The sequence below is a fragment of the Anopheles arabiensis genome, chromosome 2 (genome assembly GCF_016920715.1).
Source record: "Anopheles arabiensis isolate DONGOLA chromosome 2, AaraD3, whole genome shotgun sequence".
NCBI lineage: Eukaryota > Metazoa > Arthropoda > Insecta > Diptera > Culicidae > Anopheles > Anopheles arabiensis.
The window spans coordinates 21,518,072-21,655,000 of NC_053517.1; the positions used below are offsets into that span (position 1 = coordinate 21,518,072).

At 46.8% G+C, this 136,929-nt stretch overlaps 13 protein-coding genes and 1 long non-coding RNA gene across 17 annotated transcripts; 5 read left to right on the forward strand and 9 right to left on the reverse strand.

Annotated features, from left to right (window-relative positions):
• Window positions 1–73,784: 73,784 nt before the first annotated feature.
• On the reverse strand, window positions 73,785–75,374 carry LOC120896495 (protein FAM177A1). Of its 2 annotated transcripts, XR_005738434.1 has the most exons (3): window positions 75,018–75,374; window positions 74,326–74,730; window positions 73,785–74,213 (listed from the first exon to the last, which is right to left on the reverse strand). XR_005738434.1 is itself a non-coding variant. In XM_040300659.1 (2 exons), the coding sequence occupies exons 1-2, from the start codon at window positions 75,207–75,209 to the stop codon at window positions 74,413–74,415; spliced, it is 510 nt and encodes a 169-aa protein (XP_040156593.1). In that variant the 5' UTR covers window positions 75,210–75,374; the 3' UTR covers window positions 73,785–74,412. The 2 variants fall into 2 exon arrangements, 1 of the variants encoding a protein (XP_040156593.1); XM_040300659.1 differs by having other exon boundaries at window positions 73,785–74,730.
• Window positions 75,375–76,314: 940 nt separating this feature from the next.
• LOC120897082 lies at window positions 76,315–76,880 on the reverse strand. Its single transcript, XM_040301696.1, has one exon. The coding sequence runs from the start codon at window positions 76,710–76,712 to the stop codon at window positions 76,407–76,409; it is 306 nt and encodes a 101-aa protein (XP_040157630.1). The 5' UTR covers window positions 76,713–76,880; the 3' UTR covers window positions 76,315–76,406.
• A 1,398-nt stretch (window positions 76,881–78,278) lies between these two features.
• Window positions 78,279–80,330, forward strand: LOC120897078 (ribokinase). 2 transcript variants are annotated; one of them, XM_040301691.1, is made up of 5 exons: window positions 78,279–78,740; window positions 78,832–78,999; window positions 79,108–79,656; window positions 79,741–79,906; window positions 80,001–80,330. In XM_040301691.1, the coding sequence occupies exons 2-5, from the start codon at window positions 78,935–78,937 to the stop codon at window positions 80,205–80,207; spliced, it is 987 nt and encodes a 328-aa protein (XP_040157625.1). In that variant the 5' UTR covers window positions 78,279–78,740; window positions 78,832–78,934; the 3' UTR covers window positions 80,208–80,330. The 2 variants fall into 2 exon arrangements, with proteins under 2 accessions (XP_040157625.1, XP_040157624.1); XM_040301690.1 differs by having other exon boundaries at window positions 78,279–78,999.
• LOC120897083 lies at window positions 80,241–81,461 on the reverse strand. Its single transcript, XR_005738490.1, has 2 exons — window positions 81,410–81,461; window positions 80,241–80,785 (listed from the first exon to the last, which is right to left on the reverse strand). It is a non-coding gene; the product is annotated as an uncharacterized LOC120897083 (long non-coding RNA).
• On the reverse strand, window positions 81,457–84,506 carry LOC120897073. The gene is made up of 3 exons (XM_040301684.1): window positions 84,396–84,506; window positions 83,708–84,245; window positions 81,457–83,618 (listed from the first exon to the last, which is right to left on the reverse strand). Exons 2-3 carry the CDS (start codon window positions 84,183–84,185, stop codon window positions 81,487–81,489), a joined length of 2,610 nt encoding a protein of 869 aa, XP_040157618.1. The 5' UTR covers window positions 84,186–84,245; window positions 84,396–84,506; the 3' UTR covers window positions 81,457–81,486.
• Window positions 84,507–85,128: 622 nt separating this feature from the next.
• Window positions 85,129–86,417, forward strand: LOC120897077 (26S proteasome non-ATPase regulatory subunit 8). Its single transcript, XM_040301689.1, has 3 exons — window positions 85,129–85,478; window positions 85,582–85,757; window positions 85,830–86,417. Exons 1-3 carry the CDS (start codon window positions 85,152–85,154, stop codon window positions 86,341–86,343), a joined length of 1,017 nt encoding a protein of 338 aa, XP_040157623.1. The 5' UTR covers window positions 85,129–85,151; the 3' UTR covers window positions 86,344–86,417.
• A 49-nt stretch (window positions 86,418–86,466) lies between these two features.
• On the reverse strand, window positions 86,467–90,007 carry LOC120897074 (DNA repair protein XRCC1). Its single transcript, XM_040301685.1, has 5 exons — window positions 89,855–90,007; window positions 88,407–89,783; window positions 87,307–87,395; window positions 86,763–87,242; window positions 86,467–86,678 (listed from the first exon to the last, which is right to left on the reverse strand). The coding sequence occupies exons 1-5, from the start codon at window positions 89,903–89,905 to the stop codon at window positions 86,519–86,521; spliced, it is 2,157 nt and encodes a 718-aa protein (XP_040157619.1). The 5' UTR covers window positions 89,906–90,007; the 3' UTR covers window positions 86,467–86,518.
• LOC120897079 lies at window positions 87,430–88,391 on the forward strand. The gene is made up of 2 exons (XM_040301692.1): window positions 87,430–87,569; window positions 87,647–88,391. The coding sequence occupies exons 1-2, from the start codon at window positions 87,455–87,457 to the stop codon at window positions 88,303–88,305; spliced, it is 774 nt and encodes a 257-aa protein (XP_040157626.1). The 5' UTR covers window positions 87,430–87,454; the 3' UTR covers window positions 88,306–88,391.
• A 149-nt stretch (window positions 90,008–90,156) lies between the features above and the next one.
• On the forward strand, window positions 90,157–90,938 carry LOC120897080 (ADP-ribose glycohydrolase OARD1-like). The gene has a single exon (XM_040301693.1). It carries the CDS (start codon window positions 90,289–90,291, stop codon window positions 90,844–90,846), a length of 558 nt encoding a protein of 185 aa, XP_040157627.1. The 5' UTR covers window positions 90,157–90,288; the 3' UTR covers window positions 90,847–90,938.
• Window positions 90,939–90,976: 38 nt separating this feature from the next.
• LOC120897075 (HBS1-like protein) lies at window positions 90,977–95,476 on the reverse strand. Its single transcript, XM_040301686.1, has 6 exons — window positions 95,275–95,476; window positions 94,982–95,196; window positions 94,673–94,913; window positions 92,275–92,852; window positions 91,795–92,200; window positions 90,977–91,729 (listed from the first exon to the last, which is right to left on the reverse strand). The coding sequence occupies exons 1-6, from the start codon at window positions 95,312–95,314 to the stop codon at window positions 91,098–91,100; spliced, it is 2,112 nt and encodes a 703-aa protein (XP_040157620.1). The 5' UTR covers window positions 95,315–95,476; the 3' UTR covers window positions 90,977–91,097.
• Window positions 95,477–95,544: 68 nt separating this feature from the next.
• Window positions 95,545–96,329, forward strand: LOC120897081 (peptidyl-prolyl cis-trans isomerase NIMA-interacting 4). Its single transcript, XM_040301694.1, has 2 exons — window positions 95,545–95,908; window positions 95,976–96,329. The coding sequence occupies exons 1-2, from the start codon at window positions 95,824–95,826 to the stop codon at window positions 96,290–96,292; spliced, it is 402 nt and encodes a 133-aa protein (XP_040157628.1). The 5' UTR covers window positions 95,545–95,823; the 3' UTR covers window positions 96,293–96,329.
• LOC120897076 (protein-cysteine N-palmitoyltransferase Rasp) lies at window positions 96,290–98,194 on the reverse strand. Its single transcript, XM_040301688.1, has 2 exons — window positions 97,775–98,194; window positions 96,290–97,700 (listed from the first exon to the last, which is right to left on the reverse strand). Exons 1-2 carry the CDS (start codon window positions 97,869–97,871, stop codon window positions 96,322–96,324), a joined length of 1,476 nt encoding a protein of 491 aa, XP_040157622.1. The 5' UTR covers window positions 97,872–98,194; the 3' UTR covers window positions 96,290–96,321.
• A 521-nt stretch (window positions 98,195–98,715) lies between these two features.
• Window positions 98,716–103,223, reverse strand: LOC120897164 (insulinoma-associated protein 1b). Its single transcript, XM_040301828.1, has 2 exons — window positions 101,373–103,223; window positions 98,716–98,960 (listed from the first exon to the last, which is right to left on the reverse strand). The coding sequence occupies exon 1, from the start codon at window positions 102,947–102,949 to the stop codon at window positions 101,378–101,380; it is 1,572 nt and encodes a 523-aa protein (XP_040157762.1). The 5' UTR covers window positions 102,950–103,223; the 3' UTR covers window positions 98,716–98,960; window positions 101,373–101,377.
• A 31,675-nt stretch (window positions 103,224–134,898) lies between these two features.
• Window positions 134,899–136,773, reverse strand: LOC120908285 (CCA tRNA nucleotidyltransferase 1, mitochondrial). Of its 2 annotated transcripts, none has more exons than XM_040319201.1 (5): window positions 136,667–136,773; window positions 136,394–136,602; window positions 136,029–136,312; window positions 135,421–135,964; window positions 134,899–135,344 (listed from the first exon to the last, which is right to left on the reverse strand). In XM_040319201.1, exons 1-5 carry the CDS (start codon window positions 136,727–136,729, stop codon window positions 135,038–135,040), a joined length of 1,407 nt encoding a protein of 468 aa, XP_040175135.1. In that variant the 5' UTR covers window positions 136,730–136,773; the 3' UTR covers window positions 134,899–135,037. The 2 variants fall into 2 exon arrangements, with proteins under 2 accessions (XP_040175135.1, XP_040175141.1); XM_040319207.1 differs by having other exon boundaries at window positions 136,394–136,591; window positions 136,667–136,746.
• Between the last annotated feature and the right edge of the window lie 156 nt (window positions 136,774–136,929).

The following is a 136,929-nucleotide window of genomic DNA, read 5'->3' on the forward strand; positions in this document are numbered from 1 at the left end:
TGGGACGGCTCGCACAAAATGGGAGAATTTGTGTCCTGCCCGCCTTCTCCTACCGGGCTAGGAAGGGAAAACGCGCAAAAAGGGGACGCACATTTTCCCATTCACCACATTTTCACCACTTCCCACATCAGTCGTAAGGGGTGGATCGGCCCGCAACGGCAGCAAGGATAGCAACGGTGAAGTGGACGAAATAACAAAATTCAGCGCGCGGGAATCGCAGGAGGAGGAGTGGTATGGTGCAGACACACACATTCTCACACCCATACGTGTACCATTATCCGGCAACAAAGCCCGCCAGCGGACGTTGAATTCGCCGGTAACACCAACACACAGACACACACGCCCCTGGTCCGCTTTTTGGGATGAAATATTTGCCATGCTCTCGACAGAACCACACACCAGCCTGGGAGGGAGGGATGTTTTTCCCAACCCGCACCATGGCCGTTCGCTGTGGCCTGCGGGCAGTTGTGCCGTGTGCGATGATAGGGGTGGGAAGAAAAGCAAAGCGTAAGTGTGTGTGTGTGTGTGTGTGTGTGTGTGTGTGCGAATGCTGCTATGCTCGGCATCCGCCATCTTTCCACTCTGTGGCGCTTAGGTGGGCCGCACCCGCACCGGCAGGAGGAACGCAGAATTCGCAACTCACGACCAGTCCGTCGCTGGCAAAGATGGACAAAGCGATGGAAATGCCGATTGCGATAGGGTGAGACCGATTTTATGTCCGTATTGGTGTGTTGGTGCTGTCCGAGCGGTGTTCGTTTGCGGGGTTGCTCACGGGCTACGGCTGTTGTGGTTTTGCAGTTTTGTGTTGATCCTAGCGCAATTTTCCATTCGATGGCTGGTCGCATTTTTTATGTCGTCACACTGTTTGATAATATTGAAGATATAGAAATAATAGGAAAGGAAAAAAATAATACTTTTGCATACCTTCAGGCGCTTAGGACGTCACAGCAATGAGCGCCTTTTTAGCTAGGTCATTGTCCAGTGTTGCAAAAAAAAAATTCAAATTTCAAATATTACTGTAAAATTCTAGCAAAAGTTCATTTTAATCAACTTTTTGTAATATTATGCAATAATTCGGAAATATTAATAAATCCCACCAATCGATGAATTTACCACTCTGTCATCTTTGAGGCAATGGTAACCGTTTGTGATACATGTTATTTATTTCTGATAATCATTTTCACTTGCTAAAAACAAAAACTACCCCAAAGAAACCTTTACTACAAGGACATCGATTTTTAAACATAAATAAATTTGCCGGTTAATCGATGCCATCGATACATCATTTCTGGTCATTCAGCCACTTTCGGGGTATTCTAGGCTAATAGGATTCTGATTGTAATGTGAGTTATTGTATACTCATGTTCATCTTAATTGGCAGTTTTTGATCAGTTTGATGTAGGTATTAGGTATGTAGAGGCGAGAACAGAGCGTTAATCTTCTAGGATAGTTTAAATTACAGTTATTTGGGATCGCTGTAAAAAAGCAAAAAAAAAAGGTTCTACTCAGTTCACTAGAGAAACATCCGAATAAATTCGAACTAGAATATGAAGAGTACTGTTTCATCGATCTTAGTCACTTGTTTGACATCGTTCTCAACGCGTTATCATTACCAATACATCCAAAGCTGAGAATATTATGTGCACTCTTTGCTATTGCATTTGCTGATGATTCAATCCATTTTTACAAAACACAAACCTTCTAACGATATATAACGGAGCAACGCAGTGTGCACTATCAGTGAACCGTTACAATATTTTGACATTGTTCCCACCTATAATTCCCACCAATCTCCGTACAATCACCTTCAAATAGGCTACAGTTTTCCACACAGAAACACACACATACACACTCACGATCGATGCGGTGGGCTGACTGTGAACCGATCGATGAGACCCCGGAACCCTTTCCTGTGCCATTCATCTGCACCGGCACGGCACTATCTACCGTAAGCCAAGCCCATCCATAACACGCCATACCCAGCGTGACAGATAGTGATCAGTGTTTTTCTCACCTTTGTGCGCATTTACAAAAGCCTTCGACGTTGAAATATGCTTCCGTGTGCTTCTGGGGTTGCGCAAAACAAAAAAAAAAGGACACGAAGCTATTTAGCAGCCCAAAAACCCCTTCGCCATTCGTTCCTGCTGTTGCTGCTTTCCGATCCTTCGCGTATCGCACGATCCTTCCGATCCATGAGGTATGAGGTTACAGGCTTTTCGTTTTGTTTTGTTATCTCAATGCACATTCGCAAAAGAAAAGGGACAATTTATATTGAACACCGTTCGAGCGGTGGGTTCGCTTTCACTCTCGATCTTTCACTCTCTCTCTCTCTCTCTCTCTGGTGCCCGACGTGATGCTCATCAGCACTCATCGAACGCACTTTATGATGTTGTTTTCGGGCCTTTTGGTGGCAAAATAGGATTAGTCACCTGCTGGGACGGGACCCTTCTGGTGCGTTTGGCCCCGAAGTGGCTACTTGTTGTGGGTTTTTTGTTTGCTGGTTGCCTCTTTTGTCTTGTTTCGTGCACTGTTTGTGTTTGTTTTTGGTGGATTAGCTTTCATTCGAAGCCTTTTGTACTTCAGACTAATAAAGCGAAGGGATAATTGACTGTAAAGACCGCAAAGCAGCAGTAGAAGAAATTTGGAATAAAAAAAAAAAAACAAAAAAAAAATTTTGTGACTTTCCCCAATTGTGGGAAGGAAATGGGCTACAATTGCTACAAAACGATTTGCTATCAATTTTATTTCCTCCCTACCTTTGAGTACATAAATAGGATGCCCACAATTCCCGATTCCGTACAACACACCGACACACACACACACACACACACACAGCTCAAGCGGCGGAAGACGAATTTTGTGCAATATCCTCGGCTCAGCCGTGCTTTTACTGTTTCTGAGATGAGTTGCTCACTTGCTCGAACCGCCATTGGCATCCGGAACGCCACACACCTAAATCCAATCACAGTTCACCGAAATGTAAGCATTCCGATTTCCCTTCACAAGCTCGGTTTCTCCGTCTCCGTTGGAAAAGGCAGACGACGGACAATCAGAATGGAATGAACCGAAAAAAGATCATTCACGTTTTGTTCCCTTTTTTTGCCAACCCCAAAAAAGCCATAACCCATTCGGCTGGCGGATATCGGGTTAAGGCTAAGCAGGAACAAGCGGCAAGAAAATGAACGCCACTGTTACGAGAACGCATCATGCAACGGTAAGCAAAAATAATGCAAATAATCCATTTTCCGTTGAAAGAGAGAGAGAGCGACAGGATGTTAGAAAAAAACAAAAAATACATCCCAAACACACATAGAGCTAAAGCTAGAGGAATGCCGGAAACGGCAAAACCCGTCCGTAAAGCACTGAGCACTTTACTTTGCCTTTGGGTGGGAAAATAAATTGAACTTTCGCCGCCGCTTTGCCCCGTGAATCCTTTAACGAACCATTTCCCACCGATTTCGATCCGAGCTGATGGATCGCAGAGCACGGGAAACAGGAGCTGAGCAGCAAACGAATCGACAGCGCTTAAGATGGATGGGAGAAAAAATCCTTTACCGGGAAGCACAATAGCAAAAAGGTAGAAAAGAAAGTCCGTTAAAGGTACATCGCGGAATAGAAAGTGAAAAATCGAAATTTGCATTATGTAGATTAAAAGGGATGCAAATCGCATCCCTTTTCTCTTCCTGCGAATGCAGTTGAAAAGGGACTGGGACGAAAAAGAGTTATGCATATACCGCATTTTCAGTCGCTAGAAAGGTAAGAAAGGTGAACGGTGAATGCAACACTAAAACCTAAATCTTCTAAGCCCTCCCTTTTCGTCTGCCCGCAGCGTGAGTGAGTGTCAATTTCGCACAGAAACCTTCCGATCACCAAAAGAAAGCCTCAACGTAAGCAAAGGGGTGAAAGTAGTTTTCTCCCCAATGGCACCCGTAGTTTTGCAAAATCGAACGGTTACACAGCCTGTGCCTGAGCATGAGAAAAGGAACAATCCACACATCACATCCACCCTGGGCATTGAATAATGCCCGGCTATTGTGCAAAACGCAATCGCATCGCTCGAAGGAAGATGCATCGATTGGGAGAAGCCACCGCCCGTCTTAGAAGGACTTTCCAATATTGCCCTCGGGAGGTGCTGCTTCACTCCTTTTTTGTACACCCTTTCACCCCTTTCTTCCCTGGCGGGTTTCGGTTTAAATTAGATCTTTCTCCCATCCGGTGGAAACCTTGACAGAAGCAATAATTTGATTTTCTCTTGTCGCATTTGCAAGCAGCAACCGGCGGAACCACCGGTCCGTTCGATTCCGCAGGTACGCGTGATCAGTACGCGGAGTGTGGACGTTGGGAATTGAATTACAATCCCAGCAGCGGTAGGATGCAAAACGCCGAGGGCAATTGGTTTGGAAGATTGGAATTCGTGTGAAAACCATTTCCTGTGTGCTCGATCGAGCCATTTCTCCGCATGGCTGGTTGAAGATTGAGAGTGGCTACTAGAGAAAGTGGTCATCTACATTCGATATGTTTGTGTCGTTAGATTGTTAAAACGTATCTATAATGTAGCCACACACAAAAAAAAGAAGAATTGGCTTAATAGTTTTATTTGAAAAGTTTTAAAAACAAATTGAAAATGGCGCTGAAATAGTCTGTAACGCAATCAATGCGCCAAGGGACGGCTCGCACACAGGGGGCCACTCAAACAGTGTGACTCAAGTGGACACGGTCTCCCGCGGTGGTCACGATTTCTATCGACCGGAACCCTCCAATCAACACGCATCAAATACGCACTCGAACCATTTCGTATCGCGATCGTCCCATCTCGCCGTACCAGTCCCGTTCCAATCGTGATTTATGCTCCGCGCATTCTTCTGCCCAGCGCGAACCACTCGACTCGACTACATACTGACTGGGCCTAAGCAGGACACCGACCGTGACATATGCAAAGAACTGGAAGCACTGTAAGCATAGTTAGTCGGCGAGATAAAATATTGCGCGCGATTAATCTGCTCCCTAGAAACATCAGTTTCCATTTCCGCGCACACAAACACACACACTCACACACACACACACACACACACTGTCAGTAGAGAATTTTTGGAAGTGAAGCGGGACGAGGTCGTCGAACCTTCGGGAAAGGGGGAAACAAACGAGAGCAGTTCGCAGTTGCAACATTGGTTACGTTAAAGATTTCCCGATTGCGTCACTGATTGGTGTGAAGAAGCGGCGAGTCAATTGTTGATGAGGAGAGTTTGAGGATGCTAGACAGGATGGAAAGGATGCGTTACCGAGTGGAGGACATTTAATTTGAGTTAAAGATCAACGCATTGTTGAAACTGTTCCTGAATGAGTTTCCTATGATAGTTACGATCAAAATCGGAAAGAATAATTGCTAAAGAGTTTATTTAGATTGTGTATTGAAGTGGAGGTTGTAATAGAGGCTTGTGCCATATCTGATAAATTAGCTTTGGACGGTAGAAAATGGATACGACACACATCTCCTGCACTGTTAGTTTGCACCCTTGCAAATGAGAATATCTCAAACAATAGCTTGTGAAATAATAAACAGGATTATTTACTACCGATTTAGAATAGAATTGAGTAGTCAACATGTGCTTCAAAGTCATCACTTCCATGTAGCTCTAATACAACTATAAAATATGCCTGAAAGATTGTCTGGAAGAGCGGCAAAATGCTGAGAGGTATCGAAAATATCATGGCTTTATGCCTTAAATAGCAAGATGACCTACGAAGATGACTTTTATTAGGAAGAAGCACTATTAAATGTAACACTTTTCCTACGCGTCCAACGTGGAGATTTGAAGATATAAGTAATATACTAGTCAACCACAACTCAGCAGCACATTTGTAAAATTTTCTAACGGTAGTGTTGCTTTGTACCACAGAACGAGTGTCTTGAAAACGTACTATAAGAAGTATAGAAGGTTAAGAATGACTGCATCGAGGTCATCACACATTTAGAGAATATTTCATTCTAACTAACTTGCATAGTTTCTTATGGACATATGGACATTACAATATTTAAAGGTCCTCTTCATGGGTCCTACACGAGTTCATGTGTTCCTAAAATACATTACTCTAAGTGTTATCAACCCTTTCTTATATTCCCAAAAATGTTTTACATTTCATCTTATATCCCCTATTCGAAACAGTTCCTTCAATGTATGTTTCAACAACTAAAACACCTTCCTATACATCCCAACCGTATCACATCAGCAAACATCAAACATCACTTCGTTAAACCTCTTTTTCGCCCGACGGTTCGCTTCGACCCCAGCATCCTGTCCCTCCACCGTATGCACTTTGCAAATGATATGCAAACATGCTCGCCGCCATTTTGCCGGACCTGCCCCCTGTCCGGGGACGGGATACGGAAAAGCCATTAGCAAAACATACAGCAATGGTGAGCGCCCGGTTCTCTGTCCGCAGCCGGGAAAAAGGGGCGCCAGCAAGCGCCATAGAAAATCAATACCCATCGCCGATAATCACACCGAGCGTGGGCGAGGGTGCTTCGACATAAAACGTTCAGTTTTTCGGGCACATTCTGTCTGTGTGTGTGTGTCTATCGTTTCCATTTTCCACCGCCTTCAACCTCAGAAACCGTCCAAACCCAACGGAACGAAGGGATGTGCTTTCAGTGCTAGCGTCAACATTTTCACGGCTTCGTTAAGCCCCCCGGGAGTCGCTGCTATTGTGCGGTGAGCTGGAAAAGGAAGCTGGAGCAGGAGGGGAGGGGGGGTGAGGGAGAGCGACAGATACAGACGGGAGACCGCACACCGAAACCCCTCCACGCCGTCAAACGATGCCGGCTGATGATGGCCAGCGAACCGAGCGAAAATCGCAAACAGCGTGTTTATTCAAACCGACACCGGCACCGGAGACTCCCAGACGGCCACCGGTGATGCACCGTGAGTTTGTTCCATCTTTTGCGCGACACGAGATCCTCGGCACACACATACACATACACACACACCGTCGCCACTGGATGAACTTTATTCGGTGTAAACCACCGTTGATTTCGATGAAAATCATCCATTTTACATGCATATTCTTCCAAGAAACGGTTTCACAACGGTTGCCCTCACCCCTCGCTCTTGCTTCGTGGTTTTGCTCGGTAGAGCTGTGCAGGAATATTTTGACCTTCCTGCTCGACTGGTCCTCTCTTCTCTCTATCCTTCTCTCCTCCCACCAACCACCGCCCACATCGTCAACTGTTTGATAAAACATGCTAATAGAATTGATGAAACCATCGTCCACTTTGCGAAAAACGAAAAACCCAGTCCAACAAAGCATCCGTTTCGCGTTTGCCGAAGAAAGGGAAGCAGGAAAGCGGATGCTCTCCCTCCCGCTCCCACCCAACCCGGCCCTCCGGCAACGGTCACGTCCGGTATGAAGGTGTTATGTATACATGGTGAAAATGGCATCGTCACAACCGACAGCAGCCCGGTGAAGCTCGCTTATTGAGGAAAATCGATCGAGTCCAACCCTCAAACTCGCCAGTCCAGGCATCAACTGACCGTACGCTGAAAATCGTTCGCCCAACAGCGCAAAGGGTGGTTGAAGTGGGCGGGTGGACAATCCCATCGTGCCCATCCTTGCCCATCCTTACGAAGCCATTATATACCAGAACGATGTGCCTGGGAGCTGGTGTTGGGGTGGACCCAATGTCTTGCGTTGACCGACTACGGGCGCCAAGATTTGATGTTGGCGTTCGTTGGCGAAGGCGAGTGAGTGAGGGAGAGAGAAGGGGTCAGGAGAATTAAACATAAAGAACCGGACCAGAACGTCCCATTCCAGCTCCGGCCAGCTCCGGGAAAGATGGACAAAATGGCCGAACCGAAATGGCTTCCATGTACCAGCCGGGGATGCTTTTGTGTCGGGTGGGATGAGATTGATTAAGAATTCATTTACTAATCGGGCGCGTTGGGAGGTGTTGTGAATTTTATAAAACAAGAAACTGATTTAACATAACTTTTCTTATACCTTTAATTTGATAAAAAAGACGTAAAGTATGAGTAAATATAAGTTTATGAACAAAATGACGTTATTTGCTGCTATGATTTATCACTTTTTCTCAAGCTGGAACTCAACAATAAAGTTCCATTAACTATCAATTAGAACTGCATAAAAAATATATCAAACTCAATGTTCAAATGTTATTGAAAGTTGCGTGTATTTTGTACAGTATTAGGCTACTAGAGCCAAATATTATTGCAAAAGTTAAGGCCAGAAAATGTTCAATCTTTTCCACCGTGTGGCCGGCTCGTACACCGGCACAAACCCGCTGCATAGTTTTCACTCCACGTCGATCCCGGACGCACGACACGTCGTTCCCTCCTCTCTCCAATCGCCAACCAACGATGAATAAATTGAATTTCAAAAACCCAACCCCAACAACAACAAAAAACGCCGATCCAACGCCCTTCAGCGGACTGTGTTGATTGGAGTGGTCCCGAAAATGGACCGCGTCCAAACACCCAAACCGACCCTTCGGCAATGGAATTAGTTTTCTCCGACCACTAGGCGGTACTCGTTCCACTACTGCCACAATCTTACCCCGATTCGAACGGGGTCAGCATCCTTTGCAAGAAGGGAAAGACTGTGTCTGTCTGTGTGTGTGTGTTTGTGTGAGTTTGTAAGCGTCTGGAGTTAGGTGAGCTATTTGTTATTTCATCTGCCGTCCATGCCGGAGAAGACATACACACACACACCGAAACCCATCACGACTATCCGTAGCGTCCGTTTTGCTTGTCCAACCGTACCCCTCCCCCCCCCCCCCTGTCCCTCAGCAGTCACCACCTTCTCCTAACCTCAATAGATAGACAGGAGGAAGAAGGAAGAAGAAGCCATCGGACCTAAACCCCCTTGGGAGTAGCAAGAAGAAGCACTGGCTGGGCGCAGCATTTGCATAAACACAATGGTCCGCAGGCCGGAGCGTATTAATACTGTTGTTAGGAAAGATTTGCTTCACCCTCCCACACTACACCCGCACATCCCCCTCCAGGCAGATGGATGACAGGGCAGTCCAAACCCGGAACAACCGCGCGATTCGTTCGGCTCGAGGGCAATGCTAAAACCTGGACGAAAACGTGTGGCCAATCATCTTACCGGAGGCGTACCGTTACCCTGGGGCCGGCACTTTCGATAGTAATTCAATCTCGCTCGGACCGTTCCCGGGGATGGCTCTGGATGGAAACTAGGCCGCCCACCCTCAGCTCCCAGCTTTTGGTGGTGAATTTCCATAGTCATCAATTTTCACGATTTTCCTCCCTCGCCGACGAGATGAGATTAGGCGAAAAACTTTGCGCCCATCATCCCCCCACCCCTCCTCCGGAATGTTTGCCATCGATTGTCCGTCCGTCCGTTCGTTTCGTTTTCTTTGTCCGTTCAGGGGCTCACCCTTATCGGTGCACATTGTGTCTTTCATCGTCACCTTTTATCTTCGGCCGCACGTTAGAAGCTGCTGGACGGGTTTTTTTTGTTCTTGTTATTTTTGGCCCTCCGCGCTGTTTGCTCTTGATGAAATTTTCAATTTAAAAATGAATGGCCCCTCGCCAAAACCTTCGCATGGCCGCCCTAGCTCATCGCATCTCCTAGCCGCCGGTGCCGGGTAAGGCAAACATTCGGGGGCAAAGACCGCTGTGTGGAGAAGCCCACTGTGTTTGCTGACCAGAGGATGTGTTTTTTTGGCCAAAACCACGGGCGCACACACACACACACACACACACACACAACAAAAAAGAGACATTTTGATCATTCGATACGGCTGAAACACACCAATATTCGGCGCTCGGAGTGTGTCCCTGCTGCCGCCGCGCTAACTTATCGCCATCGGTCGGCCGAGCAGATTGATCGAATATTGCCTCCGGCGTGACAAGAAAAATCGTCCCCGTCATAGTTGAGGTTTGCTTCATTTGCTTCAGTTCGGTGTTTCGCTCACTCGCTTCATTGGACCTTTGCTTGGGGGTAGGAGTTTTCACGGTTTTGGAGTGCGGAGAGTAAGAATGCTACTTTAAGCGGGAGGGTTGAAGGATCTAAATTGTGCGCCCGAGGACAGTTTCATAGGCGGTGGCGGTTGAACACTGTGCTTGGGGTGATAAATGGAAAATGCCAAAGCCCTGACAAATGCACCCATTGGAATTAAGGCAGATTTGTATGGCATTCCTTGCATATTTAAAGCCACCGGGTAACTTACAGAGTATACGTTTCGAAGAAAGCGAGGACGTTCTATTTCAGTGTACTATATCAGTGTGAAGAGTATAGAAATTATATCAAAACATTTCGTATATTATACCAAATTATGTAACTAAGTAGAATAATACTAAATATATCCAACGTTTTAATTTGAAATGTTATGGATCAATTTTGAATTGAATTGGTTTAAATTACACAACATTTGAGCATATTTGTTGCTGTCATTTAACTTCTGTTTACACAAACACGACTCAGAGTGGAACAATGCACATAATTGACATTAAGGTGTAAACCTTGATGTTGGAACGAGATTCGGAACTGTCCCAGGACACCTAGACTTACTCCTAGAACCTAGAAACAAAGGTGTTAACTTTCACTGCCTTCAAGCGCAAAAGTAGAGCAAGCCATACGATGCAAAGTTTCAGGACAGAAGCCAATACAGTGGCATCCGTGGGGTCTTTTGCGAGCTTCGTTGAAGTTTAGTCTGAAAGTGACGTCTCAGTTAAGCTATGTAGCTCTTTGTGCTGGTTTTACTTTGGGCAATACGATTTATACAGTTACAGTGACCTTGTAAAGACCTACGAAATAGTCTTGAAGAGGTTTTAGCAATCACTCCCAACGCATTTGTTCATTATTATCGAATTAGCTATTTAAACAAAAGCTTTAACTCAACAAACAATTACATTTGGTGCCATATGTTTAATATTCTCATAGCAAAGAGAAACTACCCGTTTTTCATTGCCAGCGCTAAAGTTCAAGGACGCCTACCGGGAGTAAACATAGGTCAGAACAGAAAGAAACGGGTTAAAACAGCTTTATTAAATGAACAGCACCGTTTGTAAGATCCACGGTCATAAAAAAAGAAGAGAGCGGAACTGGTGGTGAACCATAATAGCAAAACAGCTATAAAAACACCACACCTTCCCCGACCCTGATGTCGGCACACCCGCGACACAAGACAAACAAAGTGTAAGGAGAGGAAGAAAAAAAACCAAGTCAAGAGAAATGTTCTTTTCATTATCAGCAGACGGTGGCTGCCCCGTCCTCTGAGCAACCGCCACCACCACCACCACCAGTAACTGGTACAAAATAAGAAAGAAATGCCAGCAGCAACACACACACAAAGAAGGAAAAACATTATCCTCATCCGCCGTGGCCCGTCGCATCAGCTGATAGTAAACGTAACAACCACTAAACGGGATGGAGCGTAAAAAAATGAACTTGCCCGGTGAGAGAAGAAAAAAAGGAACCCCCGTGAAAGTGAAAGTAGAAAAATTATCCCATGCCCCTGCGCCGTCCTCCCCGCCCCCGGAGCCTCACCATCGGGCAAAGCAAAAGAAAACTGTTCGCGAACAGCCGCGAGCCGCGTGCCGCAATTAAGTTTCATCGTTTTGCATCGCCTGGGAGAAGTAGTAGCACGCCCGAGACAAGGAGCAGGAGCAGGAACAGCAAAAAAAACCAGCATTAAAGGATCGTTTTCGTTGCTCCTCGGGCCGCTTTTGCGAACCGGGTTCCCGCCAGCCCGACGAGAAGTGCAACCGAGGAAGTGTGCGCCTTATGAATGAATGAATGAAGCAAATTTAAATAATGAAAACACGCTACGACGCGCATTTTTTCGCAGCTTCTGTTGTGCTATTCGTAGTGGGGCGGGGGTTGGAGGAAGATATGGAGGGTTTCAGTGTGGGTTTTTTCCCAACCGGACCGCGCGCCAAGCAGCTGTGCTACTTATTCGGTGCATTTTCTTTCACAGTCCCGAGCGTTTTTTCATTCTTGGCCATCTTTTGTTTAACAACAATTTTCCAACACTGTGCGTGGAGTGGAAGTTTTTTTTTTGTCCTTCATTTTTTCGCGCTGCCGGGCGCTCAATTTTTCAGCCATCATCAAACGCAACTCAACACACCCGCGACTGTCGGTGTGTGAGTGGCTGTGAGTGGCAGACACAAAGCAGCGCGCCATCGCAGCAACCCGCGCACACATACACCGCACAAAGGGGCGAGAGAGCGAAACCAACAACAACAACGAAAAAGGGGAAATTTTCCAACCACCCCCTCTGTGTTGGGACTGCAAACGAACAGGAAGGAGCACCAGGCGTGCGAGCGAGATAGAACCAACACTTCCCCTTTCTTTTGTTATTGGAGAGGGATTTTTCCGTGGCCCACGCGCACTAGTGCAAAAGGGAAAGTAATTTTTTTCCCGCCATTTTATTACTAGCCCGCAGGCGGTGGCACTGTCGTCCTGTGTTTGGGGTGGTGGACGCGCATCATCCGCCATCAAAGAGAAATATTTCGTTTTTTTTTTTTTTGTCGAGTCTTTGGCAGTTCGTTTGCATAAAGAATTTAAAAAATACAGACACCGACGACGGCACGTTTGCGATTGTTTTGCTTTTTTTTCTACTTTAAGATCCTTGTTTTCCTTCCACTTTTTCATTAGCCTCGGCGAAAGTGGAACTAAACACGATAGGCGAATAATAATGGGAAAAGGGGCGAAGTGAGCGAAAAAAAAACTGTGTTAATAGATTGCATAATTAACGCGGCGCGTCGGTTTTTTTTTCGTATCTAATTTCTAGCTACAAAAAAACGATATTTAAACATCCCGTTTTTTGGACCGTAACCGCCGTCTGCCGGCAAAACACAGCGGGAGCAATTAACGGGAAACGGGACTAAGCGTGGGCAGACAGGCCAGACTGGCCGAGACCTTGACATCGTTTTTAATGAGAAAAGGAAGTTCTTTTTTTATATTTAAGGTTTGGTGGCCGCTTACTTCACAAAAGCTACAACACTTGATTTCTTTTTTCTTTCACTTTCTTTAATTTATTTTAAGACCGATGCCGCCAACATTTCCTCCCGGCCGGCCGGCGCCCGATTCCCGTCAATGAAATTTCGTTTTTCCCGCAAAAGTGGGCCAATTTTCCTGGAAACTCCTGGTGGTGGTGGTGATGGTGGAAAATTATACTTGCAAACGCTGCTGTGCCACGCTGTTAAACAGGCCGATCATCAAACGCGGCGCTCGATAACGGTGGGCTGGTGGCTCCACTTGTCTCTCCACCGCTCTCTCTCTCTCTTCGCCTCCGTTCCTGTTCGACAGCTCATTGCGGCTCTGCCGGGTTCATTCATGCTTTAAAAATGATTTTGCTTCGCGTCATAACAGCCGGCGAAGGTTTCTTGCACTCGCACAAACTCACAGACACAGAGACAAACACACACATCAACATTGCAGCTTCTTTCTGTTCCGTGTCACTTTCTGAGCGCTGTCCCAGTCCATCCCCACCACGCGCCATCATCATCATCATCTGGTTCGTCCTCAGGATGCACTTAAAGTGTGTGCCATTTTTATAGATTTATGCTTTCTTTACGGCCCGCTGCCGCTCCCATCAACAATGTGTCTGCCAGTCACAATTTATGTGCCCCAGGACCACCGCCTCCCCGCAAATGGAATGGTGAAGGTTTGCTTACCCACCCTTTTTCATCGAGCTTTCTGGCTAGGCTGGCTTGTTCGTGGTGGAGGTAAAAGAGGAGCTTTTTTTATGGGAGACGGATGAGGTTGGAGGTGCAAGTGCCAGGGGAATGAAATTTGTTTGTTTGCGTGCGGATTCTTGACTCTTTTTTTGCCGACGCCGCGCCGTGGCTGTAATAAAAATTCGTACCGAGACGTTGCACTTACACTTTCGTTTTCACTGGGGACGATGGAGAGTGGGCGCTAAAGGGGGAGGGTTCTCGCTTTCCTCTATCGGCGTGGCTGTGTAGTAAATGTTGGGCTGCACAAATACGCACCTTCAAAACAGCTGATCCGGGGTGCAGAAAGAAACACAGTGTTTGTGTTTGGTTTCAAGCGCAATACTGCAATGAAAATGCAAATTAAAGTAGAAACTCAACACTTGATACTCTATTTAAGGACTTAAAGTATTGCAAAGGATATGAAATTATTTTAATGGAATTGATTCGATCTGAGATTAATGGATTTTTTTCTTGTTGCATTTGGATACATTTTAACTAACGTTTGCATTGAAAGAAATGGACAAACATTGACAATTTTCATGGGTTTATCTTACCTCGCGCTAACGGAACGGGAATTGTATTTTAAAAACTATTATCCCATGAGTCAACAGACACAATTTTACACCTCCAACAGTCGATCTTTAACCGGGATGGTCGAAAAAAGGGCAGCAACTTCCTTCAGGAGCGTGCGCGATCAAAGAACGGCCCCCCGTAGCGTCTAAAATGGACACCGTGTGGCAGATTGTGAGCGTCATATAAACCTGTTCCTGCATCTACAACATCTTGGCACTATTAGACAACAATCAGAGCATCGAAAAAAAACCCGGTTCCCAATGGCTGACGACCCAGTGCGACAAGAAGCTCCAAAGGATGCTGAAAATGAGGTCCTTGGCCGGTCCAACATCTCACATCTCTGCGTTCCATCGTAATTTTCTGTACCAACGTGATGCTCCAACAATGTTGTCGCGAAAACTGAGGAGGAATTGATACAAATCAAATGTAGATCTTGAAAACATGCCTGCACACATGTCTTTGTTCGGTTTTTGCAAGCGCAAACTTTAATAATTACCTTTCCAAGGATGTTCGTGACAAGAAATTATCTTAGTTAGCATTTTTTCTGCAACCAGCTGAACAAAACCCATTTTTTATGCAAACGATACTTTTTTTTATTTAAGTATATTTCCCAAACGAAATCGGTTATTCCAGCTAAACAAATCATATGAAATACGCACAAAAAAAACAATAAAATTCTTACGAGAAATACATATTCATTGAATAATAATTACGGAAAAAAGAATACAGCAATTCGTTAAAGATACCACGTTCAAGCACTTCAGATGACATAAATATATTCAAAAATTATAACAAACTAGTATTTACACAATTATTCCTCCTACTTGGTGACTGTTTCCAACGATACCTCATTGCCCACGTCCGGCTGATGTTATTCTATTATATCAAGATCTCCTACCATCAAACAACAACCTTTCCATATCCTCTTTCTAATTATACAGCATCTTTTCCAAACACGGCGAACCTTCCATCATTTGCTTTGATGTGCTCGCGTTTTGCGCCTTTGCTCACACCCCATCGGCAGCTGCCCATCGCATCTAATCCCGACATCCCGAATCCGATCAAATATCCTACAACACACACACACACACCGACCAACACTATCAAACAACAGTAATAGAATGGAAAATAGAGAGCATTTTTTAATCAAAGCCCATCCGCACCACAAACACAGCCAGCGTACGTACGAGCCAGTTGTTGCAACAGTTTCGTCCCATTTCCTTGTTGCCATTGAAATGCTAATGAGCTTACGCACTGTGCGTCCTCCGAAACGCAGAAAGGGGTTTACCTTTTCCGCTCGTAATCGAACGTTCGAACCGTGTAACGGTGCAAACGAATATTCGATATTCGTCGTACCGGCGGTATCGATCGGGTTGAAAAAGCACATTTGCATATTTATTCACACACGCACGCACACACCCCTTTTCCTTTCCCATTCATCGGGCATAAAGTTTGCAATGATTTTTGCAATTGCACAACGCGTAAATAGCAGTTGCAGTTGACAGCGGCCTACAGTGTCGGATGTAGGTTTCTGCTGAAATGAAAGCTGATGCAGCTGCATTTTTTCATTTCCTTCTTTTTTTTGTCTCTCTCCCTCGTCAGCTCGCTTAGAAACGGAGCAGTTCGAGATACGGGACGGATCATTTGCATAAAAATGTCCTCCGATTGGTGTAAGGCTTTACGCGCTATTCCACACCGGGCCACACCGGGCCAGCCTGACAAAAAGGCTGCAAGAAAGAGAGCGACGAAAAGGAACGCATGCAGGAAGAAAGCCAGGTAAACGATTTTCCACATGCCATTCCACGGGGAGTCCTTCGCGCTGATGCATATTATTTTTATTAACAACAGATTCCCTTGCTTTTTTGTTGTTGTTTAGCTTGGCCCTTATATTTCACTCCCTTTCCCGGGATTGGCGCGACGTTACGCGCACGGTAACCCGGCGTCACTGTGCTGCGCGCTACCTGCGTTGCGCAACCCTGCATTAATTTTCTTTCCCGAAATAAAAGCCCCCAGGTGCCTTCTCGGTGACCTCCTCGTGCGCACTCGCGTTTTGTGTGAGGTCTAACGTCTAATGCCAGCTGAGCTGTTCGGCGGTGCCGCTTCTCTTCACACCTCAAAACACGCTTTCGGATGCTTTTGAGCAAGCATTGCCACCACGCCAGTGATCGCGCAACAGTTCGAACTGGTTGGTTGTAATTTAGCAGCGGAGTCTTCGGAGAAAAGTGTATTGGCTATTGATTTTGTGATTGAACATAAGTTTCTTACCTTCAACAGTGCTCGTCCCACCGAGCACGTGCGTACTCAGTTTAAGTGACCGTCCGTCCGGCAGTTCAATAACAATGTTCCGCGTCGTTACGTCCGCACAGCGGGCGGGGTCCACTGTCCCTTTCCCGACTGACCGCAAAAAAATCCTCGCAAAACAATCAAACGAATATTCAAAAAGCCTGTCCCAATCCTGTCCCGGCGGTCCCTGTGATTGGGCTGACCACGTGCACGTCCAAACGTTGTCCACCCCTTGGATTGTGCGCGTGGACACCACGGCAAATGATGATCATAATTTATGGACCGAAGCACACAGCAGCACAGCGCGGCCGGATTTGTTCGTATGCAAATTGTGCCACCGCGGCGGCATAAGGGGTCAGCATAAATTTGGGGTCAATTGACCAATGTTGTCACGGCACACGCTGACCCCTAGGTAGGCCGGCCGTACCGGGTGAAATCCCTCTGAGAAAGAGCTGGCCGGCAAAGCTGACCAATGGCTGGACAAAGGGGCGCTACCCCTTGCGCCTGCCATCCAAAACGGGGAGTGAGCCCGCCGTAACGAGGATCGTAAACGAAAGTGATGGCAGTGATGGGCCTCCTGTGTTGACCCTAAGCGTGGCGAAAACAAGTCGTTTATCATCGGTGCCAAGTTTGCAGTACTGGACAGTACGGCTGTCGGAGTTGGAGAGAGCTATAGTTATCATTAACCATCCCCAGGAGGTTGGGAGTGTCTCAAGAGGCCGTTAAAAGATTAGCCGGGCCCGGCCGTTGTGCGTGTTTGTCAAAGATATTAAAACAATCCTTCGCTGGAGTGAGTGACCCCGAGTGTGTTAACGTGGTAAAATGAATGGGATTATAATCGGACGGACTTGAGGCCACCGATCGGGGAAAGTTTAAGTGTGGAAAATGGTGGCACAATCGATAGCGCAGGCTTACTACTCTATTTCTGTGATATTGAACCTCCTATTAAAGTGCATTATTTACGATAAAATAGGGTCAAAATTTTACTGTGCGAGAATATTATATGCGTTTTAAACAACCGCGCCACAACCGGATTGTCACTGTCTTTTTGCTAAAATAACCAAATTTTCGTCAGGACACTTTTGCCCGAAAAAAAACGAACTGCTTTGTAACCGACAACACTCACCTACGCATCGCGCATTATCGTTTACTCTTATCATCCCCTTTAGCCCTCCATGGCAACGGCCAATCCAACTTTAGCTCACCCTTAGCTCAATCTGCTGCAGCATGGGCTCGGCTGTTCATTAGCGTTGTCATGGTAGGCACCAGAAAAATAAAACGTAAAAAGACTTCTCCACCAGCAACCCGAACTTTCTAACCAGCATACGCGGAGCTTATTTGTCTTTCATATCGTTCGTCCTGTACCATCACAGCAGCTGGAGCCCCAATACAGAGCAGGCTACTTTAGGTAAAGCGAGGCGCCGGTAGAGCAAATAATACCGCAGAATGTGCTGCACAATATCTTCCCACAAAACCGCGCAAAGAGTAAGGATCGAGCCGGAACACCGACGTTTCGACGTTGATTTATGTCACACTGACACTGACGGACGGACGAAAGGTTGCTGCTGCTGGTGGTAATGCTGGTGCAACGGCGACGTACGGCGGTGGCGTCCTGTGAGAGCTCCTGATGATCGTTCTTCCTTTTTGCGGTGCGATACATCGTCATTGCCGTCGCCATGGGAACAAACATGGCAGCTGGGATAGGTTGGCCAACTTTGGCTCCCCACATGCTACAGTGTGGTGCATGATGTTTGTGGACGATTTGTATAGACTAGTTTGATTTGTAATTTTGTACAGTGATAAACTCTAACAAAATGTTCCAAATTAGTGAAACACACAGTTTATTTTGTGTTTCAGAAATTTCTCAATTTTTTCTCCAAATGTTTTAACATTTCATCCCAAATCGTTAAATTTTTTAAAATTGCTCAAAATCCTTTCATGCTCACAACTCTGTCCACCAGCATTGGATGGCCCAACGAAGAATACCACTCCTTGCCATCCGCACTCCCATCATCCAACGGCTGTGGTTTTAGTCGCCCTGCCAAGACGTCCCGATTCGTTTGCCTACGAATCCCCATGCACCATCCCAGTTTGCATGTTCTTTTAATTAAATTAAAATTATATCCACACACACTGACTCACACACACACATACACGGTGCTATCTTGCCGTCGACCCATAGCAACTCCAGCACGTCACATGTGAAATTCGCCCACCCCGCAAGCGCCCAAGGAGGTCGGCAAAGGGCACCGGCACCACGCGGTCGCGGTTTGGGAAAACTTTTATCTCTCCCCTGGCGCCACACACAAGGCACGCTGCTACCATGCAAACGATCACGATCCGAAAGGACGGTCACACGTACAACCAAGCACACACACACACAACCGCCATTTCGTTTCGATGCGGGGACGTTCATGCGTACGTTCGTCCGTTTCGACCGAGCAAGCCTCCGAGAAGCGCCCACGTACACGTGCTGCGAGGGGTTGGGTCATGTGTGCAGAAACTTTCTACCTCCTTTCTTTCCTCCAAGCATGTGTGTGTGTGTGTGTGTGTGCCTTTCCTTAATTGTCATTCCATTGCCCACCTCTCTAGGTCCTTCCGTTCCGTTGGCCGTTGTCAAATCCTTCGACTCCCGCCGTGTCGTCCCCGTCCACGAGTGTGAGGCGTTTTCCTTCATTTTCATTTCCCCCCATCCCACTACATTGTAGCTCATTTATTTGCATTTATATGAAAGCCGGTATCCTTTCGCTATGGTATCTTGCTCTACAAATACACCCATACACACATGCACACACTCAATAACGTACGCAAAAGCCCAGGAATTTCGTTCGTTTCGTTGTCGCCGTTCTCTTGAGCTGCTTCCAAAAATTATCCTCCCGGGACGTCATACACTCACACACACGCGCGATGTGGCAAGAAAGGGAAGAGAAAGTTTTCCCCATTGCCCATCACACCATATGGCCTCGCCCTGGAAGATGCCGGTTGGACGCAGGATATTGTGGACGCCCGGACCGACGTTCGAAAACGTCGCACATAAAAGTTAGACATTGTTCGCCCCCCTTCACCCAATCGCGTACGGTGGTGCGGCCATATTTGTATGGCCTCCGCCATCAACTCGCTTATCAGCCAGCACAGGGTAGAACCTTTTTAGTTTCGCAATGTACATATGAGTTTGTATGTGTGGGAGAGCTACGCAGGCGTTATCCCATTTGGACGGCTCTTCCCGTCTCGAGCAACGGGACCATTTCAAGAAGCTCGCCATTCCGCTCGATTCGATTCGACCCAGCCTTCCAAATAAGGACCTCAAACGGACATGTATGCTACCTCCGAGCGTATGTGTGTGTGTGTGTCTATGGTGTTCCACATAATCCTTTCGCTACGCCCACAACCTCCACTAGCACATAAATTGACTTACCCCGGGTTAAGCCCGGTACAAAATGCTGCTCCAACTGCTCGAGAACGAACGCCAAAAACTACAACCGCCACGCTCGGCACAAGAAACCCCCAGCCAAAGGGTCTTGATTAACTTGGCCTCGACGAAAATTAATTTAATTTTTGGCGTTTTATTAAAATTAGAAATTCTGCACTTCTGGCCCGTCCCCGTGTGGGTGTATGTATGTGTGTGTGGCCCGCTGGTGCCGGCCAAATCCCGAGGACACCGATTTGGAGCGCCGATGTGTGGATCTGAGGTATGTGTATATGTATTTTGCTACCATGCCTGCACGTGATCCTTGGCCCGCTCGCGATGGCAGCATGAATCTTGCATTGGAAATTTTGGGAGAAATTAGTTTAGTTGCAAATTGAAATTTTCCTTCTATAAGGGAAGCGACCAAATTATGTGCACGTGTACGGTGGGACTTCTGGTTGGGAAGGGCAGCCACTACTGTATGCATGGAGCGGTGAAGTACATGCCTGATTTCCGATTCTTCATTGGCACAACAACCGTTGTCGGTCAATGCCTGCCGGTACCCACTAGTGAAGTGTGCTTGGCTTTCAGTGACTTATTGTTACCATAGCAGGATAGTCAGTCCTACGTGTTGGGGCACGGTCTATTCGGGTCTTGAACCCATGACGGGAATATTGTTAAGTCGTACGAGTTGACGACTGTACCACCAGACCGGCGCAAGGTTTTAGGTCTACCTTAGATTTTAATCGATTCCTCCTCAGTTTTCACGACAAAATTGGTTGAGTAGAGCTTATACATCACGATGATTCCAAAAAATTCTTTGGGACGCAGTTAGGAGTTGGTTGACTGGTTCGTGGCCTAGGGTTTCATATAGAAATACCTCCGAAATTCCCCTGAAATGGTCGCATTCAGTTCTGACACCATTGCTCGTAGCTGCAATGCCAGTGGTCGCTATTTCTGCTTCCTCTTTACTAAGGCGATCTATTCTAAGATCACATCAACAATTTCAATTGATTTGTCAAGAACTTTCAGTCGAATCATTCCAATCAAGTTCACGCGGCAAGTCTCATAGCTTTATCCAAGATACAACAATGCACAATTTAACATAATTAAGCATATCAGCAAATTCTAGAACCGAGTTACACCAACCATTCGCCAGAAACCGACAACGGTAATGAGATTCTCCCGGCTCGAAAAAAATAAACTCCCGCTACTTGTTGCAAGGTAAGACATCAACGCCGTAACGCAGCCTGCAACTAACAAAGTGCGAAGACCTGCAACTACTCAACCAGCGCAGGCAGTACCCGCAGCGCCGGATCCGGGTTCGGTTTGGCTTTTAATGGATTTTCCGGCCCGTGCATTGCTGTTCCCGTATGCATCCTTCATCTGCGCGGCACCATCCGTTCGATAGTGATCGCTGCTAGCCTTCTAAGCCTTCGTAAAACATTGCCAACATACACGGGCTAAAGCCCCTCTCCTTAGGATGCGACCTAATTAATATACTTGCACGGAATAATGTATGGTATGAAATTAAAATGCTCCCTCCGCCCGCTCAATCTCCGGACCGAGAGAAGCCTTTTTGCTTCCATCATTGAGCCGCGATCGTGGTACAAAAACCTCCTAACATGACAATGCTCCCCGCCCGACGCTCGCCCGCTACATACATGCGGGAAAAGAGGCAGGTTTGGACCGAGAAAACTTTTAACCTCCTCCACCCTCCGCCCAAACCCCCCGTGAAAGCCCGTCCCCGCAACCCCTTCCCACACCTTCAGCATGGATGGAAAACGATCACGAACAGAGATGAGTTTGGTTTCGGTGGCTTCGGCTGGCGCTGATTTTCACTCGCGTAAAGCGAAACGCTTCTCGCACAAAACTTAAGTACAACTCATTGCCGTCGAACGCAGGCCGCAGCCCCATCACCTACCGTCCTATGTTTTCCGACAGTTGCGGAAGGGCTGCCGGATGATATTGCTCCCATCGTAGCGGGAGCCCTTCAATGATGAGCCCGCGCAACGATGTGCGATGTAAAGTTCGCCTTCGTTCCTGGGGGTTTTTCGTCCCTGTGCGGCCATCATGCCGGCTCCCGAACGGTTCTGCTTCGGTATTCATTACCCCGCCCGTTCGTTAGGCGCACCGGCAACCACCCAGCCCCGCTTAACCAATTCCCCAAACGAGCGCCCCAAGCGTGGCAAAGCGACACTGGTGAGGGGGGAATGAGAACTCATTTTCATTTTTCGCCAAATTCGACACTTTTCCATAAAACTTTCGCCCCACATGTTGTCGTGATCGAAAGACAGAGAGAGAGAGAGAGCGAGAGTGGAAGAAACCATACACGATAGGCGTACGCATACATAAGCGCACTCATGTGACCGATGGTGGTTGGTCCAACGAAGCGTGCAAGTACGCGCGTACGGACGAACGGAAGGCAAATGAGAAACCATACTACTTAGCTACTAGCTGCATCGTTTGCAGTGTGCTTGGGAAGGTAAGCGGTTTGCCTACTGTGGTACAAGGTGAAGCGAACGGCTTGCGGTACGGGAGAGCGCAGCACGCACATCTTTTTGCGCTCTACTCTTCTAAGAAAGCAAGCAACTCTGCTAGAAAGTCATAGTTGTACGTACACGGCTTGGTAGAAAGTTTTTTCGAAGGGAGATGGTATTTCTGTCAAAAATGAGATTTCCTTTTCGCAAAAGGCTAAACACGGGCAACGGCAGAAACACCTTTGCCGTGCGTATTGGGGAAAAAAATGCAGATAAGACAGTACGCCAAATTTCCAGCGCACCGGATATGTGTGAGTGTGTGTGTACGGGAAAAGCCTAACGGCTTCCGGCATCGTATCAGCAAAAAGCCCGCACGCGGATTGATATTTTATTTCCCCATTTCGCACCAAAGCTTCCTGTTTCCTGTTTGTGTACCGAAATTGAATTTCATCTCAAAAGCCCGCCCAAATCCTTCTACTCCACTCGCTCGCACAATCACACTCGGACGTGAATGACGTTTTGTTTGTAAAGGATTTGATGGGTGATGAATATTGATCATCTAAAGGAGGTAAAGTCTTACAAATGCCAACACAAATATTTCAACCCTACCACAACCAAGCAAGCAAGCATCGTTTCCACCCGCGAAGACATTGGTTTCAATTTTAAATAATGTCCTCCAACGCGAGACCACCCTCTCTGTCCAACGGTTTGTTCATCCCCGTCGTACACCGAAGCCGTCAGTTTGGTGCGCCATTTGTAAAATGTGTTCCCTGTGGCCTGGTGGCAGTGTCGGTGACGTTCGCTCGTACACCCTCATCGCTCGCCCCAAACCTTCCATCACGAGCAGAATGTGGCCGCAGCATTCCGATAGTTGATGCTACGGGACATCCACCACCATGGAAGCGCCATTGGACGGCATGTTGCCGCACGCGACACACCGTGCCCGATGTCTCCGCTAGCATTCCACGCCGCACAAGCTCCGGACGGTAATGGAGATCGCTATCGGCGAGGGTGAGGATGGGTGTGTGTGTGTGTGCCTGTGGTTTGACGAGAATGAGATGGAGGTGGGCTGAAGTACAAGAAGGTCGTTATCCTGGTGGCCGGGATTGGTTAGTTTTGGAGCAAGGCGTTCGGGCTGCGTCCGTAGATTGTTTAACGCGATGCATGGAAGGTATGAAAATTTCGCCGCGCTACACGGGCAACACCAACGCAAGGAAAAAGCCATTCGGCAAGGTGGGTTCGAGCGTAGTTGAGGGGCAGTGTGGTGCAGAATTAACAGCACCACGCTCTAGCTAAAAACCAGAAGCACCAGAGCCCCCCCGCAAAAGCAGCTCCATCCCGCGGTGGGGGTTGGCCGTCTCTGTCTGCGCAACCTGGTACGTCAGTCAAACGCTAGCAAAAATGGCAAATGTCAGACATCTTGCTGCCATAGGAAGGATTAGCGGGAGCGCAGTACATTACAAGCAAGGTAGAGGATGCATCCACAGGACTGCAGGATATTTTAATGTATCGTTTCACCAAAAAGTTTCAACCATGTAGGAGAAACCATCAAACTCCTCTTTTTTGTGTCTTCTTTCATGCGTTAAAGAAATACGCCCATTTCAATCCCATCCAGACACACGTCCATTCTTCTTCTGCGGGCATTGTTAGGGCGGCCGGATTGATGTTCCGGGTTGAAAAAGTTTCAAAGGTACACATCAAACACACAGCCATAGATACGTTCCGCCATCCAGCAATATATTTCCCTTCGATGTACTCTTCTCCCAACTTCGTCCTTTCTCTGGTAGTGGGAATTCCCCCTTTGTGGAAAAACCCTTTCACATGACTAAACAACTATCGCTTTGTGTGATTAGAAACGTTTCACGTTTTCATTTAAATGCTGCAGTCACTAATCATCTCCATTTACAGTGTCGATTCTAACCCCAGCCACCGAGCTAGCGTACCCTAACCGCATCAAAGAGGTCATACTACGCGGAGAAATAACTCCAATCCGCTCCGAGTGCTTCGACGAATCGATAGGTTTGACTATTTCTAACGATCTGCAAATATTTGCTCTCGTCGGATATGGTCCCAGCATGTGCGAACGTGTGCCTTATCGCACACGATGGAGGCAAAATGGATCATTTATGCAAACAAGTTGCTCAAGGTGCGCCTGTAAGGACGGCACGGCCGGTACAGATGGCAAAGAAGAGGTTCGTTAGCGACCCACCAACATAAAGGTAATCAGAAACGGATGAGCGAGGTCTAGAGGTCGTCAGAATGAGCTAATCATTTGCTTCTATAACGAAACACAATAAACAAAGCAAATAGTCATACACACACACACACATCCCGGCGTACGATTTAATAATGAATCCAAGAATATACTTCAACCTAAACCGTCCATCTGCAAGGTGCAACTCTTCCCATGCTGCTGCTACTTCAAGATGTCCCTGTCATGCTCCTTGGCGATTCTACTGGAAACATAGTGCAAAATGTATGCAAATGAAAAGCTCATTGCTGAGACGCATCTTTCTCTCTCTCTCTCTTTCTCTCTGTTTCCATCCCACACGCGACAGTACATCAGACCATCAACGTGACTGGCTATGGCACTGGTGTTCTATTTATTGTGCTACCAGCATTGAGCTTCAGCTGCGCTTCTGTGCATGTACACGCGTCGGAAAATTAGCCCCAAACTTGGGAAGGAACCAACCAACCCACGGTACCTTGCAACCTTGCAGCCTTCCCGTTGCAACCACGCAATACAGCACGCAGCTCATCATTCTTCGCGCTTCCGACCAAACGCACCGTCAGCGTCAAACTCGTCATGACATGTGATGTGAATGCGACTCCATGGCAACGAACAACGCTCCCGCCCGGTCCCCTTCTTTATGGGCACGTGCTGAGCCCAGCAACGACGCTTCGCTCGGCACAAGTGTGTAAATATAGTTAATAGTTGAAGCGCAAAATGTGAAAATAGTTTGGCTCGGCGCTGCTCTCCTGCAGGAATCGCACAAGTTCTTCGGTAGGCAGGTTCCGGACCCGATGTGTACCCAACGCGAACACAAACACACACACATAGATTACACAGTTTCGAGTGCAGTTGCGTTGCTGGGGCGCAGCTTTTGCACTAATGCATGAATAATGCAAATGCGTTCGCCGAGCATACTTTATTAAATTTGCAGTTTTTCCCGCCTTTCCGCGTTCGGCAGGGTGGAAAATTGGCAGCCAGAAACCAAGAGTTTCTGCACCGAAAATTCCACATCCAACAGGAGGGATGGGGGGACTTTTTTGTCACCCCCAGTTGCCATGGTTCCGCCACAGCGCCCACCCGGGGACAGAGAGCTAATTATAATTAGCTCTGGTTTTGTGACATTACTACCACGTGCTAGCGTAACAGTGGCAAACGCCCGAGTGACAGCCAAAGTTGAGACAAATACAAATGTGCAATCATGACACGGCTGCTGCCACATATGCGCTTTTGCAAAAAGTTTTACTTTAAAAAGAGTTTTTTTCTTTTGTCTTGTCTTGCAGCGTTGAAAAGCTTCTCAATATGAGTGATACATTTCGCAAACAGCTCGTTGAGATAGAGAGTTGAAACCTTCAAGAGATTATTTTCTTGCAAACCGCAACCGTGCCGGATGTCTGAAGACCTGTAGAAGCAACCGTCTTCGAATCGTGCGCTGGCAACACAATTTCCATTTCCAAGATCTGCACGAACCTCCCGACGAGCGTGTAATTTGGCAAAATAAACATTACACAGACGCGCGGGTTGATTTTGTGTACAGTAGCGATACCTTGGAACGCTACAAAAGACACGCATTCATGGCAGGTAGACGTGGTGCTAAGGACCTGCTTGATCCCGCTAACCGGTACACCGGTTTGATAGAATTCCCGTCCAGCAAACGGGTCCGGGAGATCAGCACAGTGCGCGAGCAGCGGCAGCTTTTCCTTCGGGCGCTTCATTTACTATTGCTGTGCGCACAGGGAGTTAGATTTCCACGCTACAACCCCACGTGGACACGTGGGGCTGACGTTGGCCAGAGAAGCGTATAAAAGGGCACAAAACCCCCGAGCCCGGGCCTTGCCAGGCACACCCGTGTTTCCGTACCGTGCAGCAACACAAGTAACATGACATGACGTAAATAGCGATGTACAGTGGCTTAGCGATGGTTGAAATGTTTGGCTCAGGTTTTTAGACATTTCCCAACCCCGGCAAAAAGGATAGTTGCTGAATGTAACAATGCTGAATGTAAACGTTCCACCACGTCCACCAACGAATGCCAGTGATGCCTGTTCCGCTCGGGACAGTTTGCGAAAAGGCCAAACACATGCAAAAAAAGGTTGTTTGCATAGTTTCAAATAGCAGTTTTGTTCTAAACCTATCTAAAGTACGCTCCTAAATGATAGATGGTACGCTTTTCTTATTTAAAACTGAACATAGTACATTGAGCTGACTCTCGCTGTGCGCTTCTACCACCTTCCAAGAATCTTCAACGAACCACACACACACACACACACACACACACTCCTAGAGCAAGCAATCAGCCCCCTGAAGCCGGTGGCAAGAGGCATCGGAAATGTTTGTACATGAGCTCGCGGTGCCACAAAAACATGAACCCTGCCCGGATCCTTGGATCTTGGTCCTGTTTCCGGCTCAAAGCCAGCACAAGCTGCCCATTTGCAACTGTCGACCGGCAGGACAGGCGCCAGGAAATTCTTCGAATAGCGAGTTATTCGAGCGCGCTGAACCGAAACGGATCTGCTGGATGCTTTCCGCGAAGGCAAGAACCACCGTGTATACTAGAAGAAGCTGAATGAAACGCTTGGAATGTTGCGCTCAGCCGGTGGATTGGGCGCGCTACCGCCACCAGTGCTACTACACGCTTGTTAATTGGTATTAATGTTTATGCTCTGGCTAGCGTGGACTATCGTGTGCACGAGAACATATGCGATGAAGCTAATGTTAACCCTTTTTACTACTGCCGCAAAGGTCGCGCAGAACGTAGTTAGCAAATGGTTTATCGCTCGTGTGCAGCAAAGCTCTCACAAAGCTTCGTATTATTTGTTCCTTTCTAATCTTGTTCAGACAAATCAGCCAGACTTTCATACGCGTCCTACACTCCGCATTCCACCAAAAACAAAAAAACTCACCCAAAAAGGTCATCGCCACCAAAACCGCAACCACAATGGTACGGTACCCGGTCCGATTTCGATCCGATTTTGGCTGTCAGATTAAAGTTTTTAATTACACCCCGGGCAATAATGATAAAATATAGAGCCGAACTTTGGCCTCTCCCCCTCGAAAGGGTGGTCCTGCTCTTTACAAGCAGCGCGCGAGAGAGAGAGAGTAAGGGGAAAGGAGGAAACAACATGGATGCTCCACGAAACGCCACCAAACTGCAAAATGGGATTGCAATAAAAGGAAACTTTACGATTTCTTTGTCGCTTCGCGGAACGCTGCTTGCGATGGGTGAGATGGTAGCCCCATGGATGGAGGGGCAAAGTTTGTCACCTCACTTTCCTGTTCAGCTCGAATGGACACCAGAGGGCCAGCGAGACGGACAGGGGGGGGGGGTATTGGGAAGAAACATTCGATAATTTACCACACTCTGATAATTGTTTCTTCGGTACGGGTTTAACGGCGTTTTCTGCCTCGATCGCTTTATCCCTGATTTTATCCCATTGATCGAAACTGCATCTTGCGTGTGTTAGGATAATTACTTAGCGTAAGTTTCTTTTTGCGTTGTTTATGGCAACCGTCAAGCGCTCACAGACACGCGTAGACGTCCATTTGCACGTGAAACTCATGTAATAAGAAACGTGATCAGTTTCGTAGGGAGTTTCGATTCCAGTAACATTTACATAAACATGCGTTTTCTTGCGCAAAAAGCGAAACGAATGAGCAAACGAATACATATACTTAAACACGCGCAACCACATCAGCATCAAACGCCATATCGACAAAGTCCTTTAGCAAACGCGCTGATCAATTTTCGCTTGCGTCAAGCGTTTTTTTTTGTTTTCTCCCCATCAAACCGCCCCTTCCCAGTTGGGCTTGCGGTTCGCCCCCAGTTGGGGCCAGTTGCAAATGAACCGGGCGTCCTACCGTGCTCGTACTTCATACGCTCATCTCATCACATTCAACACCCCGGAGGGTTGCGAAAGGGGACGGAAAGCCCATCGCCATTGGCAACCAGGCGGAAATGAAAGAAATGAAAAACTCCTACCACACCAACCATCTCGGTTCGCTCGGTCGCTTCCTGCTTTTGATACACATACACACGTACATATATTTTTCCACATTTGTTTCCCGTCGTCTGCCCGTGTCCACCCGCCTGTGTCCTGCGCGTTTCGAAAAAACCCGCTCGGGGCTAGAAAAGGCTAAAGAAACAATTCCCTCCCTTCCTCACACTCGCAAGCCCCAAAACTCTCTCCCCTCCCCCCCTTCTTATTTTACTTCGCCACACGGGTGTGCACAAGAACGCTCCGAATCTCATCAGTCTTTGGCGACCCCCGGAAAAAGTGATCTCCAACCTTTCTCCTTTCACCCACCCGCAGCTCTTTCACTTTCTCTTCCCCGATAGCTTTCGAACGCAAAATACGATCCTGCCGCTGTGTCTTGCCAATTCCAATCCCATTCGATAAACGGGTGTGCGCACACACACACACACGTAGCAAGCCACATCCTTCGTCTTTCGCTCGCCGCGTGGACGTTGCCGAATGGAAATGGATATAAATTTAGATGAAAAGTCAAGAGAGCACTTACTGGTAGAAGGGCGCTGGCAAGGTTTGGGGGCTTAGAATGGCAGAATGGTGGTGGGTTGGTGGCAAAGGGTGGCCTGAAACTTTGGTCCTGAAATGCGGACGCGGCAACAAGATGGAAGCTCGCCCGCGGTTGTGCACACGTGGACGGAAACAGGAACCTACACCGTGTCAGGGAACAGGATATGCGAAGCCTCCGTGTGGATGTGTGTGTGTTAAGAAAGGGAAGGGGTTTGGGGTTTTTGCGGCTGGGCTCGCTTTCTAACTTTGATAAAATGATTTGGGTTTTCACAAATGAAGAAAGTTGCCGTTTTTCGGGGTGCACAGTTGGAGTTGGCCCATGCTGTGGACAGATTTCAGTGAGCAGAGACTATGGATACATGGCAAAGTATTCCAGCGGTGGATATAAGACCACAAGAAGATGTACGTGTTATTTTTAATAAACGAATTGATGGTAAAGAATTGGTTCATAATAAAAATTGAGATCTTTATGCAATTATAGACAGGATAGGACATGATAAGACAATTGTATAGCAATCAATGCAGTACTTGAGATAAATCAACAAGCGTGACAAAAGAATAACAATCAACAGTTACACAAAAAGAGGAATAACAGTAACAGCCAATGAGCCAAACATAATAGCATAGCAAAAGCTTTTGTTCAGAGCATAGGCAGGCATAACTCAACTAACGCAATACCTTTATGCTTAAAACTCAAAGACTAGCTCGATTAACGCTTGCATGAAAAATGGGCTCAGTTTTCGCGACAACATTGTTGGAGCAGAGTTTTTGCATCACATTGGTCCAGAAAATTTGGAATGAACGCAGCTAAAGGATGTTTTGAAGGTTTTGCGTTTTGAAGCCAGTGGATGCGATTTCTACTTCCTGATATTCTTGTACATGTTTCCCAGGTACTATTTCAGCTATTTAGCCGGTCGCATCGACCTCCAGGTCAATGGCTTCCTTTTCAGTATCATTCGGAGCTTCTTGTCGCACTGGGTCGTCGGCCATTCCGAACCGGGCTTTCTTTCGATGCTCTGATTGCTGTCTAATAGTGCCAAGATGTTGTAGATGCAGGAACAGGCTTATATGACGCTCACAAACTGCCACACGGTGTCCGTTTAAGACACTATGGGGTGCCGTTCTTTGATCGCGCAGTTGCTTCCCTTTTTGCGGCCATCATGGTTAGAGTTCGACTGATAGTGGAGTCAGTTTTTATCTCCTGACTTATGGGACACTATTATTGAAAGTGCAATCAACGTTTCGTATGTGCGGTTGTAAGATAAACCCATGAAAAATCGACAATGTTTGTCCATTTATTTGAATGAAAACGTTAAAGGCTACGAAGAATTAGGGTATTTTAGTATTTTTGTTTAATATAACTAAAATATTTCTTATTGACAAAACCTAAAACTCCTAAGAATCAAACTTATATGAACCATAACCACCCCGAAGAACTACACGCACCCACTGTGCCGGGCTAAACGTGTTCACCTTTTTTCACCCATCCGGTTCCATCCGCACATCACAACGGGCGCGCACATCACAACCCCCCCCCTGTACGGGTGCCGGGGGTAGCCGAGTTCGTCTTTCAAAGTAAAGGCGCCGCGGACAAAGGCTCACCTATCGCTCAAATTGATGGATATACTGGCACAGGAGAGCGCCGAAACCCATCATGGACGACCGCCCAAGCGGAAGCCTAAATCCGACCGCCCCGGTGCGCCCCATAGGTGAGGGGGCCACGAGTGGCGAAACAGGCCCACACGCTGATGAAAGGCGAACACACCATCGATGCCTTGCGGCCGTATCCCGACATCCAATCCGTCCAACAATCCATCTTCACGCGCGACGTTCGCCACGCGCAAAAGTATTGAGAGCAATTTTCCGCTACCCACGCCGCTAGCTTCTATGCATCGAGGGATGTGTATTTATATATATATAGATTGTACCTTTCGTCGTTCTTTCCTGACGCTTTTGAGGTTGTCAGTCAGGCTGGTCGAAGATGGTTTATTTTTCTTCCTTTTTCGAGTTTGCCGTTTGTTCTCTTTCGTTCTTATCGTGGCATGCAAATTTAATGTATGTTGCCTTGTGCGGCTGGTGCTTCGATTTTTCGGGTCCGTTCTCTCGTTGGCCCGCGTTCGAATTGGATGCTCGCGTGGTGGACTCGATACCACGATGGTGCACGTGTGGTACCATCGGTTTCCCCTTGGTGTCCCTTGGCTTATCGTCCGTCCCGGCAAATGCAATGCCTAGCCGCGGGGCACAACCGGAATCCTCCATCAGGGTGACACATTAGAACGCGCGAGAGAAGAGCAGAACCGAGAGCATGGTGCGACCGCTACCGGTCTGGTCGGTTTGATAAATGGAAAACCGTATCGATTTTGCCTTACCGGAGCCCTATCCATGCGCGAAGCACAAGCATTGTGCGGTGGGGGGAGAGGGAAGCGTGGAAAGAAAATTTCGCCATTGTTACTGTGAAACATGGCCTGGCACCTGGAACGGTAAGAACTCGCTGCTTCGCACCATCTAACAACCGCCCGCAACCCCTCCCCCATAGCTTGAAGAATCCCCCATAGGGAAAGAATAAAGGAAATGTTGGATAGAAACGGCGAAGCGAGATCGAACTGGTACGGCTAGCGCGAATCCTCTACGGTCCCCCTACCTACACATGGGACATCCAAGTTGGCGTGTGCTAGACCATCCGACGACCACTGCCAACTTCTCCACACACATACACTTAGAAAGAATGATTGAAGGATCGTTCCAACGGATGGCTGATTTCAAACAGAAAGAAATGGGTTTTGCGCTTCTTTTGCTTTCGTTTTTCCCCTTGTTCCATCCTGTACCGCTTCACAGGTAGCTCCATGCAACATTGATAGCGGGCACCAAGATGAAGACGAATGGTGTGTGATTGTGTGTGTGTGTGAACTTGTTCTACACACAGGCACACAAAGCGCACCACGTGGAAGGTGTGACGGAAGGGAAAGAGAAATGGGTTTTCGGTTCCAATAAATAATGTATGTACATCAGGTGTGTGTGTGTGTACCTTTAACCCGCCAGTCCATGGGAAAGAGAACAGTGCTGGTATTTGGGGTGAGTGGGTTTGGTGTTGTTTTTTTTTTTTGTATTCTGCCTCCCATTTCCTCCCGCTTTCCATTAACACAAAGCGAAACCACGTGAGGTACCGGGCTGCTCCATTTAATAGATTTTTCAACAACCCGGCTCGAGCAGCTCGAGCATCCCCGCGGCGTTGCTGGTGTATGCATGTACGTAGCTTTTGTGTGTGTGTATGTGTGTTTCTATGGTGAGGTACGCGAGTGGAGCTTTCGCTTGCAAGAGGCATCAAAAGCCTCATCATTCATTTCAAATAAACCGGTAAAGAGCACGATAATAAACATCGAATTACAACCTACGAAGGGCGAGGCGAGTCATTCTCGTACTGCATTCCCATGTTTTACACAGCTAAAACACTTGAACGTGTCAGTGGGACGGCGCAAAGGGATGGGTTGTGTAGAAATAGTGGGAAAAGCATAAAAGTTTATTGCTGTTCTGCACAATTTTTAGTAAATTCGGAAATTAGTATGGAATTATACGCAATATTTTATATTAGTTAAATGGAAAAGCAGGTTAAATACTTATTTAGCAAAAATAACATTTTCTTCTTAAACATATCAGTGAAATAGAAAAGCAAAAACCCCTTGAAAGATATTTTTTTAAACATAGATACATTAACATGAAGCTTAAAATAAAGTGTTTGAGATAAGATTCGAGGTTTGAGGTAGTTATTTATCAATACAGGGTGCTATTTACTTTCTGCCTGTAGCCCGAACTTTCTTGCTAATAATGAATTACCGTACAAAAAGTCATAAAACTTAAGTTGTAATGAAAAAATTGAGGGAATTTACCGATGAAGATTCAATTATATTTCCCGATACATTCGTTGGATATAATCCAATCACATGTCCTTCATATATCGCCCCCGAAAAGAAAAGCTCCCCCGAAAAATCACCCCAAAAAGACTCCAATCGATTGCTAATAAAGGCGTGTGGCGAATATAGGATTTTTAACCCATAAGGTTACCATAATTTCTGTTCATTTTAATTTTGCACGTACGCATCAGTAAACGACAACTTCGAACCACACCAATCAAGGGCAGATTTGAGATGATAAAACAAACCAGCACACACATTTGTACCCACAGCAAAGCATACATCACCGAACCGAAGGAAGTCAAATGTGGTTAAATTGTTCGTGCAAATGGGAGTAAGCGAGAATGGAGGGTTGGAGGTTTTAATGTTGAATTCTAAACCCTTTTTTATATAATGTGTGCGATTTTTGTGTATTTTAATGCTCCAAAACGCGATGTCATAGCAATTTAATGGCTCTTTAACGGAGCGAGACGATAGGAAACGGTACGAAGCGTGACAAAGATTAGCCAGTAATGAACCGTTTTTGGTATTCTTTGATTATAAATTCATCGTCATCCAAGGAGTTTCTGTGGACTTGTGTGATTATACTTTATTTTGTTCGTTTAATTTCATCCAACATTTTTGCTTTTAAATTTGTTCCTTTTGGCAATGTTTAATATTTCACAACGAAAGCTCCTTCAAGAAAGCATAACTATTTCTATAAACCATATCCTATCTCGTCGCAACACATACAGCTCTTGTGATTGCAATTCTCCTTCGCCGAAACACTCCTGGTCCAGGTCAGAAGCGCGACCTGGTCCCGGCCTGGTCCTCACGGTAAAATGTGCTGTTAATGTTATCGTCCATAAACTATGCGCTCGTTTTTATTATTATTGTTATCGTTACTGCCTCGCAGGCACACACGTGTCCACAAGGGAGACGGCAAGGGGCAAGGGGAGAAAGGATGCCTTGTTATCCTTCCGAGGACCCATCCTGCTCCACTTCCGACCCATCGCCGTTAGGTCGCCATGGATACTTACATCCGACGTAGGCCTACCCATTTCCCGGCTGCAGGACGTACTCAAAGTCAAATACATGAACATACACACATACACACACACACACACACATGAGCGCACAGAATGTGGTCGTAAAGTCCCTATCACACCAACAACACTCCATATACGTTATTTTACCTCGCTTCGGGTTGTTGTTGTAAGATTTTCCCTAGCCGCGACACAAACGTTGGGCCGTGGAGGAGCTACAACTCCTTTCGGATTGTTATGTGCTACCGTCTCCCGTGAGGGGGGAAGCCACCGCCATTCCATAAAGGCCATAAAACGACGACTAAAGGTTGTGTGAGTGTAGCCACGGGTCAAAGAGGGGAGAAGACATCGGACAAAGCCTAGTTGAAGTAGCAAAAAAGCCATTTTGTTACAAGCGGCGTTTGTTACAACAGAAACAGAATTACTTCAAATATGTCTTGAATTTCAGTGTAAATGTTTAAACTTTAAATTTTAATGTTTTTAACTTCAATGTTAATTAACCTTCCAACACTCCGCGCAGCAAGCAAAACAAAATCGATATCTTTCAAAGAACGCATTTATTCCAAGCGTTTCCCGCGAGTTCAAGTGCCTTATCTTCATTCCGGCAGCCATGTGTGGCCACGCTGTGTCCCTTTTACACACACACACGCACACAGCAGGACATCGCCACAGTCGCGAACACGAACCGACCAATCGAACGAAACGGCTTCGGAACCGGACGGAAACGGTGGGCCGGTGGACAGGTGGAAAGAATCCCACCCACTACTCCCCTCCCCCCCCCTCCCTCTCCAATACCATGAAGGACGCGCATAAGCAGAAACGCCTTTGGTCCTTCACGCTCGAACGAAAAGCGGAGCTAATGTAACGGGATGATAAAGGCAGCGCGCATGTTGTTTTGTCACGCATCCCCTCGGCACCACACCATGCGCAAGTGCTTCCCACCCACATGTGTGTGTGTGTGCGCGTGTGCTCTTTGCACCTTTTAACCTGCCAGCAGGCGCACAAACAAAGATGGCCATTCCACCCTTCCGGGCGGCGTACACGAGGGTTCGGCGAAGGTTTCTTGGTTCGCCGTTTCGCTCCCTCGCGCAATCATCTCATCACAAACACTGGCCCACACACACACACACTCACACATGACCATAAGGACCATCCAGTGATTCCTTACGTCCTGCCAGAGTCCGCGACGCAAGGGCAGGACGGGCTGGAACCCCATAACATGCCAGTGTTTATGTACGGTTTTATTTTACGGTTTTCGCCATTCGCCCTTCGCTGTTCCGGCCACGCAACCACGCCACGGACACATCGAATGAGGGAGGGGGCTCTCGAAATGGCCGGATGCGTGTGTATGTATGTGTGTATGGGTGTGTGTGTGTCCCATACCGATCGTAAAATTTATGTTCATTTCAACAAACTTTAACCACTGCTGCTGCTGCTACCGTTTGCTACCATCCCCTTCGGTCCTTCCTTTCTTTATTCGAGTTGTTCGAACGGAACACACGTGAGTGCTCGCATAATATGAAACTGCCCGGCTTTATACGTCCATTCGACCCCTTCGCGCTGCTGCTGCTGCTGCGTGGAAAATGTTTACCCTCGAGGGGACACCATGCGTGGGCTTTTGTGCGAGGGCAAGCGAAAAAGGGTGCACGGGTGCTTTCCCGCTTTCCCGCGCTCTGTTTCCGCATTCCCTTTTTGATACATACACACACCCTCGCTACGGTCACGGGGTTTTCGGGGTTGGAAAATGGTTTCGGTGGTGTTTTCGTACCGAGCATCACAGTCGATAGCCTCCTCCCTCTGCTTAGCACAACACACATGACGCATATGTGTGTATGTGTGTGAATGTGTGGCCCGAAAATGGAAAAACTGTCCAGCGGAAAAATGGAAGGAAAAATGAAACGAGCCGTGTTTATGGCGTTGGGAAACTTGGGTGGGTGGGTGTCCCGAATGTGTCTCCGAGCCCATTAGGATTATTCAGATACTTTACCGTCCGCTTCGTCCATCCAGCCGGGAAATGGAGGAAAACTTTCCCATTTTTTTTTTTTGGCCATCATTTTCCACCACTCTTCTGCCGCTTTTCTCTTTCACCCGCTTCATCCTCAGTAATGAGACTGATTGGACTGTAGGATGCTGGAGCGGTGGAATGGAGAGTTTCGGGTTCCGTTAATATCACCTCATTTCGCTTCGCAAATGTGCCGGCTTTTTACGAGAGCGCCGTTTGCATTTATGCGTTCGCTCATAAATTATGTTTTATTTCCGTACGCTCACGCACGCCCGCACCCACGTGTGTGTGTATGTCCCCGTGGTTATTGCATTAATATGGGACCCGGGGAGCCGGTTTTATGTCAGTGCGACGGCCGGGCCTCGGGTGCGCCTCATGTGCCGAAACTTTCATTACGACCATCGCCATTTGGCCATCTTTTACGATCTGGGTGCCGTTATTTCCTTAAGGGTTGGGTGAGACCGGAGAGTGTGGAATGTTTTCCCTTCAATGTCCAGATCCAGGTTGGCCAGAGTGATGTGTGACAGTGGCGGGAAAGGAAGGTGGGACATACATACGCAGGAAGATAACAGTTGCCGGGTTTAAGGACCAATTTCGGCTCGCCAATCAGGTCCACGTGCTGGAAATAAAGTCTATTAATTACGCCTATATGGCTCCGGAATGGCTCTGCAGCAACATTTTCTTTTTACTCGCCGCTGACTGCACTGGTTTGATGGGTTGATTGATCAATATAAGCAAACGTGATGGGTGCAGAGATTTACTGTCGGTTTAGAGTTGGTGGTAAATGTTATTCAAAACATGAATACGTGTCCGCAGAGCAGGTGGCTGTTTGGTTTAGCGTTGGCAGAAAAGTAAACGGTTCTTTGTTTATCGCATAGATCATAACCTGAGCAAGCTAACACAATACATTTTTGTAAGAATTATTATAAACTATTTCCCAACAATTTCTCTTTCAATTTTGTCGATCCATTCAATTGACATTTTTAACGTTTAAGACGTCCTTTCTGCTACTTCTTCGTCATCCTTTACGAGTCCTGGCCGTACCTTAATCTAGTCCATTAATCCCGTTCCAAAGAGCTGTAAATGTGCAATGTTCGAATCTCTCCGTTAGTCAAATTAGTTTAATTTAGGTTAGTTTAATGTTAAGTGTTAGTAAATTTACACCCAGATATCTTTTTACAAACAACCAAAATTGAAAATTTTATCCAACAGGATTCAGAAGTTGTGTTAAGTCATATAGGAATGATTTTTTTCAGCCCAACGTTTATTAGGGTGTTGTGTATATCAAGAGATGTTGCCAAAAATGTAAGTCGACTAAAAATACATGTTACTGCAGGTTAAATTAACGATGTGATTTCTAAAGCCTGGTTTATAACAACTCACAAGAGGATACTGCGATATTGTTTATAAAGCTACTTAAATGAGTTTCAGCAAAATGGTTTCATTCAGTTCGCTAATGACACAAATTAAATGTTTTCGATTTCTTTCAATGATGAGATGAATGTAAATATCGTAATAATATGTATTATTATTATTGTATTTGATCTTAAAATAAACCCGTTGAAATGCTTTCTTATTGTATTATATTTCTTTACTTAATCTAATAAAAACCTTCCTACCCCAAAACAAACAACTCTGTATTTCGACCATTGTATAAAAGGTGGGGTGTAAATATGCACGACACAAACAACAACGTTCCAGCACGGTCAAAGGCAGCAAAAGAACCTTCCCATTCGCACATACGCATAAAGGCACATATGAGTGGTAGCAGTCATTCCGTTCGATAAAGTTTCGAACCCATATACGCAACGAAAAGGAAAAAAACACACTCACAGCACACACAGCAAACGACCAAACCTCCGAAACTTGTTAAAAACGAACGAAGAAGCATACAAAAAGTGCAAACACCTAAACCATCGATTACCATTGCTTGGTCTCGTCGATGTGGTGCGTAGTTTTTTTTTTTTGTCCTCTCTTCCTCCCCCTGCCCTCAGCGCCCTTTTCAAGAAGGTACCGAGTGTTCGAGTGCGCCATACGCAAACGCCATCGCGCACCGTTTTGCTGTTCTCGGCGGCACATAAGTAGGTGATAACGACCACTTTTCGCGCGTTTACGACGCAACCCGGAACGACTGCACGCATCGAACTCCTTCACGGCCCGGCGTTATCGACGCGAACCCACACGGCTAGCCAGGGCACACATACACACACACACACACATGTACACAGCAACAACAGCATCCAACGGCAGCCAAAAATATCAAACTTACCTCCCTTCTTTTTAAGGATGGCTTCTGCACTGCAAAACAACAACGAAAATAACACCCACTGGAGGGAAAAAATGGAAAACACCAAGAATCGTTATCTTCACACTCGCCATTCGCATTACGATTTCATCTATTATTTATGCAGCCTTCCTTGCGCTGGAGTGTCACACTGGGAGTGGTTGTGCGTGTGTCACCGTATCGAAGAAGTAGTTTCTTCTTCGTGTGTTTTTTTTTTACTTTTTGGTTACGCTACCCAGCCTTCCCACTCCCAAACACGCATTTCCAATTCCAATCTTACCCCTCGCGTACCGGGAGAGTCCTTCCCGTTCGTTGGGGAGGTGGAAGCCAATCTGCAAGAAAATGGCACCGTAAAGCGGAAAATGATGTTTGCGAATTTCACTTCGCGTCCCAGCGGGACTTCCACTCCACATGGGCGGGGAAAAGGGAGGTTGGTTGCGAAGCAAAAATGTTATAGCAACCGGGTTGGGCGCGCGAACCCGCCGTCCAACTCGTACACTTGGCGAAGAAAAACAACCCCTAAGAGAGCGCGTTACGGCATGCGTGTGTTTGCGTTTCTGGTGCTATAGCGGAAAGAAGCAAACAAAAACAAGGGGGGAGCGGGGGGGGGGATAAAACCTTTAACCCACATGCACCAAGGTGTCGACTGATAAAACCTTTTCCACGCCACGCCAAAGATCAAATGAACATTACGTGAGCGTATCTCGGCCGCGCAAACGGACGCGACGGGGCTTCGCGCGAATGGTTACGCAAAAGACCCGTTCGAGGACAACCTGACCACGGGAGGTAAGCAGCAATAGGCTTTCCGGGCCACCCCGTGCCCGCCCGATAATCAGAAGTAAGTGGAAGTGGTGGTGCTGTAAATTTTAATGCACGACTTTTTTTCGATCCCGGCACACGGGCTAATGATGAAATACAGGCACCGGTGGTACCTGCGGGACGGTGGTACAATCGAATTTTCATGCTTTTCGAAGACTGAGTGGGCCAAGGGGAAGGCACAAGATGGTGGAAAAAAGCACAACCCCAGCGCAAAACACACCTACGCAACTTCCGGTCGCTTGGGTGACATCGTTGACCTGCTTGAGCACGGGGCGCCATTTTGAACATTGGTATTCGCCACTCCTACCTCCGTGGCAACTTGAGCACGGTTATCTCAATACAGGCCAACAGGGGGGGGGGGGTTTAGATGACGATCGAAGAGTCCCATTGACAGACAGCTCGCACTGGTGACATTTGCTCTTCGTGTGTGCCATTACTGTCGATGGCTAGCAGCTTCCTATTCCACCAGTTCTTCCCACTGGGGCGTTTCGTGGCAGATGAGGGGGTCCCGAAAGTGGTGGTGATGGTAAAAAAACGGCAATGGAGCGCGAAAATTGAGCCCCGAAAAAGACACTGACAAACAAACCCATTAGAGGGAAGGTTGAAATTTGTGGCACACATCAGAGTTGTTTGCCAGTGGTTTACTGTTTTTATTTCTTTCGTGCGTAAGTAGCTCGAAGACGGCCCCTGCTTAAACATTACTTTAGTGAATGCTTCACACTGTGCGATGTGGCATAAGGTTTGTTGTGCAAAGAGCTATAGTTGGTGAGGACGCTACTCAAACTATGTTCTTCTACTCAACAAGAATCAATCTTGCGTCGATGGAGCATATTCTAGGACAAACTTTCTCTTGGGTGTCGCACCACAAATCACTATCGTGAGTGCTTTATCGTGTATTTGGATGTCCAATTTGAAGCAAAAGTTCTTACGCACTATGCGTTCGAGGCTGCTTCCTTCCAAATACGCACAAATCATCCGAATGTGCAACTTCGTTTAAGAACTATAACAGCATCACACACAACAAAAGCTTCAAATATAGCAGGTTTTGCTACATATTTCATGGCTTCATCACCTGCGTTGTACAAACGAATCAAGATTGTTCTTTATTGTATTGCCATAATAATACTAACTTTATAAAATCTCCCCAAACAACCCAACAGAAGCCCTTTATTTATGCTCTACATGGACCGTATCTCTAATAGCACCAGTGTGCCAGCTGCACCAGCAGCAGAGGGCTTCCCGTAGCTCGTCACCCCCCACAACAGTAGTGAGCCCACAAACGAACTGATAATATCAAACACTTCAATGACTTTTCTAATGCGACAGCACCATCCATCTAGCATACATCCACGCATCCCGCATCCACCATCAACAGTTTGCCCCAGACGTACCATTATGGAGCAAACGGTACGGGCTAGCAACAGCAGCAGCAGCAGCAGTGTACTTTCTTCCAATCGAAGAAGCATGAGTGAAAGCGTACCTCCTGCTCCACGAGCATGTCATTTGATCTTGTTTTTTACTTTTCACTCGATTTTTCGATTACAAATTCCCTGCCAGGAGAGTATAAGGGGAACAAAAAATATCCACCCCCACACCCACCCTTCTCCTTCCCCGCCTGTGTCCGTGTGTATGAAAAATTTGCAAACGTGACATTAACCTATCGACCGAAATGACGAAGGGATCCAGCAACCGAAGGGTCGACCATTCGCGCACACTCTTCTTATCCCTCGCATTACCGGCGTCCCTTCGGTGCGCGAGCAAAGATTACTTTCATCCACTGGCAGTGGCCGCGCTACCATTCCATCCTGGCCCACCCCACCAATTCGCAATTCGTACGGTTTGCGAAAAATATTTTCTTATTTCATTTGTTTATTCCCCGCCACCGTCACTGGGTGAGCGTGTGGCGGGGTTTATTTTTTGCACTTTTGGCCTATTCCCCTAGCGACGAGAAGGGTCGGTGGCGGTGGCGGAAAGGGTACGGCGAGAAGAGGGGAAAAGAAAAAATAATTGGATCGCACCGGCACCACACACCGTGTGCTGCGAAATGTGCGTTTAATATCGAAAAGGGCGATGCGTTCGATGATGAGCACATGAGGAAACGGGTGCCCTGGTGCCTTAGAATGCTGAATAGCTAACGAACCACGTTCCCCGGGCTGCTGCTGCTACGATACGCGAAACACTTGCCAGTGACAGGCATCGACAGCACCAGCCATCGGGAAAACCCCATTAGGATTGGAAAAGTATTTATTAACGCGTTCTGCCACTTTTGGCGAGTGTTTTCCGGGCCCAGGGGGCAATGCATCAATTTATGGGTAGGTGGTATTGCGTGAGGGCAGATTGTCGACGCATCTCTTTTATTGGATTGAAGCTGTATGATGTAGGCTGAACATTTGGTTAACTTTGAGCCGTAAAATAGTTTATTCTTAATAGCTGCTTTAACTCGATAGTTGCAACAATACGAAGAATTACTGACCATTGATCCGCTGTTCATTGTCATGCAGCACAGTTAATGAAAAAGTTGATCATACAGTGGCAAACGTAAATTACGATTCAGTAGTTTGTTTAGAAGTATATGATCATTAAGCAGTAGCATATGATCACAACCAACCCTAGTAGCGCCACATATTCTAAGAAAGCTCTTGATCCCAAGTTATTAGTGATGAATACTGTACAGTGACACATGCAATTGATCGTAGATGACTCCATGTTATCTTCTTCTTATCTAGCGAAACAATCATATTAATTCTGGAGCAGCCTTAGTGTCCATTAATGTGATTGATAATCTATGACTAATAGGTATATCTACTGCAGGCTATTTAATTCTGCACGTGGTTCATATTGTAGACACAGAGTTTTTATGGATTTCAAGCATTTGGTTTTCCATTTTGTATATTTTGTATATTTTTTTTATTTACTGTTGTCAAAATTAATGTTAAACTAAGACAGCAGATGATTACTGATTTAATCAGCAAAAGTAATTTTAACACAAAATCTCTTTAAAATAAAAAGGTTTATGGAATAAATTTAGTTGCGTGATCCATACAAACGTGATCCATCTCAAAGTGCTAATCCGCTGCAACTGGTTCATCAATTCGGCGAACCGTTGTATATTTTCATACTGAACCGCAAGTCAGATCGACATCTTCCCAACTCATAAGGCGTTACACTCTTCAGGTGGACTTCATGATGAAATCCCTTTAAGTTGGCCATTTGAGTACCTTTCTCAAGAACCCTGAATATAAAACATGTATTTTATAACACCGAAAAACAACACAGCCAATATACTTATTGCAATTGAAACCTGATCTCATCATATCAACTTCAGGTCGTCCGCTATCATTGTCGTGACATGATCAACCCATCGCCTCTTGATTACTTCCCAAGAAATGTTAGCTGTTAGCTAGTTCATTTTTTGTTAGCTTTCTCTAAAAGCACTTTGGAAAAAAACCCCGGCCTAACTTTTACAATTCATCATGACAGAAATTTGCTATTGTCGCTCGCAGTACCTTTCACTAACAGTTTTCGCAGCTCGTGCCCAGGCCACACGCCGACTGGCAAGAAACCCATAAAGCTTTGCTGATTAAACTTGCAACGGTGTTGTTGTTATACTCGATCCGATCCAACTTTTTCCCAAGAACAGTGTGCGTAGTTAGCACGGGTGTTTTTTTGTTTAATGAGTCGCGTCCTCACTGAAGCGTGTCACCTTGTTGCCTAGCAGTAGCGGGGAGCTTTTTACCAGCTTCAAATGCATCATACAATGACCGAATATACGTGCAGAGCTTGGCTACATTCCTTCTGGAACCAGTTTTATTACAATCATGAACGTATCATTCTTATACGTACAATATCTCCCTTCCTTTGTGGCCAGCTTCCCAGCTCATTAGCCCCAATTCCACCATCGAAAACGCTGGAACGACTGTCTCGCGCAATAGTAAATTCCGGTCGGTGTCATTCGTCGTGAAGCCACCACACACGGCCACTCCCACAGTCGACCGTTTTTTGCTGGAATTGGTTGGTACGACCATCTAGCCCTGCAACCCTCCCCCTCAACACACTCGGGCGTCTAATTTAATCCGTTCTGTCGCTCTCTTTTTCGAATCTCGCCGCGAATGTGTATTAGTCGTACGTATGTACGTCGCTTGTACACGTTCCTTATCTCCGCACAATACCGTTCGAAACGGTCCGAACAGCCATTCAACGGGAGCTTCATTAAACTTTCTCCCTCTTTCCAAAACCCCATCCCCCCGAATTTACCGCATGAGGTTCCCGGGCAAACGGTTCTCCTCGCCATCGGCAACAGACCGCTCGCGAATACTCTCGAGTCGCTTCAACTCGACAAACTCGGGAACTGATTGTATCTGTGACAACACAACACAAATCTTGCTCGTACAGCTTTCCGCCGACTTCCCGAATCGTACGTAACATTCGTACGATTCCACCCGCCCCCCCCCTTGGTTGTCAGGATGAAGTGAATAAATATAAATGAAAAGACTTTTCTATTTCTTCAACTTTCGCTCCCACCCACGGGTCTGTCTCTCCCATGGCTCCAACTGGAGTCCAATTTCGGGAGCAAAAACCGGGCATCCGTCGTCATCGTCGAGAGCAACGATTGCTATGTGTGCGAACCCGGTGCTCCCCCCGCACATGCCCGCCGTTCCGCGTCGCCAGGACAACCCGTTTGGCGAGAACGCTCTATTCAAATTCCAGCAGGTCCTCCCGCCACCCATCTCATCCCACCGCCGCCTTACTTCGTGGACACCTTTTTGGAGTAAGCTTTTTGGAAAGACATTCTTCTCGCATCCTACCCTCAGCCTGCACTCCGCCGAAGCGAAGGGATAGCAGATTCTGATGGGTGGTCGTCCTCGTCGTCATCTTCTGCTGCTGCTGCTGCCTCCGCGCGACGGCGACGGTTCTAAATTTTCGCCGACTGGTACAGTAACCGCACACATTTCCCATTATTTAACGCTTGGAAGCATCGCAATATGGCTTATGAGATTTGTTCGAGTGTGCATACTTTATATTCTGCGATTCTTCAGCTCCGGCGCACACATACACACACACATACCATTGGTGCACTTGGTGGCATTGGAGATGGTGGGGGGGTAGCGAAAGACGTCGATGTACTGCCGTCCCACAGAAGCACCCGGAAGCACAGAAACCACAGGATGTATCACATAAACGCGTGTGTGTGTACGTGTGTATGTGCTGAGCGAGGTTTTAAAGGCCTCCTGTCCGTGTCCTGCTGGCTTTTTCCGGCTGCAGCGCACGGTTAGTAACGCAGCGATGCTGCACTCACCATAGGATCTCATTAGAATTATTCATGAACTGATCCCCATCGTGTGCAGCAGGCGAATGACTTCCTCTTTTTCTGTTTGTTGTCTACCGCCCACGCTGGGTGGTTTGTAAATTGGCTTAATTTTTACACTCACTCTAACCGTGAAGTTCGTCCCACAACCAATGGTTCGCTTCCGTACAAATCCTTTATTTTCCCTTCTGTGGTTTCGGGTGTGTAAGCGTCTCTCGGTGTCTGTGTGTGAGTTAGAAACACTATCCCTTTTACCACAATGGCATAAAGCACACACTTCAAGCACTCGATTCGATGAAAAACCAATCAATCGATCAAACTATCATTAATCACACCGCTGTAGGTCCCGCTCATGTAGGACCTGTGTGGCCACGGAAGGGAGTTTATGGCAAGGAGCAGACCGAAAGAGAGAGTGTGCGCGCGGAAAAAAAAACTATCATTAATCATGCCCAGTTTGAGACCATTGATCAAACAGTTGATAAGTGACGGTTCTCTAACTAGTTTTAAATGGTTTTCGGGTTAACCCCTTGCATTTTAGTGGAAGGAATCCTTCCACTTTGACAATGCTAAACTGACCAAAGTTCAGCGAGCATTAAAGTGCTTGCGAGAGAGGTAAATCGTTTGGTAGAAATGTTTGTTTTTCATCTTACTTCTTCCCGGAACACATCGATCCAAAAACGCTACATTACTCACACTTTCAGTCCGTGAAGTTAATTACATCGCAACAGTGCACCAAATCTCAGCCACCAAAACCGGTTGCCACTGTACGATTTCAAAACACTCATTACGAGCTCTCATTCAGCCATAAATAACACCCCAATTCTCAAACGCCTCCCCTTCTCTTGTCGTCTCATCACATGTGCGGAAGCTGCGAAAAACATAAAATTCAAATTATCGAACCAGAATGAAACAAATAAAACACACTAGCAAGAGAAGGCGAGAGAGAGAGAGAGAGGAACAGTGAGATGGTGAATGGGATTGAAAGAAAAGAGCACCCAAATGCCACCCACTTGCAAGCGTATGCTTTTCCAATTTCTCCGTATGTGCCCTGTTGCACCACCATCCCTTCCGACCCCCGTGCGTGTGTGCGAGGAGTTTTTCCCTTTTTTTCTCATTTCGCGAGGGGAGAAACTTTTCCACTCCAAGCACATTTCGTTGGCAGGTCCGGGCTGTCAGTCAGAACTTCGTTTCTGAACGTCCCTCACATACACACACACATACTCTCACCGTACGTGGTTTCGGCGTGGTCGCTTGGCGTTTTGCTCCTTAAACGGACACACACACAGCCCAGCCACACTTCCTGCCGTAGCCACCCACTGGTCGGGGTTCGTCGCTTGCGCATCCCGCAAATCCTCTCTCTCTCACTCTCGCCGAGCCAAAACGGCACGCGGAAAGCGCCAAACGGAGGAAGCAAACGTTTCTATGTGCGGATTTTAATTTAAGCTTGTTTTATTATAAAATTTATACTCCAAAACCACCACCGTCGACGAATCCGTTTGAGCTGCCGCGTGTCTCAACCCCACCGCGTACGGCTTCAAATCCCCATCATCCCGTTTTGCCGTGCCGTTCCGTTCGCTAGTCGTATGGAGAACCAACATCGCTGTAGGATAGCTTCGTTCTGTCTTGCGTTTCGACCGATGTGTAGGAATCTTACCGAACCGATCCACCCACCCCGTTTTCCCCCATCAGGATGTGCGCTGTCGTATCAAACATGCAAATATCTCATATCCTTTTGCCCAACTTTTCCATCCTAACCCCTGTTCCCGTTCCTTGAGCCGCGGGCGGCCTTGCTTCTACCGACCGCCCAGTCATGCCATGGTAACGGATGGATGGAACGGAGGGTAGGAGGAGTCGTTCGAAAGCCTTTCCCCATGTGCTAAAACCAACCTCTCTCCCCTGACAGTTTCACCGCATTCGAAGAATTCCTGCTTGATGGCTGCTTGGTGATGGTGGTGGTGGTGCTGGTGGAAGTCGTGGTCCTCCCTCGTTCGCATGCCGCTTTTCATAGTGGCTGTATGTGTGTGTGTGTGTGTGTGTGTGTGCTGTTGCTTATTTTTAGGACTCGAGGGCTAACTTTATTTTCTTCACAAGTACTTTCGAGGCAGCATAAGCACACGCTATTATATATTTTACCTCTGTACGGTCGGGCATGGACATCTTGAGAGCCCTTTACTACACACGCTCTCTCGTACAGGACACAACACGTTGCTGCTGCTGCTGCTGCTGATGTTCTCTTTCTTCCAGTCCGGTCCCATTCCTGCTCACGGCCATTTCAAATACATACGCGCACATCACACATACACGTCCATTATTTCCATACATTCGATTCCGATGCCGTCCCTGCCGATGTTCCGATCCCACATCAGCTCGCCCACATCCTGCAGAATTCATCTTGTGCGACAGTGTGCTTTCAATTTAGTTCTATCCCGTATCTCAAACCACCCACCGGCCACACGTTCACGTTCGAATGTTTGAGGCACGGTTGCCGAAATGGGCATCCGGTGTCCTTTTTGCGAGGAAATTGAATGTTTCACTGCTCTGGAAGATTTTTCGAGCAGTGGGGAAAAGCAGTGGGTTCCAATACGAGCTGCAAAATCGATTTTGGAGACACGGGAATTGTCTGAATCGCAGCCTGTTTTAGAATAATAGTAAATCATTTTAAAATTCGTTAATACTTAAGAAATGAAGTTTAAATTTTTTTAATCAAAATTTTCAAAGCATTTTGAAGCTCTATGAATGGGATATTTAATAATAATAATAAACCTGATGTAATTTATGCTTATCTGATAGACAAATGCTAGGCGTTAAGTATAAATACACCTAAAAGTATGCAATTAGTATGTAAAAATCAGTTTTTTATCCGATCCTTACTATTTAGTACAAGAAAGAACCATTATGTACCAAAAACAATAATAAACTCTTCAAACAATATTCTTAATTTATCGGACAGGCATTATTAAACTTTCTCCTCTAAAGCCGTATAAAGTAAAGTCTGCGTTCGATCTAAACACATCACACATCCTAAAGGTTCCCAACTTTTCACGATATTTATAATGCATGTATTTCGTTCGACTTTCCCTCTGCTTTGCCTTTCCCATCCCTTATCCATCACACGTTCATACCCCCATCATCACAACTGCATGGACATCTTCTCGAATCACTCCACCATTGGGCCAGGATTTTGAGCGATTTTTTTTCTTCTCCGCTAAATGGATTTTTTGTTTACCTCACATGTGGGCTGTGGCTGTATGTGTTGCCTGTATGTTTTTGCCAACTCAACCGATCCGTTGCTGATGGATATTGGAGTAAAAAAAAACAACAACCATCCACTGCTTACCGTTTCAACCGCCATGGGCTGTTTGTACTTCGCGCGACGTTCTACTATCGATCGATACTCCAAAACGTCGGTACGGATAACGGGTATCTCCGGGCAGGCGAGAACATAATAATTGAATGGTGGAAGGTAGCTGGAGCGAAGGCTGTAAGAACCGGCAGACCGGTGGCGGTAATGGATGGTAACCTATGGCTATGGCTTTTCGGGAAAAGCTATTTCTCTTCGCTCGTTTATAGAAGCGACATACGCGACAAACACCAGCGCACACAGCGCCGCTGGTGCTTTTGTGGAGCCTTTTGCGATCGATGCTGATAACTTTTACATCACACTTTTTGAATTTTGGAAAAGCGGACAACAACAAAAAAGGCTTTCTGTCGATGTGTTTGGGATGTGTGTTGTGGTTTCTTTTTGGTTAAAGAAGCTAACCGCGAGCTTGTTGTTGTTATGGCTTCGCAATCTTTGCTTACTTTTAGGTTGGCAAATTCATCTAAATTTGAGCTAGAAGAAAGTATCCGGTGCACAGCAGTTTTTGTTTGATGAAACTCTCTTATTGCAATTTTTTAGTGATAACCTACTTTTTCCGAAGCAAAACACATTGTGTATTACACAATTGCAGTTGAATAAGGATAGTCGTACTAATTCAGCAAAATCGCCTTAAGGTATGCAATTTGCAGTACAAAAGTTATATTTCTGAACTAATTTTAACGACACTATCGCAACAAAACGTTGGTTCAGCTCATCTAGCCCAATTTGATGTTTTTACAACCCTCTTTTCCATATCATTCTTGTCCGCGTCCATGCGTTTGTTCGTATTGATTGGCAAAAAAAATCACACTCATATAAAAATACTCATCCAAAAACTGAAACCCAATCACCGTACAACACTGACACGCAAACGTACATTCGCTAAAAAGGGGTTACTGTTGTGCGAAACACTAATCAAACGACCCATTTTGCATGCACGCGCTTCACATTTTAATAGCGACTGATACACATGCACCAAAAAACAAGCCTCACCAGAATCATCAGCAGCAACACCATCGAGCAGCAATAGACTCGCATTGACATTTATCATCCAAAAAAAAAAAAAAGACATTTGCGGCCTAGGAAGCGCATGTAATCTTTTAACCCCTGCCGTATGCAAAAAAAACTCAACATCCTTTATGACCTGTATGCGTTTGCACAACACCGCGAAAGCAAAACCATGAAATCAAATACGTCAAACGGGTTGCTGCTCTTCATCGAATGTGAATGTGATAAAGTTACGCACGCAAACGCGCTCTTTCCCTCCTCGCGCTCGTTCACGGTCGCAACCGTTGTCAAGAGTGTCATCCACGGGCGCATGATTTGTGCAAGCGCATTATTGTAAACATATTTAAGTTAGTTTACGCTACTTTTGAAATCAAACTTTCCCTTTCACGGTGGCCGCTGACCCCCGGTGGTAGAGTGGCGTTCTTTTTTGTTTCCTGGCATAGCACCCCAGCCATTACCTATGCAATCAGCCTGCCAATGCATCCGGCAACTGTATCCTGCTGGTATCGTGCTGCATCACAACGGTGGCATGGCGCACAAGTGATAAATTTAAATTGGGAAGAGCCATATCGGTACCGAACAATAGGTTCCGGGGTGTCATGTTTTCGCTCGGGGTTTTTATTTTTGCTCTCTTCTTGCTTTGCCCCCTTTCGTTCCCTTCCGGCACCTTTCGGTTCGACCTTATATCGATCTTAAATTGGCATATGCAACCCGGGGACCTCATAGGCGCATGAGTAATAGAATACGGCCAACCAAAAAAAAAAAGGGTTCGCGAATGTGTGTATGCTGATTTTTGGGTCGTCGGCAAGCCTGGATAAAGGTTTTCCGAATCCCTGGCTTCGACTGCTGATTAATAGATTTGCGTATCGAAGGAAAAAAAAACCTCTATCACAGAGGATGGCACATAAAAAAACGAGGATTCCCATTAAAGGTGATAGCGGGGCAGCAGAATAGTTTGTACGGTTTGCGCATGTTTTCGGTTACCGGAACTTCATCATAAGTCACGTTCGCATGCGAAACATCCACAGGGGTGCCACTGTGTTGCCTTCGGTACGGAGCAGCTTTTTGTGTGCATTAATAGAAAGGGTTGGATTTATTTGCGTACACTTTTACACAATTTCGCCGGCACATTGCTGATGCGTTGATTTGCACCGTGCTGTGCAGCATTCCTTTTGCCCTTTGCTCAGGTATTCCGAAGCCGGCACGAAACAATCCCTCGTACCGTGCCTCTCGCGAGCAGGAGCAAAGGGACGAACCATGTGTCAAGACATTTTTTGCTGTGTTTTGTTTTTCACCCCATGCCGGCCTGCTCCGGTCCAAGCCACAAAATCGACCCGCGAAGGATTCGAATTCCTTCCGTACGCCCGAAACCCTTTTCTTGTGCAACCAAAAATCATCCCCTAAAATTGCGCACTAACACACACAGGGATGTAGAGAAGTGTTTGCTAGCGCAGCAGTAAGAAGCATGCAATTGTTCCACCTCGCACCGGTGGTTTGAAAGAAAGTTTTGCGGTGTTTGGTGTATCTCGTGTGAAATTGTTTTCCCACACCGGTTAAGTCAACACGCGCGCGCACGATGGGGAGGACCTGTCCAAAGTCTACCCATTCAGTATCAATCAAACGAGCTCCTGCTGCTGGAGCGACTCCCCAGGGGAGGGAAGAGCATAACGGGAATGCATTTTGAGATTAAAACATTCGTTCACAGTCTGATGAGAGCGGCGCATTGTTTTACTTGCACGGCGGGGGTCGACATTTTCTGCAGCCTGATCAATTAATGTTGTCGTGCTGGGCTATTTAAAAGTGGGTATGCAGGACGGATTTACGCTCAACTGTGCTGGTTTGATTTGTACTTCATCGGCTTTTTGTTTTAATATTTGACGCAATTAAAACGTGCACTGTTGGTCATGCCGTTTAGTCATTATTTCCAAATCTTTCTGTAGCTTTAATCTGAGTCTAACTGGAACGTTTCAAATGATCTACTCAAAACAAAGCAATTTGTTTTGTTTCTTTTTATAGAAATGTTGAACCGATTGGCCTCATTCACCTCTTTAAGAAAGCATAACGCAAACTAATCTGGAATAATTTCTAATTAACAAATTGTTGACTAGTAACTAGTAACAAATAAAACTAGTAACATTAAAGGTATAGTTGAAATACTGATAGTCTAAGTTTAGGCGTTGAGCCTTACTCATATAGCCTTGTACTCAAGGACTGTGTAGGAACGAGGTCAAGTAATAGCCAAAATCGGTTTGGTCATCTTGGATGCCATTTGACAGTAGAAAGCCCTGGAAAACTCATCACACCCTTAAACCATTATTATTAAAAGAGACATCAATATATTTGGTGAAACATTAAATAATCAATTTACAATTTTCTTGTGACAACCAGACCGATTTATCATTTTTATTAAAATTAAGGTTTGAATCGAACAGGGCTCTTAGATGTCGAACTGTCTGTAATGATCTTTTGGCTACTTGTCAAATCTTTCTATATTACTTGACTTCGTTCCTACACAGTCCTTGCTTGTACTACAATGAACGAAAATTACGCCTTAAGGTATGCAAATTGTATGCAATTTGAGTGTTCTTTCTCGTAATAGTTTAATAATGTTTTTAGTTCTGTCGATCAAAAGCCTCTTAAATGACTGTAGACTTTGTTAACAATAATGTGATAATGTACATTTTATTATCCTTGTTTTTCTATGACTAAAATAACTAGGATTTTGCATGTGTCTTTCATGTCGCTTTACAAAACAATCTCGTATTCGCTTGTTTTCTCAAGCAATCGCTTTTTTGATCCAGTAAACTCTACATCCAAGTAGCACGCGTTAGTTTCCCCAGCCATGGGAGACATGTTTATTGCTTTCAACTGGTTGCACTTAATAAACATCCTTCAAACGGTACGGTACACAGCACCTTGCTCTACAGCAGCTACGGTACCGGTTGAAACCAGCCTCATGCAAAAATGATCCCATTTCAGCAGTCAACTGGTATTGTGTGTGCTCCACTTCCTGCCGTTCCTTTAGCGAATTCATTTGCTCTATTGGATAGCTGCCAGCGATCTAATCGAGCAAATAAACAACCTGACTCGAACGCCTTTGGCAGCGTAAAAAAATGGCAGCGAAATCCAAACACATCCTCGACACACACACACACACACGCCATATTGAAGCGATTTTCATTACGCAAAACCTCCTTCCCAGACTCGTGTGTAAGTGTGTGAAGATTCTGTTCCTGGTTCCTGGCTGCACATTGGCACACATTGCCGCAGCACTTGACGCGCACGAACGAGGTTTCGATTTTCATTCACGTTCCGCCATTTGACACCTTTTTCCGGATTGCCGCTTGTCCTACCGCCCGCTGCGCAAATTCGAGCAGTTTCCAGCGCAGAAAATGCACCAAAATCTGCGCTGGCCAGCGCAGATTTTGGCTGCTCTCCCGCGCTGTTCTTCAGCGATTCCTGCGCTGGGTCGCGCAGTTCGGGCAGTTCGGACAGTTCGGACAGTTCGGGCGGCGGCGGAGCAAAAAAAAAAAACGGTCAAAAAATTTAAAAAAATAATGGCGCCCATTTTTTCGTCCGCTTCTTCTCCCTCCCTCACCGTGCCCTGCCTTACTTGCGCTTCAGCCCGTGCCTTCCGCCGCCAGCTGATTGGGTGTTTGTGGTGTATGCGTTGATTCATATATGTGCATTGCGGTTGTGTAATGTTATTGGTGGGTGTTAGCATTTATTAATTTGTGTGTGACCTTGAGACGCTGTGGGAGAAGCTGGATTGGGATTCAAAGTGTTATCGGTGTATTGATGGTTTATTTTATTTCGTGCCGCTGCTGATGAGACCATTCGATGCCCCTGCCAGTTGAGGGTGAAGAAGCCTATTTAAAACAAGCGTAGGAGAACGTCTAACACTAAACTAATATTTTTTAATTTGAACATGTTTGATGCTTCAACGACCTTCTAAGCATCATGTAGCACAATGTATAGTGGCTATAAATTTTTTTTTAATGTGCCGAAATCTGTCTCGAGTTTTCGGGTCTCGACACACACACACACACAGCGTGTAGAAAGTGATCGTCCACTCTATCATGCCGCGATCCCCCACCCCGCCCGGCGCTTTGAATGAGGATGCGCTACAAGAAAACTGAACCAGCCGTTCTACCGAAAAGGTAGCCGTACTCGCTCGTGCGGGAAGGGGGGGGGGTTCTGGTGGGGGTGCGTGCTTGCGTTCGCGCTTTCGTGGGTGCGTGCTTGCGTTCGCGCTTTCGCGGGTGCGTGCCCGCGTGCACGCGTACGTGCATGTGTGCGTACGTGCATGTGTGCGTGCGTGTGTGCGTGCGTGCTCGCGTGCATGTGTGTGTGTGTGTGTGTGTGTGTGTGTGTGTGTGTGTGTGTGTGTGTGTGTGTGTGTGTGTGTGTGTGTGAGTGTGTGTGTGAGTGTGTGTGTGTGAGTTTGCGCGCGCGTGTTTGTGTGTGTGCGTGCGTTTGGAAACCCCTAAACTATTTGATTCTGATGGGTACATTTTCATCCGCTGCGGCTACAAAGTCCATGCATTTTCGATCTCGCTACCTGAGAGACAACACAACCATTGGCATTGGCATCTTTGCGATCGGCTCTGCTGTTGGGCGTATTTAAAAGACACGTGATCTAAGAAAACGTGCGTGTGATATATTGCACATTTATTTCTAATTCAGCTAGCGGGCGCAAGTGGAAACAACATTTTGAAGTGAATCCATACAAAAGAGGATTCTGGATTGGTTTATTACGGTGCGCGTATGGTGCTGCACCTGTCCGTCCAGAATCTGGTGGCTTGTTGGTTTGGAGTAGTTATCATGACGCCGATTGACCGGCAATGCCTTGGAATGGGTTCGGATCGGTAGGTTCATGTTTTGGCCGAGTGCATTCCGTGTATTTGTCTCGTCACAGCGATAGCCCGGCTACAACAAAGTCAAGACAAACTCTTACCCGGGTGTGGACTGCTACGCTAAGTTCTTTTTATTATTATTATTATTATTATTAATGGCGTACTAGCCAACGCGATCATGCCGGCCGTTTTAGGACTTGAGTACCACGTAGCCTGAACCGGTGACTAGTCCCTTGCTACGGCGGACGGTTCATACGCGATTAGAACCCACGACGGGCATGCAGATGTGCGGAATGATGGCGGTGCCGCGGGCCCGCTCCTATCCAGTGTGCAACTTGCATACTGCCACACTGTCTCCTGCCCGATGCATACGCTGAAGGCAGGGGGAAGGATGCACTCTACAGTAAAAAAAACACCGTCAAGAACCAGCGGCGGATCTAACCGTAGCCGGACTAGGCGGTCGCCGAAGATCGCTAGTCTGTAGTATGCCGTATGTCTACAAATGGACAGAGTATTAGCGACAAGGGCCCCCGGAAAGATGGTCGTTGGGGCACCATGGCTGGAGAACCATTTGCCCCCCCCCCCCCCCAACACCCCCAACAGAAGCTTAGGATAACAAATTTATGCTTAATGCTTAACATGTTTAGTTCGATGGCAGGCCCCAGGGACTGCCAGTGAACTTTCCAGGATGCCGCTATCATAATCAGCTTGCGTTCTTGATGCCGGCGGAAAGAAAAGTTGATGAAAATCAGCGCCGGGCTGAACGTGTAAATGCGAATTAAGGTTCTGCGCGTTACACAGCAAACCCTCCAGCGTGAGCTAGCGATTCCGTAGTCATTTTTACATTGCAGCAATTGAACTCATTGCGCTTTTTTTGGTTTGATATGTGAAAATGCAACTTCATCGCCGCAATGTGTATAAACGGTTTTTTAAGCGCCACAGCAACTCATGAGCATTGACAACACGCGAGAATGAGATAGCGCTAGGAAGGGAAAGAGCACGGACGATGGCTGACAGCGATTGGCCGTCTGACACACCAACACATTCAAACCTTTGGCAGCGCGCTCAGGCGAGGGGAATGAGGCGGAGCCAGGGACGGGCAGCTCGACGAGCTGCTCGACAAATTTGGCGTTGGAGAGAAAAAGAGGGCATGATAAAATTCTCAGAACGGCATAACGCCTTCCGTCGCTTTGCGCAGCGGGCGGCGTCTCGAGCGGATTCTCCCCACGCGCGTCTCCCAACGGTATGACATATGACGAGTGTGCGTTTGTGTGTGAGTGTGTGTGTATATACGTTGTCAGTAGGGGACCGTTCTGACTTCTGAAGATGCTCGTCTTCACACGAGGCCGACAATAATCGCAGCAAACGTCTCAAGCAATGGTAAACCAAAAAAAAAAAGAAAGCAATGATTGAAATCCCCGGTCCACGAAGGGATGCATCAAACGGGAATGCCAGCACCGGTTACGGTTCGAGATATGCTTTGTAGCCCGTTTGAATTCCCGGGGTCCATACACACATATGTCAGATCGGCGGGCTTTGACGCTGACATGAAGGCGCCATCCTACTCGCGCTCTCCACGCTACAAAGGACTTTCGTTTGCCTTTCACCTACCGTCCCTGTAGCGCCAGATCCTCTTGCTCTTGCTCTCGCGACTCGCCCAACCAAAGAACGTCCAAGCAGTCACGGTATTGTTAGAAGCAGAAGAAAGAAGAAAAAAAATCAACCCATCGTTCGACGCGCTTTGTCTCCGTGTGCCGGATTCGGAAGCTATTTATATTTTATGTTTTTCCTGGATTCGCGTTTTATCTGCGTTTGACGAAGTAAAAATCGTGGAAGCATGAAATATTTATGTGCGTACTACTGCCGCCTCATCTACCCTTCTCTCCCTCTCCCTCCTCCTTCTACCTCACCTCTTCGGCGGGGATTCTGATTCGAATCCGGGGCTTCGGGGTTCCGCTTACTCTCTCTCCATCTTGCTTAGGCGCTTCAGTCCCGCGGCGCGATAACGGCGTACGCACATTTTACGCAACGCGTTTCGCGCTACACTATGCCACACAATGCCGATCACCATTTGCGCGTATCTGCTGTGTGTGTGCAGCAGAAAGGGCTAACGTGCCCTATATGTCCACGGGCGACCCGGTCCCGGAGGACTTATCAGAACCGTGGCCCACACCCAGCGACGCACTGCAATAACTTTACGGTGAGATACACATTTTTGCAAAATGCCTTCCACTCCTCTTTTTTGTTCTCCCTTGGCTTCCCGTAAACTCATCCCATCCGTGTCTTATCCGTTTGCTAAAATCATCCATTTCTTTCACCTTGCCAAATTGCGAAGCAAAATTCCCCCGCGCTGATGGGCAATAAATGAAGCACCGCGGCAGGGATGATGTCGTAGTGGAAGCGTGTACAGAAAAATGGTCGCCAATGTCGGTCCCGGACTCGGAAGGACCTGCTCAAGGGGAGGGGGGGGGGAAGACAAATGGCAGAATCGAATCGTTCGCCTGTTCGTTACAATTTAAAAAGGGAAGCGCAAAAAAAAACTTGGAGGGTGCAAAATTTGACCCTCTCTGTGGACGATTGGGACTGTAACGAGGCTCACCCTCGCCGAAACAGTCTGACCATTATGGGCCGCTGATGAGGGATCTGGTTTTATCTTTCTGTCCCTATATTTCAAGCGTTCCTATTGGTTGTATGCGAAACTGGATATCATCGCAGAGTAGATACATTCTAATGCAAGGAATATTCTGCAACGTTTGCCAAAATCATGCACGGAAATTGCTCACTGAAAAGAAAGGAAGGCAAGTTTCTGTGTTTAGCCAGATTAACTTTAAATTCCCTTTAATCTACTTCCGGAACGTTATGCTATTGCTGGATATAGATCAAACGATATTAACAACCTATTTAAAGTGAACAATGATCTACAATTTGTTTCACGGAATTATTCATACAACTTCATGGAATGGAAATTTAATGTTATACTGTGAAACAACTCGATTCTTCATAAACATACAATTGATCTTGAATAAATGCACAGTAGAGATCATAGTTCAGCTGTCACGAGCAACTAGGACTTTTAAAGGCATCATATAAATAATTCAAAAACTATGATGCGACAGCTAAGGGAGTTCCGTGAAATATTTATTATTCAGAAAGATCGGCTTCAGCCGTATTGCTTAAGTTCCGAGTTCCGAAATATATAGCGATCAAAATAGAGAGGAAGTGTAGGAAAATTAATCAAAATCGTACACTCTGGTCACATACTGGGTGTAAAATAAAAATATATGAACAATTAGATAATTGTTTCCAACTTCAAACCGCGTTCCCAAACTCGATCGCTGAAAAACGGTAGTTGCAGTTGTTTGGATACAATAATTGCTTTATTTTATTTCATAAGTGTCCTGCTCTGTAATAAATACAATATGGCAACATATTCTAAAAATATCAACCTCCATTTTACATCATTTTGACAATCGCTTCGATCGTTCCCGAATTTCATTCGTGTTTCGCGCTGTTCATCAGTGTATCTTCATTTTTCTTTAATTTTAAACTATAAAATAAATTTCAACTTCCAGAATTAAGCATTGCGATCCTTATCCGCTATCTTGCAACAACAATTCCATTTATTTACGAAATATTATATGTTACTATTCAAATTTATAATGATACATCGCTACAATAGGATGAGCATGATGTGATTAGATGTTGATCTAAATAAACTCTTGGGTGTATTGTTAGACTAATGGTGACATGATTTTTCCACTGAAAATCCTTTACAAATACTCACATGCTCTAAAAATATACCAATTTGACTAAAGAGATTACCTTTTCTCTCTTCCCTTTCTACAACACCTTCCACCCAAAACCACACAATTGGAGCAGATAATTTGTCATACCATAACGATCATAATCATCCTCCATATTTCCCGGATTTTCCCAACTGTTTGCCATTGTTGCTTGACATTTTTTTATTCGCAATATACTCGCGCATTGTTTGTGACGTGCACATTGTTGCGTGCATGCATCATTACCATTACGCGAGCGAAACCAATTACCCGCGTCGCACTGATATTCTGCGTTTTCGGCGAACCTGACATTCCATTCACATTGGCGCACAATATCATTCTAAGAGGATTTGCACCGCTAAACCGTGGCGCAACAGTGTCTCCCCCCCCCCCCCCGCCTCCGAATGGCGTCACATTGTGCGGTGTCTGTCGTTGTGTATTTTGGAAGCTGTCTTTCAATTGCAGCACTAATTGGTTTCGCGGAATCGTACAAGCGAACGGGGAGGAAAAATAACTCGCTGGTATGTATTCATATTATCAATACGAGTTACGCGAGATGGTTGGAGTAGGGTGAAGGGAAGTGCAAAAAAAATAACCAACATTCCCCATCACGGACGAACCACACATTCCCTCACGTACGGCAAGGCAGTGTGACAATCGTTTCCGGTATAGTTTATGCTTTGCTGCTCCATTAGTTCGGTAAGGACCGGATGGAAAGCCCGGTCCGTTTCCTACGCGACTGGCCAAGCGTAACACATCGGTGCCATTGGTTGTCGTCGATGGCGTCGTCGTCATGGTATGGTTAGTTTCGTTCGTTATGGTTATGGTTTAACAACTGCAGCATGTACCAGCGAGACGGAATGTCAAGTACAATCATTTTCGTCATCATTATATTGCGCCCGGGCTTCGAAATGGAAGCATGTTCGCATGGCTCCCGCTCTGACGCCGTTCCCGCCTTTTCCCTGGAACGATAACTATCCCAAAGGTGGCCATAGCAATAGCCAAAGGACATCATATCATCCCCATGTCACCCGCTCTTTATGTACTGTACGTCGCGGCAAACTCCCCCGCCACGCTCCACTCGCGACAAAACACATACACATCCCACACATATTAAACATTCCAAACCGTCGCCACGGACGAGGCTCCAGTGCGGCAGTTCCACTCCATCGAACGAGGCACATAAAACAGCACACCATACCGACCAGGCTAACATACAGTGGCATTCCTACACAAACACACACACACAGAGTTAGAAGTGCCTCCACTCAATCGGTAAAGGACAACCCATTCTTCATATGACCGAAAGCCCGAAAAGCCCCGAACGTCCGATCCCGGCGACCTGGCAACCTGCACTCCGACCACCGGCCTGCCGTCACATGGTACCGCTGCACGGCCATCTTGTTTTGCCCGCCCTGGCGGGGAGGGGGGGGGGCAAACCCGTCCAATTGTACCGGTCGCCATGGTAACGTGCGACGTGTCCGTGCTGCCGTCGTCCTGCCGTGGCTCCCGGAGCGACGATATACGCGCGCCCGACGACGAATGTATGTATACGCGCGCCCTCGACTGCCGCCGAAAAGAACCGCGCGTGCACATAATGGGAGACTACCGCCCCCATGGTCTTTAACTCCAGTAATCCTCCAGCCCAACGGCGAGCTGTCCCTCATCCCGGCCTCGTTCTGTCGCAATGGATGGCTTCACGCACCGTACCCGATGCTGCGTTCCACTCATGTGCTCACGGGAGACGGAAGGATTGAAATGTGTCGGGAATAGTTTGCTGTTTTTACGCATCATTCCAGCTTTATAGCAAACTCGTATACATCCCAGAGTGCATTTAGGCACCTGCAGTTAGGTAAGTATGATATATGTACATATTGTTTTATTTACTTCGATAAAATTGTATATATTCCCTGACAAATTCTTGCTTGCCAACAAACCGCGTTTCTAGCTATTTTTAAAGAGGCAGGTATGTAGGGATGAGTATAAATCTGTTTTTATAGGGATAACAATTAACGAGTTACAATTTGACGCCAAGAATCAATTAATGCTTTGTACGATGTATACTTTTAGGCGCTCGACATCTTCATCACAAACCAAGTCTTAAGTTTTATAGCAAACTCGTACTCGGTAAGGTACTACCGAAGCGCTTTAAGTAAGGCAAATTTAGTTATTTTTATTTTATAATAAATCTTATATAAGTATATTTCTTTTCACATCAAACTGTTGAATGCAAATAAAAAAGACGTTGTAATAATTGATGTTTTAGGTATACTGCTGAAGTACATAAATAAAAATTGTTTTAACAAAGTTTTACAGAATCTCAGGCTACAAATTCATTTGAAGTTGAAAAGCAGTGTAAACATCTATTGGGTATACTTTTAGGCGCTTAATTGTAATCTAGGCTTAAAGGCTTTGGATTGTCATCGGCATTGAAATGCATTAAATCGATTATAAATCTACTTTGACTACACAAAATGGACTTTCAAATAAAAGTGATCCATAATTCCTATTTTCTTATTTACCGATTTGTCACATTTCCAGCACCTTTTCATGCAGCACCTTCTGCCCAGCGGACGAAACGGTGTGGACGTCGTACAGTGCGTTGTACGTTGGCACAAACAGAACCCCACCACTCCCCCCAAGCGGACAGGCGGTCGGGAAGGAAAGGCGCGGGCTTGTGTACAGAAGCGAGAAAGGATGCCGGTTGGCTCCCATGACGATGCGACGGCAACGACAGAACGAGCAGAACGGCCACCGCGCGCAAACGAGACCGAGCGAAAGGATGCTGTGCACGACAACGACGACGACGAGGACGATCGGTTTTTGGGGTGCCGATATGAGCATACATTATATTCGACGTTACCATGGTAAACAGCATAGGGAAAATCGCTGGCGAAATGAAATAGCGCACCGTTAGCGTGCGTCCGAGATAGCAGATAGAGCACGTGCGCGGACGCTCTCACACACTAGCACTGTGTGCTTCTCGTTCCCTCATACTCGATCTCTTTCACGGGGACATATTTGCTAATGCATCCCTTTCGTTGTCAGCTTCTGGTGTGGTGTATGTGTGTATGTGTTTTTCCTGCTTCTTTTTGGAGCACAGTGGCTCGTCGTGCGGCTCCATGGTAACGATGCGAGGGCTGCGGCAAACGCGAGGGCTAAAAGGCTTTTCCCCCGTTCGCGTGTGTTTGGCTATCGCATTCGGACAGTTTTCCCGTCCGTGCGAGGGGTTAATGCCATTTTCCTACGTGCGAGAGTGAGTAATCGAGTGGGCGGACGGCACCAGCCTTTGTCCATCGCCCCAAACAACGGCGAGAGAGTGAAGCGTGGGGCGGTGTACTCTCTGTTGGAGAGAAACCTTCGATTTGTCCACAACCAACTCCGTTCGCCCCGTCTCTCCCCCTTCTTTTCGATGACCCTCTGGCTCTGACTCTGCCACCCTGTACGATTAATTGTACTTTATGTGTTTAAGCTCGAATGCCACCGAGCAGTACATACGTACGCGTGTACATACGTGGATCGTACGATAAATTCTTCGATCAGGACCAGCGTCGACCGAAGCAAACCGCACAAACACACACACACGCATATATATATATACACACTCGATATAGGGACGAAACACTGTAGTAAGGCCCCCCTGCGGAATCCCGGAACCGAACCCGAAAACCAATGACGAACGTTTTTCGGGAGGCCGTCCACGGGACGATTTATGTCCGTGCGAGCGCCAGAGCCCAAAGCATGTGCTGGCCAAGTGAAAAAGGATATAATCCCACCACCGCTACCACCCCAGTGGGTGCGGGGAAACGTGACGTGGCAAACGGACCAGTGGCGTTGCTATGGGATGGAATTTCTTTAAATTAACTCACACGTCACTCCGCTACCCTTGCCGCTCTGTCCCCCTGTCCTGGCCTGTTTTGTTCGGTGCGACTTTTATGGACTGGCTGTGTGGAGCGTAATTTATTGCCTTGGAGCTTTTTGGAGTGCTTTTATTCTTATCGCCAGCATTTCGAACCAAAAGCGTGGCATAATGAGCGTTTGAACACTGCTCCGAATGGTTAGCGTTGGGCATGTGTGCAAATGTTTGGCGAACGTTGAAAGTACCGGGGGATGGAGGGTTTTTTTTTTGCTCTTCGAGGCAAAAGATTATTTACTAGGATAATATTACTGCTACAACTAGGACAGTTTGCTCGTTTGTTTTACTGAGGAAACAATACACAAAAGGGATTGTTAGGTTCTAGAAGATGTTATAGAAGAACTAATTTTTAGCTTTAATATATTTAGGAACTGTATTTAGTACTTCTGTAGATAATTTGGCAGTAAGGAATGTCGAATTGTAGCTTTTAAAGCAATTTTTTGTACAGGTATCTTTCCAAATTCATGTCTTTAAAACATTATTTTGGGTTAATAAATTTATGTAGTGTAAAACAAATTAAATAAATTGAAATTAAATATAGTTATAATAAACTAAATATCAATTATCTACCAATCATACACCGACAGGTAAAAGTTATTAACAAGTATTAAAAGTAACACTAAAACTGCTATAACGGTTATACAAGAATGGAATCAAAAAACGAAGAATAAAATTAAACTTGTAATAATAATGAATATAATACACCACGTCACCACGTAACAACCACCATTTTAAGGTAAACACAAGTCAAATCAAACAAGACAATAACACAATTGAAGGATTGATAAATTAATTAATTAATTCTTAATTTACGTTCAAATTTAGAGTCATCAATGATATCATATCACATATCATATTTATTCACATGTTGTATACTTCCACAACATATTAATAAATATTATCTAAAATTCATCACTGATGACGACGAAAATTCTTTAGTTTAGAGTACGGTAATCGATGTATATGTTATATATTGATGAAATTAAATTCAATAAAGTATGTCAGTTAAATGAAAGTGACCCTTGTAGATACAATATCCGCAAATGGTTTACATTTAAATTTACATAGACTTTGTTGTTTTTTTGTGTGCTTTGCTGAACTGTACAATCTGTGGAATGTGAAATTCAAAGCCATTACCTTCTATAATTTATTTATTCGCTCAAATTACTTAACACACAGATACACGAGCTAGTGCTCCCGCGAAGCAAACCACAACCCCCGTGAGGCGTTGGCCCGTGTTCAGTTCAATCACCCAACCAGACCACCGCCTGCGGGCATGTGCGAGTGTGTGTGTGTGTCTGTCGGGACATTTTGGTCGATCCTACGCGACCATTTTCCCACATGTCCCACACGCCCTTTCGCCTTCACGTCATATGTGAGATGAATCCAATTTTCCACTCCCACAGCTACGCGTATGTGTGGCGGTCGCTGTGCGATATTGGAGTTTGAACTTTTGTCCTCCATTTTCCCAACAATGGCACCGTGCACTCAGTGAAGTTTCCCCTCTCCCCGATAAAGTGTCTCCCCGCGGGGCATGGGCGAACGGCGCGAATAATATATTTTTAATTAACATTCTTAATTATGGTTCCATTTAATTTTTCAACGAAATCGCAACGGTCCGTTACGCGAATCACGTTCGCCACTGCTTAAGAGCCTCCGTTTCCGCCCTGGCCCCCGGGTGCTCCCTGGCCTCAACCTCACCCTCCCCCGGGTCGATCGTCGATTTTAATGGGTGATGTGGGACTTTTTAGACAAATGATTCCCGCCTCGGCAACCTCCAACGGCGTTTTCCGCCTTTATTCCCTCCAATTCTCTCCACGAATTCTGGTCCGTATTGCACGTTTTTTGAGCAGCGCGTTGGTGCCACACAGCGAAAGGTGCCGCTAATTAATCACATGTCGTAGCCAGTAGCAGCAGCAGCATCACCACCACCACCGCCACCAACCCATTTGGCACATGTGCGGCAGAAAGCTCACGGCAGGAAAGGGTTACTCTCGCACAGAAGCACTTTTTTCCGTGACAGGCCCATCAGCCAACCACCGCAACACATCTTGCGCACGGGGGGGGGGGAGATTAATTTACGCACTGTTTTACGCGTCCACGCGATCGCTGCGTCATTGGTGCGCCGCAGGATGTACCGATACGCGTGTGCGATTTTTTACGCGTGTTTGTCATGATGCTTTGCTTGGAAAGTGAGGGAGGGGGGGAGTATGGCCAAGGACTAAATGCTAATTTATGTTGCCCAACCAGTCCCCCTCCCCCCTTCGACGGGGGGGGGCTGGTTGGCGCAAGAGCGTTGCGGCAGAATTAATCGCACTTTTTCCGTTGTTTTCTGCCCGGTGTTTGCGGAAGGATTGAGCTTTTCGCATAATTATCGTAGCATTACGGGTGGGATTTTGGAACCGGTAAGCTCCTGCAGCGTGAGGCGTATGGGAGAAAGGTAAACGGGAGGAACGAGTATGATTTTTGTGTGGCAAATTTATAATCGGGCGCTAGATATTAATGATACAGCAAACATGTAGGATGGAGTTTTGAAGCAGGAGGGCCGTTGGAGTTTGATCATTCTTAGCCTTTCGTGTTACAACACAAAACTGATTTTAGAGAGAGTAAAGAGAATATTTGCTTTTCAAAGTTGTATGAAATTGAAGCTAAATAGTGGAGGTTGTACACTACTTCTTCTAAATGAGCCTTAAAGTATGCAATCCGCGCGACAAAAGTGGCTTTATTCTCCAAAATCACTCCACAGCTATTAGGCGCGTCTCTAAAAACGTTACCAATTATACCTTCTGTTCGGTCTCCTTTTGCTGATGAGTCGCAACACAAACAACATACACACACATACACACACAGCCAAAAAAAGGTGTCACCTTAAAGTCCCACTTGAGTGCACACGCAAATTGAAATGTCAACCGACCCCGTGCGCTCTTGACGTTTCGCTGTGGCACTCTGTTGCTCCGGCCGTCTGCAACCTTCCCACGGCTGATGACGATCGGCAATTCTCATAAAACCCCTTCGACCCATCCTCACGCACTGTCTTTCTTATCTGTACGGTCCGATCTGTGACCGGCTCAACTGCGGACCGGTTCGATTAAAAGTGCGGCCGAGCGAAGTGCAACCCAAATGTGCGCCGCGTCACTGCGTCACCTAAAAAAGGTTTCGAGCACATTCGCGGTGCAAGGCGTAGCTACTCGAAAGCACTCCGTGGCGTGTTATCTTTCTTTTTTGCGTGTGCGTCCTTCCATCTATTAAACGTCACAGTAATCTTCTTTCTTTCGTATTGCTATTCAAGCTGGGGGAAAAAAACGCCAGCAGTATGCGACACTTCCTCCTTTTCATTGCTGTCGGCACATTAGCGCTCCTTTTTTTCGCACTCCTACCAGCAAAGAAAAAAATGGCTCGATTATCACCCACTTACACCCACTTGTACCTTGTCTTGTGGCAGCCTCGGGTTTTCCCCCCCCCGAAGGGTAGGAAATGGAAACGTTTTCGGTGCAACGCTCCGTCACAGTGTCGCGACACTCGGCACGGCAGCAGCACGGCATAAAATGATGCATAAAAATCTAGGTCACGAAAAGTGAAAGCCGTGTGGGAGTGGAAAAAAGTGCAACAGCCACCAAAAGAAGCGCGTGAGAGAGAGAGAGAGAGAGTGATGGAAGATGCAAAAAAAGTACGCACCCTCCAGCTCAAGGCTACAACGTGTAGTAAACCGACGTAAATGCAACTTAGTGCCTGCCTGCTGCTGGTGGCGGTGGCTGTGGTGCTGGTGGGATGAATGCCACACGCCTCCCGCTGCACTCGCTGCAAGTGAAAGCCAACGGCACCAAGGTTAAGCGAATTCATTCTGCTTGCAGGGATTTGGTGTGTGGAAAAACTGTGATAAAGAGGCTCCCCCCCAGGCGCGTGTGTCTGTGCTTCAAGGAGAAAAACATATTTTCCTCCACGAAAGGGCGCCATGGCGTGTCTTGCTAAATCGAGACATCATGTAGTACTTGGTCAAAGCCCAAAGCCACAGTAGAATCTTTGAACTTTGAACTTTCTATCGAAAGGAGTATCAGAAGGAAATGATTCGTTCCACACTAATTCACAGGGTCAATAGGGTCAAGAAATCGGTCTTCTCGACCAATCTTGTCCAAATATCTTCTACCCTTGCAGCGATCCATCCGTTCCCAATCGAAATGACCTTTCCTGCTGAATCGCCAAAGTCTTCCCAGGAACAGGGTGAGGGAACATTCCCAGCTCTAAGACACTGCTTGCTTTCGTTCGGGTCACGAAAAGAGTGCACGACGTTCTAACCCCTTTTTCACACTGTCTTGACCCTTCCGGTGGACAAACGGGTTCCGCTCAGTCGGATTATAATTGACCAGTGAGTGTCCACCGCTACCCTTGGTCAGCGCACAAAACCGGTCAGTTGTTGTACATCTTGTACATCTTGTCGTTTTTGATTGCACCCGAAATAGTTTTAGTGTCCACACGCCAAGACACGGTGGCAACCCCTTGGGAGAAATTGGGCTCGACCCCTGTTTGCGGGTCATAAACGGGTAAGTGGACAACGCGGCGTTGACCACTGAGTTCGAGCAAATGATTTATCGACCAGCGTGTGTGTGTGTGTGCGTGCTCTTTATCGACTTTAATTAGCGTCCCAGCAGGGGAATTCCATTCCAGCAATGCCCGCTAACAACCGCGAAGGCTAGACACACACGATAGCAGAAAATAAAATAAAAACATCGTAATAAAGCATTTTTCTGCCGCCGAACCATGTATGCTCGTGCGTCATTTCAGCCTCACGTGGGAAGTAAAAGTTAGACCAGCGCTAGTGGGGCCATAATTCATCCGCCCCAACTCCAACCGTCGCTTGCTGCTGGGCAACCAGATCCACCTGTGTTCGACAAAGTCATCCATCTTTTTCACCCGAGCCGAGTGAAAACGGTCTTGGAAGTTTGTGCTGATGGTTCAGGGGAAATACTTGTAACCCGAAGTATCCTTGACTGGGTCCCTTTCCATCGGTGCTTCGGTGCCACGTGACCGTGAAGTGTTGGGTGGGGTTACTCGCACTTTACAGCAGCAAGTCTAATGTGCCACTGAGCAGTGGGACTGATTTTGGGTATTTTTCCACACTTTCCTGTGCTGTAGATCAATCAAGAGAAGCAGATGAGCCTTTTAAATCGAAGATAGGTAAGTCGAGTCGCGGTCCCACGTGATCCTCTATGTCGTCCGCGATTCGAGGCACAAAGTGTTGAAGAGCGTGTGTTCTTCTCGAGTGTGTGTCAGGTTGTACCTACTTTCAATCACCGCTACAAAGTCGTTGCGTAGGTTTAGGAAAAAAAGTTAAACAACAACTTTCACACGTCTTAAAAGACACATTATCAGATGCTTCAATTGAATCGTGTGAAAGTAACGAATTTACCATGCTTATTATCTAGATTTAGGCGTAATCATTAGTAGCTGCAAAATAACGCCTAAAAGCATGCAATTTGCATGGTAAAAGACACTAACATGGTCTTAATTTAAAATAAAAGATGTATTTCCGAATTGAATTTTTCGATGGCCATAAGCAACTATCTGGTTGCTTAGTTTATGAAGAATCTAGGGGAAGGTTGGTAAAGACGGACACGTTAAGGGAAATGTTAAAAATCTAGGGATATATAAGTGCAACGACGATGAAAATGTGCATACATTATCTTACACTCATGTTTTATCAGAAAATGTGTTAAAACTTTTAAGTTTCCATCGATTTTTGCGTTTTTTTCATGAATGAAAAACATGTTTTTTTTCGTGCAGTTTTGAAATGTTCGGGTAAGACGGACACCTGATATGGGAAAGATGGACATCATGAAGAGTAAGATGGACACCTGTAGAAAAGGTTAGAAAGTGAAGAGTTTTACAGTATTTTAACAAATTCTAACGCTTTCCACGTCCTGGTACGTTTATAAACCAATTCTTGGCCTATTGCAACGGCGATTCATTCAGCCATTAATTTAGGAATTGTAAACGGCGCTTGTAATATATCGTAGAATGCAGCATCTAAAGCATTATTGACATATCGCGAAGCTAACGTTGCTCCAGCTTACAGAACAACAGCCTAGAACTTCCTTTTAGGAAATTACTCCACAAAAAGTCCACGACCTCAGTATTTATGAGAGACTTGTTAATAGTTTAATCCATTTTCCACCATGTCAAAATTTAACATTGGATTTTTGTAATCCCATAGAATTTCTCATCTATTCCTGAACAATGTCGTATAAATGCCACATCTTTTTATTGCTTAAAGTGGTCCAAGTCGTGAGAAGATATTGGATTTCGTGAAGCGCCTCATCAGCTTCGAGCGAGTAATAGCATAACGAATGGCTACTATTTTGACCGGTGTTTCATTTCTCGCTTATTTCAATACTTTCTCTAGTTACTGATTGATTTATAGCATCGGAATACCCTTATTTAAGGAATTTGAAGAAATATATTCATCACCAATTGATATAAGAAGTAAAAACATCAATAAATTCGGTGTCCATCTTTCCCTACAACAAGGTGTCCGTCTTTCCCGCTTTGGTGTCAGAATGTTTAAACCACCAGAAAACAATATTTTGTATTGCTTTTATTCTCGTTCTTTCGCCAGTTTTTTCATTAATGATTACGACAACCCATTCTCAAATGTGTTGTTTTACCTTCAGTTTGGATTCTACATTGTTGAATTACTCGAAAATTACCTTTTTCATGCATTTATGAGAAGTGTCCGTCTTACCCGCAGTGTCCGTCTTTACCTACCTTCCCCTATATATTCCAGCAACCTATATTTCTAAAAATCTCCACATAACCTTTACTGGCAGCCAAGATTTTAGGCTTATAATAATAATGTAATAAGCCTATGATCATAGATGTCTGACAGATCGCCAGAACCACGAAGGAAAATAAAAAAGTTATGCAGCTAAACAGAATTAATACAATCTTTGATTCTTTTCTTATTGGTACTGAACTTTACAATCCATCGCCAATAAAAAGATTGCTATAATTCAGAATTATCTAGGTATTGTTGAAACCTATTTAATTTTGACTTTTTTAATACCCTACAAACATCAGTGATTCTGCAAAGCCACTCAAACCAAATTTCTGCCAAATTCTTTTACTCAATATCTTATTTTAATTTCCCTGTCCAAAAATGAAGCCATCATATTGCCGTTTCCAACAACCAAACTCGTTTTCTAATATCTACCACGTGTTAATGTGCAAGACGTCGTGACCCCTGTCTTGAACCCTAACCCCTGCTCCATCTGGCTCACCGGTCACAGGCAATAAGACGTCTTCCTGCTACCATCTTACACACTCTGCTACCTACCTACCAGCTGGTAATCCTTTTACGCACAAGAAACACACCAGCGTCCAGTGTCAAGCACCTTTCGGTCATTCGACATGTCAACGCGCTTGTCAGTCCTTTTCGGGCAGGCTACGGCTCAGGAAACTCCGGCTAGGACCGTGAAATTTAATCACCGAACCATCCCGGAAACCATCGCCCGAAAATCCCACCACGTCCGCAAACGTTCTAATCGAAATCAGAGCCACCTCAACGTTGTCAAACTAACTGGACAGCAAGGTCTGACCCCGCGGCATTTCGGCACCGTACCCAGAGGTCAGCCAGTCAGCCGTTTTTCCCCCGTCCCCGGGTGCATTAATTTATTCAAAATATTTTATCACAAATGGCGAAATAAAGGACTGCTCGCCAGTGGTCAGTGCGCGCTCGGACCAGGTGGCCGTTAGGGTTGTTTCCATCCGTCCCTTCCGTTCCGTTTGCTTTGCGTAGGGTAGGGTGACCAGTGCTGGCCAGTGTAGAGGCCGTACCCTTTTCAAAGCGAAACGTTGTCTGCGTTCATCGTTGGCTCGCGCCCCGGTTGCCGTTTAATGTACGGGGAGTGACCGAACCCTCTCTGGCACTCTCGAACCAGAGGCCCCGGGCCCGATTGGACGGTTGGCGAATAAATATGTAAATCGTTTCGGTCCCATTCCAAACAACGAACGAATTGGTCAGCTGGGAAGGAAGGAGTCGACGCCATAGGGAAGTATGGCAAGGGGATCGGACTGACCGCACGCACGCCATTATTCAAACCATTTATGGGGCGTATACGTTTTGTGTACGTGTACGTGTGCTAGAAAATTGATTTATGATTTTTCCCGAAGCTCTTGCTCGAACTTATAAACCAAAGCCCGCTAATAGCTGCCAGACTGTTGTGGACGCATCGTGTGATTAATTGTTCGGTACAGCACGACAAATTCCACGAGCGAAATTGCCATCGCTTATTGGTACGAAATTCAATCACACGCGATCAGGACAAGTTGACATACTGTTGCGTAAATAACACGGGACAAACACCCACAGCCCGCCGCCCCATCATTACCATACCGGGGAAATGGGAGACTATGGCGCTCAACTGAGGCAACGTGATTGCGTTCCGATAGCAGTGAGCACGGAAAGCGCGGAACAATCATGCCAGGTCTAACCGGTTGCCAAGAATTGATTGAAATTCCAGTGCATCCGCCGACCCGAAATCTCTCGGAAAATTGGATCCCAAAACCCTCCGACACACATGAGCTTATACGGAGAATCAGGACGTAGAGGATTTTGCGGGACGGGGAACCTTTCAGGAAGCGACTGAGCACACACTCAGTGACTGGCACTGGAGTTTCAGTTCGATCCGTCCAGGCTTTGAATTTCAGGCATGTTGGTATCTTGGCACCGCGAACCGTGGAAGCGCTTTGTTTTCCTGCGTAGTGCAAAACCTCAAGCTGCTGCTGCAACTGCAGCCGAGCTCAGCAAGCCAACGGCATCGAATGCAATGAACCGACGCATCGCCTTCTGTCGCGACGCTAGCAAACGAAACGCAACCGGCTGTGACTTGATTTGTGGCTTGCAAGTGCTGCGATATCAACGAGCCGAGGGATGACGGGTTTTTGGGGTGTTTTCCACACACCACAAATGCGCTGCACTGCAAAGCAACAGACATTCCGGCGAAGAAGAAAGGCTCATGTTAAGCGTGCAAGTCGCATTGCGAAGATTGGTGTACGTTGTTTAGCAAATGTTGCCGACATTTTTGGAGTTGCTTTAAATTCTGCAGCCATCAATCGCTTTCTTTCGCTCAAAGTAATTGTAAATAAAACTATTACAAGTGTTTCTAAAGCAATTGAATGATTTATTGTTTGATGATGCTAATATACCCGTCGCTTGTCCTGGTGGTTAGACGAAAGGGTCTCGTGTAGGCCATAACTTACATCTTAAGCCACAATCGAAATATTTCCGGTATTCTGAAATAATCAGACCGAAAAGTTCTTAACGCTTCTAATCTAATTGAAGGTTGATTACAATGAAAAAGGGTGAGCAAATAAATCAAAGGCGTATCAGGTGAATTTTGTTTTGCCGATTGCATACTTGCAGGCTAGTTTTGGGGATTTATCGTTACTTAAAGATGAAAGTATTTATTATCGTTATAAAAAAACATATTTTATTTATCTCAATGACATGCCCAAACTATCTTAGTAAAGTGTAAAGCGTATAACGATCCCAAAACTGATCCTCAGAGATAATAAGCAGTACAAGTTGCAGCAATTGTTATTTACAGCTACCATGGATCGTCTTGATTAAACTGCCATGATACCTGTTAATTTAATATTTTTGTTGAATGCCAATTTTTCGAATAGAATAATTAAGATCAGAATCAAACATCGTTTTTTTTAATGTTTCGGGTTAATGTTTTTTTCTGGATAGCCAACAATATTTCTGTGCTTATATTGTTATTTGTATGTTATCTTTAACTTCTGATGCTGCAGAATGATCTGGCGATATGTTCTGATTATAGAGCGTTCAAATCCTTTCTGTAAGTTAATCGTAATGTATGATCGTTATGTGTGTGTTGCGTACTTATAATGTTTAAAATCAACTTTTACACAGTTTCCAAATATTCCAAGGTACCTTCTCTTTCATTTCCTATTTTCCATCTGCACACGTCTGCCATGTGTGCACAGTCGTTTATATCCCGCTGCCTTGGCGAATAGTTTCGCTCCCGTCACGATCTCCCCATGAGATGGAAATGAATTTTCTCCCCCTTTCCGTCACACACACACACATACACATTACCTCGTTTCAACCCTTTGCGAACCTTTCAATCATAAAAAAAACCGTCAGCACACGGCCCAAATACGGTAACCTCCCGCCGGAACGCAATATGCAAATTGTCAACCCTGCCTAAGGCACAACGCCGATCTTTCCAACGGTTACCGGCTGTCGGGGTGATTTGATGCGACTACCTGCCAGCCGGACGGACGGAGATTCGCCTTGCTGGACCTAACCGATTCTGCCAATCTTTTTAATTAGAGCACCACACACACACACACACACACACACTGGCAGGGTCGCGGTGGAAAAGGTCGCTCCCGTCCATCATCATTCCAGGGCCGTGCGCACAAAATTGGCGTGTGACGCAATTGCATTTGCTACGCGCGTTGCCCGGACGATCCGTGCGCAAACCATGGCCAACCATGGGTTAACGTAAAACAGTTTTAAATTTGATACCCTTTTGGCTTGGCATCCTTGAAGCTCGGGTGCACAGACACGTTGTTATCGCGCGAAGGGATACGCACAGGTAGACGATGATTAAGAGCGATGCGTATTCGGTACGCGGAATGCCCGATGGTCGGGCACCAGGGGAGCGCGACATTCGACCGGAAGGGGTGAGTGTATAAAATTTAAATTTTTAATGCACACCACATAAATAAAAGCTGCAGCAACAGCAAAGGCAGTCAGTCAGTCTTTCGCTCACGCAGATGCTGGCACGATCGGGACCTTTCGGGGGGGTTTTTGTGAGATGTGGTGGAAGAGCAGGCATCAATTGCGGACGATTGGCATGTGTAGTATAGTGGATGGACTCGAATGGGTCCGGCTCGTGAGTTGCTGTATAATAAATGAACCACCATTGTTCTTGCCGGGGTCCTTTTTTGAGCCTACAATAGATTAATATTTATTGTACGGGCGCAAACTGTAATTTGTAATGAATCATGAGGAAATGCAAGCCAAAAGATAAAATGCCAAAAGTGTAATTTACAGATCATTTTACATAGTACACATCGAACGCAATGTTGTAGATTGTAGATTGTAGATGATGTAAATTTCTACACGTATTTGACAAATCTCAAACTACTATCGACTGCTATTGACAAAAAGAAAATACAAAGTAAACATGTTTGTAGTAACAAGAGGGAAACGATCAAATCCACACACTTAAAGTGGTGTAATGCCTTGTTCCCTGAAACAGAAACAACATATCGGCAAGCACGTGTTCTGTAAGTGTGTTTAAAATTCCACCAAAAACGAAAGCGCACTGAGGAAAACCTTCAGTTATTTTAAACCCGATGTTCGAAAAACGGTTTGAATTCCTTGTTCATCCCCTTTCAGAAATGAACACCGATGCGCACAACAAATGGGCGTCGTTCTCGTTTGTGTTCGCCCCAGTCAGTGGGCGTGTTCGTCCTTTGATTCATTCGAAGTGTTCATTTCAAAATGAACTTGTTTCGTGCGAATATCACCGGTGCGGAGGATGGATGAAAGGATTTTAAAAAATGTAAGCTAATACGTAGGACTGACTATCCAGCTATGGTAACAATAAGTCACTGAAAGCCAAGCTCACTTCACTAGTGGGTACCGGCAGGCCTTGAACGACAACGGTTGTTGTGCCAATGAAGAAGAAGAAGAAGCTAATAAGTAGGTTTATTATTTAATTGAAAACATACGAGAAACGATGCGTTATTCCTTTTTGACGAATATTATTGAAGCATATTATATAAAGAGATTTTTTGTATAATATAAAATTCCAATTGGAGTGATTCAACACATATGAAAAGCAATAAGATTGGTTTTCTATCAAAATAAAATCCCAAAAACAACATCAATATTTTTCTAATTCCTTATTTATGGATGTTTTTTATATGTCTACTTTTTATAGTAAACCTACTAACTTACCTAAATTACTAAACGAAAAGAACAATCCTTGCTCAATACAATCCGAACAGTTGAACCGCAAATAAGCATAATTTTTTTTGGCTCAAGGTTGACTTCTATTCTGGCAGAACGACATTTACACATTTATAGCTAGAGCAACTTCCCAACTGTTGCATTAAACGTCTGTTTCAAATGTTTCAATATTTCGCGCATGTGTACGATGCGGCAGATCTTCACGCTCGGTGCGCTGTAAAGGCGAGTAGACCGTCAGTTACAATTTAAAATTTAAACTTTTTCCATCCTATTTGCATTTCTTTCCAAAGAAGCCGCTTCGTCTGTTAGCTAAGGTTATCCTGATTTATTTCTCTACTGTATTCGATGTGATGTTTGTACACAATGCCAAAATAGTAATCCTTTTCGTTTATAAGTAAGACTAGGTGAATTTAAATATTTTATAAATGACAAATCCTGCTACACTCAAGTGTTGCGTTCCGAAACCGTAATTACATCGTCATAGCAGTGTAATTATTGGTCCAACCCCACTACATACGCTAGAGATCTTTTATGCAATCAATTTAATTTCTTACCTTACGCGTCCCTTTTAAATATTTCGTTCTTTAAAGCATTAAAACATCCTATTACTTAAGTACACTGCCCTCAAATGCGTGTTTCCCTCCGTACATCCGATTTGTGCCTTCGTTGCCTTGTGATTAACTCAATCGTTTTTAAATTATTAAACTTACGTTTTCGTTTTCTTAACAGGGTTTCACACTTTATCTCAAGACCGCGGGACCCGTTACAAGTGTTACGGGTAAGATAGATTCAGGAAGGGGTCCCGCGGTCTTGAGATAAAGTGTGAAACCCTGTAATACATACATTCACACCACTCGCCGTTATTGCACCGAGTGTTATTGCTCTCGGGAAAGTACCGCGACGGGTATCGGTATCAATATGTGTGTCAAAGAAAAGCTTCAAAACTTTTGAATTTCATTCTCCACACTAACTTCACTCCTGTCGTTGTTTGCATTTGCCGCTGAAGGTTGCTCCTGTGACACGCTGTGGTTCGAGTTCTGGGGTCGATTTTGTTCCACGAACGATTGAATAGCACGATCTTCGGCCTGCTGCTCCGCCTGCATTCGTTTAAATTCCTCAATCTCGTAGCTGTACTTGGGGGTCGTAATGCCCAGAAACGAGGCAAGCCCTTCGCCGACGTAATCGCATCCCGCCAGCACGGTATTGCCCAGCTTGCACGTTTTGTACCGCATCCACTCGCTCCAGTTCAGCTGGGACTAAAACAGAATAAAACAGACGTTAATTAATAACTAAAATTAGAACACAACGACTTGCAATAGCAAATGTAAACTATTCACAGCATGAATCACTCTCCCCTACCAGGCCAACGCAAGCCACACACCCAGGTACGCAGTGACAGCGATGTCAAGGTCTATCATGGATAAACAACGGTTGCTAAGAAGAAAAGAGAGACCTGTCCGAAAAAGGCGCTTCCCGTCCGGCTACCATTTACGGTGGGGCAAAAGTAGCACCGAAGCTGCCATTGCCACATGCACGGGCTTACCTCATCCACTGGCGCGGGTTCCGCACGGTCCACTTGGTCCTCCTCGTCATCGCTGTACTCTTCCAGTGTGCCATCGCTAAAATGCAATACCTTTTTCGGCGCCCGCACACGCACCTCAACGTCCTTTTCGTTTTGAATGAAGCCTTCCGATGCTTCGGCTTTGGTTTTGAGCGGAATTTCCACTTTCGTCATCTTTGTGCCGGTGGTTAGTGTTAGCTGCTGCTGTTAAAGTTCGTTAGTTATTTTACACCTGTTTTGGAAGAAATACCGAGCACAGCGCGCAGAGAAATTACGTTTTTATGCTACGCAATTTTCGCTTTGTTCGTTTGTTGTCACAACAAAATAATGTAGAAGAGCAGCGGCACACACACTCGATTATCCGTGGCTAGTGATGGGCGTTTCGTAGCGCACCAACGGCTCCGGACTATCGGTTCAGTACCCACATTTTCGAGCACGAATAATCGGGAATTCGAGCAAATTCCTTTAAACTGGAGCCTTAAACTTCCCTTAAACTGCACCAGTTTAAGGGAATTTGGAAAAAGTCCAGTAAAATCAAATGTGATGCGGTTTTTTCGTTGCTTTCTGCTAGATTCGATCGGAAATGATGTTTCCTATCGTTATAGTTGGTCATGAAGCAATTTTATACTGAAATAATATCGATTTTTTATAAAATAAACTCACACAAAATTTGCTTTTGTTGTTCATCAAATACCAAAGCTATGAATGAAAAATGAGCTCGACAGCATCATCCATCGATAGAAGAAAGTCTAATTTACGAACACACTAAATCTTAGCGCTTTCAACACACTTGATCACACACAAATCCACAATTTCAGGCGGACCGAGTACTAATCGAGCAGATATGGAAAAACAATTTCGAGCAAATGTCGCTTGGGTTGGCACCTAGTCCCTATACCCATTTTGGTTTTGCCCATCACTATTCGTGGCCTTACACGAACGAACCGTACTAGCTGATGTCACGCAGTGTTGCCAAACTGTTCGCGAAGGAATCAATTATTAAAAAAACTGTTTACCTGCTGACCTGCAGTGTGCCAAAATTTTCCTTTATATGTGTTATTTGGAGGTAAATTAAAGTATGTTCTGATTTTAAAAGTAACATCTTCCAAACAAAATAGTTAAACAGCTGAATTGTCTTTCAAAAATTTCAAACCATCTCTTCAACCCGAAAAGGAGCAGGCTTTTGCTACTCGGTCTATTGAAGCTTGCTTCAACACCGAATTCCTTCCTTTTCTTTCCTCAGCAATCTGCGCAGAAGTAAGCTTGCACCAACCCACGGTCTCCGGTACGGGATCACATCCTCCAACTAATGACTTTATTTAACGGACTTCCGCTGCCGCTTATTTACAGTTCACAGAAGCCACCCGGTGTTCAGTTCTTGGCCGAGGGCTGCGGGATGCGGAACTTGGACATCTCAATCTCAGCCTCAAAGTAGCTCGTCTGGTTGTAGCTAAAGTATTCCGGCACCTTGTACGTTCCGGTCCGTTCCGCTCCCGGGCCGACCGGGCCATCCTTCTTCGCAACGCACCGCGAGCTTAGCCCAGGAACATCGGCTGGTGCTGCTGCCGGAGCGGCTGGCCCCTTGGGACCGGCGGAGGACGACGATGGGGCACTGTAAGCGCGGGCGGCCACCAACTTAACGAGAATGTCGTTTTTTAGCAAAATTTGTCGGATCATCTCGGGGCAGGGCTTTATTTTCACGATTAATGCGAGTCGTGCGACGAACTAGCTGCGACGGCAGAAATGAAATCAAAACATTGATTATCCAATCCAGAGCGACGTTCGTTGACGGATGATCCACCGCACCAGAACCGGGTTGGCCAGCGGACATGGTCATAGACATTCGTGTGACATTTTGCCGAAGGGATATCAGGAAAAACTTCCCTATTTCGAAGGAGCATAAATCATTTATTTTGAAGCAATTGTGTTCCTGCTAAATAAAAAATTGGTAAGTGTTTACCTTTTCCGAGCATCGATTTGCTATAGGAGAACTGTAGCGAAATTTGCACATTTTCCATAGCAACCGAGAAAGTACCGAGGACTCGTTGGTTATTTTGAAACATTCTCGATACAATACAGCTTGCCCTCGAAATACGCTATTAATGCGGAGAAACGAAAAATACGCGAAAAAAACCGCGCTTGTCTAATTTTGCGATTTTCTATCAAAATTATGTAATTTTCATGCAGTTTTGCTTGTAGTGAGTGGTTAAGATCACTACATTAATCAACTGTCGGACTTTAAGGTAAAAAAAAACAATCAGATGGTTTTTGTTATAATTTTTCCCAAGTTATTTCAATGCAGGTAAAGATGTGCAATCCAAATACGCAAAGCAGGTTATTGAGAAAAGGTCAATCGATCGGAACCAATGTAAAATTCGTAAAATATTGTTTCAAAAGAAATCAATAATTTACTTAATTACTTGCTTGCTTACTTACTAATTAACTGTCGCAAGCGTTCAACTTTTTTTTAAAAAAAAATTTAACTTGAAAGTAAATTTATTTTTCATTTTTTTATAATTGATGCGTTAAATCAGTACATTTTGCTGAAAAAGCGTAAAAATAAAAAAAAAACTGTGCATATCAGACCCACGTATTTTGAGGGGAAATCCTATATTGAACAATATTTGGCGTTTATTGATCGTGCTTCGTGAGTTGCAATATGCGTTAAAACAAACTAATTTTTAACGATTTATTTTAAAATAATAAACAGATTTTATATCATGTTTATTCAAAATTTATTCCACTTATTAGACGCAGTTTTCAAAAGAAAATCCATGTATAATTTACATACAACTTTTTCCCCCTCACACAATCATTGTAAACTATTTTTTATGAGAAATGATAAACAGATTATAATCATTAATTTATAATAAACTCTCGAATAGGATACCTTTTTCGCAAATTTTATAAAGTATCAAAGTCACTGTAATTTTATGAATGACGATTAGAGAATTCGTTTTAAAGTCAGCTGTTTAAAAAATATAAATTCTCCCTTTTTAGAAATTTAGATACAATTATTTTATATTTAATTAATATGTTATTAACTGCAATCATTTATTCATTGAAAAATCATTTCTTTTTTTTCCCAGCTCTTTTCGATTGGAAACAATTAACGATCTGGTATAAGAGAAATGATTTAAAAAATGAATTCATTAACACTAGGTATTAAATTGAATAGAAAGCTCCGTTTTTGAAAAGTGAGCCTAGCTGCGTTTCTTCAAAAAAAAAAACTCCTCTGCACTTCTAATGTAATTCACATGAGCGTTAGCATACCAGCTTGTTTAATCTTGAGTGCAGTCACAATTAAAAATAGAAAATACAGCACATACCAAGAAGGAAAGGACATTACGAACCAACACAAACACATTCCTCACGCTGGAAGTCGATAAACATTATTTTAAAAAGCAAAGAAAACAGGATGCACAGACAGCTGGCCAATGTAAACTGTTTACACCCTTGCTCTTAACCTCGTGGTAGGCATGGTGACGACGATGATGGTGATGACGATGATGATGGTTGTCCATAATGTCGTCGTACGTCGCGTATTGTGCGGATTATTCGAGTCGGGTTAATTTTGTGAATTCGCCATCGCCTCAAAACGTCCCCCAGCCGCGTGTGTTGAGTGAAATTGTGCGGTGCAGCGTTCGGTGCGCGTAAAGGGAATACCAACCATGTGGTGCTGAGAGAAAAACATCCATCCAGTTGGTGCGTAAAACGTGTGCGTGTGTGTGTGTGTGTGCATGTGTGTTATTTCGTTTGATGACGGGTTTCAGTAAACCTCTCCTTTCCTTATCAGCTGTTGCGCTGCAGTGAAGGATAAGCAGATAACAAGGTGTAGAGAGGCATTTGCATTTACACAGTTTACACAATTCTCACAACCTCAGCAAAGGTGAACCAAAATGTCCTCCGATGGAGACGATTACGATGTGCTCGTCTTTGGATCGTGCATAGTGGATTTTATAAGGTTGGCCAGTTTTTCTTTGTTGTTGTGTGCGTTCCTCACCACGACCAGTGTGTGTGTGTGTGAAGTTTAACGATCCTGTTCTGTTGTTGCTCCCTCCAACCCATCCAGCTACGTGCCGCGTTTGCCCAAGGTCGGCGAAACCCTCCATGGCACCCGGTTTGCGACGGGCAATGGTGGCAAGGGCGCGAACCAGTGTGTGGCCGCCGCCCGGCTCGGCAGCCGTACCGCTTTCTTCGGCAAGCTGGGTGATGATCCGTGGGGTGCGGCCTACCGCACTGCCCTGGCCGCGGAAGGTGTCAACGTGGAGCAGGTCGATCTGCTGCCCGGCGAAAGCACCGGTATCGCACAGATCAACGTAGCCGACAATGGGGACAATCAGATCGTCATCGTGACCGGTGCGAACAAACGTCTCGCCCCGGTCGATGCATTTCGCCGGCCGGAACTTTTCAAGCGGGCGCGCGTGCTGGTATGCCAGCTGGAGACACCGATCGATGGGACGATCGCTGCCATGCAATCGTTCCGGGGCATCTCGATCCTGAATGCGGCCCCGGCGGAAACGAATCTGCCCCGTGTGATACTATCCCTCCCGAGCATATTCTGCGTGAACGAAACGGAAGCCGCACTAATAGCGGGCATGCCGAGTGTTGCCGACGTTCAGTAATGTCTTCGTTCTTGAATGGAGTGACTGCCCGCGCTCACCACACGACTGCTGCTAATGCAAACGCTGCCATTCCTTTGCAGACAGGCGAAAGTGGCCACCCGCAAGCTGCAGACCATGGGATGCAAAACGGTCATCGTTACGCTGGGCGAAAAGGGAGCCGTCTTTGCGCGAGCACTGGACGATAATGGCGACGGACAAGTGTACCACGTGAAGCCGCTGAAGGTGGACAAGGTCGTGGATACAACGGTAAGTGGCCTGGTGCGATACGGCGGCGCCCTGGCTGTCCGCAATCTCGTATGCATGCGTTGTTCTTTTATTTGCCTTATCATTAAATCTGCAGGGTGCTGGTGATGCATTTATCGGTGCACTGGCGCATTGCCTAGCGAACTATCCCGATGCAAAGTTGGGCAATTGTATTGCGGCCGCCAATCGGGTGGCCGCATGGTCCGTACAGAAGCCCGGCACACAGAGCAGCTTTCCGCGGGCGGATGAGATAGAGCTGCCGGCCGATTTGGCCACCCTGCAGGACCAGTGGGGCTGTGTTTGAGCCGTACTCACCATACCCACCCGGAGAGCGTGGTTTTCATTACTTTTTGTGTCTCTTTATTTGGGATCGATTTTTGTCAGCTAACAAGAGTTGAAATAAAGTTTTGTTTGAAATTAGTCCGTACAGCCACGAATCCTTTTTCTTCCAATTACATCTATACGCAAAGGGCACGTGCGTGTTAGTTCACTGTTTGTGTATGTGTAGTTTTGTAGCTAAAAAAAAAAATAAGAAACTAAACTTTCCATTCAAACGCAGAATCTTGCTGTCGTTCCTTTACACGCCGCACCAGAAGAGGGGCTTATTATACTTATCGAGCGATATTGCATGCGTGTATCATCCCCTCCCCGTAATATATACCAACTATAGTACCGCACTCTCTATCTTAACCGATAAGGGCCACAAGTTCGACCATGTACGAACGATTTCTTCACACAGTGTTTTTTACGGGTTTTGTTTGTTAATGCTGAGTTGAAAACAGGCACAGCTTGTAACACATTTCTCGCTAGCGCACGGATCGAACGCGAAAATGGGGCGCAAACAGTTTGAATTTCTGTTGGTCCGCAGGTGTGCAAAGCGATCTGTAAAAAGAAAAGAAAAAAGCATTATTTAAAAAAATTGCATTTAAATTTAAATCTAATGTTTCCAATTATTTGCTACCTTTGGGACAATGTGTGTCCCAAGTACCAAGGTGTATAGAGCAGGCGAAGGTAATTGGATCCAAAATTTTAATCTGATTTTTATGAATCAATGATGACAGTCAGGGTTTATGCATTATCATGTGTGCTCATAAATTTTCAAACAATCTGACCAAGGTTACTACAATGGATTAAAAGCGGACCGTCGCGCGGCAACAATTTGAACGTGTGCCGGGTCCTAGTTTTTTTTCCCCCGCCTTGAATTCAATTCAAAATTTAACTTAAAAAACAACTCATATTGTTTGTGTTACTGGCGCGAGTTCGAATTTTAAAATGGTCAGCGGAAGATTGTTTATTTAAAATTAATGTTTCGAGCGATTTTGCGTAAAGCGCCGATTTTCGAATGCTCAGATTCACAATCCGCAATGGCACTACTACAAGTAGTACACCTCATTATCTGTACAGCCCATTATTTTAAAAACAAAGACATGCGTTGTTTGTACTGGTAGTGCTTTGCTTTTCATGGAAAATAAAAGCACTACACCTCCTTCTGTACGGGATATTTACCTTGAACATTTGTACAAAGCATAACAAATGAAACAACAGTTTGTTGTTCTTCCGCCGAGTGATCCCGCGGCCCTTATTTACATTATTACGGGATCTTTGCTAACGGCGACGCGCCTGGTACCGCCGGAAGCATCCCGCATCTGTAGACGCGAGGGCGGCTGCAGCTGGATGCAGCTGTGCTTCAGATCGACATGGTCCACGATCTGCAGCAGCGTTTCGATATCCTCGATCGTGTCTATCCGGCTCGGGGCCGCCATCAGCTTGCAGCTCTGCCCGTTCACGTTCAGCGTGTAGGTGTCGCCGCGGAAGGTGACCGTCCGGTCGAACTGCACGTTAAACTTGCCGGGCGAAGCCGCCTTCCGGCGGAACATGATCTTGCTCGGCTCGTAGTTTGCCTTGTCCTCCTCGCTGATCGTCACGTCCTGTATCTTGCCAGCGAACAGAAGGTCGCCCTCGCCCGCAGGCACTTTGCGCTTTTCCAGCAGCGTGCGGAACGACCAGGCGCTCGATGGCATCACGATATCGGCCGCCGAATTGCCGAGGCTAATCATGTTCATTGCCATCTGGGGCGGTTTCATCGTCGAGTCGAACGAACGAATGTGCAGCACGTTCCACGTTTCGTACAGCGTGACGCGCTTCTTCTTCACCTCCTGCGGCGAAGAACGCACGCTACCACTGCCACTATTACTAATGTCACGCACGACGCCGGTGGCGGAGCGGGCCACATTCGCCGGCGTTTTCTGCCCGAACGGTGCCGCCGGCGACCGCTTCGAGGGAGAGTTTTCGTTCGAAGAGGACACCAGCTTCACGTTGTTGTCCGGATCGGTGAGATCGATCGAGTAGTGATTGTCGCCCGAACCGCCCGCCTGCTTCGACCGGGGACGATTGTCGCCCAGCTTCATGGTCGCGTTCAGTATTCGGGGCGGCTGCAGCGACCGTCTCGTCGTGGCAGCAGCGCCACCGCCCGCCGCCTTGCCTCCCGCACTGCCCGGCGGGATGCGCTTTGTGGCGTAGCCGTAGTTTTCGTCCTGCTTCGCATTGCCCGATGGCCGGGAACGGCCTCGCACCGCACCGACCGTAACCAGCCGGGTGTCCTTGTCGGCGCTCACGATGTTCTTCTGCAGCACGTCCTCGAAGTCAACGACATCGTTCTCGCTGAGCTCATTCGTCGCCGGGCGGGCCCGCTGCTTTCCTCCCTTCAGCTCGCCCTTGGCCGGCATGTCGCGGATGTGCCGGCGCACTTTCTGCAGGTGCTCGAGCGAGATTGGCCGCTTGCGCTCGAGGATGGACGCCACCAGCTGGTTGTTCGTCTTGCCGTCCTCCTGCTTGCGGTCCGCCTGCGCCTCTTCCTGCTCGGACATGTCCTCCGAATCGAATGCTGCCTCCTCGTCCAACCTACGCCGCAGGTCGCCGGAGCTTTTCGAGCGCATCTTTATAATATCGCTCACGTTCACGATCGTTATCGTCGGCGATGGTTTTGTTAGTTTCGTTTCGGGCAATGATCGATTGGCCATTGGGGGGGCACCACCACCACCACCACCGGTGCCAGTTTTCTCCGTCTTTACCAACTGGCCCGGCGTGAAGGTACCCTTCGGCGGACGGCCCCGTTCCCGCGCCAGGGTTTGGAATGAGGTGGACGATCGGTTGGGCTTCTTATCTTCCAGCTCGTAGTTATCTTCCGATTCGCCCTCCTGCGACGATTGGTTTGACTCGTGCACACTCTTCAGCCCGTACGAGCGGCGCAACATTTTCGATTGCTGCGATTCCTGCGGCTTCGACTCTTCGTCCAGCTCCAGAGCCTTGCGCTTCAGGACCGGGGCGGCGGCGATCGGGGAGGTTTTCATGCCCGGCAGCAGCACCTTGCCGCCAAAGGGCGAAACCTGTTTGACCGGGTGCTTGCGGGGACGCCCCACCGAACGCTTGGCCGGCGCTTCCTCGCTCATCTTCGCGTCGGAGTCGTTCATGTAATCTTCCTCCTCATCGTCGTACTCGTCCTCCTCAGTCGTGGCATCTATTTTGCTATCCATCGAACCACCCTTGGCAATGCCACTGCCTCGACGATCCATCATCCTCACGGGCAGCTGCTTCTTCGGTGCAGCCGAATTCAGCACCTTCTGCGTGCGATTCACGAGCTCCCCGCTGTTGCCGCGTGACCGCAGCGAGTGGCGATCCACATCCATGTCGTCCATTTCGTCCTGATCGGCGGAATCTGTTGCAACGGAAGCGTGACAGGGGAATAAATCAGTGTGAAATGAGCGTAAAAAACATCTTCAACACGGAAACCGAAACAACACGTACCTGTGTCCACCGAGTCTATGGTCAGGTTCAGCTTGCGCCTTCCATCAAGCTGCTGCGAGCCCATGTGGCGGGATTTGCTAATGCTAATTGTCCTGTAGTCCAGCTTTTTAAGCACCTCCTTGCGAAGGTTTTTCACCGGTTCGGTGCGCGGCGCCTCCACATTCTTTTGCTTCGGCGGACGGCCCCTGCGCCTCGGTTGCCCGTCCGTCTGCGGAGTGGAACTGACGACCGAGCGCCGCACCACCAGTCCCGAATCTTCCGGATCATCGTTCTCCTCGTAATCGACAATGTACTCCTCCTCGGCGCTCATCTCGTTCTCGTCCACGGTGTTCCTGCCCGTCGGAACGAGCATTTCGTCGTTCATGTACTTTGGATTGGGCTTTATCGTGCGGCGCGATCTGCCCGCGGTTAGCGTCTCGGGCAGCTCTCTCATCCTCATCACCGGCTCCTCATCGTGCCTCTTTTTGATTCTCGGCATTTTTGCGACGCGTTGCCTGCCTGCCTTGCCTGCCAAACAATCGACGAGCACTACCACTGGCTGGAAACGAGGGTGAAAGCGGCCAAACGTCAAGAGCCTAATTAAAACAACATTCCATCACAGTCGCTGCCGCTTGCTGGGGACATCAAGGCACCCCGACGACAGACGGCAACCTAATTAAAACTACCTGAAACACACACACACACATACCTGGTACTTTTTGTTGGTTAAAATTTCCCTCCTAGTCAGTAACGCCCCTGGCCGCTGGATCGGCACGCCACCCCTTCGTCGAGGTTGGGCTTTCTGGCGAGGGGGAATTGTTTTGTTTATCTTCTTCTCAGCAGTAGCGGACCGTCTACGGGTGACGGCGTACTGCGAGCCCGTTTTGACGCCGCTAGAGGTCGCTGACGGCGGTATTGTGAAAATAATATTCTCACCCTGTTCCGAAATATTATCAATCAAGCTGGGTTCCCGCGCGAATGGGTGCCCCTTGTTACGTTTGCAGCTACGCCGACCAAACCCCTCCCTACACCCGGCACGGAAAGGGCAAATGCCACCGGGACTGTCCCCAAACAGCCAGCAGCAAAGTGAAGGAAGCAAAATTTAATCGTTTTTCACCGTCGACCCATATCGCCAGGGCCAAATTGGGACGAAATCAAGCGCTGTGTGTGTCCGATGTGCCCTTTGCCGATGCCACCCGCCACACTCTTTGTTGTGCTGTGTGTGTGTACCGCTACTGAGGCCACGCTTTTTTTCCGGCAACTATTTTTCACCCACCAGCGTAAAGGCAAAACGAACAGCACGACGCATCACGCACAAAACCAACGCTTCGAAATTTGCAAAAGTTGACACTTTTTCTTGTTCGAGCTTCTTCGCGACGTTGCGTGTGTCCAACAAGGTATAGACAGCGGAAAGTGACGCTGTCAAGCTTTGTGACGCCGTAGCTGCCCCGTCCAAAATGGCGGAATGGGCAAAAATTCCCGAACGGGGTACGTTTACAGCACACGGTTCGGTGCTTCACGCGGTGGTGGGCGCTTGCTGTCAACTTTGACACCCGATGACAGACACAAAATTTCGACCAATCATTCTCGCGGACCGAGAGGAATCCCACGAAACGCGAGAAGAAGGAAAAGCGGCCACAATTTCGTCCTGCTACTGAAACAAACGTCCCCGTCGTCGCGCAAACGAACAACAATGGAAAGCACGGTCGCACTGTACAAGCAGCTGAAGACGGAGTGGACCAAATCTCCGATCAATCTGAAACTATGTGGCACAATTCTGGACAAACTAAAGGTAAGTGTCGCGGGACTGTAAGGCGGTGGGAAAGAGACCCCTTCATGCTCCGTTTTTTACGATTGTTTATGAATGTGCATTGTGTGTGCGTTGGCTGTTTCAGGTGGCTCTGGCTGGCATGTCGTACATTCCGACCGGAAATGCACAGGCCAACCAGCAGGAGCTGCTGATCGCACGCGACATCCTCGAGATCGGTGTGGAGTACAGCATCGCCACCAAGAACATCCCGGCCTTCGAGCGTTACATCCTGCAGCTGAAATGGTTCTACTACGACTACAAGTAACTATCCATCTGGGGGAAAATCCCATCCGTTTATTCACATTGCTTACCGTAAACTCAACCTGCTTCCAGCACACTGATCGGTGAGTCCAAGAACAAGTACCAGCTGCTGGGATTGAACTTGCTGTTTCTGCTGTCCCAGAACCGGGTGGCCGAGTTTCACACCGAGCTGGAGCTGCTGCCCGCCGACATCATCCAGACGAACGCTTTCATCCGGCACCCGCTCGCGCTGGAGCAGTATCTGATGGAGGGACGGTACAACAAAATCTTCCAGGCGAAGGGTAACGTGCCGGCGGAAAGCTACAACTTCTTCATCGACATCCTGCTGCAGACGGTGCGGAACGAGATCGGTGCCTGTCTGGAAAGCTCGTACGAGCGCATCTCGCTCCAGGAGGCGGCCAAGCGGCTGAACCTGAAGTCCAAGGAGGAGGTGAAGCAGTTCGGCGAGAAGAAGGCCTGGAAGCTGAGCCCGGACGGGTTCTACCATTTCGTGAACGAGCTGGCCAAACCGAAGGAACCGATACCGTCGCAGGAGCTGGCCGAGCAGGCGATCATGTATGCGCGCGAGCTGGAAATGATCGTTTAAGGGCGCCTTTTCTGGTGGCCCGGTGTGCTAACGTACGTTCGATATAGAGGCAACATTCACACTCAACACTGTTATTTCGATTCAGTGTCTTTTTCGATCGGAATAAATACTACAACATATGTATTTCTCGTCCCATTGATGGTCATGTTACACAGCGCCCGGGAGAGCGGGGTCACTAAACAATTCGATATCGATTTACCGGTATCAGGCATTCCATGTCGTTGCACTCGTACACCCAAAGCGGTTTCACCAGCTCAGCCCGGCTGGACGACGGCAAGGTATGCTTGCTGCGAGCAATCACATAATCCGCCCTGGTCATCTCGGTGCAAACGCTTCTGTAAATGAGCAGAGGGCGGCAAAGCAATCCTTGGATTATGCTAACATCATTACTGTGTACGCGAGCATTTCGCTTCACTTACCCCCGGAACGTCTGTATGTACCGTTCGAGCTTAATATTATCCACGGCCGGCAACTCGGGATGCAGGTAAAACTTTTTCCCCTTGAAGAAATCCAACCCACCGTCCACTGCACCACTGTCCTCGTTTGCCCGATCGCCTTCCTCTTCCGTACTTTTCTCGTACACTTTCTGTGCAGATTGGCCATAGATAGCGTCCTCATCCGTGTCACTCAACTCGTGCAGCATTACGGCCCCTTCCTGTACGGTGTCCACTACGGTGACGTCGTCGGACTGGTTTTCCTCCACCTTGTCCACCGGTTTGTTCGCAATATCTACAATTTCAGCTTCCGAATCGGATGCATTTGCTTCCACCGTATCCAGGGCGAACTTGCGCCAGGAAAGTCGTTTCCGGTTGGTGTAACATTTTTTGATCCAGTCTTGCTTTACGATTTTTCCCTTCCCGTGCACCTGGTTGTACTTTGGAGTGTTTTTGTACGCACAGCTAAAAGCAACGAAAGAAAATTATTTTAAAGGGTGCAAATGATTCGTTTTAATACAGTTCTTACATCAGATGGGTACAGGACGCATCCCAATCAGGCTTGTACTTAGCTCCCATCGCCAGCGCTTGGTTACGAATGTCGGCACGATCGGGATTCTGTGAAGGAAAGTGATCGAAGCAACCATTGAACAACAAGTGATGTACGAGCAGTGCAAATGGATCGTTCGGCCAAGATGGGAGACGCAGCAGAGCACTCGAAAGATATACCCAAAAAGTATTATCGTTACTTCTTGAAAGGTCTGGCATACTATACTTGCCACATGAACCGAGGTAATACAAGTGCAGAAATAGCTTTTCTTTACGATTTTTAAATTCGCACATTTTTTGCCGGTTTTTCTCGTTTCCAGCATGCACCTTGGCTGACCTGCAGGCATACGTGTTTCTGAAGAGCTTGCAGCAACTGTCCGAAGCCGACCTGACCTATCTCTCGAACGAGGTGATGGAGCAGCTCGTTGCCAGCGAAATAGCGGAAGACTACAATGGATACTATCGGCTGAACGAATGGCTACGATTCGCCAACGGTGGCAGTTCTTCCTCATCGGGACAAACGAAACCATTGGACCGTGCGATCGATACTCAGCTCAGCAGCGGTTCGGGGATGAAAAGGATAGTAAATTTCTCCAACACCGTCACAATGTGGCCCACCGATGCAGTGGACGGTGCGGCGACGGCCAGTCCATTGCCGCAACTGGAGGAATTTGTTCCCCTATGCCTGGATGACGGCGAAAAAGCCCCCGAAGGCCCCGGTAATGCATCCGCAAGCGATAGTGATGAAGAAAAATCCACGGAAACCACCGTAAACGATCCTACTAAAAAGGAACAGCCAGCTCCGGAAAAGGAACAACACAGCGATACGGACGATTCCAGTACGGCGAAAGAAAGTGACGATGGTTCCGATGAGGATGCGGATTCGAAAACAATCCCCCACAAACCCATCAAACAGGAACCGGAGGGAGAATCCAATCCAGATCCGGACAGTGGAGATGAAAAACCGAAAGCGGAATGAACAACTAGTGACGTGGAAATATCAAAATTTGGCAAAATTTGTGGAAAACGTAATCCAACGAAAGAATTAACATTTTGAAAACGAAAGTATGTCCCACTTACCTGTATTCCACTTATAACCAGAACCACATTTTCCAGCAGCTTGCCAAACGGTTTGTACTGTACCGGTTTCTTCTGTACCTCTGTATCACTGTCCTCCACGAGGCCGTTTGATAGTCTCGGTTTTTTCAAATTAGGTGAGGCGTCCCGTTGGTTGTTGGCCGGGCTTTTCGACGGAGAGGACAATCGCTTCGCAGGCGGCACCTTTTGCTTCTCGATGGACAATGGTGGACGGGATTGGTCCTGTGGTTTAACCGGTGTGTTCTTCTTCTGCTCAGAATGTACATGATTTGTTAGTGGTTTTCTAGCCTCCGGGGTTGTTGCAGTCAAGCTTTTCCTTTCGTCATTTCGCTTCAGTTCGCCATTCGTCGACCCGGCAAGGTTTAGGAATTCTTTAAACTTGGAAGAAGATGTATCGTGCAGTTTGGATGGTTTCTTCGAATCGGCCTTCGGTGTGAGGGCCGCTTCACGTCTTCCCCCCTCGCTACGGGCGTGCGATGTGGCCACACTTTCATTCATCTTCTTCGTCGGCTTATCATCCTCTGCGTCATACAGCACGGATACATCGTTACGGTTAACCTTCACGCTGGTGTGGACTATCTTCACGTCCTCCTCTTCATCGCTCTCCGCGAACGTTTGTGGTTTTGGTTTTGCTTGCGCCACACTGCGTACACTCCCGGGTGTGGGAATGTTCTTTTGCAGTACCTTCGGTGTGTTGCTGGCATCGCGCATCAAGGCACTGACGGATGGGCCCGCAGTGGTTGAGCTGATCGTTGCCGCCGTTTTGTTCTTCCAGCGGGCAAACACGCTCGAGCTTCCGGCATCGTCCGAATCCGGCGACTCTTCGCGCAGCTTAAACCGACCCAAGTTTAACCCGCCCAACGGCTTGTCTTTGGACTTGTCCGCTTCCTGCCGGATCTGCTGCTGGAATTTTTCCGGCACCAGACTCTTCTTCTCCTTTTTGTCCACCCCGCCGCCGGTGGACGTGGTATGCAGCGCGACAAACGTAAGACCATACTTGACGCGCGAGTTGAACGGTTGGGTGCAGATGATCTTCACCAAATCCCACTTCTCGCCTGCCACCGACGGTATGAGGGCGGAAGAGCCGAAACACTGCACCCCGTTCGTGCCGGTCGAGTTGCGGCTGTCCACCGGGTTCATGAACTTGGTGGCAAGCAGAATTTCCGTGAAGGCCGGATTGCTTGGACCGCTCCGGGCAACCAGCACCTCGATCAGGGCGGAATGTTCGTTCCCGATGTCAATGCCGGTGATGTGGGTCGGTTCTTCGAGCCGTAGCACCACGAAGGCTTTCGGTTCGCCCGCTGCTCGACACTTCCATTTCTTGTTGCCGGGCTTCAGAAGATTCGAGGCGGGATAGTTCTGTAAATGGCGGGGAACGAATTCCATCAGTTCGGGAGGGTTTAGTATGGCCTGGTGGGCCGTTTACTTACCGGATCTTCTGAGCTAAACGATTCAATGGCTTTAAAACTCACGGAAGGCATTTGAACCGTGCGTGCTGGTCCTGTAAATACGCGAATAGCGCTTGCGGCGAGTCATGCCCAGTGTGGCGCGTAATTTTGACATTCGCGTAAACAAACGGACGGTGGAATATGGGATTCACAGCCTACGTGGACAGAATTATGGTAGCATATTTTGAAATATTAATTTAATCATCAGATATCAGTTATACAACTTTTATTATTTTAAGAACAACATTATCAAATTAGAAATATTCAATTATCTTGAAATTTTGCGATTTAAATTGATCGATCATTCATTCTCTACGTGCAGTGGTGTAACTGACACTTTGGAACAGCTGTTGTTTTGGCTTGCCGGTTTCTTGCTTTTCTCCTCCCTGGTGCATCTTCTCCAGAATCCTTCCTCCATGACACTCTTGCGCATCGTGCGGACTGTTGCAAGTGCCGTAAAATCTTTTCCCAACAACGTTCATTCGCTACCGGTCGCTTCCTGCCGAGCCTTCGCCACCTCAAACGCCATGGCTAACTGCGTTCGCGAAATCGAAGGTGACCTCTTCAGCGCTCCCAAGGACCATTCGCTGGCTCACTGCGTGGCAGCCGATCTGAAGATGGGCGCTGGCATCGCGGTAAGATTCAAGCAGCTCTACGGAAAGGTTGACGAACTGAAGGCGCAAAACGCGGGCGTCGGTGGTGTGGCCGTGCTGGCCGATGGTCCATCGCGATACGTCTACTATCTCATTACGAAGAAAACGTACAACCTGAAGCCCACGTACGACGATCTGACCAAGTCCCTGCGGGCGATGAAGGAACACATGGCGAAGAGCGGTGTTGGTAAGCTGGCCATTCCCCGGATCGGGTGCGGTATCGATGGGCTCGAGTGGGGCAAGGTAAAGGAAATCCTGAACACGGTATTCGGGGAAGATGGCGCGTACGAAATCGTTGTGTACAACTACGTGCCGAAGTAATTGCAATACCATAAGAAATCTCCATTAAGTTCCTTATCGATCGATATAGAAGATGCAGAGCATATTGTAATAAAAAAACGTTTAAATTTAAACGGTTTCATCTTTTCGTGCATGAAATAATATTGCGCCATTTCTCGGATTTGATTACACTTTTATTTCTCCTCACACACACACGCACTGAACGAATTAGCAACGGGCAAGTGCGTGAGGAAGCGCAGCGAAGCAAGCGGTGATCCGATTTCATTCACCGCCTACTTTACAATCTCCGTCACCAGCCCGGCAGCAATCGTCACACCCTCCACGCGCAGCATAATTCTGCCGAGATCCTTAAAATCCGCATACCGCTCCATGCCGATCGGTCGCTGAAATTCAATCTCCACCAGCGCGCACGAATTGTTGCCCAGACAGCGTGGATTCTTCTTGATGACCTCCCCGGTGCCCTTGTGCAGCTGTGCCTTCAGCTTGCGTATGGTGGCCGGCTCGATTAGCGACTGGTGATGCAGCAGCACCGGATAGCCGCGCGTGATCGGCACCTTGATGTTGAACACGACGATTCGTGCCAGTATCCGGGTGGCGAGCGGAACCGGATGGTAAATATCGGACAGGATGTAGCCGACCGAAATGTTGTTGATGTCGATGTTGGCCAGCGTTAGCGAGACCTGGTCGCCCGCAAACGCGGTCTGCTGTGGTAACTCGTCGATAGTAATGTTCTTGACCACGGCCTGCTCCTTGCTCGGGCACACCAGCACCTTATCGTTAACGCACACCATGCCCGACTCGATGCGACCGCAGAGGCAGAATCCGGAACCGGTACCTTTGAATATGTCTGCCACCGACAGGCGGAACGGTTTATCGATAGCACGGTCCGGTGTTTTAAAGGAATCTGGAATAGGAATTGAATGAAATCAGCACCCTTATGAAAGACAATCCTGGTAACAGTTAATTTACCTATCACTTTCAACAGTGTCGGTCCATTGTACCACGCGGTCAATGCTGGATCCGTTGGATCCTTTACCAGATTCTCGCCGGTAAGCCCAGAGCAGGGTACGTAGGTAACGTCCGCATCGCGGAACCCTGCCTGCTTGAGGAACACCTTCAGCTTGTTCACGATTTCATCGAATCGCTCCTTCGACCAACCCACCGTGTCCAGCTTGTTGACGACCACGCCCAGCTGACTAACGCCCAGCGAGCGCACCAGCAGAGCGTGCTCCCGTGTTTGGCCACCCTGCTCGAAGCCGGTTTCAAACTCACCGCGAGTCGCGTCCACAACGAGCAGTGCCACGTCCGCCTGATTCGCTCCCGATATCATGTTCGGGATAAAGTCCTTATGTCCTGGTGCATCGAGCAGTGTAATCTGGAAGAAGTGAAAAACGTGTAAATATGCAGCCCAAGCTCAAACTGAATCATTCCCAACCAACCGTTCGTTACCTCTTTCTTGGCCGTCTCGAACCGCGTGCTACCGACGTCCATCGTGATGCCCCGCTCGCGCTCCTCGCCCGTTTCGTCCAACACCCAGGCATACATGAAGCTCGATTTGCCGAGCTTTTTACTCTCCTGCTCGTGTTTGTGCATGATGCGCTGGGAAACATTGCCCGTGTCGTACAGCAAATGACCCATCAGTGTGCTCTTGCCCGCATCCACGTGCCCGATCACCACCATGTGGATGTGATCCTTCCGATCGCCCCGTTCCTTGCCAAACAGCTCCTTCGCATTCCGCGACGGTTCCTTCGGGGTGGATTTGAACGACTGCTGCTGCCGGGCGGCTTCCTCGGTAATTTCGGGCGTATTGCGTCCGGATACACTGGGTGACTGCATCCGGGGGCTGCTGGTCACCTCAAAGGCGAGCGTTTTCTTCGCCACCGAAGCGTTGGGCGTTATGATCACGGTCGAGGCTGCATCGTTCGAAGGGCGCACGTCGGCCGAGGGCGTTGCGACGATGATCGGTACGTTGCGGCCAGCAGCTTGAAGCTTCTTCTCCGAGCGTTCCAGCAAACGTTCACCAATACCTAAAACATTCCATCGTGTGCGCACAGTTGAAGAAAGGGTGAAATGTATAAAATATTGCGAAATAAACCAACTGCAGTGCTCCTTCGTACGACGATCTCTTCTAATGGGACATACAAAAATAGTTTATTTTATTAAAACTTAAGCAGCTAATCAAAAGAGATACCGAAATTTAACGTTTAATACAATACACAAATACTAATCACTATCTATTGCCGGAGAAAAGTCATTCTTATCTCTGGAGCGTCTTTATACACTCTCGGTCTCGGTTCATTCAGTCATCATCAGCTCCGTAGTGTATTTCTACAATCTAAGGACGATATTTCTTGATATGCCCAAGCACTACATCATCCGGCGAGGGCACATCGAATCGAAACGGCACGACGGTGGTATACTTTGGAAAGTAGTGCGAAACATGCACCGGAAGCTTTCGCTTCCTGTACCGTATACCAACCACAACGCCCATCGGAGAGGAGGTCAAGGTGCGGTGGCTCGAAAGATCCCTTTCCAGCACCTCACTGGCATCGATCGTACAGAACTCATCGATCGTCGGTTTCACCGTTTCCGTAATATCACAATCGATGAAACCGTACTGAATGTGGTCCACCGAAGCTGTGCCTGTTTGCTTTAAGCTTTTGCCACTGCCTGCTGCAACAGCGGTTGCGTCCGGTTTCTTCTTGATCAGGGCCGATTTCAAGTCCAATATCCAACCGGTCTGCCCAAGCATCTGCTGGTCAGTGGATTGGGAGGGTGGAGCAGCAGTACCGCCACCACTCGCCACCGCTGTTGGGGGGGAAGCGCACGCGAACGGTTGCTTGAACAGTTGGGGGACGGCAAATCTTGGCGACGCGGCGGTGGCAGGAAAGGAGGGAGGCGTTCCTTTCGATTCAAGATGGTGTTTGGCCAGATCGGAAAGATTCGTAAAAGATTTCATCGCGACAGGAGTGCTCGCACCGATCGAAAGGGCGGCAAACTGTGCCAGCGTGGACGATTGCTTGAGTGTGCCGGGTTCATTGTTTTCCTTCCCCCCACCTTCGGCACACCCGGTGGTGGTGTTCTTATCGACCGGAGGGTCACTTAGCGAGTTCTGTTTCATGCGCTGTTTTACAAGATCATTTAAATTGCCGCTACCACCACCACCACCACCGCCACCACCGCCAACGGCACCGAATTGCACTTTGGGCAGAGCGAAACGTGCGGAACCTAACGTAGTAGGCTGATTGTTGGGCGCCAAATTCCCTCGAGAAGTAGAAGAAGCTTTTAAATCTTACCTTCCGTAAGCAATCCAATTGTGATGCCCATCCGAAGTGTTTCCAAGGTGTGTTAAGGCAAGCGGCCGCAAACAGGAGAGATGACACCGAAAAGAAAGAAGCGTTAAAAATGAACGTCCGTTAGTATGCTTTTGGGGCACTCTGCTTCAGCGTACACGTGCGCGCACGATATCGCACGAAATTGAATTGAATCGTCTTCGAGATCGATACCGGACATTTATACCACACCGGCACATTGGCAAAAACACAATGCTTTTGGATGAAAGCATAACTTAAGCAAAACAAACTAAAATACTTTTAAAAGGCCAAATTTGTTTAAAAAAATTGCAAGTAAGAGCAATGCAGATTAATAAAATAAGAAATAATTTAAATATTAAAAATGGAACATTGCACATTATTGCCCTTGCCCATAGTTGCAGTGCAAATTTCACAACATGCAATGAATTCACCCGCCGTACTGTGCCATGTGGTGTAATGCTGCACGCCGCGCGGTACCATATCTTTATCGCTGTCAGTGTATTGGTGATCGCAGCGGGGCACGCCAATCTTACCTTTTTCCATCGCAGCACCCGCCGTCAGTTTGCTGCCGGGTTTCGCACCCAGCGCCGCGGGTGGCGTCTTGTTACTGTTCAGTATCTCGTCCAGCGCCTTGCTGCATTCGTAATCGTGCTTCATGATCGCTTCCACCATCTGCCGGTCGCTGCACGTTTCGCCGACAATATCCCGGATCTCATCCATACAGGACATCAACCGTGCGCGATCTTCATCGTTTAGTTCCGGCATTTGAAAACACTGACCGAGCGAGAAATTGACATTCAGTGTTCAGTGAGTATAGGAAAGCCCAGCTTACTCCGACTTACCTCCGAATCGCGCCTCTTGTGTGCCGGGCCTTCGCGACCCGTCTCAGCCGCCAGCTCATCGTCGTCTTCTTCTTCGATGTCGCGATTGTTGGCGAGAAATTCGGACATACTTTGTTGCCCTTTGGCACGGTCGTAGATCCATTGCGAGGCGTCGGTGGGCGAGATACAATCGTCCTCCACCGACTGCCCGTACTGATAGTCGTCATCGTCGTAATCTGATGGGGCGGTGGAAGTGTATAAAATGCTTGAGCAGGGATGCTTTTCTCTAGCCCATCGGGTGGTTCATTACGTACCATCGTAGACAGCGTTGCGCACATTTCGGTGGCGAGACATGGTGCCGCAATTTATTCTGTGTTGCTCTAACGAAACTAAACTATTTTCTGTTCACGATAACATACAGCACACGTATGCTGTGGTGGTTTTTCCTGTTCAGTAAAGGATTTCGTTCAGCATTATCGAAAAAATTGCTGGGCCAAAAACACGACGTGTTTATTTGTTTTGAAGGTTGTGTGGCCAACGAAGGTAAACGTCAACCGCGCTTTCGCTGCGCAAGGATATACAGTGTGGTTCGTTACTTGCAGTCAAATCTTTTCTAAAAAAGTCGTAAAAAAGATTAAATTAATTAAAATACTGCACTATATTCGATAAAAACTATACAAATGATTTTTAATACAAAACAACGGATATTTTAGTTCCATTCCTCAAAAAACGACCTACGTGATGTCGAAGGACACGACCGATGACAGCAGATTGCGTGCGTGCCGGTTGGTGGTAGATTAGAAAAGAAAACAAGCCTTTCCGCAAGGGAACCGGCAGGACTGTTTTGGAAACAAACCCAAACGATGCCACCGAAAAAGGATGCTAAAGGAGGAGCAAAAGCAGCCCCAGCTAAGGGCGGTGGCAAGAAGGGAGGTGGCGCTGAGGAAGGTAACACACTAAACTAGTCAACCAACACTTCCCGCGCGGTAAACATTTGCACGTTTCCTACTTCCAGGTGCGGCGAAGGAGAAAAAGGGTGGAACTGCGGTAAAGGTACGACACATCCTGTGCGAAAAGCAGGGCAAAATAATGGAAGCCCTGGAGAAGCTGAAGGAAGGCCAGGCGTTTAATGTGGTGGCGACCAACTACAGCGAGGACAAGGCACGCCAGGGCGGCGATCTTGGGTGGCAGATTCGCGGGGCCATGGTGGGACCGTTCCAGGATGCGGCATTTGCGTTACCAATCTCCACTACTAACGCGCCCAAGTACACGGATCCACCGATCAAGACCAAGTTCGGATACCATATTATAATGGTGGAAGGCAAGAAGTAGGCACACCAATAAACGGCTTCGTTATATTTTCAATTCACTCGCTTCGCTTCGTTAGCACGATTCGTCTGCTCAATCTTTACCAGCTGCCCGGTTTGGTAGAAACAGTAGGAGGCCACGTACAGGCCGATGTAGTTGCTTAGCCCCTCCGTGTATGTTCGCTCGAGGTAGATGAAGCCGACCCTTTCGGAGGCAAAGAAGAAGAAATTCGAAAGCACCGAGGGGATGAACACGTGTGTACCGATGATCGCTCGCCACCGGCTGTCGGCGGGTGTGCAGTGATTAACTAGGCGCTCCAGCAAAATGCACACCCAATTGATCAGCGACCAGATGAGAATGAACAGAAACACACCGTGCCAGATGTAGATGAACGCAAACGTGGCCAGACTGGCCAGAACTTTGCGCGGAAGCCCGGACGTCTTCGTGCACAGCTCGGTGTAGATGTACTTGAACAGGAACTCGTACAAACTGCGGTCGAAGTATTTCCACATGTCCGAGTATTGGTTTACCCGGGCGATGCAGATCGGTTTCGCCGGCATGTCTATTCCATCGAACCGACCGAACGCGATCCCAACGCCGTAGAACACCACGTACTTTATGTAGAAAAACTGTCCCATCAGAAAGCCAAGGCCGTACAGTGCCCAAAGGTTAACGTGGCGCAACAGCACCAGATCCTGCTGGATGAGATTCACGTACAGGAAGTGTTGTCCTGCCAGCATGACCAGCGTCCAGAACCAGGCCATCGTCAACCGCTTCGCCAGTATCCACAGCCGATCGGGGAGAGTGCGCGGTTCGAGCTCGTCCTTAAAATGATTGTGCAGTGTTTTGAACCGACTGTACACGATGGCGGGACCCATAAGTAGCAGCGGAAAATACAGCAAGTAAGCCAGTAGGTCACGCAGGTCGTAGTGTTTGGCCGATGAGCCTTCAGCGCCCTTGTCCAGACAGAAGCTGGCGCACTTGATAACATTCCACGATGTGATCAGACTCAGCTCGAGCAGCTGGTCATTATCGATGCCGAAGTGCACGTTTAGCTTGTCGTAAAAATACCACACCTTGAAGTAGTTAATTACCGCTATCCATAGGAACGTTTTCATCCAAACTGCACGACGGTAGTAGTTGGGCGGGTTCGCGTAATAGAAGGATAAGCTTTGTGCTAGTATCACCGCCAGCACTGGCAAGTTGTACATGCTATAGATTACAACCAGTCCGTAGATCGTCAGCACGGTGGACACCTGCTTGGCACAGAAACGGCGCGTAAGCTCCATCACGATTGTGTGCAGCAGGAAGTATATTCCATTTCGCTGGACGAATCCAAGATAGTGTTCCCATTCCCAATCGAAATCATCCCGTCGTCGGAAGTTAAACAGGGACCAGCCGGCATCGAGGCTGTGATAGTTGGACAATTTTTCTGAGGGATGCAAACATTACAAGAATCTGTGTGTGTTATAAGATATAAACTAAAATGAACTGAATGTTGCTTACCATTGCTCAGCTCGTAGTTTTTGTAGAAGGAATATATCAAGAAGCAAATGTACAAAATCGCGCACACGATCAATTCTGTCGCTGGTTTCTGTACCATGTTGAGACCACTTGCATTTGAGGCCACTTGCAGCGCTACTACACTTACAATACAGAAGGCTCGTATATAGTTTTCCGATTTATCATCGTCGTACTTGGAATTGTTAAACTACATTTAGTAAGTTACGACCAGAATGTTTTATTCATTCCGTTCCCGTACACAGTGAATTCTTGTGCTATTGAGTAAATAGGTTAGGTACAATACAAGAACTCTTCTTAAAACTACATTTAATAAAAACTGCACAGCCTACTTTCAATGCGAAAAGCTTAAACAAAAACAGTGATGCCGAGCGATTTTTTTCTGCTTAATAAATAGGGATTGTTTGTTTTCGTTAAAAAAAAAGAAAAACACCTGTAAACAAATTTACGCACAAAGGTAATTTTCAACGTCATCTTTTTTGACACATAGGAAAAAAATCAAATTTACTGGTATAATGACCGTTAGTCTCATAAAGTAGACTTGTTAAAATTCAAAACGGAAATAAAACATTCGTATGTTCACAATAAAATAATAAAATCTATAAATAAAAAGTTAAAGTTCGGATGTTATTTGATGTACGGATGCACGATCGATTAAACAATGCAACATTAATGTGCGATTTTTTTTGCACTGGCTTTATTGTACTTTGTTTTCACATTTTTATAAAAAACTTTCAAACCGACTTAAAATAATGACATGTTAAGAAAATAAGTTCTTACATTTGTAATGCTTCTTAGACAAAAAACCGCTTTACTTGCGCGCTGCCTTATCGAAAAGGCAGCCGACTTAAAAACTAACGAATGACATGCAACAAACGTAGAAAAAGGAGGAAAATTATTTAAAAGAAAGATAAATACAGCATAAAGCACGTCCAAACACGTCGGCGCTGTGTGTGTGGTTAATGATATAATGGGGTTTGTAGAGTTTTCTTTTTCTTATTCACCTAATATCACATGTTTGATTTGTTTAGTAACCCTTCAATGTGTGCGCGCTCCTTTAGTTGTGTATCGGTGCCGCACACCTTAAATACGTTTTCTGTTTTTTTCCTGCTTACTAAATCCCTTCTTTCATTCTTTCTTCGTAAATATGATAGAAGCTCCTAACAACATGCTACAACAAGATATATATTAAGCGATTGTATCTTTTATAGTCCTTGTGTGATCCTCCTTTCTTTTTTTTTTGTAAAAAATGTGATTGTATGTAGATGTGTATGCGTGTTTTTGCTGTGCTTTGACTTATTGTTAATCGTTACTCGTTAGGCAACATTGTACCATTATTGTGCAACGTGATGTTCTACTACCCGATAAGCCTTCTGTTGAGTATATTAAGTATTCAGTTAAGTAAAGTAAAGTAAAGTATTTAAGTACTTAAATACGCCGCGAAAATAAATATCATACATTAGGGGGAAAATAAATTAGCGATAAATTAGTGTTGAAATAAATTACCGAAAAAATAAATTAATTAAACCCTAAAAACCTACACTGAAATGCAATGTAATACTATCTTTGGTACTAAGCTTAGGCCATTAACACTATTCTTTGGTTCACTAGAGTTTGGTGTTCCGGACTAGATAAAATGTACACGGTATGACTAGCCTGACGGGTTGTAAATTGTTTGAGATCTTACGAAAGCTGATTGATTTGAGAATAAATAGAATAAATATGACTAGGGAATGACTAGGCATGTATTATACCAGTTTTAAAGCAGTCAACCATTGACACTATTCCTAAAGGGATTAGATGACCCTTTGGCAATGGGCCCTTTCCGGACTAGAGAGAGAGACAGAGATAGGGATGCGAATGTTCGATGAACTGGACTAGATTTTAATGCTTTCTTTGGATGTTTTTTTCTTTGGTACACAAATGACTAGAAAATAAGACAGATTTACTTAAGCCTTGACTAGAGCTTTCACACTAACCTAAACGCTTATTATCAACTAAACCCTGACACACTATTACGATTACCTGCTATTATGTACTTGTGCGCATTGTAAAATGAAATTGTTGTGCTGTGCTGCTGGTAGTTAAAATCCTTTAAAATCCACAACGTTCACGCGCCACTAAAACGCTAGTGAACTGCGTGAACTAGGACTTCAAGCCAGCTAACCTATATGGCACAGTTCATTCGCACGATTGCAAAAGCCACTTCCCGAACCTGCAGCGCACGTTTCGAATGCAGCCAACCCCGTCCTCAGGGTGGGCAACATTCGAAAGCCTTTGCTTTTGAAATGAAACACAAACAAAAAATATAGTTACAGAAATCGTATACCATATGCAAATTTCGTTTTCTATGCAATCGATAGAAATTTTAAATTTCGAGCATTAAAAATCCTGCTCCATAGCTGGATCGTATTTGTACAACAGCCCTCAACAGAAAGGGTCGTTTGAAATCTTTGTAGGTCTTGCTGCGATGCTCATATCAACGATTCAGCGATTTCTGGGTTAAATTAATTAAGCCGGAATGTAAAAATCGAAACATGAAACATGAAATTACTAAATGATTGCTTTACCGACAGCTGATCTAAATGGTTGAATAAATGGTAGTTGGAAATAGTAATTTGAAAACACAACTATTGCAAGTAACGCCGCCATTGAGGGGAGCTGACGTTGAATGAGCACAGAATAGACGCAAAGTATTTATAATAAATAAAGTGTAATTAACACAATCCTAACCTAACTTTACACGAATGACTAGATGCTTACTCATCTTTGGGTTTGGTGGTTTTGCAGCTTTGCAAGCTTCAAACCTCGAATGTACAAGAAGTATGGCTGAAAAGGGGACGGAAGTTCCTGATTTTGTTTTTCTCCGTTTACTATAATAGCAGAATAGGGTTAGAAAAATAGCTTTACTAAAGAGAGATCGAAACTAAGCAAGAAAGTGGAGAACATAAACGTAGGAAAAGATTGTCGAGAAAAATGTAAAAAAGAGAAAAGGAAACACGCGAAACTCGCCACCGAAACTTCCGTCAGGCAAAAAAGGGAAAAAAGGAAAGTAAAAGAGACAATAAAAACTACGACTAGTGTAAAAAGGGGTGAAGCTTTGCTTCCGTCCTAAACTCCTAATCCTAAACTGACTAGCATTGCTCGTGTTATCTTTGGAGTAAAATCTACAGATATCTCTCTCTCTCGCCCAATGGGCCGCACTAACTTAAACACTGGTTGTGAAATGGGGTTCACTGGGTGTGTGAGTTCTACCCCTTTTCCTAATCCTAATCCTTTGGTATGGCGCTGTAGAATCGGGTTCGATACGATAAAGTAATGTACAGACAAGGCGCAACACGAAGCTGCTGCTGCCCACGCGTAAACTATCGAAGGCAATAGTAGGGCGGGCATGTAGAACATCACACTGCACGTGGCCGCCTGTGCAGCGCACAGTAAATCGCAAAAGTCTCGTAAAGAGTGAAGAAAGAAAAAAAGCTAAGGCTCCTGCTACGTTCGCGAACGTTAAAGTGTCACGAACGGGTTACTTACATCTCGAGTTAAACACACACACACACACACACGCTCAAAAAAGATTACTTACTACTTTTACACCACCAGTGCCGTCGTGTGGCGAATGACGGACGGTCCGTTGCGCAGTCGGGCCAGTGCTGCGGCGGCCAGGTTTTCCTCCTCGGTGAAACGATCGCAGTAGGCCGACCGGTACTGGCGCTCCATCTCATCGTCCTCGTCCTCCTGCTCCGGCACGTGCTCCCGGTAGTCCTCGTTGATGACGAGCGTACGCTCCTCCTCACAGTCACTGTCGTCGAGGGCCACACTGCCCCGGCCCGACGAGGACGCTACCGATGGGGCACGCTCCCGCACGAACGTCACCGTCGCCGGTCCCTGATAGTATCCGGCCGCGTTTACTACCTCAAACTCATGCTCACCACCACCAACACCATCGTCGGAGGCAAGCGTGGTGAACATGGCAAGTGGTGGTGGCGCTTGTGGCACCACTCGCGACTGTCTGCTGTCAGCAGTGTACGTTGCTGTGCCGCTTTCCACCGATTGGCTGGAGTGGTTGGAATGGTTCGAGTCTTCGCTGCGATACTGGGCAGTGGACGGGCTCGGGCTTGCCGGTCGGGGCTGCTGCTTGGTCGCGCCCTTTCCGCCCTGCTTGCTGGCTGCCTGTCTGCTGTGCGTTAGCTGATGCTTCTTGAGGTAGGCCGGCCGTTTGAACGTTTTGTCGCACTGGACGCACCGGAACTTGCCCGCCTGAGCTCCTCCGCCGTCCGAGTCGGTCGAATCGCTGCTCGGTTCCGCACGGGTCGCTGCCGCCGTCGCCGCCGCTCCTCCCTTCTTGCCGACCTGATCGCGCGGTTTGTGCCAGCGACGATGCGACGCCAGGTTCGCCGGGCAGTTGAACCGCTTGCCACACTCGGGACAGCGGTACTCGAGCAGCACGATGCAGGAGCAGCGGTGCTGCGCCAGCCCGAACGCATCCTCAAACTCCAACCGGCACAGCTTGCAGTTGTAGCCGCCGATCACGTTCGGGATGGCGGCCAGCTCGGCCCGCACCTCGTCCGACACCTCGACCAGATTGAACTGCGGATCGATGTCGCCCGATTCGCGCGGCGTATCGCCGCTCAGTGCCTCCTCGAGCGAGATGATGATCGTGCCGGACACGGGCGATGAGTTTTCCTCGTCGAACTTCAGCTTCCGGATGGCTTTGGCGCGCCGCTCCTTGGACGGGGCCAGCGCGGCCGGTGGATTTTTCGTACTTTTCGGTGGTCCATCGGGCTGGCCGCTCTTCGGGCTGGCCGTTTTGGCCGGTGTGGCTAGCTCCTTCTTGATGTCGATATGGAGCGGCTCCGGGGCCGGTTTGGCGCGCTTGGCCAGTGGTTCCTCCTTCACCGCCGGCACGTTTAACTGATTGTCCTCGCGGTACCGCTTCTTCAGCGGCGAAGGTGTGGCGGGGGGTGTGATGGGACCCACCACCACCGTCGTCGTCACTTGGCGCACGGTCAAATCCAACGGACTGTCGCCGGTGGCGGGCACCGGCCTTCCGGCCACCTCACCATACTGTAGCTTGTACGAGGGCGGCAAACTGGCGACCGTGGTCAGGAGACCGGCTGGGGACGGCTGGCGGGTTGGTACGGGTTGCACGGTTGCTGCCATCCTTGCATATCACACTCCGGGCACATACAGAGCACAAAACTGCTAAGCACGCGCACAAAAACTCTCACACGCAACAAACAAACAAACAGCACGGGAAACGCTGGACTGACGCCGCCACAATGTCAAAGGCCACTACGTTGATGGTGTGCAGTAGGTACTAATGCTATTTACAAACAGTCTACTTCGATGCCACTGCAATATACTCCTTCACGACACGCAACGCCTTTGCCCTGATTTGCGCCTGATTTGCTCGATCCGCGTGTATGACCTCGGCCGTGGCCAGGCACTGAATGATCCTCCCTCCGACCGATCCGGACCATTTTATACCGGGCTCGGGGTTCTGTAAGCCGCTTTCTCTCCCCCCAAACAACGCGCACACTGTACATAGCACGCTCGTCCACCGTCAGGACACACGAAACCCTCCACGCTCTCTCTGTTGGTGTGTGTGTGTAAACCGGTCTCTTCGCTTCACGCGTACCGGAAGGACGCGGACAGGCGAATACATACGGCAGCGAACACATACCGCGTGCGCATGTGTGCGCAAGAGCCTTCCCCTCCCTTTTAAACCATCATCGCACGCACACAAACGAAGCAGGAATGAAACGAAGGAAAAAAAATGGGAAAAGGTGCCGTGCAAAGGGATGTAAACACACCCCGCCTCGGTTGCCAGCCACCCTTCCTTGCCACGGTCGGTGACCGCTGCTCTAGGGTTGGCACGCGACTCCGGCTTGTACAAAGAGCCTCGAGCACGTGCGGCGTTGACGGCGTCCTTTTTCTCCCCGCTCTTTACGCTTCCTTGCACTTCCCCGCTTCCCGTGACGCGATTTTAAGCGTCGATTGCTTTTGCACAACCGGTCCAGCGGGCAACCAGGGGTGCAGTGTCCCCCTTCAGTGAATGGAGGAGAATTCGATCAGGTTTTATTTCTCTTCTTGCTTTTCCTTTTTCGGCCAATTTTCCACCGAGCATAGGCGGCTCAGCATAATTCCTGGTGGTGATTCATGCCTCAACATACATTATACCAATTTTTATTCCGACGAGCATTAGGTGTTGGATGTGTGGAGGGCGCCTGTGTGTGTGTGTTTCTCGTTCTTTTTTTGTGTGTGCTGAGTTTGGTTTTTAATGTAGTTTCGTCCTTAAAGATCTGCCAGCGGGAGGGATTTTTTGTCCCCCTGTAAATGGGCGACGATCCTTCTCCCAGCCCAGCAATACGATCAAGTAGAATCGAAAAGGGGATGGAGAACCATACCGTCACACCACGGGTCTGTTAATTATGATTGCCGACGTTGTATTTTTGTGTTCGTTTTGTCCTATGCATAAGCTCCAGCAAAGCGTGAAACTAGATGGAAATGAGTATGCGTACGTAAGCGCATTTTTATCAGCTTTCCATCGCGGGACCAGGCGGAAGCAGCGAAAGGAGATTGATTTTCCGTACACTTTCCCCGTCTCGCTTCTGTCCTGTATGCTTTCCGGGGTTTGTGTAGCTATTTTTTTTTTTTTGTAACCTTTTCCTCCAATCCCTGTTTTACCGTCTTTCTCTGTATCTATTCCTGCCCAGCTGCACACCAGGGCCAGGGTGTGTGGCTCGTGCCGTAGAGTGGCGTGGCGTGTGCGAGATGGTGAATTTTTCCGCATTATTGCTGCGTTTTTTTTTAAATTATTAGCGCTGGCGTCGAGCCTGAGGTACATACCCTGAGCGGGTCGAGGTGTGGCGGCTACAAACGGGAACACGATCCCTCAACATTGTCCTTTTTTGCTTGGGGTGCTTCGGCTGCTGCTGCATTGGCTTTGCGTCAACCGTTAGATTTGTAGCAAATATTGTGCAGCTGCCGAGCCGGGAGTTGGACGAGACAGAAGAGGACGAAGACGAAGCACTCGGTTCGTTATTGATTTCGGTGCTAGAGATTGACATGCTGGCTGCAGGTAAAAATAAAAAGGTGGAAACGATCTTTGACAAATGGCAAGATTCCAAAACTGTTGCCTGAACGATTCTCGAACGATCGGCAAGCAGCAACAACAGCAGATCATATGGTTCTGCCAGTGTCAATGAACTTTTTTTGTGTGTGCGTGCGTTTGGGTCTTTTTAAAGGAAAACGATGGGATTCCTATACCCAACGATGTATTGAACGGTTTCTACGGTGTCACAAGGATCTTCAGAGCGTTCCCTCGCATCGAACGTTTCCCGTCAGCTGGTGACTGCGGCTGCTGATCGTACAAGAACACATCCAATGACAGACATCTTCGGAGCCACCTTCCGGTTAAGGGTGACAGATGCAAAATGCATCCTTGCTAACTCGAAATTGTTCTACACACCATAAGCAAAACTATATTAATTTCCAGTTCCTTCTCTTCTGCACACTTATAAGCTACTACATCGTCCAGCGATCGAGCAGGATTGCGATGACACCTTACACAACATTCCTAACCTTCCTCACTGAGCAGACAACAGACGGCACCTGTGCAAAGTGCTGTCTTTGCTCGAGTTGGCCAGAGGGGTTAACCTATCACCAGGAAAAGCAAGACACTTGCTGCCACGGCGCTTTCGTCTTCACCTCGAAAGGGTACGGGGACCCGTTTTATGATGTACGCCTTTTTTATCGCTCACATAAACACCGGTAGCTAAACCACCAGCCCGGTAATAGGAGCTCTCACCGTAAGCTCACCCTTTTTTTCCCCCTACTCTACAAGGGAGCGTCTTTAGCCCATTCATGTCGGGGAATGTGACGAAGACGACGACGACGCAAGGCACTGCTGCGGTAGTGTAGGAAACACCCTAACTCCACCGTCTGGAAACGAAACGATGCGCAACCGATGGGGTGAGAAGTCGATTGCGAGCCAAAGGGAAGGGGAGAGGGCTTTTCTTCCCGATTTTCTCGGTTTTCCTTTCAAGTTCAGGGTCTTGTACAGGGAGGGAAGGTGTGTACAGGAACAGGTAAAGAGGCTAAGGTGGGCTAATGCAATTAAAACTGTCGCTTGTCGTTTGCAAGCAAAGAATTAATTTCGATTAATTGTGTAATCCTCGTACAGAAGGTATTAGGTAGCATATGAAACATACAAAAGTGGCTGAAGGACTTACAGAGAAGTTATGGTTGCGCTTTTTTCGTTACTGTTGTAATTCACTTCAGCGCAATGAACGCTGGTGTGCTCGCTGAACCAAGCCACCCAGTTCCTAGGTTGTTTATCATATCCCGTTCTATCGGCAGCAAATAAGATAATCATAATACAATCTACCTTGCTGGGGTGGTTCGTTTTGCGATGGGGCCACCGAAGGGGAGACACCAAACCATTCCTATTGACAATATGTCACGGTGCCACACACATAAACACACGTTCTGGTCGTGTGCATTTCGTTACGTGCTAGTTATTTATTTATGCCATTAATCTACAGCAAAACCGCGCGCACGTGGACAGGGGTGGTGGAAAGTATTCTCGGGTACACAGGAAAGGCAAATTAAAATAAATAAAAAAATGATATGCGCTAGATATGCACACACGCCACTCCGTACCACGCCAGCACCACATACCAACGGTGCTGCAGAGTGTGACAAACGCGACAAGCGTGGCCACGAGCCGCGTGTATCATGTTTGGTGTTTGGTGTTTGGAATAGTCCTGCAGGGCATAAATTATGCTACACGAGCGCTGCTGCACACCCTTAGCCGGGCCGAGAGTCTTATCTCACCTGGTCAGATGCAGCGTCTGTGTGCGTGTGTGTGCGTGTGTATGCAAGCTAATATGGTGCATAAATATGTTTCGGTGTCGATTTGCTTTGGCAACCATGCTGCACATCGAAAGGACATTTAAAATACGCTTTCTACCTTTCCTACGGTGCGCAAATCACTCCATTCGTAGCTGATAATGCAGCTTTCTGTTGTATTTGATTTTCCTCCCATTTTGACCCCTTTCTGTTCGCGAGCGAGATGTTTTCCCTCCCTACTGAAAGGGATTGTGTTCACAACCCCCTTTAATGCATTCTTTCCCTTGCAAGGGAAAGCTAGTTACGCCGGAATGCTCGTTGCTACTGCTACTCGTTGCCCGCTCCGTACAGCATCGATGGTATGCAAGCGAGCAGTTACACAGAGGCGACATTTCGTTTGCCAGCAACAAATGCTGCTCACAGTCCGCGTAGTAGAGCCAGCGTAGTAATTGCAGCGATCCTTTCGCTACATTCGGTGTGTTTGTGTTTGTACTTTAGCCGCTGCTCTACCATCGCTCGTACAGCTCATCGAATTGTCCTGCCGGCTGCCAGGAGGAGGAAAGAAAAACTCCCTTCCCTGTGCTGTTGTTTTCCACTTCGTGAGACTCCGCTCGTGAAGGTTAGGCATTTTTGTACGGCGTTTTTTCGTACTTCTTTTCGTCCTATGCTGCCGTTGTAGTTTAAATGCTTTTGTGCTGTGCTGCGCTACTTATTTCCCCTTTCGGGTACGTTCTGCGGGAGGGACACGTTTGCCAGCGACTAGCTTTGGTGAGGGGTGGGTTTACTGGATGGATTATGTTTGCCCAGCGGTATTCGGTATAGTTGCTGGAGTTTTGCGTTGCATTACCCTCCACGGACTAAGACCAACGAGCCCGGGAAGCTGGGTGGGGATGATGCGTCGGCGGTGGCGGCGGCGATGATGCATGCTCTTCTCGGAGCGTTGATTGACAGATCCAATGCAAGTAGAATTATGGACATAATTAAACGGCACAGCCCGGAATGGAATGGGAAGCGAATGCAAATGAGGTTTGAGTAATGTGATTTGGTGCTAGCAAGGGTTACCTAGCGAAAGGGGTTGAGTGTTGACGACGATGTGAGAGCATTTAGCTTATTGAGAAGCAATACTGTTGTAACCGAAATTTATATAAAGCGTTATTTTATTTCATTCGAAAAATAGTAAATTACTTTGCAGCTTTGACTTTTCTTGGATGTGGACAATCAAATAATAAGCAAAATCAATCAATCATTTCCCTTCAATCTATCTCGCTTTTCGGGGCTTTGCAGCGAGAAGGATCATGTCAAGATAAGTATCAAATTATGCACTCAACGCAAAGGCTTATCGCAGGCATTGCAGGCGTGTGTGAGCATATTGGTACGAAGGAAGAGATTGAATTACTAACACCGGCCCAAAACGGGGAAAGCTGTCAACATGAGAGGTTGTGAGATTAGTTCAACCTCTCATTTGTCGCTTCTTACCAATCACAGTAAGAACAGTACGACAACAACGAAAGAACTATTCTCTATTTTGCTTTCTTTTGAAGTAAATCCCCTATGACTCATCGCAAATACCGAAAAGGTCTAAAAATAACGCCATGCCACACGCTCCAATGCAAAGGCGAAGCGTTTGACAACTTGTTGCACTGTTGCATGCTACCAACCTGTTACTGTTATGTACTGGATGCCCACCAGCACACCGACGCATACGACGCGACACGAGCTGGAGCAAAAAACATGCCACCCAACCGATTGCCTCCCGCCGTATGACCGCGCATGAGTCGGAGAGGCCCGGCTCGGGCCCGAAGCATGATTAGTCATCCACTTGGCAGCAACGGTTGCGGCATCTCGGGCTATGACTCACGGTGCGAGCCCACGAATGAGTCTACGGGAATTGGCGAACAGGCGCGGCAAGCGAAATTTAAAAATAGCTAAACCAAACCATTCATCCACGAGGCGCCTCCATCGTCGCCGCTGATGAGTAACCGGATGGAATTGAGCGAGTCATTCTTCGGCCCTGCCGAGTGTTCAGGTTGCTCATTCCCTTTTTTTGTCATTTTACAACAGCACAAATGTGTTGAATGATGCAAAGTATTAATTTTAATTAAACGCCAAAACGTCGTCGTTGTGTGCGTTAGCGGCGTTTGTGCCGCTCACAATCCCTGCCCTTTGTGCCATCCCACCGCCGATCGGGGGGAAAAATGATGTGCCTCAACGCTACCAAACAAGAATGGATTTTCCAAAGACAACGAGGAAAAGGAACAAAAAGGACGAAGGGAAAAACGGTCCATATCCCAGCCCAGGGCCCAGCACTCTTAAGCCACTCCTCCATCCCCCTTTCGAGCCGCTAGAACACACTTCTTATTCAATTAGGATCGAAGGAAGCGAATAAATGGGTTTCAAGTTGTGACGAAAACTCATCTTCGTCCAGCGCTACTTCGTTACTGTTCTCGGGGATTTCGATTTGGGGTGGAACGGAATTCCCTCGACCGTGTGCAGCGGCATAACGCCGCATTTGTCACTGTCGGGTGCGGCGGTACACCCACCCAGCATTTGTGTGTTGGAAGTTTAGAGAGAAACGCATCCCTTCCTTTTTCGAAACGAACGGTTTTTTGGAAGCGGACGGGCTGACCGGAGCGTTCTAGGCTGCTATCGAGTTACTGGAATTGCGTTGCTTTCGGGGCTGCACGGCAATTGTAATTAAGATTGCGGGGTGTGCACGATAAATATTCATTCGATGTCAACGGTACGCGAGCCATCCTGCAGGAAGAAAGGACTCTCGCTGTCGAGCAAGGCGCGCGTAGGGGATGATGGTGACTCTCCAGATGCTGCTATGGTAGTGTGGCTTAGAAGGCTACCAAATACTGTCTGAACATTGGTGACAGGGCAGTGCGGATACTCCAATTCAGCGTTTCAGGACCGAAGAAGGAGGCGAAGGATTTTCGGTAAACGATGTGCGATATCACGTGTCCATACGCAACACATCATTCCACCCTACGCGTGTGGAACACGTCTGTTAGGGCGCAATTATTTGTTTGCATTTCGATATATCCGAGAAGCGTTTTGCTTCTATTTAGTTCTACCTTTTTTCTAGGGGAACACTATGCTATGGACAGCTTCTGAAGAAAGGCGAATCGTCACACTAACTATCTTGACAAGCCGACGGATTGAACCGACACGTGCTTCGAACCACGCAATTCCGCAATGGTGAAAAACGGGAATCTTTGGGCACTAATTGGAAGTGAGGATTTTGGTCTACACTTGGAACAGCTTCCAGCCTATGGAGGGTGTGTGCGATCTGTTCCTAATGTGTGTAAACTGTTGAAAGGTTTTTAAGCATAGCATTTAGACAAACGGGCAGCAAGTGATTTCAAAATGTACTGAAGCGGAAGCGATTACTGTTAGTGTGTAGTTCTCACCGTTACACACAAAATGTACAGATATGTGTTACATGCAGGCACATTTAAGTAAACCCCTCCAAAGCACTTAATCGGCTAGACTAGATGTCGGTTATCTAAAATGCACATAATAATCAAACAGTTGCAGTTTTCTTAAGCACTCCCAGCAATTCTCAGCCCCTCTGCTCTCAGCACGGAGGAAAACACAGCGGGTCGAACCGAACGCTCGGTGCGGGATAAGAAGATTAATCAGTGCTGCGGCCACCGCGGACACGCAGAGTAAATTTCCACACCATGCGTAATACACCTTTTATTCCCTCTCGCGTTCAAATTCCCATTTCTTTATTGTGCTGCTACACACTCCTTTTTTCCTGCTTCATCTTGAACAAATGGTTTCTCAAGTGTCGGACATTGAAATATGTAATTAGCAGCCGCGAACAAAATGCCAACGGGCAAATGGGGAGAGGGTTTGCAAATGATATTGTGTCTGGTGACTGGTGCTGCAACCGATATTGCTATTCAGTTTCAGTTTGAAGTAGTCCTTTTTAGTTTTTTCTTGTGGCGCACACAGATCTTAAGGAATGATATCACACTTCAGGCGGCGTAGAACACAATGGGAAAAGTAGTTTTAGTTAAAAGGTTTCGTTTTCCTCCTGCTGTTACGTTGCCGGGAACAGCGGAGCCAGCCGGTTCGAAAGGAGCTGTTTTTGCGGTGGGAAACAAGACTACTGAACATTTGAAGAAATTATGCGGGACCGTGCTGGCTGAAGGTGCCGTGAGAAACTTGTTACAGTTCCTGTTCAAGAAGCTGTATCATTAGAAACGTGTTTACCTTTGTACCTGTGTGAAGCGTTTATGAAGTAATGAAACAATGCAACAATCATTTCCCTATTTTGTGCGCCTGGCTGTTGTTCTCACTCAAATAGCAACACACTTTATCGTTGCGGGCAAATTGCTTAAAAGAACCACAAAAGACCATAAATCCCCTTCACTCTTTACACACATGGTAACAAATCGCGTACATTTCCCCTCTCCTTACAACCGGGCAAAAGGAAACTATTATTACTTCATTGCCTTGTCTAATTACAGCCCAGGCGCGTAGCCGACCCGATCGGTTGCGTGAAAAATCTCCATCACCCTTCCCCGGGGGCGCTCTTCTTAACACGCCTTAAGTCTGCGGTAAATGGGTCGATTGCGAGCGAGCCTTCCTCAACCGTAACGCAACGGGAGGCGTAAGACATTAGGCACAACTGTACGTATATAGGGGTCCTCAGTGCCATCTTGAGTGTGCGCCCCCTTTTTTTCTCTTTTCTTAAGAGCATTCCGTCCCCTGAAGCGATCCTTGCGCCCTCGTAAAAAGGGGGTAATAAGCTGGCCAGCAACGGGGATATAGAAAATAGAAAGGAAATTGAAAACAACTCAAGTGGCCATCGAGTGGACCATTTTCATTCACATTCTATTTCGTTTGTAGTTCCCCAGTTAGTGATCTCCCAATCTTTAACACCCGGCGGCGGTGGCGGTGGCTGCTGCTGGTACGAATAGAATGAAGTAATTATCATCCTGTGGCCGGCCGGGTTCCAATACACCACATGCAGCGTGACGAAGCAAAGGACATTACCATCGGCCAGGAACAAAACAAGGGGCGTTTTTGGACGTTTCTTGGCCATCTGATCGATATCGCACTTTTGCTTCCCTTTAGTCAAGATCTTTGGATCTTTCGGAACCGCTGGTATCGGTTTCAAATTACACCATTCTCAAAAACCGCCCCAAAAGCGGTCGAGAGAGAGAAAAAAATTGGGAAATTTGGACCATTTGTCCCGTGGAGAGCAGGCACTGCTCTGCGGGGCGCTAACTGCAGAAGGATTCCAATACCGCGCACGGAAAACCCGCATATCACGACGGCGCGCGCACTTCAAATGCAAAGGAGAGAGGCAAAGTTTAAGCCACACTACTACTTTGTTTCCTGTTCTTACTGTTTCGTGAGCCAAACGATCGTGATCAAGCACACGTAAAAATCCCCCAGAACATGATGGTATGGCCCGTTCTTTGTTACAGTTCGGGCAACTTCTACTTAAGCATGTACACAGCCGGATGAAGCAGAGTGCCCTGGATGTGGCAAAAAAAAAAGGTAACAGAGCGACGTACGAAGAAAGTCTCACGAATCAGTTCCGGAATGTGGCCTGAATGGCCATCCTGTTTCCTGTGCCGGTTGCCGGCCTAATTCCGGTGCAAATAATACCCCACCCGTACTACGGATTCTGTACCGAAATATGCTGGCATTTTGTTGTGTCATTCCACCGGACGCTGGACAAAGGCGGGTGCCTGCGCCCGTATGGTTTGCTCGTTTGGCGTATGCAAAAAAAGCTGAATCCTAAGGGATCGGATGAGTCGATGAAGAGCGATGAAAAGGTGACTGACTGACTGACTGGTACAGGAGTTATTGGATAGAAGAGTGTATTTTGATGCAGATGTGTTTAAAAGACCCGCATTTATCGGATGGAACTTGCTGAAGTCTTTCTATATAGAATTTTTAGAAACAAATAACAAACAACTGCATTAGTATAATGAAATTCTTATCAATTTTATGCTCATCTAATGAAATTGGGATAAAAAAAAACTCATTGCTCTCAATGCGATTGTCCAGTTAACAAAAAAGGGGGATCTTTTCTGTACTCTGGTCCACACTCATCGTTAGCAGCTGCCGGGAACGGGAAATAAAAAGAACTCTATTACCCATTTTTGTTTCGCCCGATCTCATTCTCGCACCTTCGATAGACCCTCTTCACCGATCCTCCCCCATTGCACACAGCCAAACGGTGCGCAAGGCAAGGTGAGAGGTAATTTAAATGTTCGGTTTTTTTGTGGTTCATCAAACATTACACGCCACTTTCGCCGGGCCGGATGAGTTCCGTATCGTTTTTCATCATCGCACATAAACCTCGAGCCAGAGACCAGAGCCAGAATCGTCGTACGGTAAAAGCGACGAACCCCCCAAAAAAAACCAATAGGAAAACGGTACTGTCGGAACCGTTTTTTTGTTGGGTAAAACACATCATCCCTCTATCTTGCAGTGGGGAATCTCGTGGGTGTTTAATAATCGATTAATAATTTTTCCGGATGTTTGTGTGTGTGTGGTTAGCTTGCAGCTTGCGTTCCACACTGTTTGTGGGTGCGCGTCCCTTGCGAGTGTTTTGCATCCTCTCCCGTAATGGGAAGTGGCACTGGCAACAAACAACATCCTTCCACGCGTGGTGATAGAGCAGTTTCAATGTGCCCCCCGTTGCAGTGGACAAATACGGTGGCAGATGAACTGATCGAACACTGACACTGGCACCGAACTAACCGAAACGAATTTAAAAACCCACCGAAAGAGACTGGTGGAATACACACACGCAGTGTGTTTGGAGTAATTTAATATCTTTTTTTCGTCATGTCCTTTCCTTGTTTTCATTCGCTCTCCGCTCTCCATACCTTAACAGGGTACCCAGGGCTACACAGTTTCGATATCGATATCGGACACTGGGGGCGGCCAATAGAGGCGACAGCAAGGAAATGCTCGTAGCTCGATGCACGATTGCCGCAGCTGGAACGATCGACCGAGCGTGAGGAGCGGTTGTGGACGACAGTTCCGTTCGGCGTTTTCCTGTCCCACCGGTTTGCCCTAATGGATTTCCGCCCGCTGAGAGGATGATGACCCCCGCTTGGCCGATACATGGTGTGTCCGTTAGTGAGATGGGGAGATAACGGCATTTCCGGACGGTTCCGGTAAAGGATGGTCCTTTGCCCCGATCGGACTGTGGCTGGTTTCGGTGTGAATGATCGATGGGAGGATGAAACCATACGCGATCGTTTTTAATTAGGAGATAATTTAGAAAGGGCTTTATAAGGGACAGAAACCTTTTTATTATGATTTATTTTGAAGTGTGAAATGTTATTTTTGTTATTTAATTAAAATTTAAGTAATAGTTTCATTGCGTTTCATTAAAGGACTTGTATTTATTTATTCAGAAAGAACGGCTTCGGCCGTATTGCTTAAAAGGAATTGTATTGAAATAAATAAATAAATAATATAAACTATTAGATAATTTATTGAAACTAAATAACTAAAGAAATTGTATTGAAATAAATAAGCAATATAAACTATTAGATAATTCTTTCCTTCGCGTAAACCTTAAACATTAATTGTGTTATTTTAATGTAATAAATCAAATAAGCTATGTATGTGCATAACCTTCTCTGCTCTGCGATAATTTAATGTTCCAGTAACATTTCTTCGAATGCATGGTTCGAACTTTACATTGAACTTGTTACAACCATCAAGATACATGCTTCGCTCAATCGTAAGTGCATCGTCCTGCAATGCCTCTTCTTCCACACCACCATCCACCACCACCCGCGATGCAACAAACAAAATAGGGGCGAGAATCATTACAAGTGGTCAAGTGCATTTGTTGTGTGACTACCAGTTGGCATAGTAGCCGCCTGACTGTCCATATCCCAAATGTGCTGCTCGTCCGGTGGAGTGCCGCTGAGGTACAGCGACGAACCTCAGTTCTCAGTTGCCAACATGCAATCATTACACACACATACACACAAAAAATGGGAAAGCAACCAAAAACGCCTCGAAAGGATACACGGAAAAGCATACGGAGAAATTGCGTGACCAGTAGCAAACACCGTCCACCGCCGTCTCCTGATTTCCTTCCAGCTCACACTCACGGCAATGGTCCCACTATTAGGATTGGCACAGCGTACTTGTGCCTTTATTGCTCTTGCCCCCGATGCGGTGCGGACTGCTGTTCCGGCGAATGAGGGAAACTAGGAACAACCCTCGCCACCCTCGATCCGGAAATATGCTGCGAACTTGACCATACGGAGAGGTTAGACAGGGCTTGGAATAGCGCTACACTTCCTGTTCCCAGTGCCCCCCAGGACACGCTGCACTGCTAGGCTCTCGCAGTAGGAAACACGAAATTGATAAAATGGTCATTGCAAAACAGGGAAAGGGGAGCGAACCGTACGCTGGTGGGGTGGGGAACTTCCACACTCAATCGAAGGGAAGCCCCTAATTACGGTGTTTGCGGTACGGGCAGGTACAATTTGAACCCTTTCAGCAAGCGCTTGCATACATGAGCAGCGAGTGTCTAGTCGGTTTGTCGCCAAATAGTGTGCAAGTGTGGAGCAAACCAATCATAATGGCCTGCACGTCATAGACTTATGTTGGGGTCCATTATGTGGCATAATGCATTTTTCATTATACACAACTAAACAGGGATGGCTGAAATGACGAAAAGAATACAAAAAAATCTTCAAAAAAAAAAAAAAGAACCATAATAAAAATGCTTGTCCAACAGCGTTTCTATCGCTTCTATCGGTACGTCAAGCCAGCGCTGCACACTATAGCTATTTACCTAGATTCCGTAGAATAGCTCCATGCACAACCTAAAACCCCGCCGGGATCTAGTTTCGAGGGCAATGGCATTGACCAGTTGAATACTCTTCTAGCGCGGATTAAGTTGACTGACCCAGCCCAGTGTAGTGCGCGATGAATGTTTGAACGGTTTTCCATTACTCCCGGCCCCCGGTTAGTTAACACCGTGGGAGAGCGAACCGTCGAACTGTGCTAGGATTACGGCGAGCAACAGGGAAAGGGAAGAACCTCCAACAGCAGGGGAACCGGGTGGTGGAACCGGAAAAATAATTTATTTTTTCTTTTTTTTTTTAAACGACACAAAACAATGCCTCAATCCCTGTTGTATCGGTAAGGGGAGGCCCACGCATCATTGGAAGCGGAATGGAATAATCGATTTCCAGTAGCAGCGGTGGCATCGCATCGTGTTTGAACCGTTTCTGTTTGTACGGAAGCCCTTCAGAGGAGTCCCCTCTTAGGCTTTTTTTCCACATGAAGAAGTGCATTCCGACTGCAGCGTGGGAGAGAGCAACTCATCGTTGCCGGTGCGTATGACGAATACCCAAATGAAGTAGCGTTCCGAATCGGAGGGGTTCGAAATATTGATCCGGGAATTCGATGCGAGGATGCTTTAACAGGACAAGAGCGCTACAGTCCGGCAGCAACAAGCTGGTCCTGGGGCAAGGGTGTAATAAATACTACAGAACGCACGGTACATCATAACCTTTCATCCACGTTACAAGCATCTTTTCTCTCTCGGATTCAGATAAATCATTACGGGCGGTATCGATGTGACGCAAAACGTTTCGCCATTCGCCAATCGGTCGCAATCCATCGCTTCCGTACGATCAAAATCCGTCCCATGGGAAGGTGCGCGCAGCGTCTTGTCAGTTTTATCAGACCCTCATTTGGCACAACACAAAAGCTTGATTTGCATTTTGTGCAACTCCCGCTGTTAAATCCTCCAGATCGCCTTCATCCCTGTGTACTGGTTATCTGATCGGCGTAACGGAAGAATCCCGAGGGACGGCGAGACAAGATAATCTGTTGCTGAGGTTTTTAATTACAGTCTTCCCCGCTTCTTCCGTCATTGAAATCTTTTTCCCAATTGGATAGCGCAATGGTGGAGATGCTGCGAAGTGGATTGCACGTTCATGGCGTTTTAATTTCCATGATAATTTACTGCAGCCGATAATTCATCCTCGCGCCAAAAACCTGGGGGGGGGGAGGCGTTTCATGCACGGCAAACGCGGGTGTTGCAATGAAAACAGCTTCGCTATTTGCGGGCCGCTGTTTGTCTAACGACGGTTGGCAATACAATAACAGACTGGTTTTACGATGAAACAACTCGGCTAGTGCGGCGTGTGCTAGTATTTTTCTACGGCATACGCACTTCCATTAGGTTGCGCAACTCTATTTGTCAATGTTGACATTTGTGAATTTTTGACAACCCTGCGCCAAACAAAACGACGTCTATCGTCGATGGCAAGAAGATCAAAGGACTGCGTAACACAGCAGGCGACGAACGGTGGGGTATGGGTGAACCGGAATGAATCGACGGATGATACAATGTTGTTAGTCGCAGGAAAGGCGATAGATAAACGGCACTTCCTCAATGCCTCCTACCCGATGTGTAGAACTTTATGTTTGTCTCTTACTTTTATTCACCCTTAATAACTACCGCCATTTTTAAAGGACTCGCCCGTCCCTAGTTAGGGGTGCATTGTTTTGGTGGGTCGATTTTTTCTTTCTTCTTCGTCTGCATGCTCACTCAGTCGGGTGTTTTTTTCACCTCGTGTCTCCGCCTCAGGTTACCATCCCATCGTTTTGTATTTGACCATCTGCTTCGGTGGTTTTTGGGTTCGGTATCGGTCACCGCACGCACCGAGAACATGAACAGAGGGAGAGGGAGAGAGAGAGGGAGGGAGGAGAATCCAAGCAAATCCTGCACCGGGCGCTGCTGGGGTGTTAGCTGGTGGTGCCAAATCCGGTGGAAGTGAACATGCCCGACAGCGATTGCCACAAGCACAAGCACGAAGCTATGCATATGGAAGCCCCGGGTGAAGGAACCGATGGCGCAAAGCAGGCCGCCCGGGGAAGGTTGATGATGATGTATTACACAGACAATCGAGCCCCGAGGGCTGACCCTTTTGCCTGCGTTTCATTCACACCGCTCAGAGCGGGCAGCAATATGATGAATCGTGCGTGTTGCTGTTAGTTGAAAGCCCTAACCCATTGACGGTTCAATAGATTTACAGTCGTCTAATGAATGGGGAAAATGCAATCCGTTCAGTGGTGGGATTATTGAAATTTTAGCATAATTAAATTTTAGCACAACAGCATCCAAAAGCGAATGATTTATTTGGCACCTTAAGTAAGCTGTTTCGAAACTGTTTTATTATTAACAGCCCTTTACGCCCCTTAGCGCCATCCAGTGTTGCTAAGCTGCTCTTAAAACAACGACGAAGCTAGTACGTGTACGATCAGGACCACAGCTGGACAAGGATGATTTATGATAGAGTTTCACCAATCCACCCTGCTCTACAATCCATTCCCGGGCAAGAATGCAATCAACCAATAATGAGATGAAACTATCCATTCTTCATCTCCATTCCGTTAGAAGATTTCGAAAATAAATAACCATTTCTCACGCGATCGTTCTCACGGAACACGGACGGTGAAAATATCTATATCACCGTACTGCGAAAGGTGATGCGCCTCCCCGCTCCAAACGCTTTTGTGTGCGGGGAATGTGGGCCACAGCGCAACACACATTTCCCCGGACAACACTGCTATCGATTTACACACCACCCTCGCATGGTGTGGTGAAAAAGAAAGAATATTCAATGCGACCATTTCTTCCGGCTTGGGAAGTACAAATGCCACCGCTTCCGTGACAAACACCGACAGAATGAGGATGAGGCCCGCCAGTTGAAGGTCACCGGGAAATTAGCAGCCTAGCGCGCGCACACACACACACGGGTGAAAACAAGGGTGAAAAACTTCCGCCCGAACATCGAGAACTGCACAAACGAAACCCCAACCCCGGGAAACAAAACGGAAACGAAACCGATGTTCCGAGAATCGAAGGGGTGTCGGAAAGATAAATTTGAATTTTCGCTCAGTGCAGCACGGACGGAGTGCTTCGTAGTGCTTCCCTGCCTGTCACTGTCGCTCAGTGGGTAGAAGAGGTGAGAAGGCGGTGTCCTTTTTGTTGCCAAACTCGTCTATCAAATAATGCAGTGAAGGTTTTTAAACAAATTCATCACCCATTACAAACGCTGCCTAGAGCTTGGGGGGCGGGTGGCGTTACACGGACAGTGACAGACAGTGTGAAAAATGGCCAAGATTTGTCTGTCAAGGACATACTGGGTTTGACGGAGTCGCTGCGACGAATGAGGTGTACAGTTTGAAATACATTGTGCTGTCAAACAACGGGATTATGCCAGGAAATGCACGTAAGCGAAGGAAGCGAATTCAGTTACTATAATACTATCCCCAATATTATGAAGCACACTTTGCGCCTACAAGTATGCAATTGTTAACATTTTAGCTTTAAAAGCAGTCGTTTTAAGGCTTCTTAAGCATTTTAATTGCTTACGTGCCGTTGCAGCGGAGCAATTGATTTCAATCCCAAAATTCAAACTTAAAAACATTCTATTCCAGCGCCCCAGGAATGATGGTTCTAAGCGAGATTTAAACGTCTTCCCCGTCTTAATCTCTCTTGCAGAGGCGAAACCACTGGCAACCACAAACAATCTTCCCACACACGCTTTACCGTTCCTTCCATCGTTACCGGGTGCCAAGGATTGTTGTAGTAGTACGTGACGTGGCGTTACTGCCAACAACCAACAACACAAACTACAACGGTTAGGAAGTGAATTATACATTCCCGCTTCCACTGTTCAGGTGGGGTGATGGTGATGGTTTCCCTCGCTATTATTTCTTTCGATTTGGGTAGGCAGCGCATTTTCCCAACCCGGCGAAAGAGAGGGAACAGAGAGAGAAAGAGAAAACGAAACAAGATCTCGCATTCGTCGCGGGAAAGAAATCATCGCGTAGTGTTATTTGCTTTTCAGTGTTTTCTTGTGCCCTTCATCCTGCGCTACACTACTACAGGGCTGCTACACACCCCCGGTTAGGGCTAGTGTAATGTCACGTAGACCAAGCGCTAGCGTCATCGTAATCATCATCCCCCTTACACTCCTTGTTTTGTGTGCGTTGCACTGTATGTCGAGTTCGAACGCGAAAGTATTCCACTAACAAACAACTTCGGTGGGTGAACATAACCAACCAACCACCAAAAAAAAAAGGACTTATTTCATTCAACTCCCCCTTCATTCACTGACCGGGTGTGTGTGTGTGTGTGTGTAAGTTTTCAGTTCCTTTGCATACACGCCAATACACGGCCGGCAATTATTCCGCATTTTCCCCCTTGAAAGGACACTCCTCGTGCGGTGCGGTTACTCTGCGACCGACTACGGTTTTTAGGCAACGAATATCATCCTAACAATCGCACCCGGGAAAACAACAGGATGGTTCCGGGATAGTAGAGAGTGCGCGTGTTGGTGGTAGTGGTGAAAATTCCATTAGCAACGGAGAGAAGCAGAAGAAGAAAAAACACACTCTAGAGCACTTCTAGCACTACACAGTGTGGAAATGGAAACGTGAGTGTGTGTGTGTGTGTGTGTGCCTGCCAAGGGTGCTCGCACACTATTCAGCACCGGGGTCTGTTCACCCCGGGCCGTGCATCATCCCACAACCCTGCTACGATTGAAGGATATTTGTCGCCGTGGTTCGTGGTGTTCGAAACCAGACGCTGCTGCTGTTGCTGCTAGTGATGATCAAAAAATCACTACACACAACTGTACGGAAGTCGGACAGGCAAGCGGAATGGTGCTAGTGATGCAACTTGATGTACGCGTGTGTGCTGCAGGGGGGGGGGGGGTGGGGGGGTGTGGAAGGATGTAGTTGTGCGTTGCGTTATAAAAATTCTAAACTGCAAAAGGGGGATGAGAATTTAAAAAACCCACCCCTGCTGAAAAGTTACAGCGTTGCGTTTTTCATTCATTCTTCTTCTACATTTTCTTCTTCACCGCTCGTTTCGTTCCGGACGCTACAATTAAGGGACATGGGTGATAGGCGCCTTTGTGTGTGTGTTGGAAAATCTGTTCCCCGTTTTTAATGCGGTTCGTTTTAGTTTGATGCGCTAGTTTCATCACGCCTGAAATTTATTTATGATTTCGTCACAGAAATGTTCAATCAATATAATAGGCAAAATTTTCATAAGCTGGTTCAAGCTCGACTTCAGGGATTTCCTCATGAAGATCCAAATTGTGTGTATTTTAGTTATAATTTAGCATTCCATGCTGAGCTGCACACATATTTAAGCTATTTATAGGACAACATCTACATAACAAGATACAACTCTTATCGAGTTAATACTTCAATTAATACTCAATAACACTACAGTGCCAATACAGGGGTGGTCAAGGATTGACTTGTCCGGCTGCGTAGTAATGAATTAAGTCTCGAAAGTCTGTATAGGCCGGCATGTCCGCGTAAGACGTTACGCCAAATAGAAGAACTACAGTGCCAAATTCTAGAAATTACAAGAACTAGTCACCTAACACCGTTCACAGTAACTTTGAACTCAAACTCCAAATAGCGCAATGGAATTCCGAATTCAGATTTACAAGCTTTCTACGATTTATTGGTTGGTTTGTATAATTTTTGGGCTCGTCTCAGGATCTATTCATCGTATCCCATAGATTTTTAGTTCGTTCTCACGATTTATTGGTATCGTCTGATGGGACATCAATACAATTGAACTCTGAGAAATGCCAAAAAATCGTGGCAACTCACCAAAAAAAAAAATATCGGAAGCAATCAAACATTTTTTGGGAAATCCTGTATTATGCAAAGCAAAGGAAAATAATACTCGTGACCTTTAAAAATTCATACCAATACCGTCCAACAGCCTAACTATCCAAGTAAGGATTAAGAAAGTGAATATGATGTGGAACACGGCGTCATTAGAATTGATGTTGAGGTTGTTTTAAATGTAAGACTACATAATTTACAGAAAAGATATAAATCATAGTTTTAGTTATTGCCATACATATAAAAACCAAAATAAGATTATATTAAGTTGATAGAGGAATTCACAGTTGTTGAAACCATTTTACCTCGTTATGACTCTCTGATGGTTGAAATTTGAGTGCCAGCTAACGACCCTAAACCAAGCTAAACAAAAAAAGGCCCCCATTCTCCAAAGCCCACGCACAAAATGTGCGACTTTTTTATGTCCTCACTCGCTGATACGCCCATCACACTATTTTTCTGGCGCCTTCCACAAAATTCAGGGGCTGCCAAGGTGATCCTGTCGCATGAATGTGTGTGTCGGGGCAGGTGTGTGAGTGCGCTTACACCGGACGGACACCCTCGATGCCAACAATGATAACAAACCTTCGAAACTGCTCCCCTCCCCATCAAACCCTAGCAAGGGAAAGTAACGCAGTCACACTTACCGCAACCCTTCTTCACGTGGAGCAGCAGGAAAATACATCACACACAAATAGAAGGGGCCCTCGCATGATCATGTATAAAGTTGTTCCACGAAGAAACATCACAACGTAAGTAGGTGTGTGTGTGTGTCTGTTTTGTTTTGTCCTTTGGTTGGTGTGTTACCAGGAAATTGAACGGAGCCACCGCACACCACCCAGAGCCCCGTTTCGCTCGATTAATTTTCTTCGGACCTTCTCTCGGTGTCGGGCTCCCGAAACAAGGGTACCGTCATTTCCTTTCCGACCGCGACTAATTGGGCAAGGGGTTTTTGCTTGCTGCATGCATTTAGCTGTATCTGTCCGTGGTGGTGTGCATTGCTGAGTGCTGGGGTATGTAGGGACATAGTTTTTTTCCGCTCCCCTGTGTGTTTAGTGTTGATAAACAAATAAATTAATGCACTCACAACACTCAGTGCGTCGGTGAGTGATTCAGCGAGCAAAATTGCACTAACCTAAAGGCAATTTAGCCACAGCTCCACTTTATATTAGAAAAGCAATTTTAAAACACATTCCACAAAACAGTACTTAGTACGGATAGTCTCATCCTACAGTAACAGTTGGGGGCAGACACTTTAATCAGCAAATGAAAATACCTTGTCACACAGATCGATCAATCAGCCACGGACCAGACACTGCAACACACTTCACCGGATTTGGATTTCGTTTCATTAGTTTGATTGACATCGAAATTTATGCACCATCACGTAGAAACATTCCACCAAACCCCAGACACACGCCGAGGGATGTGCGCCGATCCTGTCCAGCAGTGTCCTGTTTCTGTTTCTGTTCCCTCCAATAAAACACATCTTGCCAGTACCTCTCCATCTGGAACGAATCTTGCTCTCCGCTTGGACGGGCAGGTTGTCTTCATTTAAATAAACGAAAGACAATATTTCTCATCTTTCCCAATTGCTTTCACCTCGATTACACCACACCAGGCGAATTGGCTACCACTGGTGTAATGGGATGTGCAGGATCATCCACCCGATCCTGCTGGCCCGATGAATCATCAATCTAGAAGACAACAGTACCCAAACGACGAGGCAGGATATGATTAATACGGCAATACAACGATTGGAAGGGAAACAACACAAGAAGGGTTTATGTTTTGCAGACGCTTCTGGGCTCTAAAACCCCGTTAAGGGCGCACACCTACTGCTAATGCTGCCCACCCTATTAGGGTGTTCTCCCACGGGGGAAGCACCTTTCACAGGCTGGACACGCGGTTGGCTGTTTAAAGGCATTTTGTGGTCCTCCAATTCTTGTCGTCGTCGTCGTCGTCGTTGGTCGGAAGCCTTAGTCTGGGATGGTGGTTGCGTGTGGCGACAGTGTCACTATTTGCTGGTGAAATGGACAGGAATTCTAACACACTCACAGGCGCAGGTTTGCATGGCGTGACTCAGAAGTTAGTGGTTTAGTTTTTTGTAGCGTTGTTGTACCATCACATCCGAGTCTCACCGATAATAATGACCCGTTTTGAATGAGCACTACAAGTCAGCCATTTGGATGATGAATTTTGGCGAAATAATTAGAATACGCCTTGGGGGACAGGATTCCGCTTGTGGAGACAATAGCTACATTTAATTGTAGCTCCAGGACGTAGCAATTTTCAACTCCTGTAGGAATTGCCGAACGAGCGAATGAATTCGAAAGCAAATAATTAGATTGCTCTAACAAGCTGTTACAGAACTTGCTTCTTTTGGGTACAGAAAAACAAACAAAAAATCATACAATTAGTACGCAACAACACATCTCTTCCAATGCCCGCAGTTCAAGCTGTGCCGTCATCTGCGGGATGCCGCAACGCCGGCTTTGTATCGGCATTCAGGCGCATCCATAAAAATCCCAACAGCAGAAGAAAAGAACACTTCACCTTTGGAAGGAATCTTCTCTTATGTAGCGCCTTCCACATGTTCCAGGATTTTCTCTATCCCTTCAAACCCCGAATCGGTCGATCTCAATCTTCCTAGGCATATAAGGTAAGAGGGAGAGAGAGAGAGAGAGAGAGAGAGAGAAATTGTATGTGTGTGTGTGCATGGCCCGTGCGCCCCCGTACCTATCAGTTCAATCAATCGAAACCATAGCCGCTAGACACAGAAGAAGATGGTGTGATGGTGAACCTCCGCAATTCACCAAATGTCAATCCCGGCTGTCAGAGGGCTGCCCTACGGCACAGGGAGAACACGGTGCGGGACGGGAAATCAATAAAAATAAAATAGATAATTTATCTTCCCTTGGCACACGACACGCTCGCGCAGAGAAATGAGAAGGAAAGGGGATGCTGCAAACCGAAAAATCCACATGCTCACACACATAGACAGCGCGCAGGCACCTTCCGTAGAACTGCACTGCTATTTTCACCCACTTTTGCAGCCGGCACACACATATACACACACACACACAGACCGATCCGTCGTGTGTTGCAAACGATTTAAAAGGATCCTGTCCGGATCCATCGTAATGCGAATCGTACCGGTGGTGTGCAGCATGGCCCCGTAGACCCGGTGCATTGACGATACGGTCCGAACAATGGAATGGGATTTCATCGATAGAATGAAATGGGGAAGGGAAAAGCGAGCCTGGGCCTGTATGCGCACAGCCACGAGCAACGGTTACGATCGTAAATTACAAGCGTTCATGGAGTGGATGCCTTGGCACAAGGGGCAAGCTGCTGCTGCTGCAATTTCGATCGCAGCTGCCATCGACGAACATTCCTGTTGCTGCTCGTGATCGACCCGACCGAGTAGCAGCACCCAAAAAGGATCGCAAGGAGTGGCACAGCCACATCCACACCGCACCCGGTGTCAAAAATGTACCACCAGCAGCAGATCCGATTTCGCGAGGATTCCGATTTTGCTTTCTGCCCTGCGCCACCATCACCTGGAAGGTGCCGGGACGGTTCCGGGAGGGATGGTGCATCAAAAGCAATCCTTTCGGAAGTGCAATATGGTACCTTTTTTCGGCATTTTCGGGCCCTTACCGGGGCAGCACAATTTACCTTTGTTGCAATCCTTTCACCTTTTCCAGGGAGTCTTCGCATCGTTTGATGTTTCATTGCCTTAATGGATATAGTTTAATACAGCAACCTGGGTTCCCCAACACTGCTTCACTGCCGTCGCGTTCGCGTTGCAAGGATAATTACTTTGTTTGGTGCATTGGTCGCTGGCAAATGGTTCCGCGTTGTCGACCGGAAGTGAATCGAAACCTATCAGCCCAGAGAATAGAACGAACGGGGCAACTGTGCTACTGGTTGCCCCGGGATGTGATGAGCCACTCAGGGACAATCAGTGGCCCAGGACACACGCAGCAAACCACCCCTTTCTCGGTGTTTCCCTATGCAGCCCATCACCCACCCGGGGGCCGGAGAAACTCAGCGAAGCGTAAATCCGCTCGAGGGGGCGATGAATCGGGCTGTGTGTTGGGAAATGGAAAATGTGTGTCCTTGGTAGGAAAGCTGTTTTGGAACACACACACACACATATACACAGAACAACCAGGTTGAGCAGGACGAATTGTCAAAACCGGACGGGGTGTAATTAAATTGAATTGCACCTCGCACTAACTATTTACTACGTTCCCATGGAGAGAAACGTATCGGCATAGTGTGGTGTGCTTGGTACTGCAAGTTATTTTCCAATCGAGCGGTGGAAGGAAGGGGAAGAGGTTACAATTTTCACAACCATTCAATTGTTTTCCACCCTATTGTGCCCGGCGTGTTACGATAACTGGATTATGCACTGTAATGGTGTGGTGTGGTGTGTGTGTGCCTTACCGAACTCCCCGCACATTTTCCACCAATTGTACTAAAAATGGAATAACAAGTAAGTGTGCAGCAGCCTTGTCACTTCACCGGTTTGGCACGACCACTTGGCTGAGCGTAGCGCTTGTGTGCTTGAGGCACGAGCGGTGTGCACATTATTTTGCTTCCCCGTGGTGAAGAGATATTTGTGCTTCACTTGTGGGGAGGGCCAAAGCCATTCACGATTGATTTGTGAGTGGCTGTACTTGATGATGCGCAGCAAATGATTGCGAAACGTTATCAAACGAGACGTGGAAGGAATTGTCTCGAGCGAGATGATACTGAAGAAATGGTTTAGGTATTCAAATATAGCATATTGGACTATTGTATTAAAACATTTTGATTTTGAATAATATGACACTCACAAAAAGATACCAGATTTATAGCCTTTAATCGATTAAAAAGTCCCTGAGGTGTGTTTTCAGATGTGCTGCTGATAATTGCAATCAAAACAAATTAATACATCATCAATTAATTACTTCGCCCGTGAATCATCTCTCCCATTCCCATTCTCAATGTTCCCAAATCGTTGGATGTTTCATGAGCGATTTGCCAATAAAATTCCCATTAAACTCCTAAGATGAGGGACCAGTCGAAGATTCTCCCCTTCAGCAGGACGACAGGGCCATTTTAACGTAATTACAGGGCCGATAATGAAAACGGTTGACAATTGAATTTCCTTACTGCAATTCTCCTCCTGCTCCTCCTCTTCCTAGCAATCAAAACAATCTTTTACGTTCATCCAGGGAAGAAAAGCAGGGGAGATGGACTTTGCATTTCTATTCAACTCAAAAAGGCAGCCGTCCGTGCAAAACACACAAAAGAAGGAGGAAATTTGATGTCCTTTTCATTTTCAAGCTGTATTATACTTATTTTTTCTAAACCACTTCCTAAGTGCATCGTGCGCCGGAAGAGCATTTCCACGACCATTGGGGGTGAGAGGGTGCCAATCCAAAGGCATTGGGTGAGGCCCCAACCTAGCCATTCAGAAAGGGGGCCCGGGCCGACCGATTCTCAACCACACAAAACGGGTTCATTTCGCTTGCGAAGAAAAGTTGCGGGGCGAAGTGAAACCTCTTTCTGGGTTTTCACTTTCAACCTTGCCATCTTCAAACGGTCGGCCTTTTGCTCTGTTTTCTTTGTCCTGTGCAAATGGTCCATTTTATATCTGGGCACCCATGCCCGGGCTCTCTCTCTCTCTCTCTCGCTCGTGGTAAAGTAACGCTCGATGGCGGGCAAGCGGGCAGGCAGGCCCGTTTGAAGTTTTTGCAATGTGCAGCCGCCACGCGTCACCTCTAAAACCTTCTCCTGCCTCATCACTGTCGTGTGGCCAGTAAAGAGAAACGGAGGTGGTGCTGCATACAGCAATACACACACACACAGGGACAGGAAAAGTGAATACATTCCAATTTGGCCGATAGAACGCAGGACGATTCGAACTTCCTTTGGTTCGGGCGATGCAAGAAGCGTTTCCCCTTTCGGCATTTCAACGGGCGCATGCAACAAAATCTTGACAGAAGGGGATGGAATCGAGAAAAAAACCCCTGAACCTATTATTGCATGGCATTGTTACGGGGCGATACAGTGCTGGGTGTGATAATAGAGTTGGAAAAGCGCTCTACCGCTATAAATGTGTATGTTAGAAGACTTACATACCGTATAAATGTATTTATTGCTCGAATTTCAAAATAAAAGCAACATGTGAAAATGCTAAAAAAAATATGTGTTCTAAAACCTTTAAATAGCGGCGTTAAATGAAAGATGAATCTATGAACGAGTAATGAATGATAGTCTGCTATCACCTCATACCAAGACGAATCTAGATCTCAAAATAACGGATAACTTTAATCTACTTTATAGACTGGGTTCAAGCCTCCTATGAACCGTGCTCCGGAGTAAGGACTGACTATACGGCTGCGTGGTACTGATTAAGTCTCGAAAGCATGTATATAGGTCGGCATGTCTGCTTAGAACATTACGCCAAGTAGATGAAGAAGAATGGTGGATCATTCGATGACCATTTTAATGATTTTCCCTGAGCTACAATGAGCTCAGCTTGCTCAATTTAAGTGCCAATAAGCCACGCAAGATTTTTTTAAACATATTAAGTTTAAATAAAAGTATTCTTCAAAATTCGAGTAAAATTAAACAACAGTTACAATTTGATGTGGCATTTTGTATCAGAAGGCTCCTTTTCATTGCACTTACTGCAAAGGAACACACTGTAGTGTATGCCACCCTGAAATAGGTGCGTTCCGTCCTGCACAACCCAAAAAAGTACTTTCTGCCCAGGCAAGCAGATAGAGACCGCCACACCAAGCGCCTAAACAACTCCGACGAAAGCTTTCCTGAGGTCCTTACACATCAGAAACACACACACACACAGCCATACAGCCATACACAAACGCCATCCTCACCCTATGTGCCGGGATACAGAAGGGGGCAGCAGAAAAAAGCGACCCTTTTCCAACAGCACAGCACAGCAGAGAAACAGAAATCACCCCAATCCGATTCGATATACGAACGCAAACAGCAACCGAGCAACGGATAGTGCACGCACGGTGCCAATATTGTTCCGACCACCCTACCCTTAGGGGTAGGTATAGGGGTTTGCTGGCGGTGATGAAACCTTGTTCTCCCCCTGGCCGATCCTTTGCACCGGGAATACTGGGACACGCACACACATGCACATGCGTCTAATCGTATCGCGCACAGCACACAGCGTTGTAACGCGGGGGAATACATGTTGAATGCATTGGGCAAGAAGCACCTGGTTCTGTTGCTATCTCGGTCGTCGTCGTCGTTGTCGTCGTGGTTGTTGGTCCGAATGCCAACCGACGAAATCGGGCAGATGGGCGCAAATCTGGCCCTGTTGTTTTCCCCCTGCTGTTCCCTGCTCACAACGGAGCAGTTTGCAGTTGGCCAATGCAGGTCGCAGGGGGCGGCAGTAGAGCGGGTGGAGAGGGCGACGAACGATGGTGAGCGTCCTTACGGACAGTGGCGTTGGGTAACGGAATTATTAAACGGCTGCAATGGTTGGGTAGAGGATAAATATATGAAGGAATGGATATTACTAGAACAATCTTGCACTTTTTAATATAAATCATAAAGCATAGATTTATTTGAAAGGTAAAATTAAAATGCTATATTTTAGGTTATTAAAAATCACCTATTTACTTCATTTTACGTCTTCACACAAAGGCTTTTTACTAGCACGCCACATGGGAATTCATGGCCAACCATAATTAGCGTAATTTCTTCAGCGTCCCTAAGGAACGGCAGAAAAAGCATTGCAGACTTCTTTCATCTACTACGGCACGACCTGCTCAAGTCGTCTCAAATCCCCGCTTTCCGCATCCCAAACCGAAAGGATACGTACGCGGAAGTCAAAACAAACTCAATCCACCTCGGATCCTCTGTAAGATTCCTCTATGCCGCGTCTATGTCAAGGTTATCATAAAATCAACAACAAAAGTCCACTTGTTCCTTCGGCTCCGTCTTGGGAGAGTTTTTTTTCTCTTCTTCTTTTCATCACACTCACACACACATACACACTAACAAACTTCACCAACTCCAGACAGAAGGGAAACAGAAGGAACCGCAAGGCAAAGAAAATCGGTCTGGCAGCACCGAGACCGAGACCGCACACAAGAGGCAAACAGAGAGGCAGTACCGTAAGGTGCAAGGAACTTTACCTTTTTTACTTCCCCTACTTTCGATTCACACAAGAAAGGCGGGTTCTTCGACTTCAAAGGAATGAGTGGCACTGCGCCTCCCTCCCTGCGTCTTACTTCGCCTTATTCGTCCTTATCCTCCTCCTTCGGTAGGGCGCAAAGAATGTTTCCTTTTCGAGCAGCGCGTCCTCCCTTACTATTCAGGGCCTGCTTTGCGGATTTCTTCGCCACCGTGCAACGAGCGTCTTTTCCGCTCTGCGATGCGATGAACGCAGGAACAAGAGAGGGTGTGGTTTTGTGCCTGCAGACACGGTAGCCGACCGACAACACTGAGCAAAGAAATGGCAAACTTTGATCCGATAGCCGGTAGAGCAGGAAGCAGGTTCAGGAAGTGAGTTTGGGGGATTTGGATTTGCGACAGGTCGGCAAGTTGGGTGCGTTGAGTTTTTAGGATACGTAAAGTGAATGGATGTGCAGGGGCAGGGTTGGAGTAGAGACATTAGCTAAGTAATTTTGTTTTGTTGGGCCATGGCATTTAAAAATGACTACCCAATAACAACAGTATGGCGGAATGTGCACCCTTCTTCAAAAGAAGTTTTAGTTTTAATGAGCAGTGGATTGGGTGGTCAGATTTAATGTGGCCACAAATTATTCGGCAATTGTAATATTGATTCATTTCAAGTAAAATATGATTATTGTTCGATAACAGTAATATATAAAAGAGAAACCCATTAAAACGCCGACTTCCGGCATTAACAATGTTAAATTAAACTTTTTAAATACATTGTACATTATCATAACTATTAGTTTGCATTGAAAAAAACAACAGTACAGCACCATTATTTAAATTTTACAATTAACTTGCAAACGAACGAGGAAAGATTTCAACATACAGAAGCAACGAACCTTAACGGCAGGCGCGCGTTAGCTATTCATGTCTCAGCTCGGCCAAAGGCTCGTGCCACAGCCCGTACCTTCCACACCGCATATCCAGCCGTATGCGCGTACGCGTGTAAAAGCCTTGCCTTGCTGCGCTATTAATTAGAATGCATTATGCAAGCGTACCTTGACGCCTTAGAGCGCCGTAATATCTATTGCATCTGGTTGCACACGCGCCCATGTCTGGATTTTCAGCAGCATTTTCAACAGCAGCAGCAGCAAAGAAGGGAAAAAGGCTTTTGCCATAAAATGTGGTCGCGTGCCATTAGCCCATTTATGTTTACGGGGCCCGGTTTAACACACCGGCCCCCTTTGCCCGGTGGTAGAGTTGTATGCTGTGCAGGGCCGCCACTACACATACTGATACAGCGACGTGGTTTATGTGTAAGATTTTTGCTGTCCTGCGTTCTTCAGCAGCGAAGGGGAAATGGTGCGTGCGTCAACACCAATACTACCGCATGCATGGGAAGGATTGTGCAACGGCGGAGGAAGGATTTCCCTCCTGCAGCGGCACAACACGGCTGTGCGCATGTGTCGCAAAGGGGGAGATTTGTTGTTTGGTGATCGCCTTATGTAAAACGATCCCTCCGTGATTAAGTCTACATCCGTTCCGGCGAGGGGACAGAAGCGTCGGTTTTGATACGAATGGAAAAGGGAAGAGAGGTGGGTTGCAATGAAGTGAAGCAAGCGCTAAAAGGATGCCGTACGCCGGCGTCTCGGAAGGTTTTTGTTGTTGTTGTTGTTCATATGAAAAGGGAAATCCTCCTATTCCTTGTAAGACGTGTAAGCAGATATCACCAGCGTCGCTCGGCATTGCGGTGACAGGTTGTTGAGGCGTCGCCCGGCACCTTCAAGTGTGAGCAAGGTGTTTTGGAATGTTGCGAGCTTACGGGGAAGATGTTTCCACTTTGCTAAGGCTTCTTTCCTTTGGCCGTATTAGGGTTAGGTCCGGTGAACCGGGGGCTGAAAGTGCATACGCAACGGAAGTCGGTACTGGCCCGATCGGGAAAGTGCATTGCGTCTTCCGACGTTTCTCTTGTTTCAATGAAGGCGGTAAGCGTAATTGGCACATCGATGGCTGAAATTAGTTACAAACAGCTGGGTTAGAGAATTGTGTGATAAATGTAGTAAAAATATAAGAACCATTTATAGCATTACATCTCCTGTGTTGGCTATGCTTTGTTTCGGAACAAACAGGGAAAGCCGATACTTATCAAACAACTCATTAGAAGAGGCAACGCTTAAAGTCAGCCCTAGTCGTCAGCCCGTTCCGTACGCACCCGTAACCTTATCCGTGCAGATGATCGAGCGGACGGTGTCAATGAACCCGCCTAGAAGGATCGGCCGGTCATATACTCAAAGGTTCAAGCGGGAGAGAGTACGGACAGCTGCAGCGATCCCTTGGATACTCCCCGGTGATCCGACATTGCGTCGCTTCCCCGACCCTGGTTTCCCTCGGAAGGAATGCCCGCACGACCAGCACACCTAGAGCTAGAGACAACGAGCCCCGGAGCAACCGGGGAGGGGTGAAAGCGATGAAACAAAACCGGAAAACGACATTACCAGTGGAAGTATTCCAAACACCAAACACACGCAGGTAAGCTCGAATGCTTTCTGGCCCTTTTTTGTTCCTACCATTCGCGAAGCCATGCAAGCCATGCCACCATGTCAGCTTTATGGTGTTGATCTTTTCCATGTAAACGATCGGTTGCGAAGGAAATCAATGCACACAACAATCAACATGTGCTCACCTACCTGAGCCAGCATCTCGTTCCGGTGCGGCCTGGTGCAAAAACGGACTGGTACACAACGCACCAAACGCACATTGTTGACGAAACACGGTAGATCAAATTCCATCGGGGAGCGGATGGATGCGCGCAAGATGTGCAGAAAGCCCGCTGAAAAGACGGCGTGTCCCTTGGTGACAAAAGCCATGGGTTTCGGCAGACCGGGATCAAACACGCGCCATGCGGGCATTGGATTATAGTTATCGATCGATCGGAGGGATCGCCGCCGTCGATCATGTTGCACCTGGATCGGTTTCGCATAAAGCGCGCCCTCGCCGTACAAACAACTGCCATCTGACAAGATTTTAGCATACGAAACCCTTTTTCGGGAAGTGTTCTAAGCTGCAAAGGATCAATGGCTACCCATTGAACCTTCCTTACGACGGATATCCTTTCCTTTGGCTCTCGTTTTTCCAATAGGTGAACGCATTTTCTCGCCCACACCTGGCCACTTTGGTGGCGTTCTTGTAGCCTAAACGCCGCCCCAAAACCGTTCTGGTCAGCCTTTTTCACGGCACGAGCACTTAACTGGATGAGTAATGATGGTTGAACGTTGGAAACGCACTGTATCGACGACCCCTTTTCTGTTTCACCGTCGCAACACAATGAGTCGACACAAATTACGATTCGAAACACACCCGGCACCGCCACCAGCAGCAGCCGCAGCAGCGCCATTTGCCACGTGTCACGATCTACACCCTACCTCGGCAACGGGCACACTCGAGAGATCTTCGTGGAGCGACCGTTTTTCCACCTATTTGAGTGTGACAGAAGGAGATCAGATGCTCAAGATCCTTCCCGTTACAAGGGCATCATCGGGGGGCCTGTTCCTCACACCCAAAAGGAGCGCATCGAATCGACTCTAGCCGTTCGCTTTTGTGGTACTAAATCAACATTTACCAAAAGGTCAAGATGCAGGGACGAACGAACCACTCCTGTTGCGCTCGGTGATCGATCGAAATGCATCCAGAGAGTGTGGGTTTTGGAGTGGTAGGCGGATGAAATTGTTTTGGACGGTGTAAAACCGTTTCACACCTTCCCTGTATCGGGCACGGTGATGCGCGAAACAGTTGTAGTGTTATGGGAAATGGACTTGAAATCTTCATTCGAATGATTAATGAATATTACGACGGGCGCGAGTACCAGCTGATACTGTTTGATGGCTCGAGTATGATGAGTTCAACGATTTTAAGTGGTTTATTCTTAATAACTTATCGGTCTGTAACGAAAAACCAAAAGTGTATGTGCAAAGATGTTCCACACTACCGGTGATAGTTGTTTATATTACTCCTAAATTAAACTGTACATTCAAGATCTTGACAAACATGCTTGGTTGGTTCTGCTAGAGCAGTGGTCGGCAAACGTTGCGGCCTAAAGAGCTAAAAATCTTTAAAAAACGTATAGTTTCTCGTTAAAAGCTAAATTGAATAACCTAGCACCAATAGATGGTTGATGGGAGATGGTTTCAAGAGGAAAAATATCCTCGAAATAACTAGAATAGATGCACAGGTGACTTGCCGACCATCACACTAGAAGAATTGCATTCGCAGTACAGATTAATGATGTGCTCTCTGGAGCGTACCTACGACTCCGATCAGACTCCCACTATTGTTAGTCCGATTCAAACTCCAGCAAAATCCGAACCACTAGTTCCGTGCGAAGTCGGAGTCATTCGAAGTCGAACGGAGTCATCCAGAGTCGTCCAGAGTCGATCGTAGTCGAACGGAGTCGTACGGAGTCGACCGGAGACGGAGCCATTGGGAGTCGTCCAGAGTCGATCGGAGACGTCCAGAGTCGATCGGAGTCATACGGAGTCGTCCGGAGTCGTCCGGAGTCGGTCGAAGTCAACAGGAGCCGTCCGGTGCAATATGCTTGTGATAAGGCATTTCATTTCGTTGTGGTTTTTTTTTTGTCTTTCACTTTGCGCGTGCACTCCGTGTACAGGTCTTTGTTTTGCAGGCCGACTCCGGACGACTCCGACTCCAACCGATTCCGGAATACTCCGCACGACTCCGACGACTCCAAACGACTTCAAACAATGTCGAACGACTCCGGACGACTCCGGACGAATCCAGATGACTCCAACTCTCAACGACTTCGGCTGGCTCCGGACGACTCCGGATGACTCTGAACGGCTCCGGACGACTCCGAACGACTCCGGACGACTCCGGACGGCTCCAGACGATTCCGTACGACTCCGTATAATGCTGCCTACCTTCCTGAGTCGGTCCCGGAATTATAGAAGGCGGATCGGAGTCGACTCCGGATTTTCGCCAACTTTACTCATCGCTAGTATAGATCTCTAAATTATGTTATTCCCTTCAATATAATGAAAAGTGCGATCAATTAGATGAAATATGAGGGTAAATTATAAAGCATTAATGAGAACTAGCGTAACAGCAATTAGTGAAATGAATAATGTAAAAGAATACATAAAGTGAAAGTAATAAAATATAATTAAATAAATCTAGTTAGAATAACATTATCTTCCACATACCTTTTCCGCAGTTCAGCTGACGCATACTGTTGTGTGGAAGTGATAAAAGCACATCACTTTTTTGAAACATTGTCGGGACGCTTCTAGAGACGGCATATTGTTATGCAATTAGCCTCCATAAAGTGCAACTGTAAAATCGTTCTACACACAACACTTTTCGGAAGTTAACAATAATTTATACAACCAGCAAAGTTGCACATTACAACAAACATGATGTTGTATTACTTGATGTTGGATGAAACTTCTCCTTCACTGCGGTATTGCAATTGCCATGATTTTACACAATTATTATACAAACAACACAGCTCATGGTACGATAACATAGTAGCTATTACTTTTTCTTAACATTAATCTCCTCCAGCACAGCCGGTAGATGTTCCAGCAGTTGTTCCTGAGTCATATTGTACTGATTGTTGGACCAAATGATTTTTAGCCTATCCAGCACCACACCCAACTTGGGCCCTTTCGGTGCCCCGTTTGCGATGAGTACATTACCTTTGATAGGGAACTGTGGAATTGGCCAGTCGAGCAGCTGCTGGTAGAGCTCCTGCTTACCATGGTACTTTAGCAGCTCGAGCACGTACTCCTTCTTCAGCTTAACACTGCTGATGGTTTGTAGACACAGTTGTTGAAATGGTCTGGAGAAGAATGGAATGATAATAATTAATTTTAACCATAAAATCCAATTAGACGCGCCTTTTCTCGCAAACTTACAATAATTCATCGATTGTGGCCGTTTCTTCGCGATTTTGGGTAATGAAGTAACAAAGCTCCCTTTCGTACACGGTAAACTTAAGGCGCATGTTTAGGTTTACGGCATCTTCGGGTGTGTTTAGCAGTGCCGAAAGGACCGTTATCGGCTGTAGCTTTGGATCGAACGATCGGACCTGCTTCGCCACTCGCAAGAACTCTGGCACGTTTGGTGCATCCGGCAGTCCCATGTGAGGCGCTAGCTGACAGTTAATCATTGCTTCCGTCAGCTCAATGCCGAAATTACCGCTCAGTATCTTTTTCCACTCCTGCCAAATACGCTCACCGCTGATGCGGGCCAATCCTTCCGCATTTTTCGTTATAATGCGCAACGTTTCCTCGTCGTGGCGGTTTGATTCCTCCGCGATGCGTCCGTAAAATCGGAAGTAGCGCAATATGCGCAGATAATCCTCCTTGATGCGCATGTCCGGATCGCCCACGAAAGCTACGCGACGCTTTTGCAGATCCTCGTAGCCATAGAAATAGTCGTACAACGTGCCATCGAATCCTTGCGCGGGAAAAAAGGGACGGTAAAACGCGATTCAACCAAGCTTTGCTATAACTGCACTTACCGAGAAACATGGAATTAATGGTGAGATCTCTCCTGTTCGCATCGAGCAACCAGTCGGTGGTGTGGATGACCTCGGCATGACGCCCATCGGTAATGGCATCGATGCGCAGCGTGGTTATCTCAAAGTTTTCCCTATCGTTTATCCTGGGCGTGATGGTTCCGTGCTTTTCGCCGTTCATGTTCACCATCCGAATGTTCTCTTTCGTGAAGATCTCTTTCATTTCCGTGGGGGTGGCCGTGGTTGCTATGTCAACGTCTTTTGGGTTCATGTTCATGAGGATATCTCTGTGTATACGGGGAACAGATGAATGTTTTGTTTCATTTCGTTCCGCACAACTGCCGGTCCGGATGGCAGTGGAATCTTACCGTACAGCACCGCCAGCAACGCGGATTTCAAAGTTGTACCGCTCGAACAGCGCTATCAGATCCTTAAGCTCTTGGGTGAAAATCGAACGAAACTCGGGAGAGTCAATTTTCTTTACCACCGGATCCGGCCGGGCAATCGCACGTGCGTCCATTCTGCGCTGCTCGATGAACTGTTTGAACCGTTCAGTGTTGGTGGAACTGTAACGACACTAAATGGTGTTAATGTTGGATAACGGTTTGCCCCAGATGTTGGTCAATATTATGCCTGCTCACCAAAAATCCGTTGATGTGAAGAAAACGCTTGAGAAGGGCTTGCTGTTGCCGGATTGCCACCATTGTATGTTTTGGTTAAAAAAAAGTCAGCTGGTGAATGACAGCTCGAGTTGACAGGATGGGTGAGTTTCGCTGGATTTGACAGCTTGGCATTGATGCAGCCCAGTATGACAATTTAGGGTGCCGAATACATTTTATTTTTAAAAACTTTTTGTATAGTTTAAGTAACTTGGTTTTAGCTGTAAATTATAAAAAAAAAACAC

What these genes read in the sequence shown, in the direction of transcription:
- LOC120897080 (XM_040301693.1), top strand. Translation starts at nt 90,289, where the DNA reads ATGACACTCTTGCGCATCGTGCGGACTGTTGCAAGTGCCGTAAAATCT.
- LOC120897077 (XM_040301689.1), top strand. Translation starts at nt 85,152, where the DNA reads ATGGGCAAAAATTCCCGAACGGGGTACGTTTACAGCACACGGTTCGGT. An exon ending in CAATTCTGGACAAACTAAAG is followed by an intron (nt 85,479 to 85,581) that starts GTAAGTGTCGCG and finishes TGGCTGTTTCAG; the next exon opens with GTGGCTCTGGCTGGCATGTC. An exon ending in TGGTTCTACTACGACTACAA is followed by an intron (nt 85,758 to 85,829) that starts GTAACTATCCAT and finishes ACCTGCTTCCAG; the next exon opens with CACACTGATCGGTGAGTCCA.
- LOC120897076 (XM_040301688.1), bottom strand. Translation starts at nt 97,871, where the DNA reads ATGGTACAGAAACCAGCGACAGAATTGATCGTGTGCGCGATTTTGTAC. An exon ending in AAACTACGAGCTGAGCAATG is followed by an intron (nt 97,701 to 97,774) that starts GTAAGCAACATT and finishes TGCATCCCTCAG; the next exon opens with AAAAATTGTCCAACTATCAC.
- LOC120897078 (XM_040301690.1), top strand. Translation starts at nt 78,935, where the DNA reads ATGTCCTCCGATGGAGACGATTACGATGTGCTCGTCTTTGGATCGTGC. An exon ending in CCGAGTGTTGCCGACGTTCA is followed by an intron (nt 79,657 to 79,740) that starts GTAATGTCTTCG and finishes ATTCCTTTGCAG; the next exon opens with ACAGGCGAAAGTGGCCACCC. An exon ending in ACAAGGTCGTGGATACAACG is followed by an intron (nt 79,907 to 80,000) that starts GTAAGTGGCCTG and finishes TTAAATCTGCAG; the next exon opens with GGTGCTGGTGATGCATTTAT.
- LOC120897081 (XM_040301694.1), top strand. Translation starts at nt 95,824, where the DNA reads ATGCCACCGAAAAAGGATGCTAAAGGAGGAGCAAAAGCAGCCCCAGCT. An exon ending in GGGAGGTGGCGCTGAGGAAG is followed by an intron (nt 95,909 to 95,975) that starts GTAACACACTAA and finishes TCCTACTTCCAG; the next exon opens with GTGCGGCGAAGGAGAAAAAG.
- LOC120897073 (XM_040301684.1), bottom strand. Translation starts at nt 84,185, where the DNA reads ATGCCGAGAATCAAAAAGAGGCACGATGAGGAGCCGGTGATGAGGATG. An exon ending in CATAGACTCGGTGGACACAG is followed by an intron (nt 83,619 to 83,707) that starts GTACGTGTTGTT and finishes CCGTTGCAACAG; the next exon opens with ATTCCGCCGATCAGGACGAA.
- LOC120897075 (XM_040301686.1), bottom strand. Translation starts at nt 95,314, where the DNA reads ATGTCTCGCCACCGAAATGTGCGCAACGCTGTCTACGATG. An exon ending in ACAAGAGGCGCGATTCGGAG is followed by an intron (nt 94,914 to 94,981) that starts GTAAGTCGGAGT and finishes TCGCTCGGTCAG; the next exon opens with TGTTTTCAAATGCCGGAACT. An exon ending in TCGAGACGGCCAAGAAAGAG is followed by an intron (nt 92,201 to 92,274) that starts GTAACGAACGGT and finishes CACTTCTTCCAG; the next exon opens with ATTACACTGCTCGATGCACC.
- LOC120897082 (XM_040301696.1), bottom strand. Translation starts at nt 76,712, where the DNA reads ATGATCCGACAAATTTTGCTAAAAAACGACATTCTCGTTAAGTTGGTG.
- LOC120897074 (XM_040301685.1), bottom strand. Translation starts at nt 89,905, where the DNA reads ATGCCTTCCGTGAGTTTTAAAGCCATTGAATCGTTTAGCTCAGAAGAT. An exon ending in TGGTTATAAGTGGAATACAG is followed by an intron (nt 87,396 to 88,406) that starts GTAAGTGGGACA and finishes TTTCCTTCACAG; the next exon opens with AATCCCGATCGTGCCGACAT. An exon ending in TACATACAGACGTTCCGGGG is followed by an intron (nt 86,679 to 86,762) that starts GTAAGTGAAGCG and finishes GCTCATTTACAG; the next exon opens with AAGCGTTTGCACCGAGATGA.
- LOC120897079 (XM_040301692.1), top strand. Translation starts at nt 87,455, where the DNA reads ATGGATCGTTCGGCCAAGATGGGAGACGCAGCAGAGCACTCGAAAGAT. An exon ending in TACTTGCCACATGAACCGAG is followed by an intron (nt 87,570 to 87,646) that starts GTAATACAAGTG and finishes TCTCGTTTCCAG; the next exon opens with CATGCACCTTGGCTGACCTG.
- LOC120896495 (XM_040300659.1), bottom strand. Translation starts at nt 75,209, where the DNA reads ATGACGAAAGTGGAAATTCCGCTCAAAACCAAAGCCGAAGCATCGGAA. An exon ending in AACCCGCGCCAGTGGATGAG is followed by an intron (nt 74,731 to 75,017) that starts GTAAGCCCGTGC and finishes ATTCTGTTTTAG; the next exon opens with TCCCAGCTGAACTGGAGCGA.
- LOC120908285 (XM_040319201.1), bottom strand. Translation starts at nt 136,729, where the DNA reads ATGGTGGCAATCCGGCAACAGCAAGCCCTTCTCAAGCGTTTTCTTCAC. An exon ending in TTCACATCAACGGATTTTTG is followed by an intron (nt 136,603 to 136,666) that starts GTGAGCAGGCAT and finishes AACACCATTTAG; the next exon opens with TGTCGTTACAGTTCCACCAA. An exon ending in CATTAATTCCATGTTTCTCG is followed by an intron (nt 135,965 to 136,028) that starts GTAAGTGCAGTT and finishes TTCCCGCGCAAG; the next exon opens with GATTCGATGGCACGTTGTAC.
- LOC120897164 (XM_040301828.1), bottom strand. Translation starts at nt 102,949, where the DNA reads ATGGCAGCAACCGTGCAACCCGTACCAACCCGCCAGCCGTCCCCAGCC.